Source organism: Pinus tabuliformis, chromosome 4_2 (genome assembly GCF_031772625.1).
Source record: "Pinus tabuliformis cultivar Carrire ecotype Pingquan chromosome 4_2, CPIR1, whole genome shotgun sequence".
In the NCBI taxonomy this organism is placed as follows: Eukaryota; Viridiplantae; Streptophyta; class Pinopsida; order Pinales; family Pinaceae; genus Pinus; species Pinus tabuliformis.
The window spans coordinates 785401300-785545478 of record NC_142304.1 but is presented as its reverse complement, the minus strand read 5'-3'; positions in this window follow the sequence as shown (position 1 = coordinate 785545478).

Sequence of the window (144179 nt, the reverse complement as noted above, 5' to 3'; positions counted from 1 at the left end):
AACTTGAATGATGATCGACCTGAGTTATTGTTTGGTCTTGAAGTAAATGGCACACATCAGCAAGGGGGTATTCCTCTTTTCTACATTAGCTTGAATGTTCATGATAAAATCTTGCATAATTCTATAATTTAATGCCTAAGGAAATCATGGAGAGACTAAACCTAGATATCACCATACCAGAAAAGGACCTCTCTTCCTTTGATTCTAGCCAAGTCAAATGCCTTGTCCTGATTAAATATTTGTGTGTGACTCTATTCCAGTGCCCAACAAGGAGTATTGTCATGGACATAGTAGTTGCTCATATCCCTCCTAAGTATGGGATGCTTCTATCTCGCTCATGGGGAGCAAAATTGCAGGGATATTTATAGTTAGACATGTCATATGCCACCATATTTGTTTTTCGTCAACAAAGTAAATTACTGAGAGACCTTGATGAAATACATGGTGAGTAGTGAAGAAAAACCACAGAATTTCCCTATATACTCCATGCGTTCTGATATGGACTCTTTTATCTTGTACAATTCAGACAATGACAAAAATGAAATCACAACTGTAGAATAAAAATACAAAACACTTGATAGTGAAAACATTTTTCATGAGTCTCATTGCATTTAGATTTCGATGGCTCTATGAAAAGATTAGGAGCAGGTGCAGGAGTTTGGATTCACAACATGGAAAATAATCATTCTGAAGGTCATGCATTTAGATTAAAATTTAAATGCACAAACAACATGGAAGAATATGAAGCTCTAATCTTAGGACTACAAATGGTTAGAAAACTTGGAGCCAAGATAGTTTCTATCATGGGAGACTCATAATTGATTATAAAACAAATCAAAGGTGAATACTCTGTGAATAATCCCAGTCTCAGCCAATATAGAGAGACCATCCTAGATTTGATTAAGGACCTTCTAGAAACTAATTTTGCTACCATTCCTAGGAAACAGAATACGCAAGCTCACAGTCTGGCCACCTTTTTTAGTACCTGCAAATTTCCTTTTCAGCCCAACCACCAGTTCACTGTAGAGGTGAGACATAGGCCTGTTATACCTAAAAATTTGAAATATTGGCAGACTTTTTCACAAGATTCTGAAATTTATGATTTCATGAATGTTGAATGAGAGTTTCAAAACTGTAATATAGATACAGATTGTACAATAGATAATAACATAGATACTGAGATAGACATAGATGCTTTAGATGTAGGTAAACCCACTAATTTCACTAAAGTAGAAATAGATAACTTATAAAATGTAGAAATTGAAGAAATAATGAATGATGATCATGAAATTCTAAACCTTAAAAATAATCTTTTTCCTAAGGGATTAGTCCCATTATAAGATTTATTTGATTTATACGATGTAGGTAGGAAACCAAAAATGGAGCCTTTAAGAGAAGATATAGAAGAATGTAACATAGGAACTGAAGAAAAACCCAAGCTTATCAAAATATCCAAAGCATTACCTTCACATAAAAAACTGAAATACATAAATATTTTCAAAGAGTTTCAAGATGTCTTTTCCTGGAGTTATGAAGACCTTAAGTCTTATGATACCATCATTATTCAACATAAGATACCCCTCAAAGAAGATCATAAAGCCTTTAAACAAAAGCTTAGGAGAATTAATCCAGTTCTTATGCCGTTAATTGAAAAAGAGGTAAAAAGGATGTATGATGCACAGATCATAACACCCATTAGATATTCAAACTGGGTCTCTAACTTAGTCACCACTAGAAAGAAAACAGGAGAAATTAGACTCTGTGTTGATTTCAAAAACTTGAACAAAGTGTCATTAAAGACAACTATCATCTCCCAAAAATGGACCACATTCTTTAGAGGGTAGTAGGCTCATCCATAATTTCATTACTTGATGGATTTTCTGGTAGTTCAACTAGAGGACCAAGAAAAGACTGCATTTACTACTCCTTGGGGTACTTTCATGTATTTGAAGATGCATTTTGGATTAATGAATGCAGAAGCAACATTCCAAAGAGCTATGGACATAGCCTTTGCCAAATAAATCCATGACTTTCTAGTTGTTTACCAAGATGATGTCACAGTCTTTTCCAAATCAGATAGCAAACACCTGTTGTGTGTGGAGCATGATTTCTCAGAGGTCTTTGTTTCAGCCGGATGTATACCCCAGGAATTTTGTACACCCCTCCACGCGTGGGGGTGCGGGGGGGACTTGTCCCCCCAGCGGGGGTCCGGGGGTGCCGATCCCCCCTGGCTGGGGGGTGCGGGGGCCAGCGGTCCTCCGGCAGGGGCTCTGGAGCAGTGCCCCTGAATCTAAAAACAAATGTAAAATTGCCTTGTAAAAGTATAGTAATTTCTAGTCAATCTGGGCCATTCATTAGGCAGATGGTCGGACGGTAGAACTTATGTTTAGTTTAGGGTGTTTTGCCCTAGAAGGAAACCCCTCTCTTTGTATGAGGGTATTGTATTGGAGGCTGAGATATAGATGTGTATTCTGTGAGTGAGAAACATAGAGGTGAGACTGTGAGAGAAAACAAAGGATATTACAGTAGTTTTGCTGTAGGTTGTTTCTCTTCATTTTGCTGGATAATAGAAAGGAAGGACTGGCTGTTCGGGGTGGACGTAGCCCAAACTGGGTGAACAACGTATATGTGTGTCTCTCTTGTTTTGTGCGTTTTATGTGTTTATATTTCTGCAATATTTTATGTGTTCCATTGCTCCGTAATATATAATTTTCTAACAACTGGTATCAGAGCCGAAGGTCTATTTGGCTGATAAACTCGTAGGAAAGAAGGGTTCCTGGTTTGAGTGGGAGTAATGGCGGAAGATGGTAAGTTTAGGGTCGAGAAATTCAACGGCCAAAACTTCTCACTGTGGAAGATGCAGATGGAAGATTATCTGTATCAGAAAGATCTATAACTACCATTGGGCGAAAAAACAAAGATGCCGACAGGTATGAAAGATGAAGAATGGAACCTTCTCGATAGAAAGGCACTCGGAACAATACGGTTGTGTCTTGCTGCGTCAGTCACCTTCAAAATTTCGAAGGAAACCACGACAAAGGGTTTGATGCAGACGTTGTCGAAACTATATGAAAAACCCTCGGCCTCAAACAAGGTATTTCTTATGAAATGGTTATTTAATATGAATATGTCGGAAGGTGGATCTGTTGCAAACCATTTAAATGATTTTTAATACAGTTACAAGTCAGTTAAGTTCTGTAGGGGTAAACTTTGATGATGAAGTTAGAGCTCTGTTATTCTTGTGCTCATTACCAGAAAGTTGGAATGGTTTGGTAATGGCCATTAGTAACTCCGTTTCTGGATCTAGTACTTTAAAGTTTGATGATGTTGTTGGTGCTATCCTTAGCGAGGAAATACGATGGAAAAGCTCCGGTGAGACATATGGAAATGCTTTGAGTGTAGAGTCTAGAGGAAGAAAAATGGAAAGAGGAAAGAGCTCAAGATATCGCAGTAAATCAAGGAAAGGCAGATCCAAGTCCAGATCGGGGATAGTGTGCTGGAAATGTGGAAAGAAAGGACACCTAAAGAAAGACTGTAGATCTTGAAAGGGAAAAGAAGGAGATGCACAGCAAGAAAACAATCATGAAGCAAATGTGACAGGTGAGGTGTTACAAGATGCTTTGATTCTTTCTTTCAAAAATATTATTGATTCCTGGGTGGTAGATTCAGGGGCTTCATTCCATGCCACACCTGATAAGAAATACTTTCATGACTATGTTCAAGGAGATTTTGGACAAGTTCGTCTGGGTGATGATAAACCCTGTAAAATCGTTGGAATGGGTAAGGTTCTTGTAAAACAGCAAAATGGAAACCAATGGCTATTAAAGGAGGTAAGGCATGTTCCATATCTAAAGAAAAATATGATTTCAATAGGGCAGTTATGTAGTGAAGGTTGTGTGACAACTTTCACAGATAAAGCTTGGAAGGTCACTAAAGGAGCCTTGGTAATAGCAAAAGGCGAAAAGGTTGGTACATTGTATTTATGCAATGGTATTTCTAACTTTGTTAATGCTTTAACTTCCAAAGGAGCAGATGCAACATTATGGAATCATAGGCTCGGACACATGAGTGAAAAGGGGATGAAGATTCTTCACTCAAGGAATTTGTTGCCGGGTTTGAAGAATGTTGATTTGGATTTCTGTGAGAATTGCATTTATGGAAAACAAAAGAGAGTCAGATTTCTCAGAGTTGGGAAAGAAAAGAAGAGCGAAAAATTAGAGCTTGTGGATACAGATGTATGGGGACCAGCTCAAGTATCATCTCTTGGTGGCTCTTGTTATTATGTTACTTTTATTGATGATGCAACTAGAAAAACTTGGATTTATTGTACTAAGAATAAATCTGATGTATTTGATACTTTCAAGAAATGGAAAGCTTTGGTTGAGATTGAGACAGGAAAGGTATTGAAGTGTCTTAGATCAGACAATGGAGGTGAATATTGCAGCAAAGAGTTTGATAGGTACTGTTCAGAACATGGAATTCACAGAGAGAAGACAGTTCCAAGAACACCACAAGAAAATGGTGTGTCAGAAAGGATGAACAGAACAATCATGGAGCGTGCAAGGTGCATGAGATTGCATGCAGGATTGCCTTTACAGTTTTGGGCAGATGCTGTAGATACTGTTATTTATCTAATAAACAGAGGGCCTTCAAGTTCCTTGGATGGTGGTGTTCTGGAGGAAGCATGGATAGGTAAAAAGGTAAACTACTCTTTTTTAAAGCCTTTTGGTTGTGAGGCCTTTGTCCATATTGATAAAGAAAATAGAACAAAGCTTGAGGCAAAGTCAAAGAAATGTACCTTTATTGGATATGGTGTTAATGATTTTGGTTATCGCTTATATGATTATGAAAATCACAAAATCATTAGGAGCATGGATGTAATATTCAATGAAAAGGTCTTGTATAAGAATCAGTTGCAGGAAAAGAAACAAGAAAAAGAAAACAAGGAATACGCAGTTCTTGATGAAATCGTTGAAAAGGTAAAGGTGCCTGAAAATAATAATAATCAACAACAACAACAACCACAACAACAACAGGCACCCCAAACACCTAAAAGTGGTGTTAGAAGATCTACCAGGATAAGTAGACCCCCTGAACGATACTCTCATTCATTATATTATTTATTGTTGAATGATTCTGGTGAACCCGAATGTTATGAAGAAGCAATGCAGGTTGAAAGCAGGAAGAAGTGGGAGGTAGCCATGGAAGAAGAGATGGAATCCTTAATGCATAACCAGACTTGGGATTTAGTCAGGCTGCCTGCAGGAAAAACTACATTGAAGAATAAATGGGTTTACAGGCTGAAGGAAGAAGATGGAGGAAAACAGAGGTACAAAGCTAGACTTGTGGTGAAGGGGTTTGCACAGAAGAAAGGTATTGAATTTGATGAAATATTTTCTCCCGTTGTTAAAATGACTTCAATAAGAACTATTTTAAGTCTTGTAGCAGCTAAAGATTTGCATCTTGAGCAGTTAGATGTAAAGACAACCTTTCTCCATGGGGATTTGGAGGAAGAGATATATATGCAGCAGCCACAAGGATATGAGGTGAAAGGGAAGGAGAAACTAGTGTGCAGGTTGAAGAAGAGCTTGTATGGCTTAAAACAGGCTCCAAGGCAGTGGTATCTAAAATTTGACAAGTTTATGTCTGAACAAGGTTATACTAGATGTCACTCTGATCATTATGTTTATCTGAAAAAGAAAAATGATGGTAGCTATATTATATTGTTATTGTATGTGGATGACATGCTTGCTGTAGGATCTAACATGCAGGAAATAAATGTACTCAAAATAAAATTGGCAAATTCATTTGCAATGAAGGATTTGGGAGCTGCAAAACAAATCCTTGGTATGAGAATCACTAGAGACAGGAAAAATCGCAAACTAACATTGTCTCAAAATGAGTACATGGTAATGGCGGAAGATGGTAAGTTTAGGGTCGAGAAATTTAATGGCCAAAACTTCTCACTGTGGAAGATGCAGATGGAAGATTATCTGTATCAGAAAGATCTGTAACTACCATTGGGCGAAAAAACAAAGATGCCGACAGGTATGAAAGATGAAGAATGGAACCTTCTCGATAGAAAGGCACTCGGAACAATACGGTTGTGCCTTGCTACGTCAGTCGCCTTCAAAATTTTGAAGGAAACCACGACAGAGGGTTTGATGCAGACGTTTTCGAAACTATATGAAAAACCCTCGGCCTCAAACAAGGTATTTCTTATGAAATGGTTATTTAATATGAATATGTCGGAAGGTGGATCTGTTGCAAACCATTTAAATGATTTTTAATACAGTTACAAGTCAGTTAAGTTCTGTAGGGGTAAACTTTGATGATGAAGTTAGAGCTCTGTTATTCTTGTGCTCATTACCAGAAAGTTGGAATGGTTTGGTAATGGCCATTAGTAACTCCGTTTCTGGATCTAGTACTTTAAAGTTTGATGATGTTGTTGGTGCTATCCTTAGCGAGGAAATGCGATGGAAAAGCTCCGGTGAGACATAGGTAAATGCTTTGAGTGTAGAGTCTAGAGGAAGAAAAATGGAAAGAGGAAAGAGCTCAGGATATCGCAGTAAATCAAGGAAAGGAAGATCCAAGTCCAGATCGGGGATAGTATGCTGGAAATGTGGAAAGAAAGGACACCTAAAGAAAGACTGTAGATCTTGAAAGGGAAAAGAAGGAGATGCACAGCAAGAAAAAAATCATGAAGCAAATGTGACAGGTGAGGTGTTACAAGATGCTTTGATTCTTTCTTTCAAAAATATTATTGATTCCTGGGTGGTAGATTCAGGGGCTTCATTCCATGCCACACCTGATAAGAAATACTTTCATGACTATGTTCAAGGAGATTTTGGACAAGTTTGTCTGGGTGATGATAAACCCTGTAAAATCGTTGGAATGGGTAAGGCTCTTGTAAAACAGAAAAATGGAAACCAATGGCTATTAAAGGAGGTAAGGCATGTTCCAGATCTAAAGAAAAATATGATTTCAACAGGGCAGTTATGTAGTGAAGGTTGTGTGACAACTTTCACAGATAAAGCTTGGAAGGTCACCAAAGGAGCCTTGGTAATAGCAAAAGGCGAAAAGGTTGGTACATTGTATTTATGCAATGGTATTTCTAACTTTGTTAATGCTTTAACTTCCAAAGGAGCAGATGCAGCATTATGGCATCATAGGCTCGGACACATGAGTGAAAAGGGGATGAAGATTCTTCACTCAAGGAATTTGTTGCCAGGTTTGAAGAATGTTGATTTGGATTTCTGTGAGAATTGCATTTATGGAAAACAAAAGAGAGTCAGATTTCTCAGAGTTGGGAAAGAAAAGAAGAGCGAAAAATTAGAGCTTGTGCATACAGATGTATGGGGACCAGCTCAAGTATCATCTCTCGGTGGCTCTCGTTGTTATGTTACTTTTATTGATGATGCAACTAGAAAAACTTGGATTTATTGTACTAAGAATAAATCTGATGTATTTGATACTTTCAAGAAATGGAAAGCTTTGGTTGAGATTGAGACAGGAAAGGTATTGAAGTGTCTTAGATCAGACAATGGAGGTGAATATTGCAGCAAAGAGTTTGATAGGTACTGTTTAGAACATGGAATTCACAGAGAGAAGACAGTTCCAAGAACACCACAAGAAAATGGTGTGTCAGAAACGATGAACAGAACAATCATGGAGCATGCAAGGTGCATGAGATTGCATGCAGGATTGCCTTTACAGTTTTGGGCAGATGCTGTAGATACTGTTGTTTATCTAATAAACAGAGGGCCTTCAAGTTCCTTGGATGGTGGTGTTCTGGAGGAAGCATGGATAGGTAAAAAGGTAAACTACTCTTTTTTAAAGCCTTTTGGTTGTGAGGCCTTTGTCCATATTGATAAAGAAAATAGAACAAAGCTTGAGGCAAAGTCAAAGAAATGTACCTTTATTGGATATGGTGTTAATGATTTTGGTTATCGCTTATATGATTATGAAAATCACAAAATCATTAGGAGCAGAGATGTAATATTCAATGAAAAGTTCTTGTATAAGAATCAGTTGCAGGAAAAGAAACAAGAAAAAGAAAACAAGGAATACGCAGTTCTTGATGAAATCGTTGAAAAGGTAAAGGTGCCTGAAAATAATAATAATCAACAACAACAACCACCACAACAACAACAGGCACCCCAAACACTTAAAAGTGGTGTTAGAAGATCTACCAAGATAAGTAGACCCCCTGAACGATACTCTCATTCATTATATTATTTATTGTTGACTGATTCTGGTGAACCCGAATGTTATGAAGAAGCAATGCAGGTTGAAAGCAGGAAGAAGTGGGAGGTAGCCATGGAAGAAGAGATGGACTCCTTAATGCATAACCAGACTTGGGATTTAGTCAGGATGCCTGCAGGAAAAACTACATTGAAGAATAAATGGGTTTACTGGCTGAAGGAAGAAGATGGAGGAAAACAGAGGTACAAAGCTAGACTTGTGGTGAAGGGGTTTGCACAGAAGAAAGGTATTGAATTTGATGAAATATTTTCTCCCATTGTTAAAATGACTTCAATAAGAACTATTTTAAGTCTTGTAGCAGCTAAAGATTTGCATCTTGAGCAGTTAGATGTAAAGACAACCTTTCTCCATGGGGATTTGGAGGAAGAGATATATATGCAGCAGCCACAAGGATATGAGGTGAAAGGGAAGGAGAAACTAGTGTGCAGGTTGAAGAAGAGCTTGTATGGCTTAAAACAGGCTCCAAGGCAGTGGTATCTAAAATTTGACAAGTTTATGTCTGAACAAGGTTATACTAGATGTCACTCTGATCATTATGTTTATCTGAAAAAGAAAAATGATGGTAGCTATATTATATTGTTATTGTATGTGGATGACATGCTTGCTGCAGGATCTAACATGCAGGAAATAAATGTACTCAAAAGAAAATTGGCAAATTCATTTGCAATGAAGGATTTGGGAGCTGCAAAACAAATCCTTGGTATGAGAATCACTAAAGACAGGAAAAATCGCAAACTAACATTGTCTCAAAATGAGTACATACAAAAGGTGTTGAAAAGATTTAATATGCACAACGCAAAACCAGTTAGTACACCTTTTGCTAGCCATTTCAAACTTAGTAAGGAAATGTGCCCAAAGACCCAAGAAGACATGGATTATATGTCTAAAGTTCCATATGCATCAGCAGTTGGAAGCTTAATGTATGCAATGGTCTGCACAAGGCCTGATATTGCACATGCAGTGGGAGTTGTAAGCAGGTACATTAACAATCCAGGAAAGGAACATTGGATGGCAGTGAAATGGATTCTTAGATATTTCAAAGGTACCACAAATCAAGCATTATGCTTTGGTGGTGCAAACATTTCTCTACAGGGATATGTTGATGCAGATATGGCAGGTGACAGGGATAACAGGAGGAGCACTACAGGATACGTATTTACTGTTGGTGGAACAGTTGTCAGTTGGATTTCAAAAATCCAAAGTGTTGTTGCACTTTCAACAATAGAAGCACAGTATGTTGCTGCTACAGAGGCTAGTAAAGAAATGATTTGGTTACAAAGGTTTATGGGTGAATTGGGTAAGGAGCATGATATGGGCACGTTATACAGTGATAGCCAAAGTGTCATTCATCTTGTAAAGAACTCAGCATTTCATTCTAGGACTAAACACATACAGCTCAAGTACCATTTCATACGATCAGTGTTAGAAGATGGAGAGTTGAAGCTGGAAAAGATACACACTAGCCAGAATCCTGCGGATATGCTAACAAAAGTTGTAACCAGGGAGAAACTGAGAATATGCTCAGTTTCAATTGGTCTTCAAGGATGATGATGAAGATGAGAAACAGCCAGGTCCAAAGAGGAGTCATTGTCCAACAAATGATGCAGCGGTGGAGTTTCTACAATCATTCTCCAAGTGGGAGATTGTTGTGTGTGGAGCATGATTGTTCACAGGTCTTTGTTTCAGCTGGATGTATACCCCAGGAAGTTTATACACCCCTCCACGCGGGGGGGGGGGGGGGGGGGGGGGGGGTGCGGGGGGACTTGTCCCCCCTGTGGGGGTTCGGGGGCAGCGCCCCCGAAACTATAAACAAATGTAAAATTGCCTTGTAAAAGTATAGTAATTTCTAGTCATTCTGGGCCGTTCATTAGGCAGATGATCTGACAGTAGAACTTATGTTTAGTTTAGGGTTTTTTGCCCTAGAAGGCAACCCCTCTCTTTGTATGAGGGTATTGTATTGGAGGCTAAGATATAGATGTGTATTCTGTGAGTGAGAAACAGAGAGGTGAGACTGTGAGAGAAAACATAGGATATTATAGCGGATTTGCTGTAGGTTGTGTCTCTTCATTTTGCTGGATAATAGAAAGGAAGGGCTGGCTGTTCAGGGTGGACGTAGCCCAAACTGGGTGAACCACGTATATCTGTGTCTCTCTTGTTTTGTGTGTTTTCTGTGTTTATATTTCTTCAATATTTTATGTGTTCCATTGCTCCATAATATATAATTTTATAATAGAATGGTTGTCCAAGACTTTTTGGAGATTTGTAGAAATAGATGATTTCGATGTGGGAACCTCTAGCGAACATAATTTTGCAATTACACCTCATTGTTCCTTCTTTAGAATCTTTTTCATATCATTAGAGCTGATTATCTTTCCTGGTTTCCCTGCAATACCCCTTAATTCAACTTTCTTTCCTTCCGCACAAAATTTCATGAAAATTTCTTGAAAATTAAAAGCTATTGTACCCAAGGATTGTAGCCATTGGACTCCTATTACAACATCAGCACTACCCATTGGAATGGAAAGCATTGGACTATTCAATACATATTCTCCCATGGATAACTTTATATTATGGCACTTTCCAGAGTAATTTATGGTTCCTCCACTTGCAACCATCACTTGACACTCTGGTGCTAGATATAGGAAGCAATTCAATTCCTTTGCTATCTTACAATGAATAAAATTATGGGTACTTCCCAAATCAATCAAAACTATTACCTTTTTCTTCTTGATATGTCCTTCTATCTTGATATTTTGAGGAGTGGTAATTCTAGCCAATGCATTACAAGATATGGTTAGATCATTTCTTCTTTATCTAGGGTTTGTTCATGGAGTATATCCGCTTCTTTTGAAATTTCTTGTTCCTTTTCTTCCTCCTCTTCACAACCCATGTAGAATAATTTCTTCTCAACACACTTATGACCTTTAGTGTATTTGTTATCACAACTGTAACAAAGCCCTTTTTCTCTTGTTTCTTCCAATTTTTGTGGTGTCAACCTCGTAGGTTGTGGAAGGCTAGGGATAACAACACTTCCATCTTTATAGCTGTCAGTGGTAGGCTTCCTAGTTGCCATAATTTTGCTTTCCATTTTTCTTGCTAACTTGAATGCCTTCTCCACTGAATCATGTTCCCAAAGGTGAACCTCATGTTGGATATTATTGTTAGGCCCCTATACTACTAGTGTAACCCCTTATTGTTATTAGTATAACCCACTTATTATATTGATGTACCCATGTTGTGCCCATATTGTTACTATTGTGCCCCATAGAAGCCCACTATTGTTATTATTTTTCCTTTATATTATTATTGTTAGGTCGGCTGGATTATATTGTGACTCCTTAGACTCCTATATATAGAAAGGAGGTTTTGTCATTTGAATCATCCAAGAATTGTTCATTTATGTAATGTAAAGGAGGTTTCCCCCTCGAAGAGGCTAAATTCTAAGGCGTTGATCTATCTTTTCTATCTTTTCTTGAGCTGGTTTCATAACATTTGGTATCAGAGCTTTGGATTCTAGGGTTTCACTGCTCCAAACAGGTCATCGTGGCAGTTTTGCTATAAATTTTTGTCTGTGATGTTTCAAAAGTCGCAAAAAAAACCCATTTGAGAATAAATCATGCTGAACCGTGGATCCGAATTTCAGAGCTTTTCGCGTAATATTTGCAGAGATATGATCTGAGGAAGTTGGTCTTTTTGTAGACTCCTGAATTACATTTAAAACAGGTGACCTGGGGAAAATCGCCATAACTTTCTCTCTGGGGATCGGATTGAAATTTCGTCAGAAGGTACAGAAAGAGGACAGACTGTAATTTTTTTGTATAGCTTTTTTAGATCCAAAGGTCAAAATAGTGACACGTGGCACTTCATACAAGTTCGCTCTTCTGGAAAGGTCTATAATCAGGTCATCTTGGGAGATTGTGCATAACATTTTCTTAGAGAATCCAATTTGAATCAGACTAGTGGCATTGGAAAGAGGACACAGAGTGCTACTATAGCTCACAATTTCAGAACTTAAAGTTCCAAAAGTACAAAATTACAGTCATTTCAAGGTCGAGCTCCTAAAATCAAGAAAAAGCAAGATGAGGAAGTTTGATGGCAAGGATCCAGTAAATTGGATACTTCAGATGGAGCAATATTTTGATCTACATGGTGTACAACTATTACAAAAGGTATGTATTGCATCTTCATATTTAGAACCAGATCAATTTTTATGGTATGAAGGGCTTTGTTCTCGTAAACAACTTGTTACATGGTCAATTTTCACAGAGGAAATGATAGCACATTATGAAGAAACAAAGAGAAACACCTTCTTTAGAGCAACACCACAACAATTGGAAAGAGTAAAAGGGCTTTGTGACATAGTGGAAAGAAAAATTATGGAAACCAAGAAGCATACCCCTCACAACTATAACGATGGAAGTGTTGTTTCTCCTAGACTTCCACAACTTACAAGGGTTACACCACAACAATTGGAAGAAAAAATAGAAAAAGGGCTTTGTTACAATTGTGATAGCAAATGCACTAAAGGTCATAACTGTGCTGAGAAGAAATTATTTTACATAGAATATGAAGAGGAGGAAGAAAAGGATCAAGAAACATCAAAAGAAGAAGATATACGCCAGGACCCCACCCCAGAGAAAGAAGAAATGAATCAGACAATATCTTGTAAAACATCGGCAAGAATTACCATTCCTCAAACTCTCAAGATAGAAGGACATATCAAGAAGAAAAAGGTGCAAGAAGTGAAAGATCACATCGAGAAAGAAGAAATGAATCCAACCATATCTTGTAATTCATTGTTCGAAATTACCACTCCTCAAACTATCAAGATAGAAGGACATATCAAGAAGAAAAATGTTCAAGAAGTGAAAGATCACATCGAGCATCAAGAAATGAATCCTACCATATCTTGTAAAGGATTGGAAGAAATTACCACTCCTCAAACTCTAGAGATAGAAGGACATATGAAGAAGAAAAAGGTTCAAGCAGTGAAAGATCACATCGAGCATCAACAACAAGTTCTTCAACTTTTAAAGGATAACGTCACTTCAGTGAAAAATCAAACGAAACAACAGGTAGATCAACATCGTAGTGAAAAATGTTTTGATGTAGATGATTGGGTCTTTTTACTGCTACATCTCAAGCAAGCTATTTATGAGAAGGAAATGTTGGCAATACTACATGCACTTAAAAAATGGCGACCTTACCGAATGGGAAGACTCTTCAAGGATGAGGATGTGGAAGCATTGTTTTGTGCTATTTATATTATCCAACTAGATTGGATAAATGAAGCAAGGGAAGAATGGAAGAAGGACGAAGAAGTATGGCCACTTATTCAAAAGTTGCAAAAGATCCCAATTCAAACAATATTGCCAAAAATTGAAGAGGAAGGAAAAATCATATTAGAACCTGGAGCAGTCACAGAAACAAGAACCTGATAGCTACGAAATCGATCAATTTCAGAGTATCTCATCAAGTGGAAGAACTTACCCGCTGAAGATTCCACATGGGAGGACAAGAATTTTATACAGAAGCATCAAGAACTACTCAAGCATTGAGGACAATGCTTTTTGAAGGAGAGGGGCATGTTAGGCCCCTATACTGCTAGTGTAACCCCTTATTGTTATTAGTATAACCCACTTATTATATTGATGTACCCATGTAGTGCCCATATTGTTACTATTGTGCCCCATAGAAGCCCACTATTGTTATTATTTTGCCTTTATATTATTATTGTTAGGTCGGCTGGATTATGTTGTGACTCCTTAGACTCCTATATATAGAAATGAGGTTTTGTCATTTGAATCATCCAAGAATTGTTCATTTATGTAATGTAAAGGAGGTTGCCCTCTCGAAGAGGCTGAATTCTAAGGCATTGATCTATCTTTTCTATCTTTTCTTGAGCTAGTTTCATAAAAATTATCCTTTAAAATCCCTATGAACACATCAATCCTATGATCCTCTGGAATATCTTTTACCCTTATGTTCAATTTTTGTAAGTCCTCAATGTGCTCCATCATTGAACCCTTTTTTTTTAGATTTATCAATTGGCTAAAATAAGTGTTGCTTTTTGTATCCTCATAATGTGCTATCATTTCTTCCGTAAAAATTGCCCAAGTGACAATTTGTTTACGAGAGAAAAACCATCGATGCCATATAACCTAATTTGGTTCCAAATATAAAGTTGCAATATGCACCTTTTGTTTTTTTGCACATTATGGAGATCGAAAAATTGCTCCATCTGTAGTATCCATGTTCTGGGATCCTTGCCATCAAACTTCTTCATATCGATTTTCGGAACATGGTGGGCCTTCAATCCAACATTAGAGTCTATGAAATGATGATTAACAATTATTTTGTTCTCATCATAAGTTTCCTTTACTACCCTTTCACCATTAGTGACCATTTCTTGTAGCAACTTATTGAAATTTATCTTCAATTCTTCTATCTTATCGTCCATTCCATTCATCTTAGTGTCCCTACCATTCATCTTAGCGTCCATGCCATCCATCTTAGCTTCCACGCCATCCATCTGAACTTTCAAGCCATTCATATTAGCTTCCACACCATTCATCTTCGCTTCATTTACCTTTAGTAAGAGTGAAATTTTTTGTACTTGGTCTTGTAATTTTGATATATCATGTTGCATTTCTTCCTCTTCTCCACGAGTCATGCTATAACTTTCAAGTTGTTTACTAGGTGTTTCCATTTTCTTTCTTTGGGGAATTAATTAATGCTAATAATTCTTCACTATTCCCTTTGAATTACTTCAAACTAATTTTTCAAACCAATCTTATGCAAAATTAAAAAAAAACTACGCACAATTTTTTCACTTTGTAAGAGCTTGATATTGAATCTGTTGTATCTCTGTTACTGCGGATATTGAATATCTGAAATCACATCCTACAGTATCCCTTTGGGTCCTATTTCTAACCCCGCAAGTCTGATCAATATTGGATTCTCCATGGAATATTTATGCCAAATCTCCCACGGTGACCTGATTATAGACTAGTTCAGTAGAGCAAACTTGTACGAAGTGCCACGTGTCACTGTTTCGACCTTAGTACCTGAAGCTGATACACAGATAACTATAGGTTGTCCTCTTTCTAAAACTTCTTATGAAATTTCATATGATGCTCAAAAACAAAGTTATGACGATTTTTCCCAAGTCACATGTTTGCAATGTAATTCAGGAGTATGCAAAAAACCTAAATTTCCTCAAATCATATCTCCGCAAATGTAGAGGTACAAGATCTGAAATTCATACGTGAAGTTAAAAACAATTTCAGCTCAAATGGGTTTTTTTGTAGCTTTTGAAACATCACAGGAACAAAGTTATAGTGAAAATTCCATGATGACCTATTTGGTGCGGTGAAACCCTAGAATCCAAAGCTCTCATACCAAATGTTAGGAAACTAGCTCACAAAAGGATAGGAAAGATAGATCAATGCCATAGAATTCAACTCCCCAAGTGCACCTAGTTTTCCATGTTTCATGTTTAAAGAAGGTTATAGGTGACAAGCTCGCAGTTCAAACAATATTGCCAGAACTTGACGAGGAAGGAAAAATCATATTGGAACCAGAAGCAGTCACAGAAACAAGAACTCGATAGCGATGAAAACGATCAATTTCAGAGCATCTCATTAAGTGGAAGAACTTATCCACTGAAGATTCCACATGGGAGGATGATAATTTTATACGAAAGCATCCAGAACTACTCAAGCGTTGAGGAAAACACTTTTTGGAAGGAGAGGGGCATGTTAGGCCCCTATAATACTAGTGATTCCCCCATTACTATTGTCATTGTATCCCTTATGGGTATTATTGTGCCCCTATTGTCCCCATATTTTTATTAGTATGCCCCATAGAAACCCACTATTGTTATTTTTATGCCCTTATGTTATCACTGTTATGTCGGCTTTATTATATTATGACCCCTTAGACTCCTATATATAGAAGGGAGGTTTAGTCATTTGTAGCATCCAAGAATTGTTCATTTGTGTAATGTAAAGGAGATTGCTACCTCTAAGAGGCTGAATTCTAAGGCATCGATCTATATTTTCTATTTTTTTGTGAGCTAGTTTCCTAACAACATTTTTCAGAAAATCTTTGAGAGATGCTAAACTAAAGTACAACATAATGGAAAAACAAGCGCTTGCTTTAGCAAAAGCTATTAAAGATTGCAAAGTGTACATCTTTTATTCACACATCATTGCGTATGTTCAAAATTCAGTAGTAAAGGACATGTTGACACAAAATGGGCTTGAAGGAAAGAGAGGCAAATGGATTGCCACTATTTTGGAATATGACATAAAAATATAGCCTAAAAAACTTATTAAAGGCCATGTTTTAGCTAAACTCATGGATGAATCGAACTGTTAGGCCTTAGATATAAATTTCATTGGTGCCCTAGATGATTAGGAAGACATGGCGACTCCACAGAACAATGAACCTTTCATTGATTCACCCTGGTATGCAGATATGATATTTTTTTTACTAAACTTACAAGCTCCTCCTGGTTTATCTAGAACTAATGGTTGATTTTTGAAAATGAAATCAATGAAATATTGTATCACAGATAATAATTTATTTTCGAAAGATAATGGTGGAATTCTATTAAATTTTTTATTGAAAGATGAAGCTGATAAAGCTATACAAGAATTTCATGCAGGAGATTGTGGAGGACACCTATATTGGAAAAAAACTGTAGACAAGATTCTAAGGGCAGGTTTTTATTGGCCCGCCCTTTTTTCAGATGTCAAGAAACATATGACTTCATGTTGTTGGAAATAATACTAAGAGGGGGGGTGAATTAGTATTATTAAGTCAAATATTTTTTATTTTACACCCAGATCATATATGCTACTTTAGTTAGAGAAAACTACGTATATACGCAACTTCAGATAAGAAAACTAGCATATACCATGCAGACTTATAATTTAATGTATTCTACAGATATTGATCATTAATCTGTGCATCAGAGTCATATAAATAGTAACCAGGAACAATAAAAACAGAGTAGAAGATAGTCACACAGAAGAACACAAGATATAAGGTGGAAACCCAATGTGGGTGAAAACCACTTGCTGCAATTCATCTCTATATTATTTTAAGTAGAAACTTCTTTTTACAATGATTTTGTACTAGTGCAGACTTATACCAGAACGCAGGCTACAACCTACAGAGAGCTACAACCCTCTCTCGTTCTCCAGCTTCTCCTGGAAGGGAGCTACAACCCCCTTAGCTCTTGTACTAGCTGAGATACTAGTACGTAGGTGCTGACCTATAGAAGGCTACAACCTTCTCTTCTCTTCTAGGGACCACGTTTCATCAATTTTTAGACTGGATCCATGAATATCAAACAAACATCAAGTATATGTGCATCAACCAATCTCCTTTCCACAAACAACTACTGAATCAACCAATAACTTCTCAGAATGCTGTAACCAGAAAACAATACTAGTAACCAGACACCAATGTTGAACCCAGAACACTGCAGTAATCCACAAAAGCAGCTAAAACATATTTCAAGAGATGTACACTACTTCACTATGTATAAACCTACGTACATACACAGCTGAATCAAGGTCAACCAGCGTATACGCTTTCTTCTCTTGCTGAACCTGTGTGTATACGCGCCTTTTCCGAGCCGAACCTGCGTATAGATCTATAAAAGACAATTCACCCTTTACACTTAAACAAACTTTAGTTATACTCAAATTATCAGATTTATAGGTCTAATTATGCGCCGATTATAATAGATCAAATCACAAAAGATATTACTATTCAAGCCTTGAGATCCCAACTCATCAATAAAACTTATCTATCTTGGAATGCTTAGGTTCCTCCTTGATTTAGATCCAGCCACACAAACCAATCACTTGCACGTCTTCAGATATTCAATACATCAGATAATCCTTGCCTAATGATCTCCTTCCTCTTTTATAGTCTTAGGCCTTTCACAATACCATGGTCCAAAACCATAACAAACCAATACCATGGACCCAATACTTGGGATCGACACATTTGATGAGATACTATGGTCCAAAACCATAGGTTAAAATACCAAGGACTAAATACCACGGACCAAAAATAAGTTCTCCCATATGTACGTGTTTTTCCTTGCGTGAAAGTGCGTGTATACGCATATAGGTCTTTGGAATGTCTAACCCGCATGTATACACGTCTTGGTCAAGGTGAACCTACGTATATATATTTTTCCTTCATTCTGAGAGCCTAAATTGAGATCTGTCATCAGAGTGAGTTGCCATCAACGACAACACCTGTGCCATAGTGTCAAACCTGAGTCATAATGCTAACAATCTCCCCCTTTGGACTTGATGGCAACCCCAAGATCCTCAAAGTCATTCTCACCCTTTGTCATCAAGGGTAAAGGATTATGCTCCCCATGAGTACATGCTGAAATCTCTGCTCTGCTGTGCTAACCATGCTCCCCCTAACTGTAGGCAAGATTTTCAAAAAGATGTTCTTGAATAATAATCATAAAAGACCTTCCTATCACCAAAAGTCTCTATACAAACATCCTTCGCCCAACCAAGTGGGGATCTGTTATAGACATTTTTGTGCCTCACAGCTTTGAGCATGAAATGTCCATAATCCAAGGGATCCAAAGTCCCTAAAAGTGTTGTTCCTGCCCCTAAAGGAACAAGGTCAACCAATGACAGCTTCTCCCAGAAGTTCTCCACCAAAAACCACTCAGAACTAGTCAAATCAGGATCAATTCAGATGCTCTACTAGCTGCCTGCGTTGCAATGCACCCCAGTACACTAGCTAGGAGTGTTGCAACGCACCTAATTCCACTACTAGGGTGCACTGAGTGAGAAATGCCAAATGGTAGTGTCATTCCGCGAGGTGTACAGACACTGGAAGCTTCCAGAATCTTCCTCAATGACACTTGCCTCACTGAGTTCGACCAAGGATGAGTAAGAGGCTCTCAGCCTCCAAGTGGAAGCAAAAACTGACAGAGAGAAGCCACAAGTCAAAACATAAGCTGACTCATCCTCTCTGCTTATATCTATATATGGATCCCTCATCCCAGAGATCCGGAGGCTGGAATTTTGTACTTTGCAGAGAATTGCTATTGGTTTGAGATTGAGATTAGTGCATTGGGTGATTTATGCTTTGTTGGAGGAGAGGAAGGGATTCCTTTGCTGGGAGGTAGATGCTGGATCGGGACTCACTTGGTTGTATCTCCTCTTGGACTTTCTTATCATATCAATAAAACTATTTGAGTTTCTTCTACATGCTGTGTATCAATGATGTTTTGTTATATTTGCATGTTTAGCTTAAATCTGATCCTAAGCTAGTTATGAATGTAAATCTATGTCTTTTGTGTAGTTTCCTCTTCTGTGATCTTGCAGGAACTTGGTGAAGCTGGACCAGTGAGGGAGCAGGCAGCGGGAAGCGAACAAAGAGGAGAGCGAGTGGATCAACAAACTAGCGAAAGACACAGGTTAGTTACATCCTTCCTCTTCGTTTACATTTCATAAAGAAGAATACGAAAATAGTTTTCCTTGTTTGTTGCTAAGGCACTATCACACCTTAGAGTGGGATAGGGGCGTTCTGAATGGATACTTTTCCCAACAACAAATTGGCGACTCTGCTGGGGATCGTATCTAGTTAGTTTATTTGTGTTTCTATTGTTGTTCTTCTCATAAACTTAGGAGTGGCGAATCGAACTGCATTTGCCATTTACAAATGCAAAGTAGAGATCTACTACTCTAGTCCATTTACTGGGCCTGTTTATGATCTGAACAGCTGATCCACAAATGCTCTAACAACCCTTTGTGATATCTCTTAGTCCTCCTTTAAATCATCCCTCTAATTGTACCTTATTGATAGCTTTTATCCGGCCAAAAACCATAGATTAAACTGCAAACCGTGACCCAGAACCCGGAGATAATTCTCATTTCTGCTTCAGCGCAGGCTCTATGAAGAGACTCTGCATTTCAACGCAGGTCCCGAGAGGGCTACCTGCGCTGCAATTCAGTTTCTCTGTGCAACAGGTGTGCTGATCAGCCTTTGCCCTGTGCAGCTGTGGTTCTTTGCTTCTTTTTGTTCAGTTTTATCTCTGATTTTTGCAGCCTGCTATCAGTGTGTGTACCTATCTGAAAACCCCTTTTCTTTGCCTTAATTCCACCTCAGTTGTATAAAAGAAATTGTATATGTTTTTGTGTATTTGTTACATCATTTGCAGTTTCCCATTACAAAAGTAAACTAGTCATACTGTCGCCCTTAGATCTAGACCTGTCGTAAGTGTCATTTTGATCTTAGGAGTAAGTTTGTTTGCTGTTGACAGTCGATTACGCTTTTACTTTTGTCTTTTGGTTTGAATTTATGAATTTCTAGTGTCGAAACAAGTGTTTACTTCAAAATCATAAAGTGTCGTAATCGTCTTTTTGTTTTCAAAAAGAAGCTTGTTTGTGTTTTTCACTTGAAATCGAATTCAAATTTGTACAGCAACTTTCTTTTTAGGCATCAATATTAAGAAAGTGAAAACAAATACATGCATATGTGCATTTGCATCTTGACAGTTTGTGTGGATTGATTTAGGAAAAGTGCATTTACAGTGTGCTCTATGCTCTTTGAGAAAAGATTGTGTCTTTCTTTTCCCCTTGTAGCTAGGATTTTCATTGTTGAAAAGAGATAAAAGCTTGCTTATCATCTTTAGACTGCATTTAGGAATTGTATCTACATCTCGTGGTGATACAAAAAGGCAAACTTCTAAGAAAGATCAACCTAAAATAAATTGAATGAACTTAACAACGCTTTGTAACTTAACGCACAACATAGAGGTCTAGGCTAGAGACGTGTTCCGGCGTCGTAAAACCTGGTAACTGTTGCCTCACTGATGGTTGGGTGATTCCTCCTGAGAGACGACAAGTTCCAGTACGGATTGTGCTCCCATGTACCATCGAGTATATATTGGGAGACCCCTATAGGCATAAAACCTTTATCCATAGGAAGCCGTGTCGGCTGCCCTACTGATCGCAATGCACTGAACACAGCATTCGGGAAGATTGACCGCCCGTACCCTAAAAAGTATTCTGCGGTTTTGCGATTGGTTTGGCACACCCTCTACCTAGAACTCCAGAGCAGTCCCTTTTGTTCCTTTTCAGACTCCTTAACGGAAAAGGTCCATCTGAGCACTTGTCACTTCAAGCTCATTAAAAATCGAAGGAGACTAGAGTCATCTTTTGCTTTTTCTGGACTCTTTAAAATCGAAAAAGCAAGTTGTGTCCAAGCGTCATTAAAATTTATTTTAAACGGAATATTCATCCCCTTTTTCCTGCGTTGATCTTTAGGTTGAGAAAATGGAGCCTACCAACCAAGGAATTCCCCTTGGTGGAAATCCTAGTCCCTTCTCCTCTTGGGGAGATGTTGGTGCGCCCCATATGGCCACATTGTCGCTTCCAGGACTGACAATTGTCTTGCCGGCCTAGCTCTTCTCAACCAATGTCGTTCAGAACACCACTATTCATGAATAGTCGAATCAGCAGTTAGACGAGTCCAGAATTTCCCACCAACCTTCTACTTCCTCTAATTCTTCCTCTCTTCCTTCCTCTTCACTTAACAGAACTGGTAAAACTAAAAACCAAGTTCCTAAGGAGAAAAAGGAAAAGAAGAAGAAAGAGGAAAAGAAGAAGGAGCCAAAGGCAAATAAGGGAAAACAAGTGTCGTCTAATGAAAATCCACACACAGCACCGACCAGGCCTAAATCGCCATGTGTCATTTGCAATGGAGACCACTTTCACAGAGATTGTCCTTGCATCCCTTGGATACTAAGGGACTGGTCTCCCCGGTTGCACAATCCGGTGTCGTCAACCTCTGATAGCCTATTGAAAGCACACCGTCAACTAGCGAAAGTGAAGTCCCAGGACAAAAAGGGAGGGCTAGACCTCCCTGTAGACTGTGCGAAGGTGACCATGCCCTCCACCGTTGTCCCTTCTTAGACGAAACTAAAAGAGTTTTGGATGATCGTCCGGTTTCACCGTTATGACTCCCTCCTGGATATAAAAACTCTTGCCGAGTCCTTCGTTAGTTGAGCATCCAGCTGGCCCACCCAAGTGGTCAGCTGAAGCGCCTGTCATTGAAGATGAACCTACTGAATCCATACCCGACGAAAGTCAAAAGTTCGAGGCGGAAGTTGACCCGGTCTTGCCTTCAGAGGTTTTATCTTCGAATGATACAGTCACTGAAGAGGATAAAGATGACACCATCCAAATTCTCTTCATCAACACAGACTCCGACGAACACGGGGGAAATCCACCCATTCCTTTATCATAGGAAGGAAGTTCGTTAGAGCGATACCCGGCCGTCTACTCGGTCCCACCACCAAGAAACCTAGTTGTATCCTTCGACTGGAACCAACTAGGCAGACCCCGTTTGCCAGCAAGCTTACCATTCCGAATTATCGTCCAAATATATAGAATGGTAATGGCTGGCACCATCATAGATGAGTGGGCATCTGTGAGTATCCCTTCCTCTATTGCTTGGAAAGCGCTTGGTTCGCCATCGCTTTTGCCTGAGATGAAAAATCTGACAGGCTTCGATAAAGGAACCAGTCGACGTTTAGGGATCCTCCCCAATGTGCCTATCACATTGAAAGGGAAGACCGTTCAAATGAACGTGATGGTCATTCAAGGACCCTTGGATTATAACCTACTCCTTGGACGAGACTATATTTATTGCATGGGAGCCATCATCTCCTCACTCTTTAGAGTAATGTGTTTTCCGCACGAAGGAAGAGTGGTAAAGCTCGTGGACCAACTTTCATTTCCCGGATCACGCATCGCAAATAGTCATATATCGTCCCTAAATGGTCTCTTCATGCAAGAAATGTCTCAACCCATGGTCCGTCCTCTCGATGAGCACGAGTAATTCAGAGGGATATGACTGGAACCCAGGGGGCATGCGTCCTGGTCTGCTTCGGCAGGAAAACTTTGGGTATAGGGTAGGTTTCCGCGGGAGAATATGACTAGTCCGTACCCCGTCCGTGATTGGAAGAGGGGTTGTTCTAGAATAAGATTCTTTTGTCAAAGTTATGTGTTTGGCACTCGTTGTCACTCACCTTTGTCTATCTCGGTAGACATCGCCGAAGAAGTGTTTTGTTTGCTGCGCAAACGAGGCAATCTTTGGTAACCTGAAAGAAGTAGGCCTTTCCTGGTAGAACAAATGTTTTATTTGAAAATTGAGGGGTAACCTTGAAATCGTACTTTATACCTGGGGGCATGCAAACCTTTGGGAGTGCAGGCAATGGGCGGCTATTTATTTTTTAAATTTTTAGGACCTCTAACCCTTTAAACTCGTAGGATTAGTCGTTTCCGAACTTGCATAAAGAAAGGATTCTAGAGCAAAGCTTTGTAATACGCAAGCTCCATGAAAAATGGCATCTTAAATGAGACATTCTTATCATATGACTGGATTAATCGAGCAGTTTTAGCACATAGTTCATGCTCGTTAAAAAATAAACATAAGATCGAGCAGTTTTAGCACATAGTTCATGCTCGTTAAAAAATAAACATAAGATCGAGCAAGTGTTTCAACCCGCGTTTAAGCTCGTTAAAAAATGAACTATCCTCCGGTAAATAACCACCGTGAATGTAACATTATCAGCCATTAAAGCCTTGGTCGTGTTTGCACTGTCACCTCCACTTTTCCATTGGCCAATCATTCACCTCCATTTGATTGTTTACCCATTTTGAGGAACAGCTACGAAGAGTGATTTCACTAGCCATCCTTGTGACACTGCCGTGATTGGAAAATTCCAACCCTTACCTGGAATCAGCTGCTACCCGTTTTATCACTCGTTCCTCAAAAGACGAGTCTTCTTTAAGCTATTTTCATCTGACTCGTAAAATATGAAAAGATTGCCGAGTTTTGGCCTTCCAGCTCGTTAAAGCGACCGGAAGTGCTATCCCTCCTCTAGATTTTAATCTTTTTGGACCTGAGGGATTATTGCACAAAAAGATCGAGCGCTTGTTTTGTTCGGCTTGTTAAAACTATCGAAAATTCATCCCTTTTGTATTGTTTTATACTTTTTTGGGCTTAAGGGATTAGATGACGAAAAAGGACTTCCAGAGTTATCTTTACGTACCTTTTCATACTCCCTAAAAAGGAAAAGGACCGAGTTATCTTTGTCGTTAAACTCGTTAAAAACATTAATAGCGACAAACTTGTCTTTAGACGAGAACGAGTTTCACTATCGCTAGGCTCGTTAAAACATAGCGATGGGTTTGCCCGAAGGGCAAATTATAGAACAAGCATATGTTATCCTCCTCAAGCTTGACAAAAATAAAGAGGTACTGGTCAGCAATGACTGGGGAAAAATTGGGAAGAAACTCAAAGAACCTTTATTGGTAGCAAGTCGCTCTTGAACATGACACTTCCACTCCGTGCCTGAGTTGGGTTGGGTTGTTTCATTCACCGGTCACATCACCATGGTCTCGCCATACCATCCACCTTTGGGGTAAATGCTACCAATCCATCATACAAGTGTCGCCGATATGTTCAAGAGAAGTCATCCAGAGAAGTCACCTGTGTCCCATCCACTACCATACATTATACTTCATTCTTTCATGACCGCCACCCTGAACCATATATCATCAGATCATTTTCACCTCCATCAAAATCATTTGCTCCGTTCCGTGTCATTGATGTGGGATACATCAAGGCCCTCCTTTGACGGATCGCTTCTTGTCGACATCAACTCATTATCCAAGAAGTTGATCTAGGAACACCCCTTCAGTACTTTGAAGCTTGCATGCCTCAATGGCAAGTTTCTCACTTCCGGCGACAGGTATACATCAATGACCTTCGACCGAAAGATTTTGCGTGGTGTTCGATGCCAAGTCCTTTATTCACACCACGTGAATTGTACTGCAGTACCTTGAGGGTCATTATCATTATCGATGATTCCTCTCGCGCTTGTTAACAGTTTACATCATTGACTGGTAATCAAGCGATGTCTTTCCATGTTCGACTTCAAAACATTTCTCACATGGATCGACTTGTACTTAGAGTGAAGATCGGACGAAATTGAAGACCCCGGATCTAGTTTCATCCATCCGGGCTGCGATATATAATCAGGAAAAATAAAGAAATTGACATGTACAGCATTGCAGCACAGATAATCATCCTACCAAAAGGATGGTGATTTCATCAAGATCATCAGTCTACCATCAGACGATTGTCTGTCCTATGTACATAAAAATGAATTTATAAAGTTGAGCATGGGAATGCCCGCCTCAGCTAGATCATGAAAACAGTATGAAAAGTAATGTATTATATTGTATCTTATTACAGGTCTCCTCCCAGCATTGAAAGAACTTCGGATCCTCCTAATAAAGCATTTCAACCGATAAACGGCCTCATACTTTAGGGGGCAACTGTTATAGACATTTTTGTGCCTCACAGCTTTGAGCATGAAATGTCCATAATCCAAGGGATCCAAAGTCCCTAAAATTGTTGTTCCTGCCCCTAAAGGAACAAGGTCAACCAATGACAGCTTCTCCCAGAAGTTCTCCACCAAAAACCACTCAAAACTAGTCAAATCAGGATCAATTCAGATGCTCTACTAGCTGCCTGCGTTGCAATGCACCCCAGTACACTAGCTAGGAGCATTGCAACGCACCTAATTCCACTACCAGGGTGCGCTGAGCGAGAAATGCCAAATGGCAGTGTCATTCCGCGAGGTGTATAGACATTGGAAGCTTCTAGAATCTTCCTCAATGACACTTGCCTCACTGAGTTCGACCAAGGATGAGTAAGAGGCTCTCAGCCTCCAAGAGGAAGCAAAAACTGACAGAGAGAAGTCACAAGTCAAAACATAAGCTGACTCATCCTCTCTGCTTACATCTATATATGGATCCCTCATCCCAGAGATCCGGAGGCTGGAATTTTGTACTTTGCAGAGAATTGCTGTTGGTTTGAGATTGAGATTAGTGCATTGGGTGATTTATGCTTTGTTGGAGGAGAGGAAGGGATTCCTTTGCTGGGAGGTAGATGCTGGATCGGGACTCTCTTGGTTGTATCTCCTCTTGGACTTTCTTATCATATCAATAAAACTATTTGAGTTTCTTCTACATGCTGTGTATCAATGATGTTTTGTTATATTTGCATGTTTAGCTTAAATCTGATCCTAAGCTAGTTATGAATGTAAATCTATGTCTTTTGTGTAGTTTCCTCTTCTGTGATCTTGCAGGAACTTGGTGAAGCTGGACCAGTGAGGAAGCAGGCAGCGGGAAGCGAACAAAGAGGAGATCGAGTGGATCAACAAACTAGCGAAAGACACAGGTTAGTTACATCCTTCCTCTTCATTTACATTTCATAAAGAAGAATACGAAAATAGTTTTCCTTGTTTGTTGCTAAGGCACTATCACACCTTAGAGTGGGATAGGGGCATTCTGAATGGATACTTTTCCCAACAACAGGATCATCCACCCAACCAAGTGGGGATACATCAGAAGTTTACATATTACAACCAAGAACATTGCATCATTCATCCCAGGCATAGTGGGCAAACCAAAAATAGGCCATTACATGACCTTGATAATAAAAGATATACATGACATAGAGACAAAAAATTTAGATCCAGACTATGAAGGTCACCAATAACTAATATCAGCAACACTATTCAGATCACCAACCATGTTCTCCTTCTGTTCTCCTTCTATAGCTGATCCACCTGAACCCAAAACAGCTGGTGTACTCGAACCAAGAGCTTCTAATGTAATTCCAATAGTGCATTATTAGAAGATTATCTGCTCCCCGTGAACCTGTGCCAGATGGTCTCTCGTCAGACCCATATCAGACTCTCTTCAACCAGAGTCTGTCCCCACTGAATTCCTTCAAACCACCATATGCGCGACTGTATCTGCATAAATCGGCGTATGTACGCGAATCCTCCTCATGAAACTCACGTACAACCACATTTCTTTGAAACAAACGGGTTTCAACAGTAATATGATGCATCAACTACCCCCAGCTTCTGTTTGAGGTATTCAAATGTCTCCCTGGGCAGTTGTTTGGTGAGAATATCAACAACTTATTCCTTAGAGGGAACGTACTCCAACTTGACCTTTTGTTCAAGCACTTGTTCCCGAAGAAAATGGTATTTGATAGGTATGTGCTTGGTCTTTGAATGCATGACAGGATTCGTTGAATTGCTGATTGCACTTGTATTATCACAAAAAATGGAAATAGGTGGAGTACAAGTGATTTGAAGATCTTGCAATGTCTGCATCATCCAAAGGAGTTGTGTGCAGCAAGATGCAGCAGCTACATACCCTGCTTTAGCTGTAGATAATGCAATGGAACTTTGCTTCTTGCTAAACCATGATACTAATCTAGGACCCATGAAGAATGCACCACCACTAGTGCTTTCCCTGTAATCCATGCTACCTGCCCAATCTGCATCTGTATATGCATGAAGTGTGATATCTGTATCTCTAGGATACCATAAACCATAGTTTTGAGTCCCTTGAAGGTATTTGAAAATTCTCTTGACTGCCTAAAGATGAGTTTCCTTTGGATTTGCCTGAAACCTTCCAACTATCCCTACTGCAGGCATAATGTCTGGTCGGGTACCTGTTAGATAGAGTATACTACCAACCATGGATCTATAGGTTGGTTGATGTACAGCTGTTGATTCATCATTTGTGCCGAGACTGCATCCTGTAACCATAGGAGTACATATTGGTTTTGAATCCTCCATCCCATATTTCTTCAAGATCTTCTTGAGGTACTTGGTTTGTGATAGAAGAATGTCATCTTTGTTTTGTTAGACTTCTAGACCAAGAAAATATGTGAGCTCACCAAGCATGGACATTTCAAACTCCTTTTGCATTACCAAGGAAAAATTTTTCTCATGTCTTCTTCATTGCTGTCAAAGATGATATCATCAACATACACAACAAGTATTAGCAACTTCTCATTGTCAACCTTTATATATAGATTGTTTTCTGTTGATCCTTTTGCAAAACCTTGTTGATGAAGGTACTCATCCAACCAAAAATACCATGCCCTTGGAGCTTGTTTAAGACCATAGAGAGCCTTTTTGAGTCTGCATACAAGATTTGGATCATTTCCAAGGATGAACCCATCTGGTTGTTCAATGTACACTTCTTCATTCAAATCTCCATTCAGAAAGGAAAATTTTACGTCCATCTAAAATACTTTGAACTTTTGAAAGCTAGAGAGAGCAAGGAACATTCTTATAGCCTCAAGTCTAGCCACTGGTGCAAAGGTTTCTTCAAAGTCTACGCCTTCTTGTTGTGCATAACCTTTACAAACAAGTCTTGCCTTGTTTCTAACCACATCTCCATTTTCATTCAGATTATTTTTGAAAATCCACTTTCTCCCTATGACATTTTTATCTTTTGGTCTAGGAACCAACTCCCAAGTGTTATTCCTTTCAATCTGCTCAAGTTCTTCATTCATTGCCTTGACCCAACATTCATCTTTGCATGCTTCTCTTACATTTTGTGGTTCAGTGGAGGAGAGCAATGCTAGATAGCTTGAAGCTTCTAGAATGGTTATCCTTGTTTGTACACCTGCCTCTTTTTGTCCCAAAATTTGAGATTCTGGATGATTCTTCTGAATGTATCTAGATGGAGTCTTTTCTTCTATTCTTATTTGTTCTTCTAGTGCCTCTTGGGTTTCTTCATCATGAATCTGATTTGATGTTGAGGGATAGTCCTCATCATCTTCAAAAACTTAAAATCTTTCCTGCCTAGAGGTATTTCCTTCTTCATCAATCACTACATCAATACTTTCAATAATTTTACCAAGTCTTTTATTGTAACACTTATATGCTTTGCTATGGGGAGAGTAACCAAGGAGAATGCCTTCATCTGCTCTAGGTTCAAACTTGCCAAGATTTTCATCAGTCCTTTTAATGTAGCATTTGCTTCCAAAAATTTTGAAGTATTTCACCGTGGGAGTCTTACCATGCCAAAGTTCATGAGGAGTCCGAGTGCCGTTTACCCGGACATTTGTCTTGTTAAGAATAGTTACTGTAGCAAATGCAGCTTCACCCCAGAAGGTTGCGGGAGTTCCAGATTCATCGAGCATAGCACGAGCCATTTGTTGAACTGTTCTATTCATCCTTTTCACTACTCCATTTTGTTGAGGTGTCCTTACAACAGAAAATTCGCTTCTAATGCCATGTTCTTCACAAAAATCGAAAAATTCATCTGAGGTAAATTCTCCTCCTCGATCAGATCTGAGACATTTGATTCATCAATCTGATTCGTTTTCAACTAAGGCTTTGAATGATTTGAACTTTTCGAAAGCTTCATATTTATACTTCATGAGTCCTAACCAACACATCCTTGAAAAGTCGTCAATAAACAATATGAAGTACTCTTCACCTCAAGGTGACTTCTTCCTAGTTGGACCACATATATTAGTATGGACAAGTTCAAGTGGCCTCCTAGCTGATCCTTCCTTCTCCAGAAAATTAGTTCTGGTTTGCTTACCAAACTGACATGATTTGCATATTGTATTGTCTGGAATTCTGATGTCAAGAAGATCACGAACTGCCTGATATTTGCATGCTTTCCTTATCTGAGAGAAGCTAAGATGCCCCAATCTTCTGTGCCATAGCCAGTGTTCATCATTCATGCTTAGATAGCATTGATGTTGTCCTTCTTTGAATATGTATAAATTATTTGGATTTCTTATGCCTTTGATCATTGTTTTTCTTGTATCAAGGTCACGAACACTACATCCATTTGATAGAAATATTACGTCAGTTCCTTGATCACACATCTGACTGACATTCAATAGATTATGCTTTAAGCCATCAACATACATAACATTTCCAGCTTTGACCTTTTCTTTCAACTGAACAGAACCTTTACCTTTTATGAACGCAGGGGTGTCATTTCCAAATGAGACCTTCTTTACCTTTTCTAAGGCACTATATGATTGAAGTTTTTCTTTATCACCTATCATATGTTTCGAACATCCTCTGTCGATATACCATTGATTTTCCTATCCTTCTGCATATAAGGCTATCCCACATCTTTCCAGTTGTGGTTCTTTCATTCTTCGTGTTTTGGCACTTGAGACTTGTTCCTTCTGAGTTGTCTGCCAAAACCTGCTCCTGCATTCATAATCTTCATGACCGAAGTTGTTACAAATAGAACATTCCATTTCATTGTCAAGAACAGAAAAGTTATTGTAGGTCCTTTTCATGATCCCAGTCATACTTCTTTGTTTCTGAGCTTCTCTAGTCATGATTGTCTTATAGGAAACACATTGAGCTTCTTTGTGACCAAAGTTATAACAAGTGAAACACTAGTCATTGAAGAAAATCCTGCGATTATCAAATCTACCAACCGAATGATTGTAGTTTCTATTGACATCCATTCTTGAGGCAAATTGAGAATGTTTTACCTGTGGCTGGTTGTAGCTTCTGTTTATCCTTAAAGTAGATTGCCCCTGATTTACCTGGTAGTCTCTATTCATTCTTGAGGTAAATTGTCCCTGATTTACCTGGTGATCTCCATTGTGCCGTTGATGTCGATTGTCAATTTGTTCACTCCTCCTTGCTGCATCAAGATAACTTTTGGAGGTGGATGTCTCCTATTCTTGAAACACTTCTTCATTATATCCCAAACGAGTCTTGATTAGTGGAGAACGCTGCACTTTGATAATCTCATCTAAAGTTTTAGATCCTTTAGCAAATCTGAGATTAAGGGCTTTTTTTTTCTCAATTTCTTTTCTATGTCCCACAATTGCACATTGTAACTTTTCATTGTATTTATATTTTTCAGCAAGTTGGAATGTTAGAATATCTTTAATCATATTCTTTTCCTCTAAACAAACTTTAAGTCTAGAAATTTCTTCATAAAGACCTTCTTCATTTATAGCATCCAAGAAATCCTCATCTTGAAAATCCATCAAAAGTATATCATCGTTACCTCGTTCATCTTCTTCACTATTTGACAATCCATCACTGTCTTCATGCGTGTAATAGCTCTTCTTATTCTGCTTTCTGTTCCATCTGACAGGTTCCTTACCTTTGTCTAGTTTATCTTTATGAGGACATTTTGCAACATAATGATCGACTCTTCCACAAGCAAAGCATTTGAAAGGCAGCTTACCTCTGAATCTTCTAGTTCCTCGTTGGAGGTTCTTGAAAAAATTTGATTCTTCCTCTTCCTCTGACATATGTCCTGACTCATAGTAATCTCCTTTGCCTGAAGCCTTGAATGCAGCTTCTCTCCTGTCTGATGGTCCTCCTTTTCTCATTTCGTAAGTAGTTAGAATTCCGTGCAACTGTGACATGGTAAGGCTCTGTAGGTTCTGCTTTTCTTCTATGGCAGAAACTTTTGATTCAAACTTAGAAGACAAAGATCTTAGCACCTTTTCAACCAAAACAACCTCTTTTATTTCTTCACCCAATTTTTTCATACAATTAACAATCTCATCTATACGAAGGAAACAGTTAGCCACACTTTCTTCATTGTGCATTCTGAGATTTTCATACTGAATTATGAGGGTTTGAAGTTTTTCTTGTTTTACCTGTTCATCTCCTTCATAGCTCAGAATGATCTTGTCCCATATTTCTTTTGCGGTTTTGAGCTGCATAACCTTGACGAATTCTGTTTGAGATAGACTCCCTAATAGAGTATTGACAGCCTTTGCATTTGTTTCATACTGCTTCTTCCTAGCCGGATCTGTAGGAGTTGCTGATGGAAAAGTGTACCCTGTATCTATGATATCCCAGACTTCTGTACCAAGAGATTGAAGATAGGCTGTAATTCTTACCTTCCAATAGACGAAGTTGGTCCCATCAAAAATTGGTGGCCTGATCGAGGCTTCTCTCTCGTAGTTGCTCATGATGATAGATCTTCCTTCAAGCGATCAAGCTTCTTCTGAAGGACCTGCTCTGATTACAATTGTTGGAAATAATACTGAGAGGGTGGTGAATCAGTATTATTAAGTCAAATATTTTTTATTTCACACCCATATCATATACGCTACTTTAGTTAGAGAAAACCACGTATATACGCAACTTCAGATAAGAAAACTAGCGTATACCATGCAGACTTATAATTTAATGTATTCTATAGATGTTGATCATTAATCTGTGCATCAGAGTCATATAAACAGTAACCAAGAACAGTAAAAAACAGAGTAGAAGACACTCACACACAAGAACACAAGATATAAGGTGGAAACTCAATGTGGGTGAAAACCACCTGCTGTAATTCATCTCTATCTTCTTTTAAATAGAAACTTATTTTTACAGTGATTTTGTACTGGTCCAGACTTATACCAGTACGCAGGTTGCAACCTGCAGAGAGCTACAACCCTCTCTCATTCTCCAGCTTCTCCTGGAAGGGAGATACAACCCCCTTAGCTCTTGTACTAGCTGAGATACTAGTACGTAGGTGCTAACCTACAGAAGGCTACAACCTTTTCTTCTCTTCCAGGGACCACGTTTCATCAATTTTCAAACTGGATCCATGAATATCAAACAAACATCAAGTATATGTGCATCAACAAATCTCCTTTCCACAAACAACTACTGAATCAACCAATAACTTCTCAAAATGCTGTAACCAGAAAACAATACCAGTAACCAGACACCAACATTGAACCTAGAACACTGCAGTAATCCACAGAAGCAGCTAAAACATATTTCAAGAGACATATGCTACTTCACTAACTATAAACCTGCGTACATACACAGCTGAATCAAGGTCAACCACCGTATACACTTTCTTCTCTTGTTGAACCTGAGTGTATATGCACCTTTGCATAGCTGAACCTGCATGTAGATCTATAAAAGACAATTCACCCTTTACACTTAAATAGACTTCATTTATACTTAGATTATCAAATTTATAGATCTAATTATGCGCTGATGATAATAGATCAAATCACAAAAGATATTACTATTCAAGCCTTGAGATCTCGACTCATCAATGAAACTTATCTATCTTGTAATTCTCAGGTTCCTCCTTGATTCAGATTCAGCCACACAAACCAATCACTTGCACATCTTCAGATATTCAATACATCAGATAATCCTTGCCTAATGATATCCTTCCTCTTTTATAGTCTTAGGCCTTTCACAATACCACGGTCCAAAACCATAACAAACCAATACCATGGACCCAATACTTGGGATCAACACATCTGACGAGATACTATGGTCCAAAACCATAGGTTCAAATACTAAGGACTAAATACCATGGACCAAAAATAAGTTCTCCCATATGTATGTGATTTTCCTTGCGTGAAAGTGTGTGTATATGCATACGCATCTTTGGAACATCTAACCCGTGTGTATACGCGTCTTGGTCAAGGTGAACTTGCGTATATATCTTTTTCCTTCATTTTGAGAGCCTGAACTGAGATCTGTCATCAGAGTGAGTTTCCATCAAGGACAACACCTATTCCATAGTGCCAAACCTGAGTCATAATGCCAACACATGTCACAAGTGCCAAATATTTGAGGGTAAAAGGAAGCTCTTACCTTTACCTCTCAAACCCATATCCACAGAAGTACCTTTTCAACAATGGGGTTTAGACTTCATTGGAGAAATTCACCCAGCTTGCTGAGCCCATCATAAATGGATTTTGACAGCCACTAATTACTTTACTAAATGGATAGAATCCATCCCTTCAAGATAAGTCACAACCTCTATTGTTATCTCATTCCTTGAAAACAATATCCTTTCAAGATTTTGATGCCCCCAAAAGTTCATTACTGATAATACAACTACTTTCAAATCCAAGAAAATGGTATACTTTTGTAACAGATATCACATAACCCTTGGCCATTCCACTACCTATTAACCTCAAGGTAATGGACTTGCAGAATCCTCATACAAAAACCTTGTTAATATCATCAAGAAACTACTAGAAGACAACAAGAAGACATGGAACAAAATGTTGGTAAATGCCTTATGAGCAGAAAAACTAACTACCAAAAAGTCCATTGGTACATCTCCTTATCAGTTAGTATATGGAATGGATGTTTTTTTTCCATCCTCTTTAGGAGTGCTAGTGATGAAGATCATTCAAGAGTTGCAAGTAGAACCAAATGATATGCAAAGGAGGATAAATCAGACAATACACATGCAACAAACTAGAGAAGAATTCCATGTCAAGTCACAAGTGATCCAGGATAAAATCAAAAAGATTTTTGACAAAAAGACCAAAGCTGATGATTTTTACATAGGTGATAAAGTACTCAAATGGGATTCTAGAAGAGAAGAGAACGGTAAACATGGAAAATTTGATTTCCTATGGCAACGCCCTTATATCATTTATGGTTATAGAGGTAACAATGCATTTTTATTGAGACAATTAAATGGAACAGATCTACCAGGAGGACCTGTCAATGGTAGAATGATGAAGCATTACTTATCCACAAATTAATAGCAGATAATTTTACTTGGCTCATCGTATATAACATTGCAGGGATTAGATTGGATTGGATGGTAATCTTTTAAAGTTGAAGCCCGCAGAGAAGGCCCTAAGATTTGAAAGAGGCACCATCATATGTATGAATAAAGTATAATCACATAAGAGAAATTTACAAGCTAAACACAGTCTCAGTTTCAAAGCCTACTGATCTTAAAAGTTCTTGACATCTCACCAGGAAATGCCATCCCCATGTGGAGCCACTGTTAGGTTCCTATAATAATAAGATTCATAATTTTGAATTGGCTATGGTTAGTCTTGTAATATTGTACATACTTTTTCTTTCTACAAAATGTTTTCCATATTAAAAATTAAAAAATGTAAAGAGGGTATGTCCTAAAAGAATAATCAAAGGACAAAAGGAAAGAAAAAATATCAAACAAGTGAAAAATATTAACCCCAAAATGAGATAATATAGATCATGAAAGTGTACAAATTCCAATGCCACTACTTTTTACTTTACTATGCAAAATAAGGTTGTGTGCAGCTTGTCAAAAATGCCACAATCCATGACGGTCAAATAGGTTAATCTTGACTTATTCATACTTAAATTTCATGTTGATAGATAGAGAATAAATATCTAGCCAAACTGTTTGACCTAGGAAAATCATTAGTTAGGTAGAGAATAATAATGAGCTCATCAGTTTAATCTGAGCCATTGGAAGTTATAAGGTTAGAATTAGATAGTTTTCTTATCAAAATAAAAGGAAATAAAGGGTCAGCAAGCTGAAATGCACCCATTGAAATGAAAAAAGAATGTTACGGTAAATAAAGGGTAGGTAGATGAAGTTTTGCAAAGTGCACAAGGTTGCTAAGTCAGAAGCACATTTATCATGCTTAATCCTATGTTTCATATGCAGGAGGAATTGTGAGAAAGAAAGGATATTCACCAAGCTTTTTTACTAATTTCCCCTCATTTCACTACATCACCACATACTTATTTAATAATTTCCCCATTATCTCTTCATTACCTATAATTACCTTTCCCTCTCATTTTGACCTTTTGCATTTGGGTTTCACACACTCCCCCTAGAAATTACCCTTCAAAAATCATTCCCCCTTCCTAAAACCCCTTTCCCTAGTGTGAAACCCATTCCCCATTACAAATATTACCTTCCCCCCTTATTAATTTCCTTATTCCCCTTAAAAACCCACAAAAACCCTTTATCCTAAGTTTTTCCTAAAAATTCCCAAATTATGTATTTAACGTCCCAACTTCATATTTCCCCGATACACTTTTTGACCCACAACCCTTGGTGTAGTTAAAAAAACCTAACCACATAACCCAAGGTCCCACCGTATTACCCACTGCTTATATTAAAAAACTTGACATTATGTGCTAATTAATTACATTTCTTTGTAATTAAACCCTAGGCCCCACTGACCACTATCCCGAATTCATCCATGAAACTCAACTGTGTGATATCCCTCTAATCTCCTACCCCCAGATCCAATGGTCTACAACCATATTGCACAGATTCATTGTTCGACTATCAATGGCCCGAGAGCGTGTGAAATTCATAGTTTTGGCCGAGCTCTCTTTGGCTACGTGGCAGCACCATGTTACATCGCGTGCTCACAAAAACTACCGCCCACCATCCAAAAGTGGTGTGATGGCACACAAAACCACCTCCCCTCCCAAACTAAAAACTGTCCACTGTTCATTTAATAATTTTTGCACCAAGATGTGATCGTTATCGGTTAAAAGGCTGAAAAAGCCCCAGTTCGCTCCTTTCATTCGTTTTCGCTATAAACATTTGCTAAGCCATTTGCGACACCCTGAACCTCTGAGTGACCAATTTAGTCACTTTTACCACCAGAAGACGTCGTGGATACCAAATTGAAGCAGCATATAACCAATTCAAGGATCAGTACCCTCTGTAGCCACCACAAAACCCAGTTTGCATGCCAAGTCACCAATTTCCTGATATTCTTGGAAAAAACTAGAACGACCCTTGAATTTGAAAAACACACAGTTATAATTGAATGGTTAATTAATTAAATTAATTAAGAAACCTTCCTGAGTTAAAAATAAACTTACTGTACATCCCAAATCCTTTTTCACAGAATATAATTACCCTCCCACTATTCTATAGTTTCTAAGCTTCACTCCTGAAACCACTGAAAGCCTAATTCAATTCAATAAACCCAGGTATGGCTTCCCAAACCTCTCTGGATGTAAGGCCTCTGCAAACCCCTCACTTGGATATTGACCACCTTGCATTAGTAGATAGAGACCTCCAAATTAAGGACACTACCTCCCCTGCCTACCTACTAAAACTCCACTGCTGGAGTAAAGACATGTTTTTAAACCAGAATGATGACATTCACCTTTTGGAGTCCAATTTTCCCAAGTATTGTTTCCCATAGGTACACCCTTTCCCAAAAATGATCCACTTCTACCAAGCTTGCTACATTCCCAACCAAAGAGCCATTGTCACACCTAACTAGCAAGTTTTATTCACCATTACTATAGAATCCATTAATCATATGCCGCAAATGCACCCAAGCCAAAATGAGACCCCACTTTCAATTGAAGGCTTGCTTGATCTCTACACCAAACTAGACATACTCAAGAAAGCTCAGATTATCCAAACTTTCATCATTAAAGAGTGTCACACTCCAACAAATAATCCTCCTTATGCTGCCGTCATTTTTTCTGAGAGAGGCAGAAAAAATATTACCATGCTCTCTTGCATTTTAGGATACACCACAGATGAGCATGTGGATGAGATTGTCCTGGCTTTCCTTTCTATTCTTTTCCTAGACAAGCCTTTTGCTATAATGTATAACTATGCTCAGTTCATAGCAGACAGAATGCATGAAAAAGTCATTAGACTACCAAACGAGAGAGTTTTCAAGTACTCTTCAGTTTTGTTTCACATGTTCCTCTATTATCAGTCAGATAAGTTTCCAATCAACATTCAAAAGTTGGACACCAAAGGCAAACCAAGATCAGTCATATATTGGATACCATTGATCCAAGAATACTCCATTATCTTTTCCTACAAAGACTTCATTGATTCATTTGTGTATCCTATTGTAAACATGCTAACTAGTTGATCCGGATTTAAACAGGAACGCAACAAATTACAGAGATAACCATATACACAAAGATTGAGTGGAAATAATACTTCATTTCATTAATGGAAAATACTGAAATATGCTTACAACGAGAAATGGAAATAAACCAGCTAGGGCGATGGTAGCTTATCTCTGAGAAGAGATGTGCGGCTACATGCCTCTGAACTGTTCCGAACTATGTTATAATGAGGCTTGACGGCCTATTTATTGTTGAGAAACAATGGAAAACCCTTCACATCCCAAAACCTAACCCTAGAAGATGAAACGCCAAATTGTGGGCCCCGTTTGGGTAAATTGGTACATCAATTTCCCTGGGTCGTAACTTTGGCATACGATCTCCGTTTGGCGCATATGGTAGCTCGTTAGAAAGATCTATCCGAGCACTACCATTTTGGGAGGCTACATCCGTCCATGGACCCATGTTGCCCCAGATTTCCCAAAAAACGTCGTTTAGGGCCTCAAAACGGCTCCGGAAGTTCAGGACCCGAAAAACTGCTAAAAATAGTAAACTGCTACAATTTAGGATACTGAAAAAGATGAAAGAGACAGTTGTGGGGGTCCAAATGGGATAGGTGGGTGGCCACCAACATCCACCTGGATCATTCCTCCCCCCTTAGGAAGAAATGGTCCCCATTGCGTTGAGTTCCTCCATCTGCTGAACTTGTCGTGCAATCTCTGATGTGTCCAGTAATGGTGGGAAGCATGGTCGATGATGGTCCATATTGAACACTTGGTGCAGGCGAAGGAATGGAGGAATGATGTGCTCCAAATCATTGTTCCCCATAGCCTTGGTACTGCTGTCAGGACCATGTCTGAGTGGTCTGAGCTTCTGATGGGTTCTAGTAAGGCGTTCTTTCTGTCGATGTAACCAGGCTTTGTTGCCCACCTAAAACTTGTGTGGTACCCCTGTGGGTGAGGAGAAGTTGTTCCTGTGTTTTGTCATGACCATATCCCTTTTTTGCTACTGCTGCGTGGAGGAACCCTTTGCAGGGGTCATGGATGTAGCAACAATCTTCCCCTTACTTTGGGAGTGAACCAGATAGATGAATTTCCTGGTCTGGGAGATGAGCTTGCTGCCTTTCTTAGCGGTGATCAAAGATGTGGTGGTACGTGGGGCTACCTTTGGTATCCTGTATAATGAATTATTCAAAGAAATAATGACAACACGAGGCCTGGACTCATACACAGCATGTCGCCTCCACAAGTATGGCTGGCCTAATAATACATCACAAACATCCAGAGGTGTAACATCACACAATACCTCGTCTGTGAAGGGTTTGATGCTGTAGGGAAGGCGGCACTGCTGGCGAAATTTTAGATCTCATCCTTCGTGAAGCCACCCGATACTGTACGGCTGCAGGTGCAGTGTAGTCGGTAGGCCCAACCGCTTCACAACCTCTGCTGAAATGAGGCTCTTTTGGCTGCCACTATCGACAATGAATTGTAGTGGCGAACCCTTCACACACATCTGAGAGTGGAAAAGACGCTCCCCCTCTTCTGGATCTGTAGGTTCATTCTTCTGGATCTTGGCAGTGGCAATACTGGCACTGGGATCCGCATCAATGATCTTCTTCCCTTTGCCATTCCCCTTGTCAGGTTCTGGCTCAGGGTCAGAACATGCATCTGATTTGGAAGCCTTCAACTCGGCCACCAGCGACTGCTTGGTCCGACACTCACTTGTGTTATGAGTGGGACTCTTTTGGAACTCACACCACTTTCCTGTGTCCTTCTTCGGCCTCTTGGTATTGTTCTTTTCTTGTGGCTTCGACGGGTTGTCTTGGGTCACCCCGCCTTGGCTTTGTCCTTTGGGCTTCAGATTTGCAGATCCAAAGTCTCGCTTCTTCTGTTTGGAATTTTGCTCGATTTTGACAACGTATCAGTATGCTGTGCCAAGTGAGGAGATGTTCAAGAACCCCATCTCTTCCTGGATGTATCTATGTAGGCAGTCGCAGTATTTGAGTACCAGATGCAGCTCAGAATCTTTTATACCCAACTGTGTTCGAAGGGTATGAAAAATGTTTGTGAACTCCGGCACATCTTGGTCTCGTCCCTGCCGTAGTGTGGTCCATTTGATGTATTTGTCCTCATAGATTCCGACAGGGTAGTATTGCTCCTTGATGGCATCTCGGAATTCATTCCAAGTGGGTGTGGCTGAAAATAGTGAGCCTGTACTTTCATCCTTCTACTCGCAGTAGGTTTCCCACCAATCCTTAACGTGGGGGACTGCTTTGAGAAGAGCGAAAACAATCTTTTCCTGACTTGAAAATTCGTGAATAGAAAAATACCCATCTAGCAGATTTAACCATTTATCTACGGCATCTGCATCTATTTGACCCTCGAAGATGGGGATTTCAAAATTAACTTGTACCTTAAAAGGTTTGGTGTTTCCAGAGTTGTTGTTGGAAGCCGATGCGTCGCCTCTGGGTAGCTGCTGAAGGATCTACGCAAAGCTATCCATCATCGCATTTCTTTGCCGCTCGAGCGCTTCTTCGAGCAAGATTTTGATAAGATCTCCTGCCCCCTCGTCTTTCTTCTCATACGCCATGGGAGGCCGTCGGGATTTGCAAGGCTGGTCTTGCAAAGGTTCGACCAGTTCAAGCCCTAACTCCTTATATCCCGAGCTCGTTGGGGACATGCAAAGAAAAACAGAGAAAAAGCAAACCGCTCTGATACCATTGATCCAGATTTAAACAGGAACGTAACAAATTATAGAGATAACCATATACACAAAGATGGAGTGGAAATAATACTTCATTTCATTAACGGAAAATACTAAAATATGCTTACAACCAGAAATGGAAATAAACCAGCTAGGGCGATGGTAGCTTATCTCTGAGAAGAGATGTGCGGCTACATGCCTCTGAACTGTTCCGAACTGTGTTACAATGAGACTCAAAGGCCTATTTATTGTTGAGAAACAATGGAAAACCCTTCACATCCCAAAACCGAACCCTAGAAGATGAAATGCCAAATTGTGGGCCCCATTTGGGTAAATTGGTACATTAATTTCCCGGGGTCGTAACTTTGGCATACGATCTCCGTTTGACGCGTACGATAGCTCGTTAGAAAGATCTATCCGATTACTACCACTTTGGGAGGCCATCAATCCATGGACCAATGTTGCCCCAGATTTCCCAAAAAATGTCGTTTAGGGCCTCAAAACGGCTCCGGAAGTTCAAGACCCGAAAAACTGCTAAAAATAGTAAACTACTACAATTTAGGAAACTAAAAAAGCTGAAAGAGACAGTTGTGGGGGTCCAAATGGGATAGGTGGGTGGCCACGAACATCCACCTGGATCACTAGTAGCTATAGGCCTAGGATTGGTTAGGAAATTAAAAGGGTTTTACAACTAGAAAATAACAGTAAAGTGGGAGATTGGTATTTATACCAGCATCACACAGAGATAAGGATATATGGATGCAAACTAGCTCCCTACAAACTGCCCAAATACCTCCCTGTTGTGGAGGTAAATCCCCTCTACGGACAGAGGCGATCCCTACTAGTCCAAATAGGGTCTAACAACAATCAAACAACGCTAACACGCAGGTTCCTAATTGCAAATTAAAGACCGATGATGAAGGCCTACCTGGATCCCAATGCTAATACTTGTAGAAGAGTCATCGTTGCCATCCCTTTCCTCCGGCTAGTCACAATCCCCACAATCCTCGTGAACAGATACCTGCACATGCAAAGAACGATACAAACACAAGCATAAAATCCAATAGATGAAACTATATATCAGTCAGAAAGGATATAACTCAATCACCATTATAGAGACAATAAGAGTGGAACCATAATGATAATCGTCTATTATTAATAAACAAAGAAGAATACAACCATAGTTCTGACGTCAAATCCTTCTTAAGAGGGTCCAACCGGCAAGTTCCCCAAGCATTCACCCTTGAAGATAGATCTCCCAATACAAACTCTCTCACTCGCAAGTTTAGACAAGATCAAAACACTTCACAACCTTTCTTAAGCTCTTTAACAATCCCACGTTTGTTACACCAGCTACCTATCAAGCTCACACACTATCAGCAACACTCCAAACACTATGAATTTCAAAACTAGCAGCTCATAGCAATGGTGGAGGCTTAAATAGGAGAAGGAGTCTCCATGAATGGTGGGAAGATGAGCTTATCTCTAAGGAAGGTGGCTCAAATGACAAAACAGACATGCCAGAGAAGGGAGGGTGACATATACAAGGCCAACAACCAGGTTTGGAGTCATCTGGAAGGCCGACTGTTAGAACAAACTCGCCCAGACTGGATCATCATGGGTGCATAACTGTACTGGAGTGCTGACATCGCCACTGCATAACGGAGAAATTCATGTCAGCGCGATCAAATATAAGCAACATTTGCACTGTCTCATGAAATTCGACCATCGCGGGAATCACGTGTACTTCTGCGATGGCAGCGCGTTCAATCTGTTTTGGAGCACTCATCAGCACGCTTATTTTTACAACAGTCGCGATGATGGAAAAAATTTGGCAAAGTGGGTCATTTGGAAACATCAGAGAGCATGAGCATGAATTATTTGGACTCATGACACAGTAGGAAGACTGGTATGAAGGCAGTGACAAATTACTGTGTAACAGATGCCCCCTAAAGTATGAAGCCTGAGAGAGTGGGAGGGGTGAAATGCTTTATGAAACTGACTGAACTGGAACACCACCGGGAAGAACCTGCACACAAGTACAATTGATATGTCCGATAATCAAATACATGTAGTCTAGGCATGGGCGCAGCCATCCAAAAGACATACGAAATGGGTCTGTGGTATGGACACAACCACCCAGCTAATGAGACCATGATAATAACAAATGTATGGTCGCAGCCATCCATGAAGACTCAGGTATGGGCGCAGCCATCCATCAATGAGTCATGTAATGATCATAAAATTCCACAAAATCACAACTTGGACCTCAACAGACAAAATCCAGGGTCTTGCGCTCCATCTCGACCCAAACAAAGTACAAGTCCAAGCATGCGAATATAGGAGTTGAAGTCGAACATGCAAGAACATCATCTAATTACCAGTCAATGATGACAACTGTTAACAGACGCGAGAGGTACCACCAATAATGAAAATGGTCCTCAAGGTACTATAGGTACAATCTACGGTGTGCGAATCAGTGAGCCGGTGTCGAACACCCATAGAATCATTCGATCGGAGGCCAATGATGAAAACCTTGCATCGAACACGAAGAACCTGCCATTGAGGCATGCAGGCTCCAAGGCACGTGAAGGGAGTCTCTAGGTCAACTTCCTAGATAATGAGCTGAAGTCGAGAGGAAGTGACCTGATCAAAGGTGGGCCATAATGTTTCCCACATCGTCGACACGAGACAGAGAAGGATAAAATGTTTTCTGTGAGGTATCAGAGGGAGGTTGAATATTTTGCAGAGGTCAACTTCTCTTGAACATATCAGCGACACGACAGTGGACTTGGCAGTATTTGACATTAAATGATCAGGGGTCATGGTGACAAGGCAATGAGCAGATGAGAGGTCAAACAGGATAACCCAAACCCATGGAAGCAAGTGTAAAAACAAGATGAGATGTCCCCACCCAGACACGAATGTAGACAAGTGCCATGTTCAAGAGAGACATACTGCCGACACGACAATGATTGTGGTTCCATTTTCCCCACCATTGCTGGCGAGTACCCCGGTTATTTTTTGATGACAAGCTTGACGGGGATAGCATATGCTTGAAAGGCGTTATTTCGATAGAATCCGATGTCATTAAGTTTTAATGAGTCTGACAAAGGAAGGACTCGGCGCCTTTTCTTGTTTAGAGATTCTGAAAAGACAGCAGAAAAGGAAACTCCAGGAGGGTCCTTTTTCGTAAAGTTGTGTCTCTCGAGCCCGAAAAAGTATAAAACAATGCTCGAAAGAACCGCCCGACCATTATGATCAAGGAGTACTTTTCATAAATAGTGATGCCGATCTGAAAAAGTAAAAAAGCGATCGAAACCACGTCGCTTCGTAACCGTTAACGAACCTGAAACGACAAGGGTCTGACGATCTTTTCGTCTTTACACGGTCGGAAAAGAGTTTAAAGCGACCACCTCTTGTTTACGTTTAACGAGTCAAGAGGAATAACTCGGCAACCTTTTCATCTTTAAACGGTCAGAAAAGAGCTGAAAGCAGACCTCCATTTTTATTCTCTTTAACGAGTCAAAAAGGGAAAAATACTCGGCAATCTTTTCATATTTTACGAGTCAGAAAAGAGCTTAAAGGTGACTCGTCCTAGAGGAACGAGTGGTGTAAAGGGTAGCAACTAGTTCTGGCAATGGTGGAACTGCTCAAAACATGTAATAGTCAAGAGGCTGGCTAATAAAACCACTCATCGCTGCGGTTCCTCAGGAAAGGTAAAACAACCAAGTGAAAGCATATGATCGGCCAAAGAGATGGTGGCAATGGAATGAAAACAACCAAGGCTCATCTAGCAGAATTTAGCAGATAAAGACAACAATCACGAGATGTAAAATGGGTATGGGTTCATTTTTACACAAGCTTGAACCATGGAGAACTCTGCTTGGATTCGGTTCCATGTTTACACAAGCTTGAAACGAAAAACTATGCTTGTTATAAGTTCGCATGCCCCCAACATAATGACGCAAAATGAGGTACATGCCACCCAAGCTTCATTGCATTCAACAAAGTGGATGGAATGAAGGTTCACTTTCGAGATCTTGGAAAGACTGGACTAGTATTTTACGAGATCTTAATCAAAAGACTCGATTGGGAGAGGGAGTTGTTTCATTTTTTAAAGAGGTTGACATAGTAAAAGAACTATCCTCATAACCCTTGTTTCATTTTTTAAGGAGCTTGACATAGGAAAGGAACTATGCTCCGAACGAACTTCATCATAATGAACATGAAGTCTTTGCTTCCAAGAATGGCATTCCCGATGGAAGGAAAACATCTTGGAAGTTAGGACCCAATGCCCCCACGACATTATGCACGACGGCATCATCATGGGATACAGGCACGGGGTAGGTAGCCACGTAGTTGACCTGCGGTGGGGCAGACACAACTGGTGGGTAAAAACCAGGAGGGGGTGGCAGCTGCGCAGGAGGCACCAGGGGCCTAAAGAACGATAATTGATCTATAGTCACAATTCTTCCGTTGTGTGGAAAGCAAACCACATGGAAAAGCGAAGAGACAAGGGCCCCCATGGCATAAACATAGTCACGACCAAGGAGAAGACTGAAATCTAAAGCACCTTGGACAACCAGCACGTCCATATAGACGGTTTTGCCTCCCAAAGTAATAGGAAATTTCAGGAGGACCCCTAGAGGTTGACTGGTTCCTCCGTCAAATGCTAATAGATTCTATGCGACCGGCCTAAGCTGCGGGGAACCTAAAGCTTGCCAAGTAGTTGATGGCATGAGACTGACAGACGCGCCTTCATCCAAAACAGTGCTAGGTACTGCCTTATCATAGGCAAGTACTGTAATCTGGAAAGGCACATGGGATGGAAGGTGGAAAGCAATCAGGTGACTCCAGTCGAAGGAGATGGCCAAACTACTTGGTGGGGGAATCGTATGATTGCCCCCATGCTCTATAGGAACCAAAGAAGGACTTTCGGGAGTAGCTGGGATAGGAGAGTCGTTTCTGGACTCAGGAAAATCTGAGGAGACGAGAAGAACATTGGAATGATGCTCTTCTGAAACAGATTGATCGATGGGTGGTGAGCTCGAGTCGACACTCTTTTCGACCAATGGTTGGTCTGTAATAGACTTGGCACAGCCTGGTTCGGGAAGAAAAGCCTGGACAAGAGAAGAATCTAGGTCAATCTCTTTGTCAACATGGAGAGGGTCTGAAGAGACCCTCTGATAACCAACAGGAAGTTGGGGTGAAGAAGCTATAAGACTTTCCAAACATGATAAAGAAGGGGAGAGGTCCACCTTAGAATCAACATGATGTTGTTCGGGTGGAGGAACTGATTGACCAGCAGCTGAGATGGTAGGGACCAGAGAGGTTGAGAACAACCAAACAAGCAACCCAACAGTTATCCCAGGAAGGGACAACGTTGCCATGTAAGGAGCACCAACATTTCCAAAAGGAGGGAAATGACCATGATTCCCATCAGAGGGGATGCCTGGTGTTAGAGTCGGTCTAGTAGCCCTCCATCAGTGATCAAAACTCTTTGCATTTGCATAAGTAGGTGTCTCATCAGTGTCATCTTATTGCATTCCATTAGGCATGCCATAACCCTGATGGAGGAGCTGGTGTCTTTATTCCCCTCTTGGCACTGCTGGATCAGGTTGTTTTAGTCATTAAATCCTTTCAAGGTTCCTTGTCTTGTCAAAGTCCTAGGTCTAGGGTTTAGGTCTAATTTTTCTTTGAGGTCATGTCTTTAAAGGTCGATAAATGCCTAGCAGGCCAGAGGGATGACTATCAAAGTTTTTCTTCAAAGATTTCTTCAAAGATTTCATCTTGTACAACTAATTTTAACCTTGGATTTAAAAACCCTGTTTTTAAAGACAAGGTCTTTTCCTCATTTTTGTAAAAAATTGTAAAAATTCAAAAGTTTTCAAAAGACAGCATGCAACCCTGGTTCCCTTTGCCAAGATTCCTCAGAAGCTGTCCCTACAAAAATTTTCAAGACAAAGCATCAGTTCAAACAATTTCAGGACAAAAGGAAACCATAAAGTCAGCAGTATTTAAATTTTGAAAAAGTGTCAAGTTAAAAACATTAGAAAGAGGGTTTGAGGAGAAATTAATTTAAATCAAGCCTATAAAGCCCCTCTCTCCTTCTATTTGAGCATCATTTGCCTCAAAGCAATAGTGAAGAGAGATTTGGGCGATTTGGAGAGAAATTGAGCAAACTTGGCAAGCTGAACCCGCGCGCGACCTGTCAACACTTGCGCGCGACCTATCGAGCGCGCGCGACCTATCAGGGGGGTTCAATCAGTTGAAAAATTGCACTGGTGCGACCTATCAAGCGCGCGCGACCTATCAGAACCTGCGCGTGACCTGTTGGGAAATTCATCTATAAAAACCGCCAGTAAACTCCAAAACGACCTCAAAATTCTTCAAGGTTGTAGGTAGGCCTCTGATCATCAAAGTATTTTACTTGATAAATAAAAATGAGCATGGGAAATGTGTTTTAATGCCATCAAGTTGAAATGAGAGGTTCATGTATATTTGCTTTAAAAATGTCAAAATGCAAGTAGAGATAGGGCCCGGTGATTTGGTACCCGTTGAGCGAGAGGCTATGCTTCTCCGGGTCAATGCTCATTTGGAGAGGCTGCTGGCTAAGGCCAACAAAGATAAGGACCTACTCAGGAATATGAAAAACCACTATTGGGCCCGAATGCACGTATGCAAGGCAAAAATGAGGGTGATTCAAGGGCGGTTGGCCAAGGCACTAAAACGACGGAGAAGGCCCGGTCCCCTCCACATCTTGGCTGAGGCTTCCTTGAAGGAGAATGATATTAAATGACCTCACTACAACACAAATTTCAAAAAAATTTGAGCATTTTTGGTCACTTAAGAATTTTTGGGCAAAAAACAAGTTTTTCACATTGATAGGTCGCACGCCGCACGCGACCTATCCGATGGGAAACTTCATTTTGGAAAAACTCAGCATTTCTGGATTTTTCATGCAAATATACACCTGCTCAGCAATTACCAAGAGATTTCATCAATTTTTGAGCCTCCAGAAGGTCAAAAAGCATGCAAAAAATTGACTTTCTGCCACCTTTTTGACAAACAGGGAGCAGTCTTGGGAGATTGCAATTTTGGAGGGGCCAATGGCCACCAAATTCAGAAATTCTAGTTGGGTTGGAAAGTATACATCCAGAGCTTTCCAACAAGCCCACTTTGGCCTCATTTGGACACCTGGAAGTGCCTCAAACGGAGCTTGAAAGTAGCGCGACCTATCAGGATTAAGGGCGCGACCTATCAGGCAATTTTCATAATTTTTCACCTACAGCTCAGGAATTCGCCCAGATTTGGCCAGTTTTGACTTGGGATGGGATTTTTCACCCTCTTTGATGTAATTAATGTATTTTCATGTTGATATGACACTTATTTACCTATTCTAGAAGATTCATTCATGAAATAGCAAACATTTAATGAATGAATTGGTTTCCTAGCTTATAGAGGCAAGTTGTTTTGACTGCCTAGATTTTAGTGCTCAGTTTAGAATTAGTTGAAACAGCTCCTAGAAGGATGAGCTCGACCCCTAGAGGCAAGTAAAGGTTTTATCTTTCCTATATTATGTATTTTCTTAGTCATTTTCAGAGGTTGGAGAGGTTGGACTCTTGAGGGAGAAAGCTCTATTGTATTTTTCATTGTATCTCTGCAATTTTGGCAAAGGAAGAAAGACCAGGGTTTTGCAGTCCTTTTTGGGATTCTTGTGGTCACATGTGTTGATGGTGTGTTTCTCTTTGTACTTGTAAGTGTGTTATGTGAAATCATCCTCTTTCTTTTTCTTCTGAAATTAGGCAAATGAAGTGTTAAAGTAGAATTCATGATTTCCATGCTATGCTTTTAAATTTGCTTAATATCAATTTTTTCATCTGTTTAAGGAGAACTCAAGGTGATTGCTTTCTCTCCTTAGCTCCTCACCGTTCATTCCTACCCATTCACTTAATTTAAAGGCATCAATACAGTCTCCTACCTTGCCCCAAAGAACCCCCTGTGAAAACTGTGTCCAATCCCCACACCCAAAATTGCCTTTCCCCAATTTTCCACCAAAACCCTAAAAATCCCAAAACAAACTCTTTTTATCAGTTTACTAGCCTAAAATCAGTGTTTCCTTATTGGTTATCTCGCCCTTTGAAGATCTTTACCAAGATAAATCAGAGAGAGCCCTCTCCTGCCCCGTAGGGCTAGCTACGAGGCTAAGTGGTTTGATGTTGCCTTGAAGTTTGCCTTTCTCAACCTGAGGTGAAATTTCAAGCGCTAACATATTGGCGACCATATTGGGGAGAACAAACTTGTTTGTGGGTTGATGTGTTGGTTTCATAAGTCTTAGACGGAGCCTGAAGTTATGCCAGGTAGCCTTCGAAACGCTTTTGCTTTGCATTAGCGGAAGTAGATAAACACTGCTTCAGTCAATATCCGTGAGCTTGTGAATACAGCACTTCATTTGCATTTTACCCCAGTACATGTATCAAGTTCAGATCTGATTGTTGATAGTGGACAACGATCAGACACTTGAAAGGCTGAGATCATTCACCTGGCGACTCTACATCAGTTTCAAGATCAGATCCAAAGACTCCACTGGAGGATGATCCCGACCAGCAAAAACATGAAAGGACAACATGGACATATCAGGTATTCAAGTTGGACTTTCATCCAAGACATTTTGTTCTTTGTTCTAAATTATTTCTTCTCTTTTCCCAAGAATGTCAAGACTGTGTTGCAAAGTATACTATGCTTGAGAAAAGATCCTCGGCCTACAGTTGATTCTTTCCCTTTGAAGATTGTGAATACCAAAGGTTTGCATACCTTTGAGCTTCATCAAGACCTTTCTTCTAAATTTTGTGACGACCATCTTCAGATTGATGAACCTCAAAAGACCAAGACTGATTCTATACTTGATGTACATACCCATACACCTTGTAAAATTCCGGATCGGTATAAACCTCTTGTTTTACCTTCTGTTCTCCATGCTTTCCCCAAAAACTATGATCTATACTTGCCGAGGTTCGATGGTGAATGTAAGAATGTCAACACTGAGCAACATGTATAGAGTTTTGAGAATTTTCTAGATCTTTTTGAAGTTGATGAAGAAGATGTTAGTATAAGGCTTTTTGCTCTTTCTTTGCAAGCCAAAGTCAAGAGTTGGTTCAAAACCCTGCCTGATGCAAGCATCTCAGATTTCCAGCAGTTCATCAAAGTTTTTCTCGATAGGTGGATGATCGGGCAGAACCTTTTCTTGATTATAGAAGAGTATAACCAGCTGAAAAGACTACCAGGGGAGACAGTACAACAGTTTTTAGCTAGATTTAATCAAGTTTATTGTTCGATGCCAGTTGATATAAGACCTACTCCTAGATCTGCTCTCTTGCACTATCCGGGTGCCTTTGATCCGGAGATGGAGTTTCAGCTGAGAGAAAGGGATATTGCAACACTTCACGAGATGCAAAACAGTGCAGTAAATGTAGAGGCACATATGTTGATCCGAAGAGCAAGGTTGAAAGAAGAAGAGATGAAAAACATAGATCCGACCAAATCAACATCTCTAGAGGTGAAACTTGACATTTTGGTAAGTGCCGTGGAAAATATGATGGAGAAGGTCACCGCAAGGAATGATTATGATGTTCAAGCTCATGGCGCGCTAATTGAAGAAGAATAAGTTGCTGATCCAAAACATTTCGTTTCTTATCCTAGTTGTCATAGATCTGATAATGATTGTTTTATAGATCATTGTGAAGAAGAGAGAGTTGTTGATATGACCTGCATGCTTGATGATATGTTTTATACTGATGATTTGCCTCGGTTTGATCAGTATGATGATGATTATGTTCTCCAAAAAGAAGCTAATCTTGCAGACGAACAAGCAGCTAGTTTGTGGGAGGAAAAAGTTCATTTTCAGCAGCTTGAATACAATGTTCAGCCATCACATATCAGCTATGACATTGATGAGGAAAGTGCATCAAAGTTTGAAGTAAGCGAAGGATCTTTGCCTTTTTGTTTTGATTCCTTTCAGTTCATCAAAGATAACTACCATGCAATCAGAAATCAAATGTCAACAAGTCTTGATTTGAAGCATCTTGAGAGCAAAGAAAATTTTGTTCAAGACTTCTCATATTCATATTTGCAACCCCCGAAAGCCATTGATTGTCAAGTTGCAGTTGAAGACTTGGAAGTGGACACACATGATTTAATGATTCAAGGTGATTCCGTACCATTCTGTTTCGAATCATTTCAGTTTTTGAAGGGTAGATTGCATAGTAAATCTTCAAATGAACAGCCTATAATAAATCAGCAATCTCTTAGTGTTAATGTTGAGGATGAGACAGATAACAAAATTCTTGAGCAGCCTGTAGCATCAGATTTGCAGCCACCAAATGAAATTGAAGGGAAAATTACAGATGAAGCTGTGAAAGATGAAATGCATGATTTGATGATGAAGGAAGATTATATACCCTTTTGTTTGAAGCATTTCAGTTTATAAGGCAAAATCTTTGTAAAATCTCTCAAGAAAAAGATGAACATCATCATACATTTTCAATGGATACATTGCAGCAGTCTTTTCAAGTTTTTCATGATCCAATAGTTGATGTTTTGGATGAGGTTTGCAGTCAAAGTCTTTCTCCATTGACTACATGTGAGCTTGAAACATGTGCTGATATGAATTTGATCCGGCAGCCAGTTTCTTTCTTATTTTCACCAGAGGTCTCGTCACAAGGCTCAGATCAAAGTTTGTATTCATGGTATGAGGAGAAGAGAAGTAATCCATTGGATAAGCTAAGTCCCAGTGTGCATGAATTTCAAGATCCTTATGCAGTGTTTTTGGAGGCAGATAGAGAATCCATAGCATTCAACGGATCTGTTCCTAAGTTGCCATCGGAGTTGCCTTTCAGTAGTTCTCTCTTGTTGTTCATAAGTGAGGACTTGTGGAAAATTCGAACAACAGATGGAAATCTTACTTGGTTACATTGGTTGTTTCATTTCACTTGATTAGGTGATGAATGAAACTGTTAGAGTAGGTTTTGATGAATAAGCTCCACTTTGAGCATCATTTCCAGTTTGTCGGTTGTGTTTAAGTATTGAGTCAGTTTTTAGTTGAGTGAGAGTCAATTTGTGTCATCCGAGTCATCAATTTTTAGTCATGCATTTTAGTTTGAGTTTGTGACTCCATCGCCCAATGGTTGAAAGCACTGGTCTGCTCTCCCAGAGGTCTGCGGTTCTTGGCACCTCCAAGGAGCTACCATCCCCATTGGAGCCAATGTTAGAGTCGGTCTAGTAGCCCTCCATCAGCGATCAAAACTCTTTGCATTTGCATAAGTAGGTGTCTCATTAGTGTCATCTTATTGCATTCCATTAGGCATGCCATAACCCTGATGGAGGAGCTGGTGTCTTTATTCCCCTCTTGGCACTGCTGGATCAGGTTGTTTTAGTCATTAAATCCTTTCAAGGTTCCTTGTCTTGTCAAAGTCCTAGGTCTAGGGTTTAGGTCTAATTTGTCTTTGAGGTCATGTCTTTAAAGGTTGATAAATGCCTAGCAGGCCAGAGGGATGATTATCAAAGTTTTTCTTCAAAGATTTCTTCAAAGATTTCATCTTGTATAGCTAATTTTAACCTTGGATTTAAAAAACCTGTTTTTAAAGACAAGGTCTTTTTCTCATTTTTGTAAAAAATCGTAAAAATTCAAAAGTTTTCAAAAGACAGCATGCAGCCCTGGTCCCCTTTGCCAAGATTCCTTAGAAGCTGTCCCTACAAAAATTTTCAAGACAAAGCATCAGTTCAAACAATTTCAGGACAAAAGGAAACCATAAAGTCAGCAGTATTTAAATTTTGAAAAAGTGTCAAGTTAAAAACATTAGAAAGAGGGTTTGAGGAGAAATTAATTTAAATCAAGCCTATAAAGCCCCTCTCTCCTTCTATTTGAGCATCATTTGCCGCAAAGCAATAGTGAAGAGCGATTTGGGCGATTTGGAGAGAAATTGAGCAAACTTGGCAAGTTGAACCCGCGCGTGACCTGTCAACACTTGCGCGCGACCTATCGAGCGCGCACGACCTATCAGGGGGGTTCAATCAGTTGAGAAATTGCACTGGCATGACCTATGAAGCGCGCGCGACCTATCAGCACCTGCGCATGACCTGTTGGGAAATTCATCTATAAAAACCGCCAATAAACTCCAAAACGACCTCAAAATTCTTCAAGGTTGCAGGTAGGCCTCTGATCATCAAATTATTTTACTTGATAAAGAAAAATGAGCAAGGGAAATGTTTTTTAATGCCATCAAGTTGAAATGAGAGGTTCATGTATATTTGCTTTAAAAATGTCAAAATGCAAGTAGAGATAGGGCCCGGTGATTTGGTACCCGTTGAGCGAGAGGCTATGCTTCTCCGGGTCAATGCTCATTTGGAGAGGCTGCTGGCTAAGGCCAACAAAGATAAGGACCTACTCAGGAATATGAAAAACCACTATTGGGCCCGAATGCACGTATGCAAGGCGAAAATGAGGGTGATTCAAGGGCGGTTGGCCAAGGCACTAAAACGACGGAGAAGGCTCGGTCCCCTCCACATCTTGGCTGAGGCTTCCTTGAAGGAGAATGATATTAAATGACCTCACTACATCACAAATTTCAAAAAAAATTGAGCATTTTTGGTCACTTATGAATTTTTGGGCAAAAAACAGGTTTTTCACATTGATAGGTCGCGTGCCGCACGCGACCTATCCGATGGGCAACTTCATTTTGGAAAAACTTAGCATTTCTATATTTTTCATGCAAAGATACACCTACTTAGCAATTACCAAGAGATTTCATCAAGTTTTGAGCCTCCAGAAGGTCAAAAAACATGCAAAAATTGACTTTCTGCCACCTTTTTGACAAACAGGGAGCAGTCTTGGGAGATTGCAATTTTGGAGGGGCAAATGGCCACCAAATCCAGAAATTCTAGTTGGGTTGGAAAGTAGACATCCAAACCTTTCCAACAAGCCCACGTTTTCCTCATTTGGATACCTATAAGTGCCTCAAACGGAGCTCCAAAGTAGCGCGACCTATCAGGATTAAGGGCGCGACCTATCAGGCAATTTTCATAATTTTTCACCTACAGCTCAGGAATTCGCCCAGCTTTGGCCAGTTTTGACTTGGGATGGGATTTTTCACCCTCTTTGATGTAATTAATGTATTTTCATGTTGATATGACACTTATTTACCTATTCTAGAAGATTCATTCATGAAATAGCAAACATTTAATGAATGAATTGGTTTCCTAGCTTATAGAGGCAAGTTGTTTTGACTGCCTAGATTTTAGTGCTCAGTTTAGAATTAGTTGAAACAGCTCCTAGAAGGATGAGATCGACCCCTAGAGGCAAGGAAAGGTGTTAGCTTGCCTATATTATGTATTTTCTTAGTCATTTTCAGAGGTTGGAGAGGTTGGACTCTTGAGGGAGAAAGCTCTATTGTATTTTTCATTGTATCTCTGCAATTTTGGCAAAGGAAGAAAGACTAGGGTTTTGCAGTCCTTTTTGGGATTCTTGTGGTCACATGTGTTGATGGTGTGTTTCTCTTTGTACTTGTAAGTGTGTTATGTGAAATCATCCTCTTTCTTTTTCTTCTGAAATTAGGCAAATGAAGTGTTAAAGTAGAATTCATGATTTCCATGCTCTGCTTTTAAATTTTCTTAATATCAATGTTTTCATCTGTTTAAGGAGAACTCAAGGTGATTGCTTGCTCTCCTTAGCTCCTCACCGTTCATTCCTACCCATTCACTTAATTTAAAGGCATCAATACAGTCTCCTACCTTGCCCCAAAGAACCCCCTGCGAAAACTGTGTCCAATCCCCGCACCCAAAATTGCCTTTCCCCAATTTTCCACCAAAACCCTAAAAATCCCAAAACAAACTCTTTTTATCAGTTTACTAGCCTAAAATCAGTGTTTCCTTATTGGTTATCTCGCCCTTTAAATATCTTTACCGAGATAAATTGGAGAGAGCCCTCTCCTGCCCTGTAGGGCTAGCTACGAGGCTAAGTGGTTTGATGTTTCCTTGAAGTTTGCCTTTCTCAGCCCGAGGTGAAATTTCAAGCGCTAACACCTGGGTTGGTAAACTCCGGAAAAGTTTCCATTACAAATGAGGAGAAACCCTACACAAACTAACGCAAAAAAGATCTAATCGGGTAGATGTGAACGTGGTCGAATAAATTTTTAGGACGCACAGACATAACTTGACCTTTTCATTTTTTAAGAGTCGAGAAAAGGACAAAAAGATGACTCTAGTCGCCTTCAAATTTTTAATGAGCCTGAAGTGACAAGTGCTCAGATGAGCCTTTTCTTTTAGGGAGTCTGAAAAGGATCAAAAGTGACTACTCTGGAGAGCTAGGCAAAAGGGTTTACCAAACAAATCCGTAAAACTACATATACACCTTGGCAGTCATATGAAAACCAAGGAATTTATGTACGACAGTCAATCTTCCCGAATGCTGTGTTCGGTGCATTACAACTTGTGAGGCGGCAGACACGACTTCCTATGGATAAAGGATGATAACCTAGTGGGGTCTCCCCATATACTCGATGGTACATGGGAGCTCAAATCCGTTCTAGACCACTATTGCGTCACGGAAGGAGGAATCACCCAACCTTAAGTGAAACAAAAGTGACTAGGTTTAACGACGCCGGAGCATGTCTCTAGCCTAGACCTCTAAACAGTGTGTGTTATGTTCCAATGCATTTTTAGGTTCATTCAGTTCATTTTAAGGTTGATCTTGTATTAGGTTTCAGTTTTCAGGCCTTACCATATGTAATCTCTCAAAATTGCCTAAATGCAAACTATATGCCAAAATATGTCACTCCATTCGGTGAATGCTAGTTACGAGAGGGTTTGAGGGCTTTCATGCAAACGAAATGATCTCAAAACAAAAAATAGCTTCCCTAATGCAGCTAATGGAAATTCACAAACTTTTCTTCAAGATCACTAATCATAATCAAAATGAAAAGCTGCTAATTCTCATTAACTAATACAAAGCAAAAGAGATTTTTTTTTTGTTGATGGCAAAGTGCATTAAACAAACTTTGAGAAACGATAACAAACAAATGTGAAAAACCAGTTGACCCCAAACAATTGTGATTTGTGTCTTGGTAGTGAAAAGAAATCGAAACAATGTCAAGGTTGGTTCAACAATGACCACTTAAACAACCAAGAAAAAGCAAGCAAAGAGGAAGGCTCAATCAAACCAATAGCAAGCAGTAAACGAACCTTTGCAAACAAGTAACCAAGCAAGGCTGATCCAACAAACTTGGAACAATAAAACTAGGTCACAAAGCAAAAAGGAAAGATTCGCTCAACAAAACTCACAAGAGAGTGCTTCAATCTCCAGACAGTGAAGAACAAGTCACAAACCAGGTGAGAATAGCAGGGGATACCAAGACCAACAGGTTCAGGAGGCAGAATTGAAGAAATTCAATTCTACAGGAATCAGCGCGGGTGATACACAGCAACAATGCGCTGATAAAGAACTACGCGTAGCAACAATGTGATGTCAGCGCGGAAGTACACGCCTTACCCACGATGGTCCGATTTACAGAACCGTCGCGACTGTTTGGTGTATTAACGCGATGAACAGGAGGTCACAGAAAGGGTTGCGCGATGACAGCGTGACTGTTTAATTATAAACCGTGATGATGTTCAAAAACAGCCACAATCAAGCCAAAAACTCCCAAACCAAGACAGTCAATTTTTAAACAAACAAGGCACCTCCCAGACCAAACCAGGAAACCAAGAAACAGAGAACTAATCCCCAAATTTTGAAAAGAGACCAAAAACAAACTCAAGGAAAGAATGAACAAAAAGGGACAAAGGCCAGCTCCAAGCTGTTCAGTTCGTAAACCAAACCGGAGATTGACTGAAGTGGCATTGATCTACTTCGCTAATGCATAGCAACAACGTTTTGAAGGCTATCTGGCCGTGCTTCAGGCTCCGTCTAGAGTTTACAAGTCAAACAACAAGGTGAACTCCCCAGCGGAGTCGCCAAATTGTTGTGGAGGTAAATCCCCTTTGCAGACAGAGGCGGTCCATACTAGTCCAAATAGGGTCTAGCAACAATCAAACAACGCTAACACGCAGGTTCCTACTTGCAAATTAAAGACCGATGATGAAGGCCTACCTGGATCCCAATGCTAATACTTGTAGAAGAGTCGTCACTACCATTACTTTGCTCCAGCTGGTCACAATCCCCACGATCCTCGTCAATGGATACCTGCACATGCAAAGAACGATACAAAAACAAGCATAAAATCCAATAGATGCAACTATATATCAGTCAGAAAGGATATAACTCAATTACCATTATAAAGACAATAAGAGTGGAACCATAATGATAATTGTCTATTATTAATAAACAAAGAAGAATACAACCATAGTTCTAATGTCAAATCCTTCTCAAGAGGGTCCAACCAGCAAGTTCCCCAAGCATCACCCTTGAAGATAGATCTCCCGAGACAAACTCTCTCACTCACAAGTTTACACAAGATCAAAACACTTCACAACCTTCCTTAAGCTCTCTAACAATCCCACATTTGTCACACCAGCTACCTATCAAGCTCACACACTATCAGAAACACTCCAAACACTATGAATTCCAAAAATAGTAGCTCACAGCAATGGTGGAGGCTTAAATAGGAGAAGGAGTCTCCATGAATGGTGGGAATATGAGCTTATCTCCAAGGAAGGTGGCTCAAATGACGAAACAGACATGCCAGAGAAGGGAGGATGACATATACAAGGCCAACAACCAGGTCTGGAGTCATCTAGAAGGCCGGCTATTAGAACAAACTCGCCCAGACTGGATCATCGCAGGTGCATAACTGTACTGGAGCGCTGACATCGCCACTGCATAACGGAGAAAGTCATGTCAGCATGATCAAATATAAGCAACATTCGTGTTGTCTCATGAAATTCGACCATTGCGGGAATCATGTGTACCTCCGCGATGGTAGCACGTTCAGTCTGTTTTGGAGCGCTCATCAGTGCGCTTATTTTTACAACAGTCGCGATGATGGAAAAGCTTTGGCAAAGTGGGTCATTTGGCAACATCAGAGAGCATGAGCATGAATGATTTGGACTCATGACACAGTAGGAAGACTGGTATGAAGGCAGTGACAAATTACTGTGTAACACTCCCTGTGAGGTTATTTGCATTAGAGTACTTTAGGCAAATAATAAACTCTGATGAAGTTAACTTCCTGGAAGCCAAGAAGAAAACTCAATTCAAAATGAAAAACCAATTGGACCCCTTTATTTGTAATAATAGGGAAGCTAGACCAGAGGCAGATAAGATTCTACAACAGATGAAATTTAAGAATTGTTTTATGTGGAAATATGACCCTCATGGAGTCATAAATAAACTAAGGCTCAAAGTTAAATTGGGTCCTTTCATACATCATCACAGGCCAAACATTGAGAGATTTGCCAACCAGTCTGAATGGTTGGAAAACACTTTGATAGACATGTACAATACTTTAGTTGATGTGGAGAATACATTAATTGATGTGGAAAAGTAGATTGACACTAGCTCCTTTCTGCAAGTTCCATACCTAGGAGAGAAGATGAATTTTCCTCCTCTTTTACAGACTCCAGCAAATGAAGACAAGAATGTAAAAAGAACTATGGAAGAAGGTTCTAGTTCAGCCATGGAAACCACAGATGAACAGTTTGAAATAAATTATAGGAAGAGGCCCAAGCTTAATCCTGTAACTGAATAGGAAGACACCATTGACTAAGTGGAAATCACTGACACTGATACAATGGTCAAAAGGGACAAAGGCCCAACAGCCTCAAGAGAAACACACCAACCCTAAACATGAAAGACTCAACTTATTGAGAGAAAGCTCAGCATTGAGGTCTCTTCATTCACCAGGTCTGTGGTTAAAGAGAAATATATTAAAGATAGGTACAAGGAAATTAAGTTGAGAAATGAGAAATTGAAGGTTGAGACTTATACCCAATATTTCAAGCAGACACCTACAGATCAAAACAGATTAATGCTAGCCTTTGACATTAAAACAGGTAAAATGTAGATGCCATTCATGCAACCTACAGTCCAGCAGTCAAGATCATCAACAGACTATAAGAAAGTCAATTTTGAGGTTTTGGCCAGGGATGTTCACCCCATTGACCAAATTGAGTTCCATAAGCAAGCATGTGAGATGATCTATTCCACCATGACAAGTAAAGATATGAATGCACACAAACTACAAAGTTCATTAGATAATATCACTGCACAGTACAAACTAGAAAAGGCCTCCTCACATGCCAAGGAAAACATAGTCAAATCACTGGAAGACTTGGTGATTGCGCTTGGGCATGATCCCAATGATGTCAAGGCTACAGAGAAGTTGATAAACGAAAAGAATTTGGATATTGCTTCTCTTATAAAGAAACTAAAACTGCCTCATTTAGAGCACCCACAGACAAAAGAGGTCTTAGAAAGCCAAACTCATTAGGAGGAAATGATGGACCTTGTTCTACATCTAAATGATCAGTTGAAGGAAATGGAGAAGGAGTTGGACAACTTAATACATCTAAAATAGGCCACCCTTGAGACTGCCACTGCCATTGTCATTCCAACAGTCACCACAGTAGTACCATCCACCTTGGTAGCTTCATTGGTTCCTACGGCTCCACTGGCTACAACACTACCAGCTACTGAAACATCTATATCAACAATAGGTTCGACAACAACAACAACCTAGTCAGGTGATGAGGCAAGTAAATTGGTCAAGGGAATGGAAGGCATGTCCATTCAGACTAGAGAGATAAACAAGCTTAAATAAAAGATAATAAGTTTAGAGAATGACAATAAGCTTGCACAAATTGTGCACACGGAAGAAGTTCATAAATCAACCAGGTTGATTGAAATGACGAAGAGATTGGAGAAAGAATTAACATTAAAGGAGCCACTTGGACGAGCTAAGGAAGAGTTATGGGCCAATATCATTGACTATGTCAATGATATTTGGTCATCCATTCAAGTAATTTATGAACAAAATGACTTATTGAAAGAGGCTACAGAAGCCACTCAGAGATTTAAGGCAGAACTGGGGGACATGCTAGAAGAAGCCACTAGAATAATCCATTTCCTCAACTCCAAAAACAAATATGAGTGTCAGGAACTGGACATACTTGACAGGACATGCACAAAACTAAAAGTGAAAAAGGTCCTCACCAAGAGGAATTCAATGATGAACCTTGAAGATAAATTCCAAACCATGCAGTTGGCTATAGATAGGTTCATGGTAAAGTTTGATGTTTTGAGGCAGAAAGGTCTGCCAAATCCCTTGGTGATAAATGACAAGTTGATGCCACAGGAGGACTACAATAGAAGAATTAGAGAGGTGGCAAGGAATTAGGCAAGTAATTCTTCCATGAAGGGAATGCCTACTAGAAAGGTTCTATATCAGACATTTGAGAACCTATTTTACCTGTAGCATGAGGTAAACCACCTTTCTATAAATAAAACCAGTTTTTCCAAGTACACGGAAGTAGATGAAATTTACAGGGAAATGGTAAATATCAAATTATGAGATGCAGATATGTGGGACAAGTTAAATGACTTGCTGTAAAAATGCATATTCAAAATGTAAAAATGCACAATAAAAGTGAAAACAGCACAATGAAAGGAAAACGACATATTAGCCAGGTGAAAGAGTATCAGGTAAAAGTGTATCAGTTGATAAAGGGAAAAGTAAAAGAACATCCAGCCTGAAGACCAACAACAAGGCAGAGAATAAACAACAAAATATCAGAGCATAAATACAATAAAACCAAATAAATAGGGACAACACACAACAGTTGAACATCTGTTTCTATCTTCTTGCATGAAGATATTTCTTTCTCCTAGATTAATTCCCAAAACAGTTTGGGATATTTTGTAAACTATTATTGTATAAATACTTCATAATTCAAAGTATTGTGGTTTATTACTAGACATTTGTAGAGTTGTATTGATCAGAAACCTGAGGGATATTGTACCAATTTTTAAAGTCAGCAGACTGGACTGAGTAATAAAGATATTGCATTATAGGATTCATGTGTTGAGCTATTACAGTGAAGTATTTTCTTTGTCAAATTTGTTATTTTCTTATGTATCTCACAAACTTATGTGTTATCTAAGGTGAATGAATTAACTGGAAATTTATTTCAGAATTTGTTTAAGTACACTCTGTCTTGAATAGTTAATCATTTCTATGTTTTCTTATGATATCCAGATCTGAGAATCCTTAATTGCACTCCCATCTTGGTTGACCTCTTTCACTTCTTTCATATTCCGGTCTAGGGAACCCTTAATTTCTCCTTTGATTCAATTGAAAACCACTTCACCATCCAACCTTAATATCTGAAATAACTCAACAACCTTGCCCTGTAGACACTACTTTTAGAACTTGATCCAATCCTGTTTTGTTGACATTTGACCCCATAGCCCAATGGTAAAAGACATCTATCTATCCATCTAAGTAAGTGATCCCTCCACCAAATCAAAACCAAAACCCAAGTACAATCATAACTGGCATAAAATCAATTCACTAAACAAAGTTAAATCATAAAGAGAGAGCCCTCTTTAAGCATTAGGAAGGCTAGATCCTAATCTCCAAAGTAGGTTTGTGGTTACCTCTATCATTTATTTCCTAACAACTCGAGAAATTTTGGAGTGATAACAGGAGGCAGGTTCAGGTTCAAATACTGATATTGTTCTAGATGAAATCAAAGGCTTAGATGGTAATCATTCTCTTTCGATCCCTCTTCTCTAGATTCTACATGATAAAGGATTGTTTTTTCTCAATCATATAAATGTTTCCCATAATTCATTTCAATCCTTTCAAACTTGGCTCAATGTCCACAAGATTATGGTTACAATTCCCTTAGTTGTGGAATGGGATAGATATATTTTATAGATGAGTGTAGCCAACATCACTCTTTCAAATATGGAAGATCAATTAACATGGGATTGTAGTATTGTTCAACGACATATTCTAGTGAAAGAGGTATACAATTTGATCTTGCAAGTTGACAACACAATGGAAAAAGAGTTATGGTTTCAGAAGTCTTGATTATGGGATATTCCAAAAAAGCTCAAATTTTTTTGTTGGATGGTAAATCATAATAAAATTCTCACCTGGGACAATATCATGAAGAAAGGTTTTGTGGGTTCAGGTAGATGTATACTTTGCATGAGTGACTCTAAAGAATTGGTTCATTTAGTCCTCACATGTCCCTTTGTGACCTCAATATGGAATGGGGTATTACAGTTACTCAATATTGAGGTGGTTTTGCTTAATAACTCTATTGAGGAGCGTCTCTCACATTGGTTGAGCACATATAAGGTATTATGTACTTTTCCCTTACATATATTTAAGGGCATTAGCAGATGTTATAATTCTAGGATCTTTGAACAGATGGTGGTAGACGTGACAAGTACATTATTAATTCATATTTTGAGGATATTGGCCTAAGAAAGAAGCCACCAGTTAGGAGATCATTACAATGTAAAGAGGCGTGGAATATTTTCCCTACTGAATTTTTTGATGGGGATTTCTCTAAAAGGATGTGTGGATGTGGTTTAAATATAGTGTTATGGCCTAGAATATATTATCACTTTTGGTGGGTAGGAGCAGATGATACTAATAGTCAATAAGAACTTGTTTCCTTTCAGGGAGTTCTCATATGTGCCAAATGGTTGTGTATTTAGGATCTTAATGCATTTGGTGAATATTGAGTGAGTATCAATTGTGTTCTAATAAAATCTCATTTCGAGCCACTTGCACTCACAAATTCGATGAGTCGCATCAAAATCCTAGAGAAGTCCTTCCAAAAAAATTAATTTTCCCACATTTAGAGAGAATAGAAGAAGGTTTTGGATTTTCTATCACATGATGGAGTTAAAGAGGCTCTGAGAATGATCAAATTTTATTCTTTTGGCTATGACACATTAAAATGTCTCACATGGATGGACTTTTATTGTAATTCCACTTTTCCACATCTGTTATAAGTCCCTTTAAATATGATGTTTTATAAAGTGTTTATGTAACAGCCCCTAAATAAAAACATGTAATTAATTAGATTAATCATGTGATTTGTAATCAACACACAATTTATCAACTAATTAACATCAAATTTCACAAATATGAATAGATACAACTTATCTACGGTGATGATGTTTCTCACTTGTGATTTCAGGGTTGAATGCTACTTGAATTCTGCTAACTGCAACAAAGTCTTGGGGATGACTCTCCACCCAACCATAGGCTCAATTGCACAAAATCTTGCTACAACTGGCCACCCCTGATCCCTCAATCAACGTACTACTACCAGGGAATCCTTTGTCTTGCAAAACTATTCTCCCAAGAGAATGGATGATGGAATCATGGAATGCCTCTCATCTTCCTCCCCATCTATTAAATAGAGCAAACATTGGAAGGGGAACCACATGCACACACTCCATGTGTCAACATGCAACTTTACTGCTTTCTTGTTTTATTCTTTTGTTTTTACTTTTTGATAGCTTTACTGATTTTTACTGCTTTCTTGTTTTATTTCTTATTTATATTTATTTAGAGCATGTAATTAAATTATTTTATTATTATTATTTATTTACTATTACCATTTTTTTATTTATTGTTTATTATTTATTTAATATTATATTATATTAATTTTTTATTTTTTATTTTTTATTATGGGACATTACAGTATAACCATATAACCTTATACATAAGAAGCTATGGATAAAGTATCTAGACAATGTCAATGGCAAGCATGTTAGAATATGTAACTAGGTTCAGTCTTCATGAATATGAAATGTACTCTTGATTCTTTTATATTGTAAAAAGAAAGTTTTTTTTTTTAGTAGATTGGTTTCTTGCTGAAGGTCAATATATTTTTAGTCGAGCACCCTTTGAGTGGTTCTAGATTTTTTCATTGAGTCAAGAATTCGATTGAGTCATTTTCATAGATGAAATATCACATTGGGCATATTGTATCATGTCAATAGAATGATTATAAGTCAAGAAATGTAAAAATACTCCCTCCAAGACAAGTTGGCCTAAATAGTGAAAAATTAGCCTCATTAGGGCTACTCAAAGAATCATATATATCGGAGGCCAACCTCATTTCAAGAGAGCATCCATAAATTTCCTTTAATCACTCATCAACGCAAGAATAGAAGCCTCAATTCTATCGAAGGAGAGGAGAAGAGAAAGTGAAGTTTGTAGGACTATTTTGGACCACATTAACTCACATGTGTGAGAATTTAGGGCATCATTGTGACTGCAGCAAGATCGTATTGCAAAGCTATCAAAAAGAAAAGATATTGGTAAAAAGAAGACCTACTTTGGAAAATTATTTATCTAGAAAGAGGAAGCACATAAAGCAAGGGAGAGAGGATGTCATTTCAACCATAAATCTGTTGAGAAATCTTGGGCATGAATAGTTAAAATATTTATCTACTTGATAATTAATTGTGATATAATTTTACTTCTTAGCTTAAATTATTTTCTTCATTATGTTATTATTGTGTTCTTTTCGTCAAGTCAATTACTAATATGCACAATAAAATACAAGTGACACAGTATGTAGGCTTGTCATCCAAGGCCAAAACCTCTCACCTCTTGTGAGGAAAACCCAATCAAAATTATTCTTCTAGATCCTCAATTAATGAGTACCAAGATTATTGCAAAGACACCCAACTCTAGTATCCTCATAAGAATCTTGTAACTAACCTTGATGCTCTACCTCTTTCCTTTCTCGACTTTCCTCTTGATCTCAAACTTCTCTCCTTGACTTCTTTTAGGGAAACTTGGTCTCTATCCTTCACACTACTTCTTCTCAACTTCCTTTAGAGAAAATTAGTCTCTATGATCTCACTGGCTTCATCTAGATAATCATGGTCTCTAGATCTCTGTCTCTATCACCCAGAATGAGTATCCAAGAAGAATCTTCCTTCACTACCTCAAAAGAAGCCTTCTTCGCTACCCCAAAAGAAACCTCCTTCATTTTCCTAGAAGAGACTCTTCTTCATTGACCCTAGACAAAACCTTCTTTGCTATGCCCAAAAGAATCCTCCTTCGCTTGCACAGAAGAAACGTCCTTCGCTTGCCCAGAATAAAATATAATTATTACTTCTTTGCCCTTTTCCCCTTAATGCTTGTCAAGTTGCTTACCTTCAAGTGAGCTCGAGTGAGGCTACTTATACACATCAAATCATGACCCTTAGGTTGACATGATGACAAGTAGTGAGGCTGAATTCTTCTAGGATTTTCTTCTATCCTTGTAAGCCGACTTCAAGAGGATAAGTGACAAGGTCTTGGAGAATACTTTACATAGAAAAATTTGACCTTTTTACAAAGAATAGAAAGACTTAATTACATGAAAATGACTATAATTTTATGACTAGATGACAAATAATTCCCAAAGACCCTCAATGGGAGTCTTGACTAAAAAATAAAATCTCTTGCTCATGAAACCCATGAAGCAAGTCAATACAATAATTTTATTTTTCTTCTTTACATCTCATTATATAATTACATGTCATTCTAAAGACCGGACCTAGTTACATCTTTCAACACTCCCTCTTTACTAGGGAGGTATTCATAATGGTACTTGGACTTTCGCAATCTGAAGAATTTCTCATAAGAAGAATTTAGATTGGTAAGTCATTTGTATAACATCATATCAACTGGCATTAGTACATATCAAGGCCTTGATTAACAAATCCATCTCTCCACAATATCTGAGCTCAATGATGTTGAACCCAATGATTTATAGACAATCGTATCATTATCTCTCTCAGAACATCCCCTACCGGTACTCAAGGTGTGTTCCATGAGGACTATTCTTCTCCTGGACTCCCCAACCCTCAAACAATATCAGCCCTCCATGACTACTCTTTTACTGTATTCCATATTGCATCCTCAAAGAGTATCAGATGCCAAATGATTACCCAATCCTCCATTCTATCTTCTGAGCTGAAGATCGGAATGACATGTCTATCTCTCCCTCTCAAATAGGGAGGACATATTTCAATAAAGGAATGTACCCATTCCTACAAAATGAATGTACCTAAGCTCCCTCTTGGCTTAGGAATTTCCAAGTTTCTTCCAAAGTAGAAACTTCTTTTCAGTCTCCCTCTCAACTAGGGACCTATAACAGCTCTTCATGTTGAGATCATGGAACAACCAACTGCTTGAAGAGATCCCTACTTTGATTTCATGAATTTATTCTTTGTCAAGGAGTCTTCATCTTTTAGGGACTTATTTATAGGGAACAAAGCATCCATCATTTTCATTTATGAGTTAGTCATGTCCTCATATCATAAAAAAGTGATCAATTAGTTTTCCATCTAGCTTTTCTTCATGTCCTGTTTCTTTCTTCATGCCATATTTTTCAGAGGGATCTTACATCCCTCAATATGGTCCTCTTGGAATTCATCCAAAGATATTCCCTTTCAAATTCCTACATAAGAAAATCCATATATTAGTTCAAAAATAATGAACACTTAAATCAAACATTACATTTGTGTTGGTCTTTCTCCATTACATATTCCAAAAGGTATTAACATCCTTCATACATGTTGACACATCTCTCAAAGATATTCATTTTCAAGTGTCTCCATATTTTCCTGACTCTTGATAGAGTCTTCATATCTTTCTGGGAGATAATCTAGTCAACTCTTCTTGGTCTCAGATGTTGAATTCCTTCTACCTTTGTTGCATATTTTCACGATCTCTTCCTTTCTTTTCACACTTCATTCCCCAGAGATTCCAATCAGAGTTCCTCAATTGTAATTATCATGACATATTCCTGATGATTCATATGAGAACATATTATGTTGATTTCATCTAGTGTGACTTATCCCTTTTTGCAATATTTCAATGGAGGAGATCCATTCTTCTCTTGATCATATTTCCCAAGATGGAAATAGCGATCGAAATTATCTCCAACCATATGACATGAATTTCATAATAATCTATGTGAGCATACATACCTCATCTTTCCTTTTGGTCATCCAGACTTCCTATAACAACTTCGAAAAGTCTTTGCCCTTTAGGCCTGCTTCATTATTATGTCATCTTACATTCATCCCTTGAATCCCATGAGTTGTAATTCCTTATGAAACCCTTGATTTATATGTCGATCAGTGAATACTCTAATAAGGATTCCATCAGAGAAACTTTAGGATCTTTCATATCCTTACCCAACATATGTTTCCTTATAGACTATAGTATGATGATCCACATCAATGATGACCTCTACTTCCTTCAAGATTTCAATGAGGTTTCCAAGAGCTCCCATTATTTGTAATTAATAGAATTTATTCCATACATCCATTCTAATTCTTATGTCAAGAGCTATTACTTCTAATTCGTCTACCATGATGTTATAATCTAATGCATCTTATCTTATTTACATTGCTTCCTATCTATAAATTACAAGTGAAAAGTACCTTCTAGTGAACAATATTATCTCATTCATAGTATAGATATTTTGTTATAGATCTGATATGAAAATATAAGACAATGCAAATAAACCCAAGAAATAACAAGATCTGAATATAGATAGAAATGATTCACTTTATTGATCAAGCCCTTAAGGTAGGGCAACACCATATATTCACTCCTTAGGGAAGGAGAACACTCCACAAGCCATATGCCTATTCATATAATAATCCTTGACATCCCTCAATGTGGAGTCTCTAGCCTCTTTATAGGCCTCATACATACAATACCATGGGTCATTACCATGGTTCCCTCAATACCATCTATCTAATACCATGGGCCCATTACATTATTACTAACTACTTGTGGTCCCTTACATGATATGGGTTAACCACCTTATTTATTACTATGGCCCATCCCATTATTACATTATTCCCTTGGATACCTCCCTTTGTACCCCATGTTATCCCCTTAGGTATATAACATTCCACCCCCCTTAACATGTTCCGTCCCCAAAACATGAGAAGAACACAAATAATAAGATCTACTCAAAAGAGTAGTCCACTGGTACCATGCACATGCATCTAGCCATCCAAGAGAAAGGTGAACCCTCGATCTTGCTGGTGCCTCGCTCGCTTGAGATGGAAGTTGACCATGGTAGCTCTTCTGTGTTGATGTGTAGTAGGTGGATCTTCGCTCCTCTCTATCTGTCATGCGGGCGTTGTTTTCCTTGTGGCTAATTGGTTTCCATTTTGTTGGTTGTTTTCTTGTCCGGTGATGTGGGTAATGATATGTTGAAGTTTTAACCCATGGTGTCTTTTTATTTAATTCATCCTGCTGTGGTACTTGTTGTGGTGTCTTATCTTCCAATATTATTTCAACCATTGAGCCCTCATCTGATGTATCAACACCTGTATCCTTTTCTTCTTCAGCCTCTGTTTGTGTTTGATTGTCGATCATCAATGGCTCATCATCTGATATGTCAGTCCCTGGAACATCTTCTGTGTCAACCTTTGTGGACTCTACTTGTTTATTGATGGAAATATCCTGTAATGTAATTTTCTTCTTTTTATACCAGAGCTTCAAGAATTTCTTCTACACATTAATATTGATAGTACCCATGCATTCCATCCAAGGATATCCTAAAACAACATCCATATTATCCATTTCTGAAGTATAAAAATCACCACGCCACACATACTTATCCATAGAAATCTTCAAATCCTTATACACTTGAACATCCTCATCATCCACTTGTGTGTTTTCAATGTGTTTTGCTAGGACTTGCAATTTTTTTACCAAATTAACATTCATAAAATTGTGCTTGCAACTAGGATTTATAGATACAATGGTTTTCTCCTTCTGAATCAATCCATGAACCCGCAATAAGGAAACCCCCGTAGGAAATAACCCTTTACGTGTCTCATTCTCCTTTTTTCTAGTCCTAGACCATTTGTTTAAAAGGACACTTTCAAATTCTGCATCTGAAAGTTTGGACAACTGCTTGTCGTCAAGTGAGAAATACCATTTGTAAGCCTCATCTCTGAAATTAAGCCACACTGAATCCTTCCAATTTTTTTCCCATATTGAATTAGTTTTTTTTATGTATTCTTCAATATTAGGGCTATCATCTTTTCCAGTAAAATTTTCCATGAAGAGGGTTTGAGAAAAATTCACTTACTTGGCGAAAATTTGAAATGGCCACAATTTCGTCAATATTGCTCAGAATCCCTATTATGACCTGTTTTTGGAAATGGAACAACCATTCTGCATCTACCCATGTGATAGAAATCCTGATCCAGACACTGGAATTTGAGATCTGCACTACAAATCTCCCGTCCTCACCAAAATTTCTGCAAAAAAGCGCTGATTTTAAATCAGCGATATCTCGCTCATCCGGACTCCGATTCAACTGATTTTTTTTTTTTAAATTGGTTAATTTTCCCAAAAAATTCAGATCTGCAATTAGATTTTGTATATCTTGCACCAGGACGTCCAGATTTGCGCCGCAAACTCGCTGCCCCGAAAAATTGTCTGCAACACCACTGATTTTTAGATTAGCGATATCTCCTTCATCCGGACTCCGATTCGACCAATTTTTTTTTTTAAATAGAGTATTTTTTCACAAAGAATTCATATCTACAATTAGATTTTGTAGATCTTGCACTAGGACATCTAGATATATGCCGCAAACTCGCTGCCCTGAAAAATTGTCTGCAACCCCACTGATTTTTAAATCAGCGATATCTCCTTCATCCGGACTCCAATTCGACCGATTTTTTTTTTTTGAAATCGGGTATTGTTTCACATAGAGTCCAGATCCACAATTAGATTTTTCATATCTTTCACCAAAAGATATAGATCTAATCTGCAAACTCGCCGCCCCAAAATTTCCTGCAAAACATAAGAAAAACTCTCCACTTTTTTGCCCAGGAAAGTGCTCTGATACCACTTGTTATAGATCTGATATGAAAATATAAAACAACGCAAATAAACCCAAGAAATAACAAGATCTGAATATAGATAGAAATGATTCATTTTATTGATCAAGCCCTTAAGGTAGGGCAACACCATATATTCACTCCTTAGGGAAGGAGAATACTCCACAAGCCATATGCCTATTCATACAATAATCCTTGACATCCCTCAATGTGGAGTCTCTAGCCTCTTTATAGGCCTCATACATATAATACCATGGGTCATTACCATGGTTCCCTCAATACCATCTATCTAATACCATGGGCCCATTACATTATTACTAACTACTTGTGGTCCCTTACATGATATGGTTTAACCACCTTATTTATTACTATGGCCCATCCCATTATTACATTATTCCCTTGGATACCCCCCTTTGTACCCCATGTTATCCCCCTAGGTATATAACATATTTTTACTTATTCCTTCTTAAGCTTCTTTTTCTTAGGTTCTTTCACTTCCTCAATAATATGGGCTTCTTCGCTATTCCCCGTATGTTTAGGACAATCTCTTCTATAGTGCCCAAGTTTTTGACAACTGTATAATCTTTCCTTAGCCATGTTATTATATTTTTTGGAGGATGAAACTTTTAAAATTTCCCTTTTCTTCTTGTCACTGATTGATCCCTTCTATTTGATCTCTTGTTACTTTCTTTCTTCATATTGTCTTCTTTTGCTTTGTAGAGAGACCATAATTTTATGATCGGGATAACTTCCTCTTCCATAGTAGATATGAGGTTACCTTGTTCATCAGTCAATGCATTTAGAATAATGGAGATCATTTTGTTATCAAACACCATCTCTCTAGATCCTGCAATTCACCTTCTATTTGAGATGTTTTTGAGAGGCATGATGATATCCATTCATCCTTTGACACATTAAATTTATATAGATCAAATCTAAGTGATATGACCTTTTCCATCGTTCTTTCAAAGAAAAGTTCTATCAGTTTATCATATATTTCTTTACATGTCTCCATCTCACCTACATAGGGAATGAGATGATCTTTAATATATTCCTTAAGAATTTTTTGAGGCTTTGAGATACCTTTCCATGTATTCAAATAACTCTTGTTCTTTGGATGCATTGGATACCTTTCCATAGACATGATCAATGACTTCATGTTGGCTTGATGGGCCCTGACCTAGGTTCAGCATTTAAGCAGCGAAGAAAATCCCTACACTATTGGTACTTTCGGCATCAATCCGCGGAGTGCGGACTGAAGTCTCACCCGAAGCCAGTATGGGGGGATGCAGGAACCAGGTTTCTGCACCCTAAGATGGTTGTGATGTCAATTATTTTCCCTAACCTTCCTTCGTGTAGATCGATAATCCCTATAGGGCTTAGGCAAGTACTTCTCTTATTCATCCTTCATTCATCCTTTGCTGGCCCTAAATAGATAGATCATGAACTTACACAGCCTTGTAACTACTCTTACTTCTGTATCTACCCAGATTCGATTAAGTATTGGTTACTTTAACTTGAATTTATGATTATCTTCATGTAAACATATATCTCTACTTGTGGTCCTATAAAATAGAGAAACATATAGATTCATGCATCAGAGTAGCATTAAAAACTAAGCCCAGTATTCAACATAAATAATCGCATGAAAGGAACAAAATTAAAATACATAGGTAATTTCAGAATACTCTTCTTTATTATTGATTCAAATATCTAGTACAGACTCTCACTACTCTGTGCACATAGCTGCAGGGGTCCGCGCACTCAGCTACATACTTCTACCCCAGGCCTTTGCACACTCAGCTGCAGATCCTCTTCCTGTGCTAAGACTCTTCACTATTAGCTCTCACAGACCCATGCATAAAACATAACAAGACTCCATTATGAACTGAACTATCTTAGACTCCTCTAAGACCTCCTTTTTATACAATCCCGTGGTCCACGGACCATGGGTAGATCTCTAAATCTGACATGCTTTTACACAAAAGAAGGGCAGAAACTCTTTATTTACTCTTGCCATATTCACACTCTGGGACCACAAAATGTGGAGAATTTACACAAAACTTTGGATTTTAGCCCCAAAAAATGCACTTTTAACCCCAAAATTGACCTCAGGGGACCCGTTCCCAATAGGCACCCAACAAAAATCTTGTGACTCACCCTCGACTCACTCTTCTAATGTGGAGATCTTGTCTCAAAGACCTCCCAGCTCCACCTACAGGACTCCAACTTCGACAGTGCGCTGTGTTTCCACCTTCTTCATCTCTTCAACCAGTTGATCCTTCATTGGCCCTAGGCCATCTTCCTATAGCTTCTGCTACATTCCCTGAAGACCAGCCATATTTCCTTTGATGGTGGTTGTGAGCGCATATGATTCATCAAGCCAAGGCCCTATTCTAGCCTTGAGGACGCTCTCTTTGCGTTTCACTGCATCCACCTGATCCTTTAGCACCTTTTCCTCTTGTAATTTTTCTAGCCACTACATAAGGTGATGGTGCACACCATCACTTTGACTTCATCATATCTTTGTTGTAGTTCCCAGGCTTCCGTTTCCAACCTTTGCAAGGTGGGATCCTCCTACAAATTGGTAACCACTTCGAGTGCCTACTCGAAGAGCATTGTGCACTCCTTCACTGTGCTATCTACAGTGGCTACTGCATCTCTGACAGTGGCCTCGCACTGCTCCTTTACCTCTGGTGGAGTTGAGGGCTGGTCCCTCAATGCAAGTTCTATGATCTTAAGGTTCAATTCCAACTAAACCTTGGCCAACTCTTATCTCTCTTCGTGCACTTCGGTGGCAAGCTTATAAATTTGTTCATCCACTGGCACGTCTTTAGGAATATCCAGCTCGGGGAAAGACCTACATGCCTCTGCCACTACCTTGGTAGTGTCCTCATTTTTCAAAGAGATAGCCTTAAAGAGCTCGATGGTAGAAGTCTTCTCGGTAAAAATTTGGGCATTGTTCACCTTCTTCTCACTGATGACATTTAATTCTCGTTGTTCCCGAGCCCGAAGTTTTGCAATCACACCATTATGTAGGGTCTGAAGGGCTTCTCTTAGAAGCATGACCAAGTGTATACCAACCTTTTGGAGGGCACAAATAGTGGCCCAATCATCTTCTTCTTCTGTGGTCAGCGCTCCATTTGGCAGTACGATAAACCAGGTGTCCCAGGGGCGAACCATTTTTGTTGCTTCAACTGTCCGAGGAGCCAAGCTGGTTGACGTTGCGCTACTTCAACCCACACTGGTCTGCACTTGTGACACCTGGATCTATAGCTCGTGCAGACTCATCTGAATGGCACCCAGGTCCTGCTTCTACTGCTACTCGAACTGTTGTAGCAGTTCTGCGGTGGCATCCATCACCGTATTACCAATGTCATATAGATCACCTTCTCTCAAGGTGATTGAGTGGAGCGAAGTCTTGCTGGCCTTGGACTTCTTCTGCAGCCCTACTTTCTTTGATTTCCTATTGTGCTTAACTCAGAACGGAGTACTCTCTGGGTCCGCTCCTCCCTACCCCATCTGTTGTTCCTCCTCCTCTTCTGTTTCTGGGGAAGATGATTTCTGACTCCTACCAGAGTTGTGTTCCACTCCTTCCTCTGTCTATTTTTCAGCAGCTCACCTTGCCCTAGCTTTTTTCTAGGCCTCCTTCTTCACTTTTTCTGCTAGTTGTTCCTTCTTCTACTTGGCCTCTTCCTTCTTTCACTACACTGCAGACTCGCTAAACCTAGATGTTAAGTTTGAAGTGGCACGCCAATCTACCAGCCATAGGGTAAGGACCACTGTGATCATGTCATCTATGGCCAGGTATAGAAGGTCGTGCCACTTTTGTTCAGGATCCTTCCGCGCGCACATGGAGACCTAGTGGATGTCCGTCTTGAACTCCACATACTCTGCTAGCTGATCATAAACCATCGACGACAACTATGGCTTGCAGTTGATGGCCATGTGAATATCCATCTCCATCAAGATCTAGAAGACCTTTATGCCTTTGACCCTTTAGCGGTCCTTTGTAGCCCAAAGTGAAAAGAAATTTGATACTTTTGGCAGGTCCTGCGTGACCAGAGGAAACTGACTATCCTCTGGTAACTCCCATGGGACCAACATTATGGATAGTAGCAGCCATGCATAGTGAAACGTCTTTCTTTGATCCTCCTCCTCTCTATAGTTAGCAAGAGACTTTCTATAGAGGTAGCACGCCTAGTTGAATTGTAAGCCCTTCAAACACTGGGCCGTTATAGACACTACTGGTGCCAACACTTCATCTATGTGACACTTCCACATAATCTCACTTGCTAGGATATGAGCGGCTACCTTGACTACAGGGTTGGTTATGTTAGTGATGGAGTAGCCACACGAATTCTTTGAGAGCTTAAATTTATCCTTCATTTCTTCAGCAAGGTCTTGCTCCCCTACCTTTCCTCCAAACGCCATGGCCAAATTTTCTCCTCCATGTGGTAGTCAAGTGATCCTATGGATCAGCATGTCAGTGATCGGTATCAGCTCCTATAGCCACAAGTACCCATTGTGCACCAAGCACATCATCTTCTTGATCACTATCATGGTTATAGGCATGCAGTTATAATGTGGTACCCACAGCATGTTTAACAGACTAGCCTTATCCACCCCTTTTACCCACTTTCGTGGTTACAGTGTGGTCACACCAAAGTCTTTGTAGAAGATGCAGTGCATGAGCTGATCTGTGGCTAAGTTTGGAAAGCAATCTATATTAGCCAAATCCCAATCCTCCAATTTTAATAGGGGACACACCCCAGGCGCAGTCCTTCAAAGGAAATTTTGTCTGGCAGCAAGGGCGTATGCAGCGCGACCTTACTTTCATTAACATCCTTCAGAACCTTTGTCTTGCCTTTGCGCAGAGGAATGTACTCCGACAGCTTAGATATAGGGTCAAACCCCTCAACGTCAACATCCTCTGCCCCCATGTCAATGTCTTCCTCATACATAGGGATGTCTTCAACATCCTCTTTAGTTTCAAGGTCAATTAGCTTTCCCTTCTCTTGTACGGTGGGATTTTCCTTCTACGAGTACCTTCTAGGTGATGTGCGCAGTGGCTGTGGTGCCTTTTTCTTGTCTTTCTTTGATTTTGGACCCTCTTGAGTTAGCATAGCCCTCGACCTAGGTGTCCTTGGTGATTTAGGTACTTCAGCTAGTACTTCAACACTCTCAACCTCCACGACAGCTTCCCTAGCTTCCATTGCTACTTCTGGGGCAGTTCCCTCAGTTTCCATTGCTTCCCCTGTACTCATGGTTTCTGCGGGCACCGACATAATACTGGACAACAATTCTTGCATCTATTTTGGAAACCTCTCAAATATAGAACTCACTATGAGATCTTCAAATTTTTCACGGTTCATGCACGCTTGAGAGCTCAACACCTCAATTCTCAAAATGGCCAATGTTTTTCACTAGGTAGCCACCTGCAATTTAAAGGCATTTTTGAATTCAAATCTGACTGTTCCTCCCATAATTCATTCATAAATGTTGGATTCAAAGTAGATTTTCACAGATCTTACCCTTAAATTATGACTTAAATGCCACCCCCCCACTTCATTTGGTCGTTTTCCCATTGTCAAGTCATGAACAGTGACCATAATGGTCACTTTCCCGCTGCCCTGCACGTTTTTGCTGATACTGTGACATTCCTTCATTCCACACAGTTCCCCAATCACGCAGCTCCCCAATCGGGGTAGTGTAGTTTATAGTCCCGCACCTCCTTTCAGCTACCTAGAGCGCTAAGACTGCGCTTCCACCATGTAGTCATCTAGCCGGATTATCAGTGTATGGATTCAATCGACTGCCATTCACCCACCCTAGGAATGGTTCTCCATTCAAATTTTCCAACTGAACTTCTCCACCATTGGTAATCTCCTTGATGACATAGGGCCCCAGCCAATGCATCCAAAATTTTCCTGAAAATTTATCAAACTTGCTGTCATATAATAGAACTAAATCATTTACCTTGAAGGTGCGCAGTTTGATGTGACGATCGTGCCATCCCTTTTCGCGCTCCTTTTGAACTTGTTGATAGAATGAAGCTAGGAATCTATCTTCTTCAAGCTCTGTTAGCTACGCGAGCCTCTCCCCTAGATCTCTCCATGATTTGCCATTCCCGTGAATGCCTCTATGCGCAAACTAGGAATAATGTACTCCATCGGCATCAAAACTTCCATGCCATAAACTAGTATGAATGGTGTTTGTCCAGTCATCTTCTTGCAAGCCGTCTAGTAAGCCCATAGCACCGCAGGCACGAAAACATCCCAGTCATTTCTTTGAGCATTTCAAACCTTTGTGAGCATGCTCTCCAGTATTTTATTAAACTCTTCTACTGTTCCATTAGTCTGCGGGTGATAGGGTGTGCTCTTCTGATGGTAAACATAAAACTCGTTCGTCATCACACTGATAGTCTAATTGAGAAAGTGTGTACCGTGTTTTCTAATTAGAATTTTTGGACAACCAAATCATGTCAGTATGTACTGAAAGATAAATTTGGTTGTTTTTATGCTTGTACAGTCCTTCACAGGTTGCGCCTCCACCCACTTGGTTAAATACTCTATCACGGTGATGATGTATCACACACCCATCTTCTTCCCCCGAGGTTGAATTGGTCCTACAAAGTCAATCACCCACTTCTTGAAGGGTTGTTGTGATATCTGTAGATTCAGCGGTAGCTCCCCTGTGCAAGGGTCTGCCCATCCTTTGGCATGTGTTGCATGCCCTATAATATGCTTTTGAATCCTTCTGCAAGGTCAGCCACCATAACCCAACACAGAGAATCTTCTGCGTTGTTGCTTTTCCTGCATAATGACCTCCTGCGGCTCTGCCATGAGGCTCAGTGAGGATGTTGTTTCATTCAAACTCTTGCACATAATGTCATAATATTTCATTTGATCCCATTTTATATAAGTGCTCTGCAATGACAGAAAATTCTGTCGCGTGCACCACCAATTCCTTCTTCTGTTGGCTTGTATATCCTTCCAAGGCCATACCTATCGATAGGAAGTGTATAATATCTTCAAAGTGGTTGTCCGAGACACATACTAAAAATAGTTGTGTGTTAGGTAGTCCTTCCTTCAAATTCGTAGGTTCCTCTCCTATTTCAATGTACAACAGATGATCCAGTACAACATTCAAATGTCCTGGTTTCACAATAACTTCAAAATCATACTCCTGGAACAAAAACAACCACCTGTATATCTTCCCCCCCCAACATAGGCTTGTTGATTAGGTATTTTAATGTAGAATTTTTTGTATACATATTAAAATTTCCGCCCAACAAATAATGCTTGAAATTTTGGAGCACGTACACCATAGCTAGTCCTTTGCGCTTTGTCATGTAATATTTTTTCTCAGCTTTGGACAGCTTCCTACTTGCGAATGCTATAGGGTGATCCAAGTCCCCTTCACTGGCCTGTGTTAGTACTGCTCCCAACACAATACATGACGCATCCACATGCAGATGAAATTCCTTCTTCCAATCCTGGAAGACTAGGATTAGCGTGGTGACCATTTTCTCCTTTAGAACATCCAAGCTCTTCTAACATTCTTCATTCCAACATAATGTAACATCCTTATTTAATAGTTTTTCCATCGGCGCGGTGATCTGGGCATAGTTCTTGCTAAATTTCCTATAGTATCTCATATGCCCCAATGTTTTGCATAGCTATTTCACACTCCTTGGCACCTCCAAATTGATTATGACTGTAATCTTAGCAGGGTCTGCCATCAAGCCTTGTCTACATACCACATGGCCCAACAAGATCCCAAAAGGGACACAAAACAAACATGTCTTTAGATTGAGCACGATCTGGTACCTTTGGCATGTATCTAGCATCAAGCACAGACTTGCCACATGGCACTTCACCAGTCCAAACACTGTCAAATCGTCAAAATATACTTCCAAAAATTTATGAATGAAATCCTTGAATTCCACGATGACTGCACGTGAAAATATCGCAGACGTGTTCTTTAGCCCAAAAGGCATCACTATATACTGGAAGCATCCCCATTCAGTCATGAAGTTTATCTTACTTTGATCCTTTGGTGCGATCTTGATTTGATCATACCTAGAGAACCCATTATATGCTTCTTGGCTGCCAACATTATCCAGGACCTCATCGGTGAACAAAGTTGGGAAGGGATCATGGACGTAGGCATCATTCAATTTCCTAAGATCTATGCATATCCTTATTTCTTCCTTCTTCTTCTTTTCCTGAACTACTATTGGGCTCACCCAATCAGATTCTTTAATCAGTTCAATGATACCCACCGTGAGCATCTTATCTAACTCAATGCAGACCCTTTCCTTATACTTCAAATTGAGGTGGTAAGGTCTTTGGTTCACAGGCTTCACGTTCAATTTTAGGGTGATCTTCATGACACCTAGGTCTCCTATTATTCCTTTTAGATCGGAAAACTTTGTGGGGAACAAATCTTGATATTCGCGGAGAATTTCGACGACCTTATGTACTATAGTGTCGTCCCAATAGTCCCTAATATTTGAAAACCTCGACTTTTCCTCCATGCCAATGTTCACCTATCTAGTTCTGAGTGGATCTGTTATGTCGGGGTTCTCTAGTTGTGGTCCTTAACTCCGTGGTGACCTTCAGTCTCCGGGATATTAATATTTCTTGAGTATTCATCTTCTTCTTCTGTTGTGACATTGTAGCACTACAGGGCATGGCTCAGTTGGGTGGTCCAATCAAGTTGAATCAAATCTAGAGGATCCTGCAGTATCCTGAAAATGGTTTTCTTAATCTCCTGCAACACTTCATTGATAGATTCAAATCCATCCTCAAAACTAAATGTCATAAAAAATCCCTAGTGCAAAATATCCTAGTCTTCGGTGCCATGGTGGAGTTTCATCTCCAAGTACCAATTCATTGGTATAACATCCAAGGTATGAAAAAATAGATGGACACATTTTGGTTGGGGTTTCACTCTGTACACTTCAGTCCACTTGGCCAAATGGTCGCGTGAATCATTTCTCCCATCATATTTTTCTGTTAATCACACCTTTGGATGACCAAAGCGTACCCTCATCATCCTTATATATTTGCTCCAATCATCAAAACTATCTTTGTGCGTACCCCACCATATTATTGGCATAGCGTGCAGTGCCCAATCTAATTCTTGGAAGTGATTCTTCTGTGGTACTTTCCTTTCAAATGCATCCAATAAGTTATCAACATTAGTTAACCCATCATAGTAAGGCAGATTTCTTACCTCTGATGATACACAATGCAACGACTTGGTCATCATATTATAGCACAGCATAGATATCATGTAGTCGATTCTACCAATGCTCCAGTTCTTATTCTGAATCTGATGTGTATGAGCCCTCGCGGTACCATGAAATACGTATGTCTGCAGTTTGATTCACCTAATCCTGATCTCGTACTGTTATCTTGTAAATTTGGTCCAAATTATCATCACTTTCATTATCACGGACTAATTCAGTATATCACAGTCCTTCTACAGGGTCCAGTGGAACCACTACACAGAGAGATTTCTTCTCAAATATCATCTTTCGCTTCTTTAGGTTGATTACCCCATTTATGTCAGTGGCCCAATCGATCCCAAGGAGTGCGGGGTAGGGATTGTTTTCATCCACAATTTCTATCACTTCAAAATTGTTAGTGCACTCGTGCCTTCGATATCAACTATTACCCCCTTACAACCTCCCCATTGGGATGATTTTCTGTTCATTTTCCATTCCTAACTGAATTGGATACCACTGCAGTGTAGGTCTCCCCATTCTTTTCCATGTCTGTTTCGGAAAAACATTCACATTAGACCCTAGGTCCAAAATAACCTGGTCCATTTCATATTCTCCTATCTACACGGTGAGCCTCATCTCACATCCAATCCTTTCCTTATGCTTACTAATCTTTCTGACTACACGTGGTTCATCAGTAGAATTTTCCTTGCTAGCACACTTATTGAACAATTCCTACAGTCCCTTCATAGCCTTACTATCGAGGAGCAGTTTCATGTAGGTCTCAAAGAATGTGGTAAGCATGGATGGGTCCATTTATTCAACTGGTTTATCCTAACTCCCTCAGGTAGAGGTCTCAACAAAACTTTTCTTTGCTTCCATAAATGTTTCTTTTGTGCATTCTAGATCAAACTTGATCTCCTTTTCTAGTGCTTAGCGAACCCACTCACCTTCTTCGAGTCACTCCCCCTTATCCTCACTAGTCGTCACTCCACTCTGCAGCATAATATTTACCTTAGGGTCTTCTCGAGAGTCTTAGCCCTCATCATCTACAAGTTTTGAGTTAGTTTCTGAGGCTATGCCCCCTTCTCATGTATTTTGGCTAACAATATAGGGCAATCCTCCATCACATGGTCAAACTGAGTACAATAGCGGCATGACAGTCATGTTGGATTCAATCAGTCTCGCATGTAGTGTCTTGGTCCTCCATAATTGTAAAAAATAAGCTTCCCTCGACCTCTACCAGGTCCTCCTTGACCTCCGCCTCGGCCGTGCCCCTGATACTCACCTCACGCTCCTCCAGTGCCTTGGTCTGGAGGCCGCATTTTTGCCTGTACCCTGTATGCAGGTGTCTTGTCCATCATTAATTCGTAACTTCATCAATTGTGCTCATCATGACTGACAGATTCACAAAAGTTGCAGAAGAGTTATTGTGGTGTCTGTACAAATTTTTGAAACAAATGACAATTGTCTGTTGCATGTTTCCTAGCTACTTGATAGATAATGCACCAGAGCGCTGGCACTATACTTGGCCCTACTATAGCTTTCGGCCTCAAAGGCATTGGTTCCCCTGATGCAACATAATTTTCAAAGACTAGACAGTGATCCTTGTCATGCCCTTGAACTTTACATTTCAGGCACCAGACTTCTTTGTGTACCTCAAGCCGAACTGTCCTATCGTTTATTAGACTCTCCATCTCTAGGCAGAGGTTCTGCAACTATGCATGCATTTGTTGAACCCCTATATTAGCATCTAGAATTGGCATTTCATGTAATCTCATTGCAATCTCCATAGCTTCCACCTAAGTCCCAATCTTCTATTGTGACAACGCAACCCTTAGATGAGGCAGGAGCGCAGCCAAAAACCATTCACGGTGCTGCCCATCTGTCAGATTCATGTTAGCTTCGTGGATCTTACACTTCAATCTTTAGTCTAACTTCCAGGGTGTCTCACCAAGCTTCCTCATAATCTCTTTGAACCTAAAAATGGCTTGCGCTTCAGACTTTGGTCTACTGAATTCCTTACTTACCGCAGTCTGGAAATCTGCCAATGCGAACGTTGGGTTATCAGTACTGTACTTAATGTACCACATTAGTGTGTGGTCTTTCAAATCACTAACCAATGTAGCTTTCTTCATTTGATCATCCATGATACCCTGAGCTTCCCATACAACCCTCACGACGAACCAAAATTGGTTTGGATCTTCATTCCCCGGGCCCTTGAACATAGGTAGCTTTACTAAGTTTGCCATATTGAACAGTGATGGTGTTAACAGTGGTGTGGGCAAGGGTGTAAGTGGTGGAGGTGAAGACGAAGGTGGTGTGGGTGGATGAGGTATTCGCGGGAACCTTTGTTTTATAAACTAAATAATGCTTTATAGAGAACCTTGTCCTGCTTCCTCATTGTCACTCAGAGGGAGTTCAATCAATGGGCTATATTCAAGGCCTCTTCTTCCTTTGTCCCTGAAATTTCTTCCACTTCACGTTGCTCCAAACATCAAGGAAACTAAATAAACCACCTTTCACACAATAACATCTTAATCCAAGTATTTAATGATGTTAAATACTTACATCGCGACCATTTGAAGAAGCTTCACTCTGCTTCGCTATAACTCACTAAAGTATTGACCATGAACTCTATCACAAATACCCTTATCATACAGTCAAGAAAATGATCAAAAATGCACGCAATCTTATCTTCAGAGGCATTGAATCTTCTCACTAACTTCGATGTCCAAACAATTGGACCATTAAGCCTACACCTCCCTTGGTTGTCTGCCAACTTCGCGATCCACTCATATAATTCAACTGGGAAGGAAAAAAATAAGATTTCATGTATCTCTGTGTACATATATCTTTCCAACCATTGTTCTTTCATCAATCACGGATTCATGTTTTCTTGTGCCGCAAATTCGTGGGTATTTCTGTCCAAATAGTCTTCAATCTCCTTCTTAGTTGGATTCCAATGATGCAACATCACACATCTCATTATGCAGATCCCAGTCCCGACAACAAAACCATTTGTTAGCTTGATGGGCCATAAACCAGGTTCAGCGTTTAAGTAGACAAGCAAATCCATACACTACTGGCCCTTTTAGCATAAATCCACGGAGCGCAGACTGAAGTCTCACCCGAAGCAGTATGGGAGGATGTAGGAACCAGGTTTCTACACCCTGAGATGGTTGTGACCTCGGTTATTTTCGCTAAGCTCACTTCGCACAGATCGATAAGCCCTTTAGGACTTATCCAAGTACTTCTCTTATTTGTCCTTGAAGCCTCTACGAAAGTCTCCATTCGTCCTTCATGGGACCTAAGTAGATAGATCAGGCACTTATGTGCCCTTGTAACTACTCTTACTTCTGTATCTACCCAGATTCGCTTAAGTATTGGTTACTTTAACATGGATATATGGTTATCTTCATGTAAACATATATCTCTACTTGCGATCATATAAAACAGAGAAACATATAGATTTGCACATGATAGTATCATTAAAACATAAGCCCGGTATTCAACATAACATGATTACATGCAAGGAACATAAGTAAAATACACAAGTAATTTCGGAATACTCTTCTTTATTATTGGTTCAAATATCCAATACAGACTCTGACTACCCTGTGCACACAACTATAGGGGTCTGCACACTCGGTTGCGGACTTCTACCCTAGGTCCCTATGCACTCAGCTACAAAGCCTATTCCTATGCTAAGACTCTTCGCACTTAGCTCTCACATACCCATGCATAAAACATAACAAGACTCCACTATGAAATTAACTATCTTAGACTCCTCTAAGACCTCATATTTATACAATCCCATGGTCCATAGACCATGGGTAGATCTCTAAAGCCAACATGTTTTTACATAAAATAAGGGTGGAAACCCTTTATTAACTCTTTCCATCTTCGTTCTTCATGACCACGAAATACAGAGACTTTACACAAAACTTGGGCTTTTAGCCCCAAAACTTGGGCTTTTAACCCCAAAATTGACCCTAGGGTACTTGTTCCCAACACTTCATTTACTTCAAGGAATATGTTTATCATTATTTACCATGCAGGGAAATTTGATATCCCACCCAGCTTATGGTTCCTCTTGAAACATGAAGTCATTTTTACTAGATTAGATTATAATAAGAGGTACTTAATTTTCAAGATAGAATCTTCAACTTGATGATGAACTTGTTTCTTTAGATCATCCTTTTTCCAAATGAGATATTTGCTTCAATAGAGAGAAGATTTCCCTTTGATATAACCTTCCTTAGTTTTGAAGAGCTTCCACTTCTTTGGTGATGTATGAGTGATGATCTATGAATTTATTCTAAGGTCTCGGTCTTTCTTCCTACTTCCTTCTTGAAAATAATTTCAAGACTCTTGCTAGAGTATATTTCTTTGATCTAGGATTTTGAATATCTTGAACTTAGTGGTCCTTGAATCTACTACGGTCCTTCTTCCACCGATTGATGTCTTCTTGATTGAATGCCCCTTCTTATCTTCAACACCTAAGCTCGATACCATGTTGATAAATCTAGGGCATGAATAGTTAAAAGATTTTTCTTCTTGATAATTTCTTATGATATAATTTTACTTCTATTGTGTTATTTTAATGAAGACAATTACCAATATGCATAATAAAATACAAGTGACACAATATGTAGGCTTGTCATCTAGGGCCAAAACCTCTCACCTCTTGAGAGGAAAAACTGATCGAAATTCTTATTCTATACCTTCAATTAATGAGTACCAAGACCATGAAAAATGCCCTTGCCTCTACTATCCTCCCAAGAACCTTGTCACTAACCTTGATGCTTTTCCTCTTTCCTTTCTCGACTTTCTTCTTGATCTTAAACTGCTCTCCTCGGCATCTTCTAGTGAACTCGGTCTATATCCTTCACATTGCTTCTTCTCAAATTCCTTAAGAGAAACTCGGTCTCTATGATCTCACTCACTTCCTCTAGAGAATATCGGTCTCTAGATCTCTATCTTTGTCACCCAAAATGACTATCCTAGAAGAATCATTCCCTCGTTTTCCTAGAAGAAACCTTCTTCGCAACCCCAGAAGAAACCTCCTTCATTGTCCCAAAAGAGACTCTTCTTGATTGACCCAAGAATAAACATTATTCACTCTGCCCTGAAGAATCCTCCTTCACTTTCCACTTTTTACACTTCTCTTTGTAGCGTTTCTTCTTCACACTTCTTCACTGAATTCTTGTCAAGTTGCTTGCCTTCACATGAGGCTGAGTAAGGTTACTTATACACATCACCTCATGACCCTTATGCCAACATGATGACAAGTAGTGAGGCAACGTCTTCTATCATGTTAGTCCATCGTTGTAGGCCAACTTGAAGAGGATAAGCAAAAAGGTCTTGGAGGATACTTTACATAGACAAATTTTACCTTTTTACAAAGTGTAACATGACAATGATTCTATCATTTTATGACTAGATGAAAAATAATTCCTAAAGACTCTCAATGGAAGTCTTGACTCAAAAATAAAATCTCTTTCTCATGAAAACCATGAAGCAAGTCAATACAACAAATTTTATTTCGCTTCATTACATCTCATTACATAATTACATGTAATTATGAAGACCGAACCTAGTTAAACATTTCAAAAAAATCTACCCACACGTGCAAAAATCAGAAAGTACCGATAGGTCTAAAAATTGTTGTTCTAAAGTAGTGAGTGAATTATGAAGTAAGTGTCGAAATTATAGTCAAGAAAGTGCAGCTGAAGTAGTTTTGGAGTAGTTTGAATTTGGTTAACTTTGTGAAGGAAAATCTCATCAAAAGGAGAAGCACACTTGTACTTGGAGGGGTCTTTAATAAGGGCCTTAGGTCTTGCAATTCATTATTTGAAGATTCTATAAGAAGAGAATAATTCTTGTGGGGTTTCCTCCCAAGAGGAGAGGTTTTGGCCCTAGCTAGCAGCCTACATTTTGTGTCCTCTTATCTCATTGATCTTCATTTTTTGCTAGTTTTTTGATGAGAAGTAACACTATAATAATCAATACAAGAATAATTTAACTACAATTAGATCAATTTAAGTAAAATAACATTACAAGAAATTATCACAGTAAGATAAGTAACCCTAATCTAGCTATCGTTGATTTATCACCATGGTATCAAAGCTAAGGTAATGATAACAAGGAGAGGCATCTTGAAGATCATCCAATTGAAGAAGGATACACATAAGGAGATTATCAAGAAGGGTATATACCATGGGTAGATGCCACTTATAATACCATGGGTGAATGAACGGCATGGGTAGATGCTACTTACAATACTATGGGTGGATGAATAACATGGGCGGATAACACTTTCCATTCAGATCACATATCATCTAGACATAATCTTGAAGGAAGCAACTCTTGGAAGAAGAATACCTCAAAAACCCTACCTCCACTGAAAGGACTCCACATTTGAAACATTCTTGGAAGCTTACACATTCTACAATCATCAATCGAAGGAAGAGAGAAGAGCACTTCATCATCAAACCAAAGTGATCTCCCTCACATTGAAGAAAGATCACATCCTTCAAGAATATCATCTCTCTCCATATTAAAGAAGAAGCATTGTCTTTTGAAGAAATAATATCATCAAGTTATCATCATGTAGGATAGTTATTCAATTATCAACAAGAAAGGAGGAATAGAATTCAACATCATCAAGAAAGCATCATGTTGAATATATCATCATCAAAAGGAAAATATTCACTTGAAAAGTGAGTATTATATATTTTTATGTCTCAATCCACAATGACTTCTTTTTGCAATGAGAACAACAAACTTGTCAGGTCATCGAATTTGATCCTCATAGAGAATGAAATTAGTGAATATGTCACGTGATCAATCACCAAAGCTTATAAAGTTAAATCTCGAGAACTATCAAAATAAATGAAAGGAGAAATAATTGCTCAAAGAATCCTTATTGAACCAATCAAGGATTCCCTCATCCTTTATGTAGCAAAGTTGAAGAGAGCAAAAGATATCTATGAAAAACTGGTAGAATTGTTATATGTAAGCATTGCAAGAGAAATTATATCATTGAGAACCGAACTATATAAGATGAAGGTATCAAAACAAGTGGTATCCTCATATATTATGAGGGTATATCAAATAATATATCAACTACCAGAGCTAGGAGAAATAATTTTTGATCAAGAAATGACCACCATTGTGCTAAAGGTTCTACCTGATGAATGAAAAACCTTTGTATCAAGTATCTATGGAAATAAGGAAACTACCCCATTCAACGATTTGTGGTCATTATAAGAAATTGAAGAAACAAATTGAAGGCAAAAAATGATGTTGGATCAAGTGAACAAAATAAAGAATATGGAGTAATGGCAAGGAAGAAAGGGAAGCCTCAAAAAATATTTCAAAATAAAATTCAATGCTATGAGTGTAATGAATATGGGCACTTCAAGAGTAATTGTCCTAAACTCAAGAAGGACAAAAGAAGATAAAGGAAATGAATGAAGCCCATGTCACCGAAGAAGTAGAAGAACCTGAAAAGAATTCAAAGAAGTCAAATAAGGAGGAAGTAAAAGACCTCTACTATGACTGAGATATCATTAGATACTTAGTTCCTTTCAGTTTGTAGAAGATTGAATTTATGATAGAAAGAATAAAAAATATGATAGGATGCATTATAGAAAATATTGAGATGAAATCATCATAAAAGCATGAAAGGATAGCCGAAGTAGAAGTCTATAGGGTTGAAAAAGTTATAATACACGATAGAAGCAAAGTAGCTCATGGATTCTTCATTGGAAGCATAAAAGGATAATCAAAATGATAAATCCATATGGTTGGAGAAAGTCATCTAGCAAAATAGGAAGATAAATTTTTGTCTCACCTCTTCATCATTATAAGGAAGCACTTGTAGAATGGGGATCATCGAGATCCTCCATTGGAATGTTTATTATAAGGTTCACCTCTAAGTGTCTCGTAGATAGTCTACATTCCACCTTATGTGGGATCCATAGTTTAGACAGATGATGATATGATGTGAAAAATGGAAAGGAAGTTTCTAGAAGTTGGTCTCACAAGAATTTGATGTCCGTCGAAGTTGATGTTAGAGGAAGTTGATATCATGATAAAAGGCCATCATAAAAGAGGTAACTTTGACTTAATTTTGATTTCAATTTTTGAGAAATTATTTGGCTGGGTTGAAACATGAATACCAAAAGAGGGTTGTAGAAGTCACCAACAAATAACTTTCATGCAATTCGATGGAAGATCCTAAAAGAGACATGACTTCGAAGAGGTATTTGTATGATGGATAGCCAAATGTGGACTAGAAGGTCACTCCCCAAGGAAGAAAAGGATGACATGAATATTAGTTGAAAACGATGTTTCATTGAAGGGAAGTGATGGAGAATATGGTCGATGTCATATGGATTATTTCTAGAAGAGGAAGGCTTCATAGTGAGGAAGTTGAAGCTCATCCAAGACATGATGCCAAAAATTGGAGCTCTGCAACCAGCTAATAGTACCATGATCTCCACCGAACAGAAGATAGTTGATGTTGGTAACAAGTCCCTAGTTAAGAGGGAGCTTGGGCAAGTCCCTAGCTAAGAGGGAGATTGGGTATATTGCTTTTATAAGAATGAGTAAATCCTCCCTAGTTGAGAGGAATAGATAGACACATCAGTCTTGTCTTCTTTATGAAGAAATAATTGAGGATTGAGTAAGCATCTAAATTTCGATACTCTTTGAGGATTAGGTAAGGCGTCCAATATGTAAGAGTAGTTGAAGAGGACATTCCTTGAGGATGTGTTAATCCAAGACAATAATGGTCCTAGAAGGACATACCTTGTGAACATCAGAATGGGCTATGCCTTGAGAGACAATGATGAATGTGTCTATAAATAATTGTCTTCCCAACATTGTGCTCTCATCTTGTGGAGTGATAGAGCTATTAGTCATGAGCTTGATGTATGACAATATTGGTCAATATGATGAGATGCACTAATATACGATGAATAAATTGCTTATCATATAGATTACCAATATGACTTTTTTGATTAGAATTCTTCAGTATGACAATGTCCAAGTAACTTCTATGTATTATGAATACCTCCCTAATTAAGAGGGAGTATTAAAATAGGTAACTAGGTTCAATCTTAATAAATATGAAATGTACCCTTAATTTTTGTATATTGTAAAAAGAAAGAAAATCCTTATTATTAATTTTTTAGCATGGATTTCATGGTCAAGGTCAATTTATTTATGGTTCAACCACCCATTTGAGTGCTTATAGGGTTTGTAATTGAGTCAATAATTCAATTGAGTCATCGTCAGATATGAAATACTCCATTGGGCATCTTCTATCATGTCAAGAAAATTATTGTAAGTCAAGAAATGTCAAAAGACTCCCTCCAAGATAAGCCAACCTAAACAGAGGACAAGGCATCCTAAACAATGACAAGACGAATTCATTAGGGCTACTCAAAGAATATTATATATAGGAGCTCGACCTCATTTGAAGAGACCGTCCATCAACTTCCTTGAAGCATGCATCGAGACAAGAAAAGAAGCCTAAAGTCTAGTGAAGAAGAGGAGAATAAAAAGCAAAGTTTTTGGGACTTTTTTTTGCCACATTATCTCACACGTGTGAGGATTTAGGGTGTCATTGTGAGTGCAGTAAGAATGAATTGTAGAGCTATCAAAAAACCGGGATTTTGGTACCAAGACTACCTACTTTAGAAGTTGAGTTATCTAGAAAGAGGAAGCATATCAAGAAATGGATAGAAGAGGTCATTAAAGCCATAAATCTAGCCACACATGGAAAAATTATAAAGTACTAGTAGGACAAAAAAAATTTGTTCTAGACTAGTGACCGAATTATGAAGGGTGGGCCAAAATTGTAGTCAAGGAAGTGCAGTTGAAGCAGTTTTGAAGTATTTTTACTTGGGTTTACTTTTCGAAGGACAAGATCATCAAAAGAAGAATGCAACTTCACCTTGGAGGGGTCTTGGACAAGGGTCATAGGTCTTGGAATTCATCATTTTAATATTATATAAGAAGAGAAGAATTATCATGGATTTTCCTCTCAAGAAGAGGGATTTTGGCCCTAGCTCACGACCTAAATTTTTTTTCCTCTTGTCTCATTGATCTTCATTGTTTGGTAGTTGTTTGATCATAAAGAACACTATAATAATCAATATAATAAGAAGTTAACTACAAGTAGATCAAGTTAAGTAAAATAACACCACAAAAAACTATCAAAGTAAGAGAAATCACCCTAATCTAGTTTCCCTTGATTTCTCAACAAAGAATTCCTACACAAAGGTGTTTGTGATAATAATGTTTTTTTCATGATGGAATTTTTTTTGTGTGTGAAGGGTGTGATGCCATAAAATGAGCTAGCTATTGGTTCAGCCTCAAATTTTGGGTGTGGAGCCTAATTATCTTCTTGATTGTTCAGAAGTTCTTTGTTCCAGTCGCATTGGAACCTTGGTCCTAACAAGGCAAAAACATTGCCAATATAATCCTCGTGACCTTGGCGATGATTTAGGGGCATTCTCCTCAAAGCTAATTATAGATGAAAACATTCCTTGTAAAATATTGTAATTTCGTAGTCAATCTGGGTCGTTGATTAGGTAGATGATCTGATGGTATATGCTATGTTAATTTACGAGTTTGTTTCTTAGAAGGAAACCCTAATTTTATATGAGGGAATTTTATTGTGACTATGTACCATTATTATGAGAAAAAAAGACAGAGAACACTATGTGAGAGTGAAGAGGAAATTATAATGTATATATTGTAGGTGGTATCTCTTTATTTTGATGGATAATATGAAAGGAAGGATTGGTTGTTTCTCCATGGACGTAGCCCAATTTGGGTGAACCACATATATCTATGTCTCTCTTGTTTCATGTGTTTCTGCATTTGTGTTTCTACAATATTTTATTTGTTTCATTGCTCTGTTAATTGATTTCTAACACAAAATTTTTCATTGGTCAATTGTAGGGTGGTCAACTATTGATTTTGTTGGTTGTTGTGAAAATTTCAAACCTAAAATCCTATCGCAACAAATGTAAATTGTTCTTCTAATTGTTAATTAATTTAACAATTTTTTTGCTACAACAAATTCTGAATAAATGACATTACAACGTTCACAAATAAAATGCGGAAAATAATAACCCTCGAAAATGGGAAAATACTAGCACACATAATAAATAATTAACATAGTTATTCTTGGAAAAATGTCTCTGGAAAAACTCAACTTGGGAAAACAGTGCAGTAACTAAGGGTTTTATAATTATGCAACAGTGAGAAATTCTAAGTACAATAATTTGGATGCCAAAATATGGCTATCCTACAGAAAAAATACTGGAATTTAGAATACTAGAGGGAAATTACCCTCAATGCTGGCAATTCTGGCACTAGATTACCTCTGAAAAGTAATTCATCCAACAGGCCCTGTGCTGGATTTGCATTAGGATGGAGCTATCAAGCACGTGTGTTGCCTGAATCGACTACAAATCTGGCCAACCTACCTACTACTAAATATAAAAACATCTCTTCGGCACTTTGGAACCTATGTATGGCATTTGGAATTGAAAACTCCTACCCTCTTCAACAAATTGAATTGCCTTCTTGAGGATATGTGTTGCCTCTGCACAACTTCCTGGAGATATCTTAGCCTCTTTGAAGTGTTTTCTCCATGCTCCCATCAACTTCTTCTTATAATCCTCTATTGGAGCACCAACAACCAATATTAAAACTTAATCAAAGTATAATACCATCTTGGGGTCAATCTGTGTCAGTTTCTAGATAATTCTCACCTTGAATTAATTAATTCTAATTAATTAACCATATTCCATAAGTTTAGACTTAGGAAATAATAAAAAATTGGCTAATAATATATGTAAGCCATCTCTAGGTGGAATTTCTAGAAACTGTTTATGGGTTTTGGAGATATCATGCATTATAACCTCTCCACCAAGTTTCATGGCTAGAACACATCTGATGCTATGAAAACTAACACTCCCTCTTAGTGAGGATAATGTTCTAGTGTTGCACACCCTACCAAAACACTTTGTCTGTGTATCATCCCTTTTTCAAGTTGTTGATATATGGATGTTACTACCCACCAACCACTACAAAGCTATGATGTTGAATTTGTTCTACTGCTGACACTTCTATACGACTACCAACATTGTATCTACACTGCAACTCCCTCTCATCTATTGTTGCTATAACAACAACAACTACAACTTAGAAGCATCTAAAATATTGAATCAAGCGTGTTGAGTACAATGCATTTGTCACCTGAGTCTATGATTTCTATTAGCTATTGCACTATCCACTGAAGAATCTACATTGTTGTTGACTATGCACAATACCACTCTGCACTGCTTCCCCTAGTATCTAACTACTACTAGTCTACAACTATCACTCTGGAATCTAACTGCACCTCTGACATTGATACATTCTGCTACTGAATATTGTGGGCCCCTGTAGCCAGGTAATGATCCATGAGGTGGACTCCTTAGGGAACCTACCCAATTATGTATCTATCTTAGGTTACAACACTAAATCGGCCCACCTCACTCCCCAAGGTATATATGTGAACACAGAAAACTATTACTCTAACGAGAGGAAAGTCTATATATTTTTGTGGACGTTGCTTGTTGATCGTAATTCTCTTTCTTTTCCTTCTTTCTGAGAGGAAACTGTGTGCTATAGTGACCGAGCTCATGACATCTGAAGAACTTGACCTTTGACAGGTCCTTCTTCTTCTATCTCTACTCCCCCTCCCCTTGAGTCAGACCCTTTGATGCTAACACCACATTCTCCTCCTCCTTCACACTCTTTGATTCGATGTTGTTATTTCCACTAATGGAGCTCTTTAATAGATCCTTCCCCAAATCCTCTTGCTGCAAATCAACCCAAATCCCGTCCCATATTGGCAAAGTATCTCTTCCCAATATAATTTGGATGAATACTTGCAAATCTTCCCAGACATTGTTCAGTGCCAATCACACTAGCTTTGATGGCTAAGGTGTTTCCCCAACAATTGAGAGTACATCTCAGACCTCTTGAATTTTTGTGAGGAAGGGATCTATGAATTCTCCCTTCTTCATCCTTATTCATCTCAGATTTTCTTCTAGGAACATCTTCTGGTGTGTTGTAACTTATTTTTACCCTCTTAATATTTTCTAGTTTTTCCCTTTATCTTCAAAATAAAAAAATAAAATAAAAATAGAGAAAAAGAAAAATAGAAAAAATAGAAAAGAAAAAAGAAAGATTGAAAAGAAAAGAGAAAAAATAAATAAGAAATGAAAATTCAAAATAAAAAAGAAATAAAAGCGATCATAAAATTAAACAAAACAAAATCCCAATAAAAATCATGTGCACATTTAAATGTCGCCCCATCATAGTTTAATTGTTTTTGTATTTTATATTATAAAGTTCTTGATTTGATTGTTGTCCATTGTCAATTAACAAAGGCACTAGAATGAATGGTAGAGATCAAGCCTGCTTCGATCAACGGTTCACAGCTAATAGTGGGACCCCTTGCATCCTCGAATGTTGATGGGTGGGGGGGGGGGGGTCTGCAAAGTGGATTCATTTAATCCCTCTTTTATTACGTGGTAGTCTCACAACAATTGTGCCCCCCCGCCCCATTTAAAACAATTTATTGTGCCACACCCTATTGGAATATAATCCTAACATCTACATTTATTTTTTAGCCTAAGTATCCTTGACTTAGCGACATGCACTAAAAATCTTCTTCACACTTGCTTTTTGGTAAACTAGCTTGATGGACCAACTTTCCCTTGTTTTTTTTCCTTTAAAGGCTTAATATTATGGAAATATTGGTCCAACCACTTTCCCAAACCATTTAGACATCTAAGTGCATGTTCACACCTAACCACACCTCATCCACTTGAGTTATTTGAGGATTGGCGGCCCACATGAAGATTCCCCCTTAAATCAAGGGAATTGGTCCCTCGGACCATTTTAGCATGTTTTAAAGTTTCCTTCCTTGGGAAATACACCCCTCCTGATGCTTTCCTCATGGCTGGTAGTTGGCATAGATTGTCTTGAGTCATTGTTGATATTTTAGGCCTCCCTTTAGTTTTTCTTAGCCTTTTCTAGTTTTTTACTAGTTTTTTCCTAGTTTTCTAGATTTGACAATTTCTATATAACCACCTCCCTTTGGGATTAGAAGTTTGGTTGCTAATGTATTACTATTATTAATTAATTTAATATATTTATTTTATGGAGCAAATTCTTTCTCTCCTCTCTTGAATATCAGCAAATTACTTGTGTTTAATTTAACTAGAATTCTAGATCTATTGAAGTTTTTGCAGGAATTCTACATGGTATTAGAGCTAGTTTGAATCTAGTGGATTGTACACGGTTTTATTTCCAGGAATAAATCATCAGGAGGAGAGGAAAGCAACAATGGATCATCTCTTTTAGCCCACAAAACTCTTTCTAAATCCTGTCAATTACTTCAAATGGAAGACAGAGATCGCTCTGCTCCTCCGAAGCAAAGGGATTTATAGGGTAACAATGGGAATGGAGGCTAAAACAACTTCTACAGCAGAGAAGATAAAGTATTTCAATAAATCAGATGAAGAAATTGGGCTGATATACCTATCAATTTCCATAGAACTCCTCTTTCATGTCAGTGGAGCCACTACTCCCGATGCGGTTTGGACCACATTGAAAGGACTATTCGGCAAGTAGGATGAACTGAGAGTGAATCAACTATAGAATGAACTCATATCCCTCAATCCAACTCATTTCAGCAACCTTCAAGAATACTTCACCAAGTTTAAATCCCTCCTCGTTGAACTTGATGCATGTGGAGTCAAGAAAAAGGAAGATCAACTCATCCTTTTGACTCTCTAGAAATTAGGCCCAAAATATTCCATATTTGTATCGTCTTTTCAAGCATCTAAATTGAATTAGGAAAAATGGAAAATGCCTACATTGAATGACTTGATTGTAGCATTGACTCAAGGGCAAGCTAAGTTAGTCCAAATGGATGCCATCAAGTGTTCAAAGAACCAAGCACTTACGGCTACTGATGCTCCAAAGAGGAGTGGAAGAAACAAGCAAAAATGGAAGGGTAAATTTAATGATTCGAATAACGAGATACCCGTAATATCTTCAGAGAGCTCTTCGTTGCCTAAGGGTAAGAATAATAATGAAAGAACACTTTGAAACTACTGTTCCAAAGGCTTTCATCTCGAAGAAAATTGCATGAGGAAAACAATCGCTGAGATGGCTAAGCAATTGCAGCAGCGCAATCTCACCGTGCCTTAGAATGCAAAGAAGAAGGATGATAACAGAATGGTAGATGGGAGAGGGAGAGCACGAGATGGTAATGCTTTAATGGCTGTCACATCCACTCCATTAGCTTGGATCCTTGATTCAGGTGCATTGAACCATATGGCTATATCAAAAGATGAATTTTCCTCCATTGAAAAAAGAACCAAATCCCTAATTTACTTGGGAGATGCCACACCTGCAAAGGTGTGTGGAGAAGGAATTGTAGACCTTGAAGGGGGCTACTTAAAAAATGTGCTTCATGTTCCCTCAATGTCCACAAATCTTCTCTCAATATACCATATCACTCATTGCGTCTCTAGAATGAAGGTGGAGTTCACTCCGGACTCCGTAGTGATTACCGACATTTCCACAGGCTCACAGCTTGCACATGGAATTTCAGATCATAGTTCTTGTTTGCATTTCTTCTCCCACTTTGTTCCTAAATATATTAGAACTATATTTCTGTCACAATCTAATGATATCAGTAGGTTATGGCATGAAATATTTGGCCATATAAACTATAAGTACTTGCAGCAACTCAGTAAGGAAAACATGGTAGAAGGATCGCCCGCTATTCAATTCACAAGCGGTGCATGTCAAGGATGCATTCTTGAGAAGCATCTGGAGAAAAATTTTGACAAAGGGAAGGTACATAGAGCTTCTTCACCTCTTGGGTTGATTCATAGTGACATCACGGGCCCTTTCCCGCAACCTTCAATCAGTAAGGCTTGATATGTATGTACGTTTCAACCTCGTACAGAAATTACCTGCATACGAATTCTAAAACACAAAAAATAAACAATGCGAGAGAATAACACATAAAACACATATACACAGAGATTTTCCCCTGGATCCCAAAACCGGGACTAACATCTTGTTTTTTCATTATTTTCCTTTCAATGCTACAATACATATTTATACATGTCGAAGCATCCAATACCATGGACCAAAAACCATCGCATCCAAAAACATGGACCAAAATCTATCGCATCCAAAACCATGTCCGAAAATCATGAACAAAACCATAGGTAGGTCCACCCAACCTAATATACAATCCAAAAACAAAATTTTCCAGGGTGTTGCCCCAGACCCCATAGAGTGGGTTACCTGCACCCTTCAAACCCCCTGTGAATCCCCCCGCTACACAATCGGCACAACGAAGGGGGGGCTTCGCCCCCCTTCTACCCCCCCGTTAACTACATGGGCTATTCATGGAAAGAATATAACACAACCCAACATTCTCCCACTTGTTGTTTTCTTTTCACAGGGGGCCACAAGAGAGCTTACTCATTTATCTAGCCCTAAAATGCCCATTGTTTCTCTACACCAAGAGAACTTCTCAAAGCTCACAGATTTTGTCAATGCATCTGCAGTATTCTTCAAAGTGTCCACCTTTACCAACCTCACATTTTTGTCTTCTATCATATCCCTCACAAAGTAATAGTGAGTTTTGTCTTTGAATGATATGCAGGGTTCTTTGCCAAGCAAATTTCACTTTGGTTGTCAAGGTATATCCTTATAGCTCTCTGTACTAACCCCATACTTGAACACAATCTCTGCAACCAAACTGCTTCATTGCTTGCATGAGTGGATACCATGTATTCTGCCTCTGTAGTTGATAGTGCCACTACAGATTGCTTCTTACTCATCCAACTGACTACACCTCCAAATAGGTTTAAAACATACCCACTTGTAGATCTTCCCTGATCCATATCTCCAGCCCAGTGTACATCAACAAAGCCATGAATATCCAACATTATTTCCAATCTTGTTCTTCCTTAGTAGCAGAAACCATAATCACTAGTGCCACACAAATACCTGAAAACCCGCTTCATTGTTGTCCAGTGCTTTTTCCCTAGTTTTGACGTAAACCTTCTTAATACTCCCACTGCATGTGCAATGTCTGGTCTAGTATAGACCATCGCATACATCAGGATATCATTTGCACTTTCATCTGGAACATGGGACATTTCCTCTTCCTCTTCGTGTGTCTTAGGAGATTGTTCAATAGATAACTTTACACCTACAGGAATAGGAACCTTCACCGGTTTACTGTCCTGCATATTAAACCTCTGCAATATTGTCTTGACATACTTCCTCTAGTTTAACCAGAGCTTCCTCTTTATTTGATCTCTTTTAATTTCCATGCCCAAAATATAGTTTGCAGCACCAAGATCTTTCATGTCGAATTTGGAGGAAAAATGGGTCTTCAAATCCTGGATAATTTGTTTGTCATTTCCAATGAGCAACATATCATCCACATACAAGACCAAATAAATGACATAGTCACCAATTAATTTAAAATGTACAGAGTGATCTGCTTTTCTTCTGGTGAAGCCAAGTCCGCGTATATATGTATCAAATTTCTGATACCACATCCTTGGTGACTTTTTTAATCCATACAGAGACTTCTTTAACTTCCATACAGTTCTTTCTTACCCTTCACCGCAAAGCCTTCTGGGTACTTCATGTAGATCTCCTCTTCTAGATCCTCATGAAGAAATGTTGTCTTCACATCCATCTGTTCTACATCAAAATCAAAAGCAGTAGCAATAGATAAAAGTAATCTAATAAAAGTTACCTTCGCAATAGGAGAAAAAAAGATCACCAAAATCAATTCCTGGCACCTGGGAATAAGCTTTTGCTACCAACCGAGCTTTGTATTTCTCCACCTTTCCTGCATTTGTCTTCTTCTTGAACACCCATTTTCTGCCAATGGGTTTCCTTCCAGCTCGAAACTCCACCAGATCCCAAGCCTCATTTTTGTGCAAAGATGCCATTTCATCAACCATGGCCTCTTTCCAGAGTTTTCCATCGGACTCTGAATCTACTGCTTCCTTCATAGTTCTGAGATCATCATCAATAATAGATAAAGAAAATTTTGAATAGAAAGCAGATGTACTATACCTTTTTGGATGCCTTCTTTCTCGAACAGGTCTTCTCACACCTAGAGTTTGTGGCTCTTCATCTTCTGATTCCTCCTCTACTGTATAGTTTGATTCTTCCTCCTTCAAATGAAACTCTATCTTCTCAGGTTCCTTTGGTTGGACTTCATGTTAAATTTAACATCTTTCACCTCTCTGAACACCACATCTCGGTTGTACACAACCTTCCTTGTAAGGGATACACCTACAATAGTAATGGGGGAATCACTAGTATTATAGGGACCCAACATGCCCCCCTCCTTCAAAAAATTGTTGTCCTCAATGCTTGAGTAGTTCTGGATGCTTCTATATAAAATTCACAACCTCCCTTGTGGAATCTTTAGCAGATAAGCTCTTCCACTTGATGAGATACTCTGAAATTGATCGATTTCGTAGTTGTTGAGTTCTTGTTTTGATAACTTCTTCCGGTTCCAATATAATTTTTCCTTCCTCATCAAGTTTTGGAAATATAGTTTGAACTGGGAGCTTGTCGCCTATAACCTTCTTTAAACATGAAACATGGAAAACTAGGTGTACTCGAGAAGCTGCAGGAAGATCCAATTTGTATGCCATAGTACCAATCTTTTGCAACACCTTATATGGACCATAATACTTTGGTGATAATTTATTATCCTTCTTAGCTTGCTTGAGGGACATTTGTTTATATGGTTGTAGTCGTAGGAATACCCAGTCACCTACATCAAATCTATGTTGATCTGCCTGTTGTTTCATTCTATTCTGCTCCAACATGAGGTTATCCTTTAAGAGTTGGAGAACTTGTTGTTAATGCTTGATGTGATGTTCCACTGCTTGAACCTTAGAATTTTCTCTTAAATATGATGTGATGGATGGTGGCTAATATCCATAAAGTGCCATAAATGGGGTAATTTTTGCTGCAGTTTGGAAGGAATTTTTATACCACCATTCAGCCAAAGGAAACCGTTTGACCTATTGTGTATGTTTATCATATACAAAGCAACGAAGATATCCTTCCAAACATTTGTTTCCTATCTCAGTTTGCCCATCAGATTGAAGATGATAAGATGAGCTATGAGCTAACTGGGTACCAAGACAAGAAAATAATTTTGTCCAAAAACTTCCAGTGAAAATGGGATTTCTGTCACTTACAATAATCTTTGGGTTTCCATGTAGCTTTTGAATTGTTCCCATAAATGCAGTAGCAACTGTAATGGCTTTAAATTGACGTGATAATGCACAAAAATGTGCATACTTGGTAAGTCTGTCAACTACCGCCATAATGACACACTTTCTTTCAGACATGGGTAAACCTGTGATAAAATCCATTGAAACCTCTTTCCAATGTTGGCTTGGAATGGATAAAGGTTGTAATAGACCTGGGATCTTAATTGCTTCAACTTTATTTTGTTGGCAAACTAAACATTCCACCACAAAATTCTGAATATACGATTTAAGGTCAACCCAAAAGAATTCCTTCTTAACCCTGTGGTAAGTTTTTAAAAATCTTGAGTGCCCTCCTAAGCAAGAAGTGTGCAATTCCATAACAATATTTTGTTTGAGTTGGGAATTCTTACAGAGGTATAAGCGATCTTTGTACCATAACGAATAATTTTTCCAGCTAAATGTATTAGATGTACTGGAATATTGTTGTAACTTTCAAATAAGTGCCCACAATTCTTTGTCATTCTTCCATTCCTTCCTTTCTTCATTTATCCAATCTGGTTGGATAATAGAAATGGCACACCACAATGCTTCCACATCCTCATCCTTTCTTGAGAGTGCATATGCCACAACATTTTTCTTCCCTTTTTGTAGATGATTTCAAAGTCATAACCCAACATCTTTGTGACCCATTCTTGTTTCTCTTCAGAGGATAATCTTTGTTCTAAAAAGTATTTAAGGTTATCATGATCCATTTTTACCTTGAACTGTCTTCCCATTAGGTAGGGTCACCATTTCTTAAGTGCACGTAGTATTGACAACATTTCCTTCTCATAAATAGCTTTGTTTAAATACTTTCCCTTGATTGGGCGACTTTTAAAAGCAATGGGTCTTTCATCTTGCATTAAAACAACACCAATTCCATTTCCTGAAGCATCAAATTCCAGAATAAAGGTTTTTGTGAAGTCTAGTGTAGCTAAGATCGCTTCTTGGCACATTGCCTCTTTAAGATGTTCGAAGGCCTTTGTTACTTCTGGAGTCCACGAAAATGCATCTTTCTTCAATAATCTTGTTAGAGGTGCTACTATTCTCCCATAATTCTTAACAAACTTGTGATAATACCCCGTCAACCCAAGAAATCATCACAGATGCTTTATGGATGTGGGGATTTTCCATTCCTTAATGGATTCAATTTTGCTAGGGTCTACCTTAACACCTTCATGAGATACAATATGACCCATATATTCCACCTTTTGTTCTCTAAATAAACATTTGGAGCTTTTTGCATATAATTGTTTCTCCTCCAATAGTTGTAGCACCCTATCAACATGTTCAACATGATCCTTCCAAGACATGCGGTAGATCGGTATATCATCAAAAAATACTAACACAACTTTTCTAAGGAAGGGTTTGAAAATGGAATTCATCAAACCTTGAAATGTAGAAGGTGCATTGGTAAGGCCAAAAGGCATGACCAAAAATTCATAATGACCCTCGTGAGTTCTAAATGTTGTTTTCAAAATGTCTTCAATCTTCATTCTGATTTGATGATATCCTGAACAAAGATCCAACTTTGTGAAGTAAATTGATCCATGCAATTAATCCAATAATTCATCAATGACAGGAATGGGAAATTTATCTTTAATAGTGAGCTTGTTGAGCTCCCTATAATCTAAACACATGCACGATGATCCATCCTTCTTGTGCACCAATACTACTGGAGCAGAGAAAGAACTTTGACTAGGTTGAATTATACCAGCCTCTAGCATTTCGACAACCATACATTCAATTTCACTCTTTTGAGCATAAGGATATTTGTATGACCAGATGTTTGGAGGAACACTTCCTAGAATCAAATGAATAGTATGATCTTGATCATGAATAGGTGGAAGACCTTTGGGAGTCTCAAACACCTTGGAATGATTGTCCAAGACTTTTTGGAGATCTCGAGAAATAGGGGATTTTGATGTGGAAACATTTAGCGAACATAATTGTGCAATTATAGCTTTTTGTTCCTTTTTTAGAAGCTTTTTCATACCGTTAGAGCTGATCACCTTTCCCGATTTCCCTACAATACCCCTTAATTCAACTTCATTTCCATCCGCAGAAAATTTCATGAAAAGTTATTGAAAATTAAAAGCTATATTACCCAAGGATTTTAGCCATTGGACTCCTAGTACAACATCAACACCTCCCATTGGAATGGAAAGCATTGGGCTATTCAATACATATTCTCCCATGGATAGCTTGATATTATGGCACTTTCTACAGCAATTTATGGTTCCTCTACTTGGAACCATTACTTGACACTATGGTGCTAAATATAGGAAGCAATTCAATTCTTTTGTTATCTTACAATGAATAAAATTGTGGGTACTTCCTGAATCAATCAACACTATTACCTTTTTCTTCCTGATATGTCCTTCTATCTTGATAGTTTGAGGAGTGGTAATTCTAACCAATGCATTACAAGAGATGGTCGGATTCATTTCTTCTTTATCTAGGATTTGTTTCTGGAGTATATCCTCTTCTTTTGACATTTCTTGTTCCTTTTCTTCCTCCTCTTCACAATATATGTAGAATAATTTATTGTCGGCACACTTATGACCTTTAGTATATTTGCTATCACAACTGTAACAAAGCCCTTTTGCTCTCTTTTCTTCCAATTATTGTGGTGTCAACCTTATAGGTTGTGGAAGGCTAGGGGTAACAAAAGTTCCATCTTTATAGTTGTGAGTGGTAGGCTTCCCGGTTGCCATAATTTTTCTTTCCATTTTTATTGCTAACCTGAATGCCTTCTCCAATGAATCAAGTTCCCAAAGGTGAACCTCATGTTAGATATTATCCTTTAAAGTTTCTATGAAAACATCAATCCTATGATCTTTTGGAATATCTTTTACCCTTATGTTCAATTTTTGGAAGTCCTCAATGTGCTCCATCATTGAACCCTTTTGTTTGAGACTTATCAATTGGTTAAAAAAGATGTTGCTTTTTGTATCCTCATAATGTGCTATCAATTCTTCTGTAAAAATTACCCAACTGAAAATTTGTTTATGAGAGCAAAGCCACCGATACCATGCAAACTAATTTGGTTCCAAATATAAAGTTGCAATATGTACCTTTTGTGTGTTTTGCACATTATGGAGATCGAAAAATTGCTCCATCTGTAGTATCCATGTTGCGGGATCCTTGCCATCAAGCTTCCTCACATCTATTTTTGGAATATGGTGGGTCTTCAATCCAACATTACAGTCTATGAAATCATGATTAACATTTATTTTGTTCTCATCATGAGTTTCTTTTACTATCCTTTCACCATTGACCATTTCTTGTAGCAACTTATTCAAATTTATCTTCAATTCTTCCATCTTATCGTCCATGCCATTCATCTTAGCTTCCATCTTAGTATTCATGCCATTCATCTTAGCTTCCATATTAGCATCCATGCCATTCATCTTAGCTTCCACATCATTCATCTTGGCTTCATTTACCTTTAGTGAGAGTGAAATTTGTTGTACTTGGTCTTGTAACTTTGATATGTCATGTTGCATCTCTTCCTCTTCTTCACGAGTCATGCTAGAGCTTTCAGGTTGCTTACTAGGTGTTTCCATTTTCCTTCTTCAAGGCATTAATTAATGCTACTAATTCTTCACTATTCCTTTTGAATTCCTTCAAAATAATTTTTCAAACCAATTTTATGCAAAATTTAAAAAAGAAAATACAAACCTTTTTTCACTTTGTAGGAGCTTGATATTGAATCTAATGTATCTCTGTAATTTCGTATCATCCAGTTCTAAAATTGTGATTTGTAGTATCCCTCTGCATCCTCTTTCCAATGCCACTAGTCTGATCGAATTTAGATTCTCCGAGAAAGAGTTATGCACAATCTCCCAAGATGACCTGATTATATACATTTTCAAAAGAGAAAACTTGTATGAAGTTCCACGTGTCACTTTTTTTGACCTTTGGGTCTAAAAAATATACACAGGAAGCTATAGTCCGTTCTCTTTCTGTAACGTTTTACGAAATTTAAATCTAATTCTCAAAACAAAAGTTATGATGATTTTCCCAGTGTCACATGTTTGGAATGTAATTCAGGAGTCTGCAAAAAGACCAATTTCCTCAAATCATATCTCTGCAAATATAGCGTAAAAAGCTCTGAAATTCAAACCTAGGGTTCAGCGTTATTTCATCTCAAATGGGTTTTTTTAATCACTTCTTAAATGTCGCAGAAACAAAGTTATAGTGAAAATTCCACGATGACCTATTTAGAACAGCGAAACCCTAGAATCCAAAGCTCTGATACCAAATGTTATGAAACCAGCTCACAAAAAGATAGAAAATATAGATGAACGCCTTAGAAATAAGCCTCTTCTAGGTGGAAACCTCCTTTACATTACACAAATGAACAATTCCTGGATGATTCAAATGACAAAACCTCCTTTCTATATATAGGAGTCTAAGGGGTCACACTATAACCAAGCTGACATAACAATAATAATATAAGGGCACAAAAATAACAATAGAGGGATTCTATGGGGCACAATAATAGCAATATGGGGACAATAGGGGCACAACAATATTAATAAGGGATACAACTACAATAGTAATGGGGGGAATCACTAGTATTATAGGGACCCAATAGCACCACTGAGCATGCTTCTTTCCCTTTCCATCAACGTCTTGTTCATTCTTTCTGCAACTCCATTTTGCTGAGGTGTATATGAAGTAGTCTTCTACCATGCTATACCACACTTCTTACAAAATTATTCAAGTTCCTTACTGAAAAAATCTCCACCATTATCTGTCCTCAACACCTTTATCTTCTTCTCTGTATGTTTTCCACCGGAGCCTTAAATTCTTTAAACCTGTCAAAGACTTCAAATTTCTTCTTAAGGAAATATATCTATGTATTCCTTGAGAAGTCATCTATAAATGATACATAGTACATAGAATTACCCAGTGATGGAACCTTCACAGGTCCAAACACATCATTGTACACAAGCTCTAATATCTGTTTCGCCCTCTTACCACCAGAGGGGAAACTCACCCGATTCTGCTTCCCATATACACAATTTTCACAGAAATCAAAATCTATAGAGCTACTAGTCATACCTTCTACCATACATTTACCGTGAAGTATTCGAAGGAACTTCTCTCCAATATGTCCAAGCCTTTGATGCCATATCATGGCCTTCTCTCCAGAGCCCACTAGATTTTCTGCTCCACTTTTAGGTTCCACAAAACTATTGCACCCATCAACAATAATGCTACCTTGCAGCTTGTATAGAGTTCCAATCCGAACTCCTCGCATCAATACCAGTGCTCCCGAACCATCTTGCAAGAATCTTTCTCAAACACTGATTTTACACCTACATCATCTAGCTTGCTTACGGAAATTAGATTTCTGGCCAATGCAGGAATATGTAGAGCACCCGAAAGTGTTCTAACCCTTCCACCTTGCAGCTTCAACTTTACTTTTCCATGGCCAACGATTCTAGCCTTCATGTCATCCCCCAAGAAGACATCACCACCATCATATTTCTCATAATCGCAAAACCACTCTCTATGGGGAGTGAAGTGAAAGGATGTACCTTAGTTAATCAACCATGCCTCATGATCTACATGTGTACTTGAAGAAGCCAAGTACACATCCCCACCTTCAACTGAGGTGGTTTTCACCTCTGCAGAAGGAGCACCATCAGAGCCCTTTCCTTTGTCAGGAGCTTTAGATTTATAGCCCCTTTTGTAGTGTCCTTCCTTTCCGCATTTCCAGCAAACCACCTTTACAGGTTTTCCTGGAGATTTAGATCTCCCACTCGATGGCTTATTTTTGTTTCTGTTCTGGGACCATCCTCGTACAGAAAAGGCATCACCATTCTTCCTCTCCATATTTTTTCGTCTCATCTCTTACGTTAGAAAGGATGAGACTCTTTCATCAAACTACAAGGCAATTGCATTGCTACTTATTGCAATAACCAGGCTATCCCACGAATCTGGTAGAGAACACAACAAATTGATGCACTTATCTTCATCTGAAATTTTAATATCAACATATAATAACTAACTTACCACAGTATTAAATGCGTTCAGGTGATCTGTCACCGAGTCTCCATCTTTCATCCTCAAGTTATATAGCCTTTTCTGTACGAAAAATTTATTCACCAGAGACTTAGATTGGTAAAAAGTCCCTAACTTGTCTCATAAAGCCTTCGCCGTAGCTTCCCCTGAAACATTCAACAATACTAAATCTGAGACACACAATCATATTGTTCTCTTTGCCTTCTAATCCAACTTCTTCCATTCTTCATTGGATAATCCTGTTGGTTTAGTACATGGATCTACTGCGATCCACTGATATTTATCCACCAATAGATCCTCCATCTCGAGTTTCCACAACTCAAAACTCTGACCATTAAATTTCTCGATCTCTATCTTTCCACTACTCGCCATCTTCTTTCACCACCAGAATCGATCTCACAGATCTCCCACTGAATAGGGTCTACCACAAGCCTGAGCGAAACCCCTCAGCAAAAAAGGCTTCCCCTTGAAGCCAAAGCCTGGCTTTGTTACCAAATGTAGGTTTTAAACCCATATAGAAATTACTTTCATATGAATTCTAAAACATAGAAAATAAACAATGCGAGAGAATAACACATAAAACACATATACACAGAGGTTTTCCCCTATATCCCAAAACCGGGACTACTAGCTTGATTTTTCATTATTTTCCTTTCAATCTTACAGTACATATTTATACATACCAAAGCATCCAATACCATGGACCGAAAACCATCATGTCCAAAACCATGGACCGAAAACCATCGCGTCCAAAACCATGTGAAAAAATCATGCACAAAACCATAGGTAGGTCCACCCAACCTAATATAGGGTCCAAAACCAAAATCTTCCGGGGGACCCCATAGAGTGGGTTACCTGCACCTTTCAAACCCCCTGTGACTCCCCCCACTATGCAATCCATGCAACAAAGGGGGGGCTCCACCCCCCTTCTAACCCCTCAGTTAACTACGTGAGCTAGTTGTAGAAATAATATAACACAACCCAAAAATGTACTCACCTTCGTAGATGATTTCTCTTGCTTTACTTGGGTATTATTTCTAAAATAAAAATCAGAAGTATTTTAATGCCTTGTAGAATTTAAAGCACTTGCTGAGAATGAGTCTGGTTGTAAGATTAAGATACTCCGTACCAATAATGGGGGGGAGCATGTCAACAAATATGTGCAGCAAATTTGTATTGATGCAGGTATACAGCTACAACACAGAATGCCATATACACCACAATAAATGGTGTTGCGAAGAGGAAAAACCGATCCTTAAAAGAGATGGCCAATTTTATGCTACAATCCAAATCATTAGCTCCTAAGCTATGGGTTGTAGCTATTAATTGTGCCACATACATTCAGAACTGCATTCCTCACAAAGTACTCAAAGGCACCACTCCATTTGAATGTTGGATCGATAAGAAACTGAAAGTGTCGAACTTTCACATTTTTGGTTCACAAGCATTGGCTCACATTCTAACAGATAAGAGGAAGGCTTTGGAGCCTCAAAGTTTTGAATGTATCTTTGTTGGATATCCTGACAGTCTCAAAGGATATAGATTGCTAGACTCTCACACTGAAAATTTCCTTGTAGCTGAAGTGTGAAGTTTGAAGAAGAATCACTGCATGATTTTTCAGCAAACCCTGCTGAGGAACCACTTGTTGCCACAGATGAGGATGAGTCTAAAACTTCTTCGAGAACTTCAGAGAATCCATCAGAGAAGCCTCTTGGATCTGATTCAGATGATGAGGAGTAGGTCATGGCTGTTCCAACTAAGCTGCCAACTTGGGTAGAGAAAACCCTACAAGATGCGGGTGAACTAATCAATGATCCTGCAAATGCGAGAAGGACTAGATCACAGTTTTTTGGGGCTCCTCAAGCCTTGGCTGCCATCGAACCATTGCTTCCCATATATTTCTATATGACACTTGGTTCATATCCACAGTCAGACTTTGAGGCTGCTGGAAACCTGCTTTGGGAGGCCGCCATGGATGAAGAGTACTTTGCTCTCATGGAAAACAACACATGGGACTTGGTTCCACTTCTGAAAGGAAGAAAACTTGTTCAATGCTGATGGATCTATCAAACAAAGATTTCTACAGATGGTGAGATCAACAATTACAAATCTTGACTTGTTGCAAAATTATACTCGCATGTACATGGCATAAACTACATAGTGACATTTGCACCTATTGCAAAAATAGACTCCATTCGACTAGTTTTAGCCATTGCTACTTATTGCAGATGGGAAGTTCATCACATGGATGTGAAGAGTGCATTTCTTCATGGAAATATCAAGGAGAAGATATATATGGAGCAGCCACAGGGATACAGTCAGAACTCTTCCCTCATTTGCAGATTAAAGAAATCTTTGTATGGCCTAAAACAGGCTCCCAGAGCCTGGTATACAAAGATGGATTCTTTCCCGCTTTCCATTAGATTCAATCGATGAAAATCTGATCCGAATGTTTATTTTCTGCAACATGATGATTCCCTTTTGCTAATAGTACTTTATGTAGATGATTTATTGATGATAGGGAACCTTACCTCAGTTATTGATTCGGAAAAATCAGCATTGCAGGATCGATTTTCTATGTCAGATTTGGGGTTGTTGCACTACTTTCTTGGTCTTGAAGTTTCTCAATTTACTTCAAGGATCAAGATGGAACAGCCTAAGCATGCATCAAATATACTTGTACGCTTTCAGATGACAAAATGAAAGCCAACAACATATCCCTTTCTTTCGGGAATCAGATTTTAGGATGTCGGTACTACACCTTTGGTGGACGGTACACTGTATCGATAATTGGTTGGAAGTTTGTTGTATCTTACTCACACCCGACCTGATATATCTTTTATAGTAGGAGTTTGTTCCAGATATATGCAGGAGCCCCATGAGATTCACTGGAAAGCTATAAAGAGAATCCTTAGATATGTGAAAGGTACTTCCAGTTTTGGTATCTTTTATGTTGTAGATTGCCCACTTTCACTGATTAGGTACACAGATTTTGATTGGGCTGGTGATGGTATAGACTACAATTCCACCTCTAGTTATGTTTTCAGCTTTGGTTTAGGGCCTTTTTTCTGGTCTAGCAAGAAGCAATCAACGATTTCTTTATCTACAACTGAGGCAAAGTATAGAGGTGTAGTGAATGTAGCTACACAGGTTGTTTGGTTACAGGGGCTTCTTTCCAAGTTTGGTATTCAGTATCCACTTCCGACTATCATATTTTGTGACAATCATGGGTCCATTCAGATATCTATTGATCCAATTCAGAGGCAGAGGACCAAGAACATCGAGATTCACATGCATTACATCCGTGAGTTGATCCGTGACCGAGTCATATCACTGTAGTACTACCCCACTAAGAAGTAGGTTGCAGACATCTTCACCAAGTCTTTCACTAAAAATAAATTTTTAGAACTGAGAGCTATGCTTGGAGTGGTGGAGACAGCTAAGTAGGCCCTTCTGGACACTTAGCCCTTTTTTCCTCTCTTTTTTTGGGTGGGTGGGTGGGTGGGGGGGGGGGGGGGGGGGTGTGGTGTTCCCACAAGGTTTTCCCTCTTTGTTCATTTTACGAGGATCTTTTATTTATTGTACCTAAGTACGTAACATGGCATCTTAGTCGGGAATCAGTTTAGATAACTAAGTTAGGATGAAGGGGGTTGTTGGAATATAATCCTAACATCTACATTTATTTTTTAGCCTAAGTATCCTTGACTTAGCCACATGCACTAAAAATCATGTTCACACTTGGTTTTTGGTAAACTAGCTCAGTGAACCAACTTTCCCTTGTTTTTTGCCTTTAAAGGCTTAATATTATGGAAATATTGGTCCAACCACTTTCCTAAACCATTTAGACATCTAAGTGCATGTTCACACCTAACCACACCTCATCCACATGAAGATTTCCCTTTAAATCAAGGGATTTGGTCTTCGCATCATTTTAGAATGTTTTAAAGTTGCCTTCCTTGGGAAATATGCCCCTCCTCATGCTTTCATCGTGGCTGATAGTTTGCATAAGTTTTCTTGATTCATGGTTGTTATTTTAGGCCTCCCTTTAGCTTTTCTTAGCCTTTTCTAGTTTTTTACTAGTTTTCGAGATTCGGCAATTTCTATATAACCACCTCCCTTTGTGATTAGAGGTTTGGTTGCTCATGTATTACTATGTTCATTAATTTAATACATTGATTTTATGGAGCAAATTCTTTCTCTCCTCTCTTGAATATCAGCAAATTACTTGTTTTTAATTTAACTAGAATTCTAGATCCATCAGAGCTTCTGCAGGAATTCTACACACCCCCCCACCACAAACCACTCATCCACCCATTGGCTCTCTCACCATCCACATTGTTATTTCTCCATTTACTTTTAGCACATGACCGTTGGGCATTTAAAAAATCCTGCCAGCATTCAATTGCATTTAACACCCTGCACCAATAATGGTTAAACACCAAAGAAACCATTATTCATTCCAAATAATAAAAATTATCCATTTCAAATTTCCATTTTTCCAATTCTTCCTATCACTAAAATTCGCTAGAATGTTGCTTCAAGAAAAATCTTAGTGCATAACGACCTCGAACAACCATATTTCTGGGTAACTCTACCTCGGTTTCTCATGTTATTTTCCTACTAGATTCTGATAAAGGAAAAGAAAAAGTCCCTGTAAGTAATCCTTTGTTTCCCCCTATTATGAATTTATATGAACTTCCACAAGTTGATACTCAATTCAAGATTGTAGAGACCAATTGTGAGTTCGATCCCTGTGAACTTCACAATTAGGCATATCAAAAGTTCGAAGGCACTAGTGATCAGTTCAATTTTTTGGAATCCCTACTGCCCCAGTTCGTCTTCCCTCAAACTCATTGTTTTCGAGAATTTGTAGCCTGGTATGGAGCTCGATAGCTTCCTAGCCAAAGAGTTGCAATTGCTTGGAAGAGTGAAACCCTTTTCCATTTGACAGCTGAATCAATTTTCAAAATCCTTTAGCAAAATCCGCAGGACTCCTTACACCCTTTTTCTTTCTGATGCTTTAATGAAAATCTACTAGAAACTCAATTTCCCACAGAGAGCTCACATATTTGAGTCATTTTTACCAAACAACTTAGAGTTACCCGGAACTAACCCTCCTTATCCCTCTGTAATGTTTCCTGAGATGTCTAGGCAGGTTATTTCCTTAGTGTCTTTTCTGTTAGGATATCTTAGAAACCAGTGGGTTGATGAAGTTATTTTCGGCTTTCTATCAGTGTATTTTTCTAGTAAAATACCATCAATTATGTTAACTACAACCAATTTATTTTTGATACTATTCATGACCAGTTTTTAAAGTACAACGTAGAAGAATAATTTAAACACTAGTCATTTTTGGTTTCCCTATTTTTATATTATCAATATGATAGATTTAACTTTCCCTTACAAAAGTTGGATGTTGAAGGTAAAACTATTTCACTAATTCATTAGACATCTTTGGTCAAGAAAACCTCTGAATAGTTTTCTTTCAGTGATTTTATAAATCAATTCTTGTATATAGCTACTTGTTTGTTGAACAGTGATGCAACCCCTATAATTTCAACATAGATCAAGTGAATTTTGCATCCGAGTGAGTAGACAAAGGTTGGAGACTGGGATTTATGCCAAAGTTTCACTGAACTTAGGATTTATGGGACAGAGTGTCAACCATACAAATTGGTATTATTTCTCCCCATGAGAATATTTTCACTTGAGTACATCAGACTAATGTTGAAGATGGATGAAGTTCATTTTGTTTCCAAAAAAAAAAGCTCAATTTAAATTGAAAGTGTTGGTTGGTCCATTTATAGTCAACAATAGAGTTGTAGAGAAGGAGGTCAATGACTTATTGAGCTAGATTAAGTTTAAATTAAGTTTTACTTGGTCAGATGATCCATTAGGAGTAATATCATCCATGAGAATTGCTCAAAAATCTACACCATATATGCACATGTGGAAAAACATAAAGTTGAGGAGTTTTCCAACACGGAAGATGAGACAAAGAATACATTTCAAGAGATATAGGAGCCAATTTCTAGTCAAACAACATTGGAAACTCCAAGGATGACAGAGAAAGAGATAAAGAGACCACGAGAAAGTGTATCACCAATAGGGTCAGAGTTACAAATATTAGCATTTAAAGTATTCAAAATGAGGAGCAGTAAGCTAAAAAAAACCATTTAAGACAATAGTCATCAAACAACACCCTTAAATTTGTTACGAAAAATACGAAGAGGGGGGTGAAGTAGTATTTTCAAGTCATTAAAATTTTCAAATTCATATCTGTACACAACTTTACTAAAGGGAACCCGCATGTGTATGTGACTGCTATTAAGACAACTAGTGTATATCAAGTAAACGTACTTTTAAGTTAATTCATGTTTTTTTTATCTTGATCCAGTGCATTGTACTTCATTAAAAATTAAATAGACAGTAACCATGTGCAGTAAGAAAAAAATAATCATCACACATAGCCAACACACATGAACATTAGGATCAATGTGGGAAAAAACCACCCGCTATTGTCATCTGTATCTTCTTTATAATATAAAGAAAATATTTTACAATATTCTACTAGTGTAGACTAAGACCAGTATGCAGGCACCCACCTGCAGAAGGCTACAACCTTCGCTCGTTCTGCAACTCCTACTGGAAGGGAGTGATAGCCCCTTGAATCTTTTACAACCGTAATCTCATACCAGTACACAGGAACCTACTTACAAACGTCTACAACCATCACTCATTTTCTAGCTCCTACTGGAAGTGAGCTCCAACCCCCTGATCTCATTTACCATCTTCCATTGGAAGGAAGCTTCAACTACCTTATTGAAGGCTCCAACCATCATCACCTCTAAGGACTACGTTTCATAAATTATCATACTGGATCCACATGCTACAACACATCACAACTTGTAGTCAATGTTTCATCAAAGTTTTAGAGTGGATCCACTACCAACATTTAAGCTCAAAACCAATCATCAAAACTCAACCTTATCACTGTAACACAATCACAAATCTTTGACCCAACTGAATCATGCATCAACTAAAACCCAATCACTGAATCAACCAATCAACTGAAACTAAACAAATCAACTGAAACCAAAATTAATCAACTTTAACAACCAGAACAGTGAGATCATCATAACGAGAACACTAATCAACATATTGCACATCACAAAAACCAAATTCTATTACTACAAACCCTGATCAACCATAATATCAAAATATATATCCTAATTTACAGTAACAAACCCATGTGTATACATGTTTTCCATGAAATGTACGTGCGTACAGATCTTAAACCACTGAATCCTGAAAGTGAAACACTATCATCCTAAAATAAACACTGTGTCATACACAAAACCATTGCATCATTCTGAAACAATCACAGAACCTTCACTAATCTTCAATCAAAAACAAAAACTTCAAAAGTATTCAATCTATCAATCCTTAATAAAAAACCACTTGTTAAGCCCATATCATCAAGAAGACTTCATTGACAAACATCAGAAAGACAACAGACTGATTAAAATGATCATAAATTCTTCTCATCAAAACCATACTTTTTGAATGCGCTTTCCTCAAAGCATATCCGCATGTATGCGCACTTTTCAGGAGACAAACGCGCATCTACATGACTTACCAATATCAAAACCACGTGTGTATGTGTCTTGTAGGATATAAAGCATGTGAATAGATTTGCAATTTTGGATTCATACCTTCACTACAACACAAAACTTCAGACATACCTAGATCTTGACATACATAGAAAAATCATGTGTCAAGCCACTATCAACATAGTTCAAATCATCTTATAATCAATATTTTCCTCTCATATCTATTGAATCTGATCCATCATCAAATTCCTAGGTGCATACTTAGTTTTAGATCAAGAAAAAAATCAATAGACCATTACATGCATATTTGCTTCATATCTAACTATTCATAAGATATTCATCACTTGCAAACATACTGTCACTTTGATCTTCATCCCTATTGGAATTATGATGCATGTGTTGTCCTTGATGGAAACTCACTTGTAACAGAACAAGTATATGGTAACTAGATGAATCTACAGGTCAAATTAGAGGTGACAGAATGATGGAACAAAATCATGGCTTAAAGGTTTACGGATCATAATTAGAAGCTTGATATGGGAATTGTTGGCATTATGAGTTAGAAGATTTTTCCTCGATGCCAACCTATTTGATGAATGGACTACTTGATAAAGGTATAAACATGATGTGACAGCGTGCATGGCAGTTGTATTTACAGATGTGACAGAATACAGGGCAGTTTAGAGGAATCATTTCAGAAATGATAAAGTGATGCTCACTCACATTGTAACAGGCCAATTCAGAGGTAACAGAGTAATGACATAGAAGAATAGGATGATGGGACAAAGGATTATAGATCAAAATCAAGAAATATAGGAAAGATAATGTTTTAAGTTGTATACGATGTTTAAGCAAGCCCAAGTAGCCTATACATGTAGGTACACAGAATAAAAGGAGCATATATGTATGCATGCAATTTCACATAAGGAAAAGAGTGTATGGGATGCAAAATTAAGGTTAAAGAATACCAAGGGTCCATACCATGGTATTAGCCCACAATATTGAGCGGAATAATGGTTACATGATCTCGTATAAGAATACCATAGGTTCTAAGTCTTGTTTTGGTGCATGGTATTGACAAAGGCTCTAAGTCTATAAGGAGGAGAAGATCAAAGGGATAAGTGTGAAGGTAAAAGGATTTTTCATGAATACTTCTATCTGAAGTATATTTTGTAAGGGCTATGGTTATGATATAGATTTGAAACATCTTGTGCACCCTTGGACACAATGTTGGATCAAGATCATGGGACCTGAAATGACTTATCATTGTATGATCTAATTATGGATAGGCTAGATCTGAGTGCTAACGCGTGTTATGTCCTTTAAATTCTATGATCTGGTTATATTTGAAGTCTTGAAAAGTTGTGAAGTTATAGTCATTATTTGCATATCTATACGTAAGTTTGCTTTGGTGAAGGCATGTATCCATGTGGATTGGGAACTTCCAAGTAACGTATTCAGAGGAAAGCATTGCTTTTTAGAAATGATTGATCTATCTAATGAGTGTTGTTGTTTTACTTCTATTTGTCAAGGATGACTTCATTAGATCTGAAGTAAAACTAAGTATATACTGAGATTGAGTCTAGCTGGCTAATTGATTCAGTAAAAAGGGTGCTTTTTGCTGCTATCTATTTAGAACTCTGTAATATGATAGTAGATATTTAGAATGTCTATTGTTAATACAATATTTACTTCATAATTTTTATGATTTAGTATCTTTAGAGGTATACACAGGTTGGGTTACAGAAAGTAGCGTATACTCACACGTTGTCCTCATTGAAGCAACGTACACATTCTGACATATGAGTTTTTAGGTTGCATTTGGTTCTGGTTGTTGATGCAATGTTCTGAGTTTAGTTATGTGTACTGGTTACAATGATCTGACTATTCCAGTTGATTGGTTGAATTTTGATTAAGTGTCGATTGATTGGGTTTTGAGTGAATGGTTGATTTAGTTGTATCAAAAATTGATGATTGGGTGATTCAGTTGTGTCATAGGTTTCAGTGATTGTTTGATTTAGTTGTGTAAGAAGTTTTAATGATTGGTTGATTCATAAAGTGATGATTGGGTTTCAGTTATGTTAGTGATTGATGATTGGGTTTTAGTGATTGATTGATTCAGTTGTGTCAGAGATAAATGATAGTGTTACTGAGATAAGTTATAGTTTGAGTTTTTATATTGAGCTTAAGTGTTGATAATGGGTCTAGTATGAAAATTTGGTGAAATGTGGCCTACATATTGTGTTGATGTATACCAAGAGTATCCAATCTGAAAATTTATGAAACATGGTCCCTGGAGAAAGTGTGAAGGTGGTATCCTTCTGTAGGTCAGTGCCTACGTACTGGTAAACATATCTATGAGTACAAGTTCTAGGGGATTGTAGCTCCCTTACAGTAGCAGTTGGAGTATGATCGAAGGTTGTGGCCATCTATAGATCAACACCTACATACTGGTAAACATATCAACCAGTGCAAGAGCTAGGGGGTTATAGCTCCCTTCTAGTAGAAACTGGAGAATGAGAGAAGGTTGTAGCCTTCTGCAGGTGGGTGCTTGTGTACTGGTATGAATTTGTGCCTATACAAGATTGTAACCAACTTTTTCTTTATATTAAAAAGAGGAAAGAGACAAAAGCAATAGGTGGTTTTCTCCTGCATTGGGTTTCCACCTGAAATCCTATTTTTCATTTGTGTTTCTTATGTGTGATGGTTTATTTTGTTATTGCAGCACACGATTACTTTTTATCTAATGTTTAATAAAGTATTAATGCACTGGCTGAAGACAAACATACGATGGATTAGCGGAATCATAAGTTCATTGGATATACGCTAATTGTCTTAATAACAGTCACGTACACACATAGGTTCTGTTCAATAAATTCATGTAGAGAAATATGAATATGAAATGTAAAAATTTATTCATTTGTAAGTACTGATTCACCCCCCCCCCCCAAGTGTTTTTCCCAACAACTGGTATCATAGGAGGTCCTTTGGCAGAAGATTGATCTCTTAAAGTAGACCCGTTGTAACAATGGGAAAGAAGCAAAAGAAGACAGCACCTCGAAATAATAAGACATCTCAAAGGAATAGTGGCAGCGGGAGAGACAACTGGCTATTAGGTTGAAGTAATTATTAAGATTTTAGAATCACCTCAGATAGAAGATGAACAAGTAAAAGAATTATCAACTACTAATTTTTGGTCCTCTTGTGATACATTTCTCTGTTCATGCAATATTGAAGATATTGAATGTGACAATGAAACAACTGAATTTTCTCTTATGGGTGAAAGTGAAAGAAATCTAATAAAGACGGAAGTTAAAAGGCTCACTAATAAAATTAGATATCAACGAGATCTATTTGACAAAAGGGAGCGTACCTACAAAGAAGAGGTTATCAAGTTAAAAACTCAGTTGGAGGAAGGAAACAAAATAAGAAAGTAGTTCAAGGAAAAGGAAGATCATTGTCAAAGGTTGCAAGATGAAGTAACATCATTGAGAAATGAAGTGAATGAAAAGGATACAACAGTTACCAAGGAACTAAAAGAAAGAACTAGTTACTAAGAAGGTCTCGAAGTTGTGGTCGTCTTTATAAAAGAATATCTTGAAAATTAAAATAAGTAGAATGAGGAACTACTTGAAGAATTTGACGAAAAAGAAAATGAGGTTCTCAAATTAAGGAAAAAAGTAGAAGAAGGAAGAAAAGTTGAAGAAATCGTGAAGAAGTAGTATCTGGAAAAGGAAGAGCAATATCTAGTTGAGGTAAATATTCTAAAAGGTAAATTAGAAGAAAATGATAAACTTTTACGATTTGAAGATAGTACTAAGATTTTGGATAATATTGTTAGTATTCAAAAGTCTTCTGCCATCAAATCCGGTCTTGGTTTTCATGAAACTTTTAAAAGTGAATCTAGTTCACAAAATGAGGCAAGGAATTCTAATGCAAAATCTGAAATGCAAAACAAGGAGATAAGAGGTCAACCCCATCAACAACCAAGGAAGAAAGTCTTCAAAGAAAATCCTTTACTCCTAACTATGGAGGTGTTAATCGATTCTTTCCTTTGATGAATAATGTTGAATGTTCTATCTCTCATAATTTTGGACATGTTGCATCTAGGTGCAAAAGTAGAGTGTTTCAATCTAATAATCGTCTTACAGAAAGATCATCAACTTCTAGGTACTTTAAGGGATATTTCTTTTATTACAATATGTTTGGTCACAAAGCCACTAATTTCTATAGAAGGTATATGAAACATATAAGATGTTATGCTTGTAACAAGTTTGGGCATATGAAAGAATGCAGGAACAAGTCTATGGATCAGTGTAGACAATATGGTAAGAAATCAAATAAGAACATTTCTATCAGAAAATCTTGAAAAGATGAATCCAACAAGAATCAAGAAAAGGAAGATCAGATAAGGTGTGATATTTCTCTCTACTCATTTGAAGATGAAGATGATAGTGGATGTGCTCATCACATGACTGGAGATAAGAGAAAAATGGAGTCTCTAATGAAGAACCATCATGGTAATGATATTCTTGGAACTGATGTTTCAGCAAAAGTTCTAGAACGAGGTACAGTAAGAACAGACTCGGGAAAAATTGAAAGTATGAAATTCCAGTGTTCCAATTTTCATACGTAGATATTATGAAGATAATATATGTGAGTTCGAATCTGCACATTCATGTATATGTTGGTTTGATGAAGAATTAGTGGGACAAACTCATAAAATGGGTCTCATATGGTTCAGAAAATTATCAATTTTCTTTTATGTTTCGATGGTTGATTATTACAGTCCGTGGATGTTATTTAGAAGTACTTTTTACCCTCATAAGTTGTTTATGACTTGACGTATAACTGGTTTATGATGATGCCTTGATGATCCTTACTAATATATGCAATAATCGGATCTGATAGTGAACAATTGGCATAGGTTCAGGGGGAGAATATGTTGTGCATCTAATAATGCATTATTTGCATTATTTTTAGAAGTCTTTGGTACCTAATGATTCTTATCAATGGTGAGGATTATTATGTTTTTGAAGTGTTTAAATGATGCATCATACTATTCTTTTGTCATGAACTTCCTATGATGAAAACACAGATGATACTTTGCTTGAGCCACTTAGTTGTTTTGATGCTTTTGATCAGATTTTAGGGTGACTCTTTTGATGATGCATATAGTTATGTTTCTTACATGGTGATCTTCATAAGTACAATGAGAAGAACAAATCTTGAATACACATCTTCATTATTTGATGATGTTAAGTGTCACTGATTTATGTTATGTTGCTGCCATCATGCCTACAAAGATGCATACATTTTGCATGGTGTAGTTATGAATGAAGATTCCTATGACTCTTGGATCTCACATGGTATATTGTTTGAGGATTGCTGCACTTGATGGTATCAAGAAATTTTGACAAATGAGTGTGAGCTCATGGTTTTCTTTTCACATTGATGAGCAACTAGATACATATTTCTATGGCTATGCTGGATACATGGATGATTACTTAATTTGTGATGTTGGTATAAAATATCCTCATGTATGAAGAAAATTGGCCAAGAGAATGATGTTATTGCAAGTTTCATGAAGACATGTCTATTTGGGTACAAGGCTTAATTAGTCACATAATGATGATGACTTATTACTTTATGGTGATACGTTTGATACTAACATATGTTGATTATCATGGTTAATGTTGATCAGATATGCGATGTTAGAAAACTCGCGAGTGATGATACATGGTTGATATATTGATGGTTCTTCTGGAAATATCATGTAGTTATTGCTATGATGATGATTTTATGGTCATGGATGATGACTATGGTGGTTTCGCATACATATCATATGATGTGAATGGTTTTTATATCACTTCTTGGAGATATGGCATATGCTTAGTTGACTCATGGAAGGCTATAGATAAATTCGTTTTCTAAGGAAAAAGTTGGTCTTGATAAGGTCAAGAGAATGAGTTGATATCTATATATGGCGTACTTAGTCACAGGTTGATGATATTAAAGCTACATTGACTTATCTTGCAAACTGATGATGAACATATACAGGTTGTTACTCATGATGCTACTGACAAATGTTTATGGTTTATATTATATATGGTGCATATTATGGAACCAGCTCACAAAAAGATAGAGAAGATAGATCGACACCTTAGAATTCAGCCTCTTGGAGGGGGAAACCTCCTTTACATTACACAAATGAAAAATTCTTGGATGATTCAAATGACAGAACCTACTTTCTATATATAGGAGTCTAACGGGTCACAATATAGCCAAGCCGACCTGACAATAATAATATAAAGGCACAAAAATAACATTAGAGGGATTCTATGGGGCACATTAATAACAATATGGGGACAATAGGGGCACAACAATATTAATAAGGGATACAACTACAATATTAATGGGGGAATCACTAGTATTATATGGACCCAACATGCCGCTCTCCTTCAAAAAAGTGTTGTCCTCAACGCTTGAGTAGTTCTGGATGCTTCTGTATAAAATTCTCATCCTCCCATGTGGAATCTTCAGCAGATAAGTTCTTCCACTTGATGAGATACTCTGAAATTGATTGATTTCGTAGCTGTCGAGTTCTTGTTTCTATAAATTATTTTGGTTGTAATATAATTTTTCCTTCCTCATCAACTTCTGGCAATATTGTTTGAACTAGGAGCTTGTCACATATAACCTTCTTTAAACATGAAACATGGAAAACTGGTTGTACTCGAGAAGCTACAGGAAGATCCAATTTGTATGCCATAGTACCAATCTTTTGCAACACCTTGTACGGACCATAATAATTTGGTGATAATTTATTATCCTTCTTAGCTTGCTTAAGGGACATTTGTTTTTATGGTTGTAGCCATAGAAATACCCAGTCACCTACATCAAAACTTATTTCACTGCGATGTTGATCTGCCTGTTGTTTCATTCTATTCTACGCCAACACGAGGTTATCCTTTAAGAGTTGGAGAACTTTTTGTTGGTGCTTGATGTGATGTTCCACTACTTCAACCTTAGAATTTTCTCTTAAATCTGGTGTGATGGATGGTGGTTGATATCCATAAAGTGCCATAAATGGGGTCATATTTGTTGCAGTATGGAAGGAAGTGTTATACCACCATTCAGCCAGAGGCAACCATTTGACCCATTGTGTATATTTATCAGATACAAAGCAATGAATATATCCTTCCAAACATTTGTTTACTATCTTAGTTTTCCCATCAGATTGAGGATGATAAGATGAGCTATGAGTTAACTGAGTACCAAGACAAGAAAATAATTCTGTCCAAAAATTTCCAATGAAAATGGGATCTCTATCACTTACAATAATCTTTGGGTTTCCATGTAGCTTTTGAATTGTTTCCATAAATGCAGTAGCAATTGTACTAGCTTTAAATGGATGTGATAATGCACAGAAATGTGAATACTTGGTAAGTCTGTCAACTACCACCATGATGACACTCTTTCCTTCAGACTTGGGTAAACCTATGATAAAATCCATTGAAACCTCCTCCCAATGTTGGTTTGGAATGGATAAAGGTTGTAATAGACCTGGGGTCTTAATTGTTTCAACTTTATTTTGTTGGCAAACCAAACATTCCACCACAAACTTTTGAATATCCGATTTAAGGCCAACCCAAAAAAATTTCCTCTTAACCTTGTGGTAAGTTTTTAAAAATCCTAAGTGCCCTTCTAAGGGAGAAGTGTGCAATTCCATAAGAATCTTTTGTTTGAGTTGGGAATTCTTACAAAGGTATAAGTGATATTTGTACCATAACGAATCATTTTTCCAGCTGAATGTATCAAATGTACTGGAATCTTGTTGTAACTTTCGAATAAGTGCCCACACTTCTTCGTCATTCTTCCATTCCTCCCTTGCTTCATTTATCCAATATAGTTGGATAATAGAAATGGCGCATGACACTGATTCCACATCCTCATCCTTTCTTGAGAGTGCATCTGCCACAACATTTTGCTTCCCTTTTTTGTAGATGATTTCAAAGTCATAACCCAACATCTTTGTGACCCATTTTTGTTGCTCTTCAGAGGATAATCTTTGTTCTAAAAGTATTTAAGGATATCACGATCCTTTTTTACCTTGAAGTGTCTTCCCATTAGGTAGGGTCGCCATTTCTTAAGTGCATGTAGTATTGCCAGCATTTCCTTCTCATAAATAGCTTTGTGTAAATACTTTCCCTTGATTGGATGGCTCTCGAAAGCAATGGGTTTTTCATCTTGCATTAAAACAACACCAATTCCATTTCCTGAAGCATCACATTCCACAATAAAGGTTTTTTTGAAGTCTGGTGTAGCTAAGACTAGTGCTTGGTACATTGCCTCTTTAAGATGTTCGAAGGCCTTTGTTGGTTCTTGATTCCATGAAAATGCATCTTTATTCAATAATGTTGTTATAGGTGCTACTATTCTCCCATATTTCTTAATAAACTTGCAATAATACCCTGTCAACCCGAGAAATCCTCACAAATGCTTTATGGATGTGGGGATTTTCCATTCCTTAATGGCTTTAATTTTAGTAGGGTCTACCTTAACACCTTCATGAAATACAATATGACCCAAATATTCCACCTCTTGTACTCCAAAGAAAAATTTGGATCTTTTTGCATATAATTGTTTCTCATCTAATAGTTGTAGCACCCTATCAACATTTTCAACATGATCCTTCCAAGACTTGTTGTAGATTAGTATATCATCAAAAAATACTAACAAAAATTTTCTAAGGGTTTGAAAATAGAATTCATCAAACCTTGAAATGTAAAAGGTGCATTGGTAAGGCCAAAAAAAATGACCAAATATTCATAATGACCCTCGTGAGTTCTAAATGTTGTTTTTGCAATGTCTTCAATCTTCATTCTGATTTGATATCTTGAACAAAGATCCAACTTGCTGAAGTAAATTGATCCACGAAATTCATCCAATAATTCATCAATGAAAGGAATGGGAAATTTATCTTTAATAGTGAGCTTGTTGAGCTCTCTATAATCCAGACAGATGTGCCATGGTCCATCCTTCTTGGGCATAAATACTACTAGAGCAGAGAAAGAACTTTGACTAGATTGAATTATACCAGCCTCTAGCATTTCTGCAACCATACATTCAATTTCACTCTTTTGGGCAGAAGGATATCTGTATGGCCTGATGTTTGGAGGAACACTTCCTGGAATCAAATGAATAGCATGATATTGATCACGAATAGGTGGGAGACCTTTGGGAATCTCAAATACCTTATAATGATTGTCCAAGACTTTTTGGAGATCTGGAGAAATAGGTGATTTCAATGTGGAAACATCTAGTGAACATAATTATGCAATTACACCTCATCTTTCCTTTTTTAGAAGCTTTGTCATACGGTTAGCATTGATTATCTTTCCCGGTTTCCCTGCAATACCCATTAATTCAAATTCCTTTCCATCCACAGTAATTTTCATGAAAAGTTCTTGAAAATTAAAAGCTATTGTACCCAAGGATTGTAGCCAATGGACTCCTAGTACAACATCAACACCTCCCATTGGAATGGAAGGCATTAGAATATTCAATACATATTCTCCCATGGATAGCTTGATATTATGGCACTTTCCAGAGAAATTTATGGTTCCTCCACTTTTAACCATTACTTGACATTTTGGTGGTAGATATAGGAAGCAATTCAATTCTTTTTCTATCTTACAATGAATAAAATTGTGGGTACTTCCCGAATCAATCAAAACTATTACCTTTTTTTCTTGATATATCCTTCTATCTTGATAGTTTGAAGAGTGGTAATTCCAAGCAATGCATTAAAAGATTTGTTTGGATTAATTTCTTCTTTATCTAGGTTTTTTTTTTTTCTGGAGTATATCCTCTTCTTTCGACATTTCTTGTTCCTTTTCTTCCTCCTTTTCACAATCTATGTAGAATAATTTCTTCTTGACACACTTATGACCTTTAGTGTATTTTCTATCATAACTGTAACAAAGCCCTTTTGCTCTTTTTTCTTTCAATTGTTGTGGTGTCAACCTTATAGGTTGTGGAAGGCTAGGGGCAACAACACTTCCATCTTTATAGTTGTGAGTGGTAGGCTTCCTAGTTTCCATAATTTTGCTTTCCATTTTTCTTGCTAACCTGAATGCCTTCTCCAATGAATCAGGTTCCCAAGGGTGAACCTCATGTTGGATATTATCCTTTAAAGTCCCTATGAACACATCAATCCTATGCTCCTCTATAATATCTTTTACCCTTATGTTCAATTTTTGGAAGTCCTCAATGTGCTCCATCATTGAACCCTTTTGTTTGAGACTTATCAATTGGCTAAAAAAGGTGTTACTTTTGGTATCCTCATAATGTGCTGTCAATTATTTCATAAAAATTACCCAAGTGACAATTTGTTTACAAGAGAAAAACTATCGATACCATACAAACTAATTTGGTTCCAAATATAAAGTTGCAATACGTACCTTTTGTGTGTTTTGCACATTATGGAGATCGAAAAATTGCTCCATCTATAGTATCCATGTTGCAAGATCCTTGCCATCAAACTTTCTCATATCGATTTTTGGAATAAGGTGGGTCTGCAATCCAATATCACAGTCTATGAAATCATGATTAACATTTCTTTTGTTTTCATCATGAGTTTCCTTTACTATCCTTTCACCATTAGTGACCATTTCTTGTAGAAACTTATTCAAATTTATCTTCAATTCTTCCATTTTATCGTTTATGCCATTCATCTTAGCTTCCATCTTAGTATCCATGCCATTCATCATAGCTTCCATGTCATTCATCTTAGCTTCCACGTCATTCATCTTGGCTTCATTTACCTTTAGTGAGAGTGAAATTTTTTGTATTTGGCCTTGTAATTTTGATATATCATGTTGCATTTCTTCCTCTTCTTCACGAGTCATGCTAGATCTTTCAGGTTGCTTACTAGGTGTTTCCATTGTCTTTCTTCGGGGCATTAATTAATGCTAATAATTCTTCACTATTCCCTTTGAATTCCTTCAAACCAATTTTTTCAAACCAATCTTATGCAAAATTTAAAAAATTACACACCTTTTTTCACTTTGTAGGAGCTCGATATTGAATCTGATGTATCTCTGTAATTTCTAATCATCCAGTTCTAAAATTGCGAACTGTAGTAGCCCTCTACATCCTCTTTCCAATGCCACCTATCTTATCGAATTTAGATTCTCCAAAAAAGAGTTATGCACAATCTCCCAAGATGACCTGATTATATACCTTTTCAGAAGAGCGAACTTGTATGAAGTTCCGTGTGTCAATGTTTTGACCGTTGGGTCTAAAAACTATACACAGGAAACTACAGTCCGTCCTCTTTCTGCAAATTCTTACGAAATTGTAATATGATGCTAAAAACAAAGGTTATGACAATTTTCCCAAGGTCACCTGTTTGGAATGTAATTCAGGAACCTGCAAAAAGACCAACTTCCTCAGATCATATCTCTGCAAATATAGCGCAAAAAACATTGAAATTCAGACCCGATGTTGAGTATGATTTCATCTCAAGTGGGTTTTTTCTTTGCTTATGAAATGTCGCAGAAAAATAAATAAAAAAATAAAAATAAAAAAAAATAAAAAATAAATAAAAAAATAAAAACTAAAAAATAAAAAAATAAAAAATAAAAAAAATTATAGAGAAAATTCCACGATGACCTATTTGGAGCAGCGAAACCCTAGAATTGAAAGCTCTGATACCAAATGTTATGGAACCAGCTCACAAAAAGATAGAAAAGATAGATCAATGCCTTATAATTCAACCTCTTCGAGGTGGAAACCTCCTTTACATTACACAAATGAACAATCCTTGGATGATTCAAATGACAAAACCTCCTTTCTATATATAGGAGTCTAAGGGGTCACAATATAACCAGTCCGACCTAACAATAATAATATAAAGGCACAAAAATAACAATAGAGGATTCTATGGGGCACAGTAATAACAATATGGGCACAACAATATTAATAAGGGATACAACTACAATAGTAATGGGGGAATCACTAGTATTATAGGGACCCAACTATGTATAATGATCTTGTTTAGGTCTTTGGTCTTTGTTATAAATTTCATGTATATCATTTGATGTAAAGGTCATGTAAATACTTATGATGTAATAATTGTAATATTTAGTCATGTATGGACTTTTGAAATCATGTCAAATATGTAATCCCACTTGGTTGGGTGGATGAGCCAAATATGTATCCCCACTTGGTTGGAGATTGATGTATGTATGATTCACTAGTGATAGGAAGGTCATACTCACATAGTTGAGTTATAGGGTCATGTTATTCTTTTGAAAAATATTTCTACAGACTATGCATGTGCTCAGGGGGAGCATGGACAATATATTTCATCTCAGCATGTACTAAAGGGGATTTTCATTAGAGAATTTAGCATGTGCCTAGGGGGAGCATGATTAGTGTTCATATTCAACAGTTGAGATATGGAAGTCGTCATTTCACATTGGTCAGCCCTTTTCCCTTGATGTCAAAGGGGCAGAGTAGCTTGATGTTTTCTAAAAGCTTGGTGCTTGTCTTGGTGTTATTTACATGTTGTGGTGACCCAACACCAAAGTGGTTGCCATCAAGTCCAGAGGGGGAGATTGTTGGCATTATGATGCATGTGTTGCCCTTGATGGGAACTCACTTGTAACAAAGCAAGTATATCATAACTAGATGAATCTACATGTCAAATCAGAGGTGATAGAATCATGGAACAAAATAATGGGTCAAAGGTTTACAAAACAGAATCAGAAGATTGATACAGGAAATTGTTGGCATTATGAATTAGATGAGTTGTCCTTGATGACAACCTATTTGATGAATGGACTACTTGATAAAGGTATAAACATGATGCGACAGAACACATGGTAGTTGTACTTACAAATGTGACAAAATACATGCAAGTTCAGAGGAATCAGTTTAGAAATGATAAAGTGATGGCCACTCACATTGTAATGGGTCAATTCACAGGTAAAAGAGTAATGGCACAAAAGAACAGGATGGGACAAAGGATTACAGATCAGAATCAAGGAATTGAGGAAAGAGAATGTTTTAAGTTGTATACATTACCTAACCTAGTCCAAGTAGCATATACGCGTAGGTACAGAAAATAAAAGGAACAAATAGGTATGCACACAATCTCACATATGGAAAAGCATGTATGGGATAGAAAATTAAGGTTAAAGAATACCAAGGGTCCATACCATGGCATTAGCCCACAATATTGAGCAAAATAATGGTTACATGATCCCGTCTAAGAATACCATAGGTTCTAAGTTTTTTTTTGGTGCATGGTATTGACAAAGGATCTAAGTATATAAGGACGAGAAGATCAAAGGGATACGTGTGCAAGTAAAAAGGGCTTTCATGAATACTTATATCAGAAGTGTATTTCGTAAGGGCTATGGTTATGATATAGATTTGAAACATCTTGTGCACCCTTGGACACAATATTGGATTAGGATCATGAGACCTGAAATGACTTATCACTGTATGATCTAACTATGGATAGGATAGATTTGAGTGCTAACACTTGTTTTATCCTTTAAATTCTATGATCTAGGGATATCTGGAGTCTTGAAAAGCTGTGAAGTTATAAGTCATTATTTGTAGATCTATACATAGGTTCACCTCGGTGAATGTGCGTATACTTGCGGACTCAACACTTCCAAGTAACATATGTAGAGGAAATGATTTTTGTTCAGAAATGACTGATCTGTCTAATCAGTGTTGTTGTTTTAATTATGTCTGTCAATGATGTCTTCATTAGATTTGAAGTAAAACTGATTGTGTAAGGAGATTGAGTATGGCTAACTGATTGATTGAGTAAAAAGGGTGATGTTTGTTGCTATATGTTTAGAACTCTTTAATAAGACAATAGATCTTTAAAATGTCTCTCATTGGGTTACAGAAAGTATCATATACACAAAGGTTATCCTTGTTGAAGTAGTGTATACATTCTGACATATGATTTTTGAGGTTGCAATTGGTTCTGGTTGTTGATGCAGTGTTCTGAGTTTAGGTATGTGTACTAGTTACAGTGATCTGACTGGTCCAATTGATTGGTTGAATTTTGATTAAATGTCAGTTGATTGGGTTTTGAGTGAATGGTTTATTCTCTTGTACAATAAATTGATGATTGGGTGCTTCAGTTGTGTCAAAGTTTTCAGTGATTATTTGATTTAGTTGTTTCAACAATTTCATTGATTGGCTGATTCATAGAGTGATGATTGGGTTTCAGTTATGTTAGAGATTGATGATTGGATTTAAATTCTTGATTGATTCAGTTGTGCCAGAGATAAATGACAGTGTTTTTGGAAATAATACTAAGACGGGGGTGAATCAGTATTATCAGATCAATAATTTTATTTCTCAAATAGATTTATATATGCTACTTCAGTTAAGTGAACTAGCGTGTACACAACTGATATTAGAGAAACCAGCGTATATCTAGAGAACTTGTGAATTAGACAATTTATCATGTGTTGATCTTAAACCAGTACATCAATAACTTATTAGATGGTGCAGTAAGAGCAGAATAAAGCATCAGGCATAAGCAACACACATGAACACCAAGATTTAAGGTGGAAACCCGATGTGGGTGAAAACCACCTACTGTTGTCGTCTCTATCTTCTTTTAATAATAAGAAAATCTATTTACAATATTGTACTGGTGCAAACTCATACCAATAGGCAGGCATCTACCTGTAGAAGGTCACAACCTTCTCTCATTCTCCAGCTTCTACTGGAAGGGAGCTACAACCCCCTAGCTCTTGTACTAGCCAATATATTTACTAGTACGTAGGTGCCAGCCTACGGAAAACTCCACTCTTCCACCAAGGACCATGTTTCATGAATTTTCAAAGTGGATGCTCCTGGCACATATCAAGGCATATGAAGACCTTGACTCATTAATAACCCATCAAAAATTTAGAAACTCAACCTTCATCAACCAACATGTAGTTAATCTGAAATAATCAAATCACTGTCACCAGAACATCGTGATGAACCTAGAAACAGAGCTTTAAAAAGGCAGCAACAAATATCACTTCTTCTCACTTATCCAATCAATCAATCAAATACCAACCTCCTTATTCATTCAGTTTTACATTCAAATCTAAGAAGACTTCATTGACAGAGAATAGTAAAATAGAAGCAGCACTAAATCAGCAATATTGATCTGATAGATCAGTCATCTCTGAACATCAAGCCTTTTTTTTTGTATATGCTACTTGAAAGAATAGAACTTGCATGTATATGTTCTTTGGACGAGATGAACCTGCATACAGATTTGCAAATATTGACTCAGAACTTTGCTGCAATTCCATACTTCAAACAAACCCAGATCATGATAGATAGCGAATAAAACAGGCGCAAAACATCAAATCTAACCTCAACCAATATCAGATCACTTAAGAATAAGTCATTTCAGGTCTAATGATCCTGATCCAATATTGAACTCAAGGTGCACATAAATATTTCAGAACTAGTCCCAAACATAACCTTGCAACATAAAATATACTTCAGATAGAAGTATTTCTTAGAATCCTATTCACTTTTCTCACCATGGTCTAATGATCTTCTCCTCCTTATATAGTCTTAGGCCTTTCTCAATACCTTGGAGCAAAACCACTTAGGACCAATACCTTGGACCAAATACCTAGCGTCAATACCTCGAACCAAATACTTTAGATAAATACCTTGGACAAAAATACCTTAGACTAAATACCTCAGACCAAAACCTTGTTTTTTCAACATGTACATTATTTCCCATCTGTGAAAGTGTGTGTATACGTGTATGCACTTTTTATTCTGTGGACCAACATGTATACGTTGTTTTGACTAAGTGGACCTGGGTATACTTTTTAAACTACTTAACATCAACCTTTTCCTTTACCTTCTTTATTCTGATCAGTAGACCTTAGTTCCATCTCCCTGTTCTTCTATACCAGTGCCTTGTTGCCTCTAAATAGAGCTATTACACTGTAATTTTCCATATTACTTCTGAAATGATTCCTTTGAACTGCCCTGCATTTTGTCACATCTGTAAACACAACTGTCATGCATTTGGTTACATCTGATATCTCTCTTGTAGATTCATCTAGTTACGTAGATTCATCTCATTACCATATACAAGTGATTTGTTGTGCTACAAGTGGGTTGCCATCAAGTACAACACACACATCATAATTCCAAAAATATCCCCCTTTGAACTTGATGGAAACCATGTTGGTGTTGATTACTGCAAGCTATAGAAACTGTTAGAGATAACAACCAACACCAAAATACTCTCCCCCTTTGACATCAAGGGAAAAGGGTAGACCAAGATATTCTCCCCCTTTGATATCAAGGGTAAAAGGGGTGACCAATAGTGAAGGCTTTCATACTGAAATGGCTAAACATTGATCATGCTCCCCCTAGGCACATGCTGAATTTGCTAATGCTATGATGCACTAAACTGTCCATGCTTTCCCTGAGCACATGAAGAGTCTACAAAAATATTTTCCAAAAGAATAACATGACTCTATAACTTACCTATGTGAGTTTGACCTTCCTATCACCAATGACTCATACATACATCAATCTCCCAACCAAGTGGGGATATACCAAATTTGACTCATCCTCCCAACCAATTGGGGATATACCAAGGGCAGAAATACAATAAATATTACATCATCCATCCCATGCAAAGTGGGGATACAAATTACATCATTTGTCCAATAGGACTCATTCAAATGTATGAGAAGTCATATCACACCATAGACTTTTACATGACATAAGCAAAAAATGGTATAAATATATGAAGCCATAGCTAGACTCAGCAACCATAACCCTAACAATGTAGAATGCGTGAGAATGCTAATGCTCCCCCTAACCCTGTGCTACCTGTGCATTGTTAACAAGTCATTAATCAAGGCATATTTGTTAGTCTGATAAAAATTAATGAAAAAAACATATCGTTAGACTGTAATCGTCAACATTAGAGAAAGCACCCATATTAGAGTTTGACCCGCTGTTCTTCCCATCAGCAAAACATATATGCTTCTTTAGCCACAAAAACTTGTGTGTATACGTGATTATGCTTCATGAAACTTATGTATAATAAGCTTCCTCTGAAAAACTGGATTTAACAACAGGATGATGTAGCAACTACTCCCAGCTTTTGTTTGATATATTCAAATGTTTCTCTAGTTAGAGGTTTAGTGAATATATCAGCAACCTGTTCCTTGGAGGGGACATACTCTAATTTTACATTTTGTTCAAGCAATTGTTCTCGTAGAAAATGGTACTTCATGGGTATGTGGTTGGTTTTGGAGTGCATGACTAGATTCTTTGAAATACTGATGGCACTTGTATTATCACATAGAATGGGGATGGGTGGAGTACATGTGATCTGAATGTCTTGCAAAGTTTTCATCATTCAAAGTAGTTGTGTGCAACAAGATGCAATAGCCACTTATTCTGCTTCAGTTGTAGATAAAGAAATTGAACTTTGTTTCTTGCTGAACCAAGATACTAACTTGGAACCCATATAGAATGCACCACCACTAGTGCTTTTTGTATCATCAACATTTCTTGCCTAATCTGCATCTGTATATGCATGAAGAGTAAGATCTGCATCTCTAGGATACCATAGTCCAAAGTCTTGAGTTCCTTGAAGGTATTTGAAAATTCTTTTGGCTGCCTGAAGGTGTGATTCCTTTGGATTTGCTTGGAATCTTCCAATTATTCCTGCTACATGCATGATGTTAGGTCAAGTACCTGTTAGATAAAGTATATTGCCAATCATGGATATGTAATTTGGTTGATGTACTACTATTGATTCATCATTTGAGCTAGGACTACATCATGTTACCATTGGAGTACATACAGGTTTAGAATCTTCCATTTCGTACTTTTTCAAGATCTGCTTGAGATATTTAGTTTGTGAAAGAAAAATACCATCTTTAGTTTGCTGAACTTGTAGACCAAGAAAATAGGTAAGTTCACCAAGCAAGGACATTTGAAATTCTTTCTGCATTACTAAAGAAAAATTTGGACTCATGGATTCTTCACTGCTACCAAAAATGATATCATCAACATAAACAATAATAATTAGTAATTTTTCATTTTCAATCTTTGTATATAAATTGTTATCTGTAGAACCTTTTGTAAAACCTTGTTGGTGTAGATATTTGTCAAGGCGATAATACCGAGCACTTGGAGCCTATTTCAGACCATAGAGAGCCTTTTTGAGTCTGCATACAAGTTTTGCATCATTTCCAAGAATGAATCCTTCTGGTTATTCAATATAAACTTCTTCTTCTAAATCTCCACTAAGGAACGCTAATTTTACATCCATTTGGTATACTTTGAATTTCTGAAAACTGGAAAGAGCAAGAAACATTCTTATGGCTTCAGGTCTAGCAATAGGTGCAAAATTTTCTTCAAAATCTATACCTTCTTGTTGAGCATACCCTTTACAAACAAGTCTAGCATTGTTTCTAATGACTTCTCCATTTTCATTCAGCTTGTTCTTGAATATTCATTTAGTTCCTATAATATTTTTATCATGAGGTCTAGGAACTAATTCCCAAGTGTCATTTTCTTTAATTTTCTCAAGTTCTTCATCCATGGCCTTGACCCAACATTCATCTTTGCATGCTTCATTTGCATTTTGAGGTTCGGTGGATGAGAGTGATGCTAGATAACTTGAGGTCCCTGTAATAGTTCTCCTTGTCTGTACACTAGCCTCCTTTTCTCCTAAAATTTGAGTTTCTAGATGATTTTTTTAACATACCTAGATGGAGTCTTTTCTTGTACCATTATATCTTTTCTTGTGTTTCACTGGTTTCTTCTTCAATATAATTTTGATTTGATGTGGGAAGGTAATCCCCATCTTCCTCATTGTCACAATCTTCTTTTGATTTTATCTTTTTTGGATTTCTGCATGCTTCATCAACTACAACATTAGTGCTTTCAATAATTTTCCCAAGTCTTTTATTATAACATTTATATCCTTTTATTGTTGGAAGAATAACCAAGAAGAATCCCTTCATCTGCTCTGGGTTCAAACTTACCAAGTTTTTCATGAGTCCTTTTGATAAAAAAAAATTCTTCCAAAAACTTTAAAATATTTTACAGTAGGAGTCCTACCATACCAAATTTCATGTGGAGTTTGAGTGCTATTTACCCAAACATTTGCTTTGTTTAGAATAGTCATGGCAACAAATGCAGCTTCACCCCAGAAGGTTACAGGAGTTCCACATTCATCTAGCATAGCTCAAGCCATTTGTTGAATTGTTTTGTTCATACTTTATACCAGACCATTTTGCTGAGGAGTTCTTGCAGTCGAGAGTTGCATTTTTATTCCATGTTGCTCACAAAATTCAAAGAATTCATCCGATATAAATTCCCCTCCTCGATCAGTTCTAAGGCATTTGATTTTTCGATCTGACTCATTTTCAACCAAATCTTTGAAGACTTGGAACTTTTCAAGTGCTTCATCTTTATGCTTTAGAACGCCTATCCAACACATTCTAGAAAAAACATCAATGAACAAAATAATGTATCCTTCTCCACGAGGTGACTTTTTCCTTGTTGGTCCACATAAATCAGTATGGATAAGTTCAAGAGCTGACCTTTCTTTTTCCATGAAGTGGAATCTGGTTTGCTTACCAGTTTGACATGGTTTGCATATTGTATTTTCTGGGATGATGATATTTGGAAGATCATGAATAGACTTGAGTTTGCATGCTTTTCTTATTTGAGAAAAGCTTAGATGTCCCAATCTTCTATGCCACACCTAGTTTTCATAATATTTTCTTAGATAGCACTGTTGTTGTCCTACTTTGAGTATGTATAAGCTGTTTGGAGTTATTGTACCCTTTATCACAGCCTCTCCTGTATCAAGCTCACAAATGATACATTTGTTTGATCGAAACACCACTTCATTTCCTTGATCACACATTTGACTGACACTCAACAGGTTATGCTTTAAGCCATCTACATACATAACATTTCCAGCTTTAACCTTTTCTTTCAAGAAAATAGAACCTTTACCTTTTATGATAGGTGGAGTGTCATTTCCAAATGAGGTATTCTTTTCCTTTTCTAAGGCATTATATGAGTGAAGTTTCTCTTTGTCACCTGTCATATGTTTGGAGCATCCACTATCGATGTACCACTGATTTTCTTGTCCTTCTGCATACAAGACTATACCACATCTTTCTGTTTGAGATTCTTTCCTTCTCCATATCTTGGGATTTAATGGTGTTTTCTCCTTTTGAGGTGTTTGCCGAAATTTTCTCCTGCATTTAGATTCTTCATGACCAAAGTTGTTACAAATTGAGCATTCTATTTCATTTTCAAGAGGAGAATAGTCATTATAGGAACTTATATTGATACATGTTACATTCCTTTGATTTCGTGCTTCTCTAGTCATGAAGATTTTGTAAGCAACACATTAAGCAGCTTTGTGCCCAAAATTATGACATGAAAAAACATTTCCCATTAAAGAAGTTTCTCCGACTATCGAATCGACTTACTGTTGATTGTAGTTTCTATTGATATTCATCTTTGAAGAAAATGGAGTATGATTTGCCTAAGGTTGGTTGTGGCTTCTATTGATATTCATCCTTGGAGAAAATTGAGTATGATTTACCTGGTGATCAACTTTATGCCTTTGCTGATGATTGTCATACTGTTTACTAGTCTTTGTTGCATCAAGATAGCTTTTCGTGGAGGTTGATGGCTTCTGTGATTGAGATGCTTCTTCAGTATATCCATGACCTATCTTTATCAAAGGAGAATGTTGAACTTTGATAATTTCATTTAAAGTTTCTAATCCTTTAGCAAATCTAAGATTTAGAGATTTTGTTTTCTCAAGATCTTTTCCTAGACCCATAATTTCACATTCTAGTTTTTCATTGTGTTTTTCTTTTTCAACAAGTTGGTATGTCAAGGTATCTATGATCATATTCTTTTCTTCTAAACAGATTTTAGTTTAGAGATTTCTTCATGAAAGTTTTTCTCCTCTAAAGCATCCCAAAAATCAACATTGTCATAAGCCATGAGAAGTCTATAATCATCACTATTAGATAAACCATCACTATCCTTTTCTAAACTATCCCAAAAATCATCACTATCATAAACCATGAGAAGTCTGTAATATTGACCAGTTTCATCTTCATTACTATTAGATAAACCATCGCTATCTCCATGAGTATAGTAACTCCTTCTATTCACAACTTGTTTCCTATTCCCTTTTACATATTCCTTTCCTTTTTCATATTTATCTTTATGAGGACATCTGGCAGCATAATGACTGACTCTACCACAAGCAAAGCATTTGAAAGGTATCTTACCTCTAAACCTTCCAGAGCCCCGTTGAAGCGTCTTGAAAAAATTTACCTCATCTTCTTCATTTGAAATGTGTCCTGATTCATTGTGTTCTTCCTTTTCTTTTCCTTTTGCTAAAGCTTTAAATGTGGCTTCTCTCATATCTGATGGACCTCCTTTTCTCATCTCAAAAGTAGTTAGGATTCCGTGAAGCTGTTTCATAGTGATATTCTACAAATCTTTTTTTCCTTCTATGGCAAACACTTTTGATTCAAATTTAGCAGACAAGGATCTCAAAATTTTCTCAACTAAGGTAACTTCCTTTATTTCTTCACCCATATTCTTCATACAATTAACAACCTCATCTATATGTAAGAAGTAACTAGCTATACTCTCATCACTAAGCATCTTAAGGGTTTCATATTGAATTCTCAGAGTTTGAAGTTTAGCACGTTTTACCTAAGAGTCTCCTTCATAGCTCTGAATGATTTTGTCCCATATCTCTTTGGTTGATTTGAGCTACATGACTTTGACAAACTTTGATTGTGACAAACTTCCCAATAAAGTATTGACAACTTTGGCATTGGTTTCATATTTCTTTTTACCTGTTGTGTCTGTAGGAATTGCTGTTGGAAATTTATATCCTCCTTCCACAATTTCCCAGACACTTGTTCCAAGAGATTGTAGATAAGATGTGGTTCATATTTTCCACTAAACAAAGTTGCTCCCATCAAAGATTAGCGGTCTAATGGATACCATGCTTTCGTGATTATTCATCTTGATGGATCTTCCTTCAAGTGATCAAGCTTCTTCTGAAGGACCTGCTCTGATACCAATTATTGGAAATAATACTGAGAGGAGAGTGAACGAGTATTATCAAATGAATAATTTTATTTCTCAAACAGATTTATATACAGTACTTCAGTGAAGTGGACTAGCGTGTACACGCAATTTTAATTAGAGAAACCAACGTATATCCAGAGAACTTGTGATTTAGACAATTTATCATGTGTTTATCTTAAACCAATACATCAGTAACTTATTAGATAGTGCAATAAAAGTAGAATGAAGCATCACACATAAGAAACACACATGAACACCAAGGTTTAAGGTGGAAACCCAATGTGGGTAAAAACTAGCTGCTATTGTCGTCTCTATCTTCTTTTAATAATAAGAAAATCTATTTACAATCTTGTACTAGTGAAGACTCATACCAGTACATAGGCTTCTACCTGCAGAAGGTTACAAACTTCTTTCATTCTCCAGCTTCTACTAGAATGGAGCTACAACCTCCTAGCTCTTGTACTAGCCAATATATTTACTGGTACGTAGGTGCTAGCCTACAGAAAACTCCACTCTTCCACCAAGGACCACGTTTCATGAATTTTTAGACTGGATTTTCCTGGCACATATCAAGACATATGAAGACCTTGACTCATTAATAACCCATCAGAAATTTAGAAACTCAACCTTCATCAACCAACATGTAGTTAATCTGAAACAATCAAATCACTATCACCAGAAGATTGTGCTGAACCCAGAAATAGAGCTATACATAGGCAGCAACAGAGATCACTTCTTCTCACTTATCCAATCAATCAATCAAATACCAACCTCCTTATTCATTCAGTTTTACATTCAGATCTAAGAATACTTCATTGACAGACAATAGTAAAATAGCAGCAGCAATAAACCAGCAATACTGATCTGATAGATCAGTCATCACTAAACATCAAGCCTTTCTTTTGTATATGCTACTTGAAAGAACAGAACCTGTGTGTATATGCTCTTTGGCTGAGACGAACCTACGTACAGATTTTCAAATATTGACTCAGAACTTTGTTGAAATTATAGACTTCAAACAAACCCAGATCATGATAGATAACGAATTAAATAAGCACAAAACATCAGATCTAGCCTCAACCAATATCATATCACTTAAGATTAAGTCATTTCAGGTATCATGATCCTGATCCAATATTGAACTCAAGGTGCACATAAATATCTCAAATCTAGTCCCAAACATAACCTTGCAACATAAAATATACTTCAGATATAAGTATTCCTTAGAATCTTATTCACTTTTCTCACCATGACCTAATGAACTTCTCCTCCTTATATAGTTTTAGGCCTTTCCCAATACCCTGGACCAAAACCACTTAGGACCAATACCTTGGACAAAATACCTACGGTCAATACCTCAGACCAAATACCTTGGATCAAAACCTTGGACAAAAATACCTTGGACTAAATACCTCAGACCAAAACCTTGGTTTTTCAACATGTACATGCTTTTCCTTCTGTGAAAGTGTGTCTATACGTATACGTGCTTTTCTTTCTGTGGACCAGCGTGTATACGATTTTTTGAATAAGTGGACCTGTGTATACTTCTTAAACTACTTTACATCAACCTTTTCCTTTACCTTCTTTATTATGATCAGTAGACCTTAGTTCCATCTTCCTGTTCTTCTATACTAGTGCCCTGTTGCCTCTGAATAGACCTGTTACACTGTAATTTTCCATATTACTTCTGAAATGATTCCTTTGAACTGCCCTACATTTTGTCACATATATAAACACAATTGTCATGCATTTTGTTACATCTGATATCTCTCTTGTAGATTAATCTCACTACGTAGATTCATCTCAATACCATATACAAGTGAGTTGTTCTGCTACAAGTGGGTTGCCATCAAGTACAACACATATATCATAATGCCAACAAGTGTTTGCTAAGATGAGTTATAGTTTGAGTTTTGATATTGAGCGTAAGTGTTGATAATGTGTCAAGTATGAAAATTTGATGAAAAGTGGCCTACATATTCTGTTGATGTATGACAGGAGTATCTAGTCTGAAAATTTATGAAATGTGTTCCTTGGAGAAAGTGTGAAGGTGGTAGCCTTCTGTAGGTCGGCACCTACATACTAGTAAACATATCAACTAGTACAAGAGATATGGGGTTGTAGCTCCCTTCCAGTAGTAGTTGGAGAATGAGTGAAGGTTGTAGCCTTCTATAGGTCGGCGCGTAAATACTGGTAAACATATCAGCTAGTACAAGAGCTAGGGAGTCATAGCTCCCTTCCAGTAGAAGTTGGAGAATGAGAGAAGGTTGTAGCCTTCTGTAAATGGGTGCCTGCATAGTGGTATAAGTCTGCACCAGTAAAATATTGTAAACAAATTTTTCTTTATAATAAATAAAAGACAGAGAGGACAATAGCGGGTGTTTTTCTCCTGCATTAGGTTTCCACCTTAAAATCCTAGTGGTCATGTGTGTTGCTTATGTGTGATGGTTTATTTTGTTATTACAGCACATGGTTATTTTTTATCTAATGTCTAATAAAGTATTAATTCACTGGATGAAGACAAACATATGATGGATTAAATAAATCATAAGTTCATTGGATAAACACTAATTGTCTTAAGAACAATCGCGTACACACGCAGGTTCCATTCAATAAAGTCTCTTATAGAAATTTGAATATGAAATATAAAAATTTATTGATTTGTAAATACTGATTCACAGCCCCCCTCTCTCAGTATTTTTCCCAACAATCCCCTTATATAGCTTAGCCCTTATCCAATAACACAGGTCAAAACCATACTCTAGCTGATGGTTTTCTTAGACAGGATCAAAACATTCGTTGTTGGGTTCAATACCTTAGGGAAATACCATGGTAATGACCCTTGGTATTTAGAATACTATGGTACAGAAATTACACACGCCTTTTCTTAGCCATACCTGCACGTGTATGCATCTTTTCTTAACATAGCCCACATATACTTCTTAAAATTTAAACTTTATCATTCCTCTGCCTCTGAATTTCTATGCCATTGTGAATGTTATTGTCAAGATCTTGTTGTGCCAAGCTAGGGGGAAGTCTACAAATGGAAAAATCTTATGCTACAATCCCAGTCTATGGAGGTGAACATTTAAAACTATAACGAGAAGTAACATTCATCAATACAATCTGTAAAGAAAATAAAGCAATTGTTCATCCCATTTATGAAATTGATCAAGAATTTGGATGCTTTACTCTGGCTGCTAATGATCTTCCAAATCCTCAAATCAACATTGAAGAAACTGTCAATACCCCTCAAATTTTAAACACTCACAATTGGAAAATGTATTTTTATGGGGTATTTTCCAAAGACAGGGTTGGGGCTGGAATTGTACTATCTCTCCTGATAAGAAAATATAAACCAATCCTTTAAATTAGATTTTGAAGTCACAAACAACATAGGAGAATATGAAGCCCTAATTTTAGGATTGGAGTTAGGTAAGAGTATGAAAGTTTATGATGATTCAGAGTTGATTGTAAAAAAAATAAGAAAGTTTTGTCAAACTAAGTATCCTAGACTTAGAGCTTATAGATATGATATTTGGGATTATGTAGAAAATTATTTTGAAGCCTTCAATATCACATCAATCCCAAGAAAAGAAAATATTCATGATGATGCTTTATCAATTTCTACTAGTTCTTTCAAAATTCTTGATCCTCTGTAATTACATTATCCAATAGAAGAAAAATATAGACCTTCTATTCCTAATAATCTAAAACATTGGCATGTTTTTGAAGGAAATGGGTAGTTAATATCTTTTTAACAAGCAATAGATGAATTTTTTTCTTTACATATTGAAGAAGAAAATATTTATGAAATGATATCAAATGAGGATGATCCAGATTCACATTTAAAACAAAAAATTGATGATCATGATATCATTCAATTATCAAATAATTACATCCTAAAGGGGTTAGCTCCCATTGAATTTTTTTTTTATCATAATGATGTCTCAAAAAATTCATTGCTAAATTCACTACAAGAATATGTTCAAGACAAATATATCAATATTTTCAAACATTACAAACATGTATTTGCATGGTCATACGAAGAACTTAAAACCTATGAGACATCCATTATTAAGCATAAAATTCATCTCAAAACAGAAGCTAAGCCATTTCAGCAGAGATTAAGAAGAGTAAATCTAGTCTTGATTTCAATCATTGAGAAATAAGTAAAAAAGTTATTGGATGCAAAAATAATTGTTCCCTTAAGATATCTATTATGGATAGCCAACCTAGTACCTGTTAGGAAGAAAAAACGAGAAACAAGGTTGTGTGTTGACTTTAGGAATATGAACAAATTGTCTTTAAAGGATAATTATCCATTAGAAAAAATGAACCAATTACTTTAGAGAGTATAAGGTTCAAAAACATTTTGAATGTTAAATGGTTTTTCTTGATATACCTAGATTTTGGTTAGACAAGAAGACAAAGAAAAGACAACATTTACAACTCCATGGGGCACATTTATGTATGCCCAAATGTCATTCGGTTTAATCAATGTTCGAGCGACATTTCAAAGGGAAATGGATCTAGCATTCGTTGGTAAGATAAATAAATTTATTTTCATTTATCTTGATGACTTAACTGTGTTTTCTAAATATGATGATAAACACTTGAAACACTTGAGGAAATTTTTTGAAATATGAAGGAAATATGGGATTTCTCTTAATCCCAAAAAGTCACTTTTTGCAATGAAAGAAGGAAAGCTATTAGGACATATAATTTCAAAGGAAGGAGTTGTTATCGATCCAAAAAGAGTTTCAACAATTCAGGTAATCAATTTACCTAGAAACAGAAAGGAAATTCAATGATATTTAGCAAACATAAATTTCTTCAGAAGATTTATACCTAATTATGCTGAGGTTGTGAAATATATCACTGATGTGCTTAAAAAGGATCATGAACTCAAATGGACAGTACATGCTAGATATTATTTATCACATATCAAGAATGCCATTTCAGATTCCCTAGGACAAGTCAGTCCAAATTACACAAAACTTTTTAGTATGTTCTCCTTTGCCTCAAATACTACTATAGAAATTGTTTCACTACAAATAAATGATGATCAATATGAGAAACCAATTTCCTTTTTCAGTAATTTGATGAGAGATGTTGAATTAAGATATGGCATCATAGAGAAAGATGTCAGTGATGAGTTCAATTTTTGGGAATCCCTCTTTCCCCAGTTCTTCTTCCCTCAAACTCATGATTTTCTAGAATTTGTATCCTAGTGTGGAGCCTAATAACTTCGTAGCCAAAGAGTTGTAATTTCTCAAAAAAATGAAACTCTTTTCCATATTATAGCCGAGTCAATTCACCAAGCCCTTAATATTAATCCTTGAGAATCATTACACCCGTTTTTACTGATGCTTTAATGGAAATCTACCAGAAACTCAATTTTCGAGAGAGCTCACATATTTGAGTCATTTTTACAAGAAATCTCAGAATTACCCGGAAATAACCCTCCTTATCCCTCTAAAATGTTTCTATAGATGTCTAGGTAGGTTATTTCCTTGGTTTTTTGTATTTTAGGATATCTTAGTGACCAACATGTTGATGAAGTTATTTTTCGTTTTCTATCAATATTTTATTCTAGTAAAAAATCATCAATTATGTTCAAATATAGTCAGTTTCTTTCTGATAATATTCATGACTAGTATTTAAAGTTTAGTGGAGAAGGATCATTTAAGCACTAGTCAATTTTGGTTTTCATGTTTTTATATTGTCAATGTGAAAGGTTCAACTTTCCTTTACAAAATTTGGATGCTGAAGGTAAAGCTCTACTAATGATTCATCGCAAAATATATGATCACAAAAACCTTCGAAGAGTTTTCTTTCAGTGATTTTGTAAATCAATTCTTGTATATATCTACTTGTATGTTAAACAATGATGTAGTCCCCAAAATTTCATCAAAGATCAAGAGAATTTTGCATATGAGTGAGCAACTAAAAGTTTGAGACTAATATTTATACTAGAGTTTCACTAAACTCAATATTTATGGCTGTGAGATTCAACCATACAAATTTCCATTATTTCTACCCATGATAATTTTTCCACTTGAGTCACATCATACAAATTTTTAACATGGATGAAGTTCATTTTGTTTTCAAAAAACAAAAATCTCAGTTTAAATTGAAAGAAGAGGTTGGTCCATTTATAGTCAACACAAGAGCTCCAAATAAAGAGGTCAATAACTTATTGATCCAGATGAAGTTTAAATTAAAGATTACTCGGTCATATGGTCCATTAGAATTAAGCTTATCAATGATAATTTCTCAAAAATCTGCACCATATATGCATGTGGAAAAACCTGAAATTGAGGAGTTTTCCAACAGGGAAGACTGGACAGAGAATACATTGTAGGTGATTGAGGATCCAATTTCTAGTCAAACAACATTGGAAACTCCAAGGTTGATAGAGAAAGATCTAAAGAGAGCAAGAGAAAGTGTATCACGAACAAGGTCAAAGTTACAGAGATCAACATTCAAAGTATTCAAAAGGAGAAGTAACCTAAGAAAGAGGAGAAAAAAGCAAAAAAATTTATTTAAGCGAGTAGTCATAAAACAAAACCCTTAAATTGTGTGTTGATTATTCAAATAATTTTAGAATGGATATTTTCTAGTTCTATTTCTGTATATCAATAACAATTTTAAGATATTATATCATTTTGTAATAAAGTTTGGCTTAGACTTAAGATATTTTTAAGCTTCGATCTATAAGTATTTGGTAGTTCTAAGAAGCGAGGTTTGAACCCTTGTAATGAACCAGTGACATGCTTGTAATGATCAAATTTATTTCTGAAGATAATTGAAGGATTTTGGATTCATTCTGAACAAATTGTGTATCTATGTGAGTTTCTCTTGTTATCAAGTATGTTTTTCATATTTATTTCTGCACATTTTCAAGGTAACAGAAAATTTTAGGCAAGGCTAGATTGAATATCAATCTCCCTCAAAGCCCTTGCAAATTTATAATCATTAAAAGAGATTAATTAACAAAACAATTTTTCTTAGTTAATTCCTTTACATCTTTTAATTGTTGCCCTCTGCCATCTCTTGAATTTATTTTGTTTGGTTGTGGAAAACTTCTACATGCATATGTTGTATATGGTAAATTAAATGTTCAATATGAATATTTAGCAACTTATAAGATTTCTTAATTTCTTCTTTACAAATCAATTCAAAGATTAATTCTATTAGGAACGAAAATCAGCCCTTCAATTTTCTCATAAATACTTGGAAATTACATTTGTTGAAAGGTGTAATGCATTGGTCATCCATTTAAATCAAAAACCTTACTTTAGATACCTTGCCACAATTCCCCAACCATCTACAAAGGTACAACACATTGTGCAAAAGTACCTTGATATAGTGTGGAGAGAGCATCCCACATCTCTTTGGGTGTACCCTTGTCTTTCACATGTAATATTATATGATCTCAGAATCAATCCAAGATGAACTGCATCACCCTCCCCATATCCTTTTGGTAATATTTCTACTAATCGAAATCCTCGAGAATTTCCTCCACATTAACTATGTAGGCTTTCAGAAAATATTCATTTAGAAGGAAGGATATCCTAGACTTCCAAATGAAATAGTTGGAAGCTCCATCCAACCTATATTGATCTCTAATACCTGTTGTGGCCATCTCGGATCAAGTCAAAAACACCCTCTTTCACATTGCTTGGTTCTTGCTATACTACTCATACTCCATACTAGAATGCATGGATCTGCTAGCTGCTACTACCAATCAGCCTCAGCAAATCGAACTTCTGAGACTGGAAGTTCACAGGAATAATTTTCCCCTCTATTTTGTGTATTTTTCTCTTCCACTTAACATTGATTCTACTACTACAAAACCTTCTGTGTCTAAAAAAAAAATTACTCAATGAAAATTTGTATACTTTTTGCTCCCTTTGACTGTTGGAATCACTATCATAGGCAACTCAGATTTTCTGCAACCCTGCAACTAAAAATCAAATTTCTTCCCTAGCAATTTTGCACACCTGTCAAGGAACTATGCAACCTCTAAGATTTTCAACCTCCTACTCCCTCTGAGCATCGAAATTATTTCCTCCTCTTCAGAGCTTCCTGGTTGATGACTCATGCTCTCATACCATGTGAAAAATTCAATTATGAAATCGTATTGCAACAACTGGAAATTATTATTCTAATTGTTAATTAATATAATAATTTATTTGCTACACACAATACTGAATAAATCACACTACAACCTTCACAAATAAAACTACAAAAAATAAAGGCATTGGAAACTGAGAAAATACCATCACACACACAATAATTAACATAATTATTTTTGGACAAATGTCCCCAGAAAAACCAACTTTGGAAAACTAGTGCAAGAGCTGAGGGTTTTATTATTATTCAGTAGTGATAACTTTTGAGTATAATAATATGGATGCCAAAATCTATCTATCATGTAGAGAAAAATATTAAAACACATACTAGAGGTAAATTACCCTCACTCTGGGAAATTTCAGCATTGGCCTACCTCTAAAAAGAAAGTTGTCTAACTGGCCCTCCATTGGCTCTACATCACATTGAAGCTGCCAAGCATACGTACTGCCTGAATCTGCGACCAATATAGCCATATTTTCTATTCATGGCTAGGGAATCTTCTCTCTGGCACTCTCGAACCTCTCTCTAGACTCTCAAACTAAAAAAAATACCTTCTTTAGAAAATCAAAATTCCTTCTTAAGGCTCTTTAGAAAATCAATCCATGTGAGTTTATAGAGAATTCTCACCTTGAATTAATTAATTATGATTAATTAGCCATATTCCCTAAGTTTTGACTTAGGAAATATTGAGAAATCAACGAATAATCTAATTAAACCATCTCTAGGTGGAATTTCCATAAATGATTTTTGGATTTTGGATATCTCGTGTATTCTAACTATCCACAAAATTTCGTGGCTCGAGAACATCTGATGCTACAAAAACTAACAATTTTTTCACATTGTAATAGGTTAGCGATAATGTTGGATCAAACACACCTTGGTGGGAGGCACTTTGAATGATCACACATTTGGTTCATCAATGTGGCTCCCTCATAGTCAGTTTCATCTTAGTGTGGCTATGATAGCTTTTTCCCAAGTTGGCCTTTGAATGAAACACATCCCTTTTTTTTGTTGGGGGGGGGGAGGGTTTGGGGTAGGATTTTTGTTTGGAATTTCAAGTTCCTTAATTTCTTTTATTCCGTTGAAATTGGGTTTTTGCTATATTGTTCACTTCCTCCCTTTATAGTGGGGAGACCTTCAATTTTTATGTGAAAAGTGGGATGGTAATTGATTTTTTTGTTTCAGTCTACCTAACAATTGACCTTAGGTCATTTGTAGGGTTTTTAATTTTCATTTTCTCTCCATCCTCACTCAGTAACACATCAGTTGTAATGTTTTCCATGCTCGTCTTGGGGGTCATATGTCAAGAAGTCCCCTTCCACTCTCTGTTCTTAGAGATACATGGTTTGTTGTCTGTGGCTCCTTAAGGTCTGTGGCTCCTTAAGGTGGTTGGCCTCTTCATTGTTGTCTCTTTATGGTGACGGTTTCTTGTGGTTGTACTCTTTCTAAGTTGGCATTGTAGGATGAGATGTGTACATTTAAGAGGAATGTGGAAGGGTTTTGGATGTGGCACACTTGACCTCTTGAAACACCCCCTCTTGTTCTCTTTTTCCATTGGGTGATGTGAGGAGTGCCTATCCTTGTCATAAAATTAAGGGTTGCAATTCCTTTCAACATGCATGTCTTTTTTTGTTTTGTTGGATTTGAGGCTTTGATAGATGTCGTGGACCATATTTTTAATCTGGTGGTCAACTTTTTCCTTACATATTTGGTATACAATAGACTTTTGAGGATAGAAATGTCAAGACAAAGGGTGATTTGTATTTTTTGTTTTGATTGTGAATGAAGTTGTGGTCTAGTGGGGATGATGTTCATTACGTCGATAGTGGGGGATGTATGGAAGAAGTACTTTGAGGTGGAATTATTTTACACTACTTCTCTATGTGGAGATGGCTACAGGATAAAATATTCACTATCTAGCTAGTAAGTGGGTGGATAAAACTCCCAAGTCTCTTGTACATAGGGTGTGTAGGGTGCAAGGTTGTATATTCCCTCCTTCTATCAAGATTTGTTCATGTATTTTGTAGTAAGCCTCTTCACTGGCCATGCATTTATTTTGAAGAGTTGTTCGAGGGTGATATTTTCAAATCCCCCTAGTCAAAAGTCTCACATGGATGCACTTTCTTAGTAATTTCATTCCACCACAATTGTTGTATCTCCCTCTAAG